The following is a 141,466-nucleotide window of genomic DNA, read 5'->3' on the forward strand; positions in this document are numbered from 1 at the left end:
TTCATACAGAGCCAGATACATAGTTGCTCTAACATGCATATTAACTATGTAGTAGAGTGATGCACAAGGCAGGTGCACTTGTGCATGCGGAATAAAGAAACTCACCTGAAACGTCGGGGAGAAAGCGAGGATGCCAGAGGTCCAGTAGAAAATAGGTCAAAAGTGAGATGCTGAGCAGGAAGATGGGCCGGAGGGAGGACGAAGACAACAACCTTTGGGAGACAGGCATCTCAGCCAAGAGTGGGTGAAGGCTCGCAAACCCATCGAAAACGACGGAAAGCCCCACTGATGGGGAGATGGTCCTCTAAGCCACCAAGAGACTAAGAAATGGGACGACCTGGTGATGGTTCGCTGACAGCCCTGGAAGGGAGGGCGCACCCCGTCCTCCCGCCCCCGCTCTCCCGCGCAGCCCGGCCCCGGCCCCGGCCCCGCCCCCTCCTCCATGGCCGTTACCAGAAGAGGCCGTTGAGTGTGGCTGCCGTGACCAGGCTGTGCAGCGGCTTCTCCCACACCAGCAGTCGCTGTGCGGCCGCCAGCACCGCCTCCCAGCCGCGGAGCCGCAGCCACAGCGACGTGGCCAGGCGTCCCACTGCCTCGGCCGCGGCCGCCTCCTCCTCCGCGTCGCCGGTGGCCTCACCCATGCCGAGGCTCAGCCCCAGGCCCAGGCCCAGGCCCAGCCCCGAGGTGCCACCCGCACCGGTGTTACCGCCGCCGCCGGTGCCGCTCGCCATCACCGCGCTGCAGCCGCTGCCCGAGCCCGCGAGGAGCCAGGGCTGCGCGGCCGCCGCCGGGGGGCGCGTCAGGCGGAAGGGGGCGCACGCCCAGGCGAGCAGAACCTGCGGACAAGAGTCACGTGACGAAGCACGCCGTCACGTGATGTGACCTAACAGCCCGGATGGGAGGCCCGCGCGTGCGTGGTAGGGGCTGTCGTGATCCTGCGCCCACGGAGGTGTGATTCCATAGCTGCTGGAGCGGTGACCCGGGGCGGGCGTTGAGTCTGTGCAGCCTGTGGCCTTCTCCCGGTGTTGTGAGGGTCGCCGGGGGATCTGCGGCGCCCCGTGTCTCCCGTGAGGCTCTGCCCGGAGGAGGTGGGCCTCCAGGCGCCCAGGATCTTGGCTAGGATCTACTACTTCGGATCGGGAAGGGCGGAGGCATTCCTATCACTCAACCCTCTCGCCTCCAGTCCCCTCCCTTCAGCAGATAAACAAACACGGACGCGTGATTTTAATGACTTAAGAGCAGCTTCACCAACTTAGAAAAGTTGCTTCTTCCTCCTCCGAGCGTCGGCGCTCTTTCTTCCCCAAATCTTCCAGCGGCAAATTGGGTGGAAGGCGTGTTTGAAAATAAAACATTCGCACCTATTTGGTTAACACCGTACTTTGAGGCGTCAGATCTTTTGAGCTCACTTCATTGCTGGAGTAACCCTACAAAATCAGCATGTATTCGAGTTTTACCATTTCAAAATCCTAAGTGGCGTAAAGGTTCGACAGATTTCCCTTCCGCCTTGTCCACAGTTCTCCCACGGGTAAGTTTCCTGTCCGCCTTTAGTGTGCATTGCTGATGGAGTGCGTCTTCCCTACTAAAACCCGCGAAACGTCTCGCCCCTGTTGCTCCTTGTGTTGGTCTCTTTAATATCTGCACCAGTACCACAAAATCTGGCCAGTTCACCCTTGGTGCGTCACGGTTCCCCGGGAACCGTATCCAAAATCAGACCCGGGTGCTCCGGCGACCCAGAGTTGGGCCGGCCTGGTGACACTTCCTGACCGGAGCGCTGACTCGTCGGCGACACGCCCGCAGCTTGTAAACGCCAGGCGGACGCGGCACCAGCCCAGAACACTTCTCGTCCTCGTACCTTTTACTCCGCCTCCGCCTGGTGAGCGCCGCGGGAGTCGTCGGGCGCCGGGAGGCCCAGTCGCACGCAGAACAGGAAGAGGCGTCCTACGGCTGCCACCGAGAGGGGAAGAGAGGCTGCGCGCAGCTGGGCGGTGGCCCTCTCGGGAGAGGTGGGCAGGTGGGCCAACGGGTGAGGACCGCTGTGCGGGTCACTTACAATTCCTTCCCTTCCCTTCCACCTTCGCAGGGTGGCGGCTGACGGCGGCGCGATGGACCTGGCTGGGCTCCTACAGGATGAAGAAGGTACCTTCTCCCTCACCGGCTTCCAAGACTTCACGGTGAGAGCACAGTCCACCAGTCCTCCGCCTCCCGAGGCCAGGAAGGACTAGGGACTACGGGGGTTGGGGGGGGGGGGAGGAGGCTCTCTTACTTGCCATGCCCAGGAGTGGGCGGCTACTGTGAGCAATGCCTACTCGAGGCCCGGGCCTCTTTGGCCGGGAGGCAAAGATTCAGGTTATGTATAGGAGGGGTACTACTAGTCATTAGACTGGGGTCCATCTGGTTTCCAGTTTTCTAGTCTTCTCCTGGGAGCCCTCAGTGATGGCAGGGTGATAGTCTTTCTCTCCCTGTGGACAGGTCCAGGCTGCCATTAGCAAGTGATCCTGGGAACTCAGGGCTGGGTGGATTTAGCCCCAGTGGCAGCAAAGCCAACTTGTTAACCCTGTACAGCCAGGACTTCCACCAAACCCTTCCCTGACCTTCACCCTCCATTACTCCTGGCCCTGTTTCAGTTTCTTCCAGGACACCAGAAACTGAGCGCTCGAATCCGAAGGCGACTCTATTATGGATGGGACTTGGAGACAGACTGCAGCCTGGAGGAGCTCTCCAGCCCTATGGCAGGTTAGGGTGTGTGTGTGTGTGTGTGTGTGTGTGTGTGTGTGTGTGTGTGTGTGTGTGTGTGTGTTTTCACCCAAATGCCTGGAGGTTTGCTCTCTGAACTGCACTGTGTTTCATCATAACTAGCTCAGTTGGTACTTGGTTTGACACTGCAGGCCATATTTTGCATTCTTTTAGCCCACATGAGTAAAAGCAGCTCATAAATCGCAATCATTTTATTTTAAGGGCTTTGTGTATGCTAGGCAAGCATTCTACCACAGAGCTATATCCCAAGTTCTGCTGTCCTTTTTGTTTTGTTTTTTGTTTTTTTGAGACAGTTTCTCTGTGTATCCTTGGCTGTCTTGGACTCGCTTTGTATATCAGTCTGGCCTCGAACTCCCAGTGATCTGCCTGCCTCTGCCTCCCGAGTGCTCGGATTAAAGCCGTGTGCCACCACCACCTGGCTTTTTTTTTTTTTTTTTAATATTTATTTATTTACTATGTATATAGCACTCTGTCTGCCTGCATGTACACCTGCACACCAGAGGAGGGCATTAGATCACATTATAGATGGTTGTAAGCCACCATGTGCTCACTGGGAATGGAACTCAGGACCTCTGGAGGAGCAGTCAGTGCTCTTAACCTCTGATCCACCTTTCCAGCTATGCTGCCCTTTTTGATTTATAGGTCAGAAATTTAGTTTTCTAGGTATATTTGTTTCTCAAGTAAACAAGGCACACTTACTTCTCAGATGAACATTGGTGAAAGATAAAAATGAGTGAACTCAACAGGACCAAGCCTTCCTGCCGGAAAAAGCTGAGAATCAAGCTTGGAATGGATTTCTATCCACTTAGCATTTGGAGGGGGGAGGTATGGTGGGAAAACTGAGGGCTGATGGTTTGAGACAGTGTCTTACCACATAGAGCTGACTAGCCTGGAACTCACTGTCTAGATCAGGCTGGCCTCCGCCTTGTAGTAATCCCTTTGGCTCTGTGTCTTGAGTTTGGGGATTACAGGCATATTTCATCATGCCTTCCCATCCTTAGGGAATTTGGTTTTTAGTTTTCTGTGACAGTCATGTCCCCAGGGGCTCAGATTCTACAGCCCTAGGTCTTCCCTGACACTGGTGGGGACTGGCATGTTGGGGGGTTGCTTATTCGGCTCCCCTATCTCCTGCAGACATTACTGTAGAGCTTCTTCAGAAGGCAGCACCCAGTCCTGTTCGCCGACTCCAGAAGAAATATGTAGCCCACGTGTCCCGGTGAGTCTGGGATTGAGGGGGCTATATGTGAGTGGGCATGTGGGGTGTTCCTGTTCCTAAAGAGAAAGTGTAAAAGAGATAGAGATGAACCTGTTGAGAAATTCAGGAGCTGTGGGACCCTTGGGTTTAATTGCGGATCTTTTCCACCCCCACCCCACCCCACCCTCAGAGAGGCTTGTATCTCCCCTTGTGCTATGATGTTGGCTCTGGTATACATTGAGCGCCTTCGGCACCGAAACCCAGATTACCTGCAGCACGTGTCGTCTTCTGATTTGTTTCTGATCTCCATGGTAAGGTGCCCCCTCCCTTTATCTCCGTGGCGAGCCATGGCCCAGGTGTGAGCTCCGCTGATGCCTGCCTCTGGCTTCTCTGCAGATGGTGGCCAGTAAATACCTTTATGATGAAGGGGAGGAAGAGGAGGTCTTCAATGATGAATGGGGAGCTGCTGGGGGAGTTGCTGTGCCTACTCTCAATGCCTTGGAAAGGGGCTTCCTGAGTGCCATGGTGAGTGATTCTTCTCCCCTCTCTCGCTCTCTTTTGTTTTATTTGTTTGTTTGTTGTTTTTTCCAAGGCAGGGTTTCTCTGTGTAGACCTAACTGTCCTGAAACTCTCTGTAGACCAGGCTGTCTTTGAACTCAGAAATCCAACTGTCTCTGCCTCCCAAGCACTGGGATTAAAGGTGTGTACCCTGTGCCACCACCACTGGGCTTCTCATCTGTGAAGGAGAGAGAAACGTGTTTTTTTGTTTAGATCACAAGTGGGGGATGAGAAAAAAAAGACTTGTGAGAGAGCAGGTGATGTTTGTCCCCTTGGAAAATGAACCACCATCTGGGGGAGATTGGTTATTAAGTAGCTGAAAAATATCCTTGGACAAATGCTGAGAGGAGGTATAAATGTGAGCCAAAAACAAGCGGCAGGGCCTTTGGAGACTTAGGATAGTTTTGGCTGTTCATCGCTCCACTTTGAGGCGCTCCTAGAGAGAACTGCTTGAAGGCAGGCTTTGGGACTCTGGGCTCTGGCTGAGGTTCCGGGTTCTGGGTTCTGGTTACTCCAGGTTCCAGCAGAAGAAATCCTGCTGATTACGCCAGGAGAATCGTTCCTCGGAACTGATGTCCTTACGGTTTTGTTACTGTATTCTTTAATCTTCTTTTCCTATTGTTTAGGTTAGTCGGGTTATAAGCGAGGTGCTCTCGGTTAATAAGTTTGTAATAAAATATATGTGTTAAGAAAATCGAGCCTACACATCTGTCTTTATGTTTCTTCTTTCTTTCTTCTCTCAGCTTTCTGTTGTTGCTTTTAGCTCTTTTTCTGCGTGCCTGAGTGTGTGCTTAGACCAGATGACCCAAGTAGTCTTCCTGAGGACTTGTCTGCCTTGCTTGCTTTTTCTTTGGTTTGGTTTTTTTGAGTCAGAGTTTCTTTGTGGAACCCTGGCTGTCCTGGACATGCTTTGTAGACCCGGCTGTCCTGGACACGCTTTGTAGACCAAGCTGGCCTCGAACTCACAGAGATCCAACTGTCTCTGCCTCCTGAGTGCTGGGATTAAAGGTGTGTGCCACCAACACCTGGCCCATGCCTGTTTCTTCTTTCACACAGGATTGGCGTCTCTACACTGATCCTCGGGAGATCTTTGAGTTGCTGAGTTGGCTGGAGAGCTGGTGAGTTCCAGGAATTGATAAGAGGGGTTTGAGGCATTTAGAGGCCTAGGCTAGTGCCATAGGAAGTAGAGATGAGATCTGTGTAACTGGGAGAAAGAAGAGAAAAGAGAGAATTGTTTAAAGTGCTTACTGCCTAACTCTTCTGTCCTCCTTTGGTGGGAGCAGCTTATTTAAAGTTTGGGTCTTGCTCTTACCTTCTGGACCAGTGGTAGAAAGGGATCTGTGCATTTAACCAATTCCTTAGTGTCTTCTAATGGGTCCTGAAACGTATAAAGATGCTCCTGGGCTAGCTGCAGGAGAGTCCCTAACCCTAGTCTCTTCCTACTAGTGTGGCTGAGCAGCAAGGACGGCGGCGGGGCTGGTACACCTACACAGACCTGTGTGTACTGCTGGAGCAACCAGCGTGGCAGCTGTCTCTGGGCTCCCTATGTCAGCGGCTGGTAAAGGTGAGAAAGGTTTATGGAGGGGAGGGGCTTGAGTAGGCTTGCATGAGTGCATAGGAGTGTGGCTCAGAAGTTTCAGAATATTTGGAGGAGCAGGGGAGGCAGAAAGAGCGACAGAGAGCTTCGGCTTGAGAGGTTGGGAGTGGGGAGTAGTTAAAGACAGTCAACAGCCTGCTGTCTCCTTATCTTCTCTCCTGCAGCTATCCTGCCTGTTAGCCGTGGCATATATGAGCAGTGTGGCCTTAGCTGTGGCATCAGTGGCTGTAATACACCAGTCCTTAGGGCTATCCTGCAGCCCCTCACCAGGTCCTCCTGACCTCACACCGGCCTCCAAGAGCCTCTTGCAGCCCTGCATATCTTCGCCTGTACCACAGTGCCTGACTAATGTCTCCAGCTGCCAGGAAGGCAACATAGAGCTGTCTTCACTCTGGGGCAGTCTTCTGGGCCCATTGACACCCCCTCCGATACCTCCCCCAGACCCTCCTGCCCCACCTACTCTTTTCCACAAATGTCCTTTTTGTCAGAAGTTACAGAGAAACTCCCCAAACTGCCGTGCCTGCCACCAGCCTAACCGTACGGTGTCTATTGGTCCTTCCCACCCCTTTTACTATACCCATGGCCTGGCCCCACCCTGGCTCTGGAGCCCACTGGCCCCTCCATTCCTCCAACCCCAACAGTGTTCTCTTTTTAGTGTCATGGAGCTGGCCCGACTCAAGTCCTTCATTTTCCCAGGTTAGGTAGGGTTCGAGAAATGCATTAAGAGGGATTGGGAGTCCCTGAGAACCTGGAAGAAGAAAACTTGATTTAGATTTTTGCTACCTCTCTGGGTTCTTGGCTAGTCCCCTGTCCTCCTGGATAGGAGCATAAGGGGTTATGGGGCAGGACAAGGTTCTTCACTCTCCTAGACCTCACAGGTTGTCTAGTAGGCCAGGACACCAATGGTGCCTGGGACTGTTCAGCTCAGTGACCACAAGAGAAGCACCCAAGTCTTTGCCTTCCCCAGCTTGGGGAGGTCGATCTTTTCTTTGAAGCTTCCAAAGATGGAAGGGTGAGGGTGGGAGGTGTGGGATGTGGATGAGGAGAGGAAGGAAGCACTGATGTGGTTCTGTGTGATGTCTCTGAGTCAGGAAAACCAGGGACAGATGGTACCAAGATAGGAGCTGCTGAGGGAAGGAAGGCTTCCTGAATGGACGCTCGCCACACTCATCCCTTGGATATAGTTGTCACAGCCAAGGATTGCTGGGTCCTTCAACCTTGTCCTTGTGTCTTCCAACCTTAGTGTCTTGCTCCAAGGCTTCCACTCTACCGGTTTCTTTCTAGGTGTCCTCTTCACAGGCCTCTCTGGGCACCACTGCTTTGTATCTGGGGTTTTCATGCTTTTGTAGAACTGAAGTTTCAATAAACAGTTTCAGTTGCATGGCCTGGCCTTTTCCTTCTGCATTATCTTTTGAGGGTCCCTCATCTGCCTCCAAGTCAGATGCACGATCCTGTCAACATCTCAGCGTTTTCTCTGAGCTGTTTTAGAACTTCCTGTTAGTTTGGTAATTATTGGTTCCTGTTTTGAGCTTTCCTGCATCCCTGCTGCTACTACCTTGGAGGTCCTGAAATTGCTGGATGTGGCATGCCATGGGATACAAATGATGACTCTCCCAGGCCTGGGAAAGCCTGGACTGTTGTTGCATAGCCTCGTTGGTACCAGTCTTGTGGATCCTTATGGTTTCAAAATATATCCAGTTGAGCTCCTGGAATGCAAGCCCAGCAAGGTAACTTAAGGAAGGAGCTGGTGCTGAAGAGCCAGAGCTGAGTCATCAATGGAAGAACAATCAGTGGTGTGTTTGGTCTGCTAGCTGACTGCTGAAGATCATTTAGGGAGGGTGGGCGTAGGGTTAGAGGTGTGTGGGCTGGTGGTTGCTTCTGCCCACTAGGGTCATTGTGGAAATGCCGATCTTTTGTTACAATCTTTGGGAATGCTACTGGCATGTATTCAGCTCCAGTGCAATGCTAGTTATCCTGAGGGGCTTAAAACCTCCTGTACTGTCAACAGTTCCCAGGGCACTACCATTATGCATTTGAGCATCCTGTTTCATCTGAGGCTGGAGTTGCCCACTTTTGAAAATGGTGTCACCGGGTTCAGGCTGATCTGGAGCTTATTATGCACTTATATCTCTGCCTTCAGAGTGATGGGATACAGGCATGTGCCACCACGCCTAGCCAATCATAATGTTACTTTTAAAAAAGGTTTTATTATTATGTATACAGTGATCTGCCTGCATGTACACCTGCAGGCCAGAAGAGGGCATCAGATCACATCACAGATGCTTGTGAACCACCATGTGGTTGCTAGGAATTGAACTCAGGACCTCTGGAAGAGCAGTCAGTGCTCTTAACCTCTGAGCCATTTCTCCAGCCCCACAATGTTATTTTTTAAAGTGCAAACATGAAACATTTTTGTGCATTTTGAACAAAAGCTGAGGCCTCAACTGTACACAAAGAAAGGCAACTAAGGAGTGCTGAGAGCTGGAATAATAATCTTCCCCAGGGAATAGCATACCAACTGGTTATCCAATGTCAAATGCTCAGCCCTGAAGATATGCATACAAGTATACAGACTGGTTATATTTAGGAAAAATTTATGCATATAATAACAATAAAAAGGGCCATGAATTTGAAAAATGAGATGGAGGGGCTTATGGGAGGGTTTCTAGGGAGGAAAGGGAAGGGAGAAATATTGTAATTTTTAAAACAATAAATTTTATAGGGGTTGGGGATTTAGTTCAGTGGTATAGCACTTGCCTAGCAAGCGCAAGGCCCTGGGTTCAGTTCTCAGCTCTGGTAAAAAAAATACCGTTAAAAATTTTTTTTTATTAATTTATTCATATTATATCTAAATTGTTATCCCATCCCTTGTATCCTCCCATTCCTCCCTCCCTCCCATTTCCCCTTACTCCCCTCCCCTATGACTGTGACTGAGGGGGACCTCCTCCCCCTGTATATGATCATAGGGTATCAAGTCTCTTCTTGGGTAATTTTTTTTTTTTTTTTTTTTTTTTTTTTTTTGCTTTTTCAAGACAGGGTTTCTCCATGTAGGCTTGGCTGTCCTGGACTCTCTTTGTAGACCAGGCTGGCCTTGAACTCACAGTCATCTGCCCGCCTCTGCTTCCCAAGCGCTGGGATTCAAGGCGTGTGCCACCACGCCCAGCTGAAATATTGTCATTTTAATCTCAAAAATTAAACTCAACTTGCCATGTAAAGTAAGTGTATACTTCAATGCTTTATCAAAAGTTTGCTCACTACTTTAGAAAACTAGGCCACCATGTCAGTACTGCTTATGAGATCTGAATTAGCAGAAAATTGTCATCACCCACTGGCAGTATAGCTGTCACATCCACAGTGAGTCTTTTTGTGGGAGTGGGTTGGCAGATCATTCCATAATCTTCTGGTTTACTTGTGCCCAAGCTTTCACATTCTGAAACACATGTTACTGTGACTCTTGCTTTGCAATGAGTGGTCATTGTCATGCGGGATGTGAGCATTTTACTTACACATGAGTTTTGTTTTGTACTGATCCTGGCCATGTCTTGTTTGGCTGAGGACTGTGTACCTAACTGAGGTGATGCTGAATTCTGATAAGATGTAGTGTGCAAAATTTCTTCATTTTGATGGGTCTCTGCTCACCCTTGATTTCCAGAGCTTGGTCTAGAAGCAGGGTATATGGATGAAAATTCTTGAGGGAGGGGTCCAGAACTCAGCTGCTAGGTTAATAGCTGATGGAATTTGCACAAGAGCTGGGCAAAGGTGAAAGAACCATGCCCTGCTCCGGAACCCTTATCCCTTCTCTCCGCTTCGTTGACACCCCCACCCCCTCCCCACTGTGGCCAACTCACTCCACCCAAACTCTGACCTCTTACACTACTCAACTAGCCCTGGGGAGCCAAGACACAAGTCGGGACAGCATGAGCCGATCACCTCACCATCCCATTCCACTCCTGTCTGTGGGCTCCCAGGATGCCCCTGCTCCCCTGCCACCTCTGTTGCCCCCTCTCCAGAATCCCTCCTCCCACTCTTGGGCTTCTCGGTGTGGGCCTTCCACCTGGGGTCTCAGCTGCCTTCTGGCTCTACAGGTAGGAGGTAGAGGTGTACGAGTCGGCATTGACTGAAACGGGAGTCAGTGAGTCATGAGAAGCCTACATACATGTCCTTCTGAGGCTGGCCCCTCTCCATTCCTCCATCTGCAGCATTTCCTGGTCCTGGCATCCCTGCTCTGCGCCTCCCACGTGCAGCTGCTTCGCAGTCTTCCCCCAGGAGGGCTCTCATACTCGCCCGCTCAGCTCCTGGCTTCCAGTTTCTTTTCGTGTGGTGTGTCTACGGCCCTGCAAACTTGGATGGGCAGCAGGTGAGGGTGGGGGGTGGGGCTCCATTAAGAGTGGGAGTAGTCTCCCAGAAAGAGACTTTAGGGAATCCTGTTGACTGGCACATGTTTCCAAACCTGCTGGCGCTGCTGTACCTACAGGCTGCCTCTCATCCAGGCTCCATCCTTAGAGTTTCTTATCCCCGCTCTGGTGCTAACAAGCCAGAAGTTACCTTTGGCCACCAAGACACCTGGTAATGGTGAGTACAGAGTAAAGGCAGGCTGGTGGCAGAGGTGCATACTGTCTGGAGGTTGGGCAGTAGTACTATTGCCAGGCATCGTAAAGGTCTTGGGATTCTGCCAGACATCACCTAGGACAGGAGATTATTGAGTCTTTATTTCCATCCCATCTCTGTGCCCTAAACTTCCAGCCTCCCTCTCACTGCGCCTATGTACTGTGACAAGCTGCCATGGCCTGGAGCTCTGGAACACTTCTCTCCGAGAGGTGAGTGCCTGGAAAGAGACAGCAGGAGGAACAGATGGGGATGGTCCCAGGATGGAGAGGCTGGTTTCCATGATGTAGACACCGATGCTATGGGGAGGGAGCTAGGCAGTGCTATATCCTCGGAATCAGAAATTCCAGGCTGAGGTCTGCCTGATTGAGCAGAAATTCTTCTCTTTGTCTTCTCCTCTACTCCACCAGGTATCTGGGGCAGTGGTGGTGTCTGGGCTGCTACAGGGCACCATAGGACTTCTAGGGGTGCCTGGCCGTCTATTTCCCTACTGTGGGCCACTGGTGCTGGCCCCCAGCCTGGTTGTGGCAGGGCTCTCTGTCCACAAGGAGGTGGCCCAGTTCTGTTCTGCACACTGGGGCCTGGCCTTGCTGTACGTGAGTCCTGAGAGGCGTGGGATGGTGGCCCAGTAGTTGTGCAGACTTGGAGGGTGGGTAGAGATGCTCACAGGTTCCATAGGCACCTGGGCGGGGGCAAGGGGAGGGATATGGTTTTTAGATTTGGAATCCAAGGTCTTCCCTTAATTTATTGAGTCTCCCTGATATTCATAGTCACCTGCTATGGTCCCGCAGGGTCCCTCCCTACCCCTGCCACAATGAATTGCTTTCCAGGGACCTCTTTTTATGATATTCGGCTCATCTGCACTGCCACCATTCAGGATTCTGATGCCTCTGACCTGCAAAGCTTCTTCTCTTTGCTAGGCTCATCCTGCTTATGGTGGTCTGTTCTCAGCACCTGGGTTCCTGCCAGGTACCCCTTTGCTCCTGGAAGCCCAGTTCAGCTTCTCCAACCCGTGTGCATATTCCTGCCTTCCGACTCCTTTCGGTAGGTGGGGCTCTGGGTAGGTGAAGTTAGAAGGGCTGATTCCACACTGGGAAGTGGGGGCAGGAGGATCCAGGAGTTCAAGTTCCAGCTTGGGATACATGAACAACAACAACAACAACAAAAACAAAAACAAACCATTAAGACATTGGCTGCTCTTCCGAGGACTTGAGGACCCCCGTTTGGTTCCCAGCATGCATGGCAGGTGGCCCATAACTGCCTGTAACTCCTGACTCAGAACTACGTCTCTCCTCTGGCCTTTAAGCCCCATCTCTGCTGCCCCCTTCCCCCACAAAAGCAAATAAAAATAAAGTAGTTGAGTCGAGCACGGTGGCACACCTTTAATCCTAGCACTTGGGAGAGAGAGGCAGGTGGATTTCTGTAAGTGGGAGAGCAACCTGGTCTACATAGAGAGTTATAGGACAGCTAGGGCTACACACAGAGACCCCCAAATCTCAAAAATAAAGTAAAATAAATAAAATTGTTGAAACAAAAGCGTGGACTGACATGGAATGTTCCCTCGGTCCCCTACTTCTGAGTTTCTGTTGACCCCACCCAGGCTGACTCAGAAGGTTGGGGGGCGGAAGAGCCCTTTTCCATCCCAATGTTTGTCCTGCAGGTGCTCACGCCCATGGCCTGTGTGTGGATCATCTCCACCTTTCTGGGTCAGAGTCTTATCCCACTGCAGCTGTCTGACCCCACGGAGGCACCATGGTTTTGGCTGCCTCACCCAGGTAGGTTTTTTTCCTATTCACCTATTTTCCTGTTCACACCAAGGTTTCTATGTTTCTATTTTTTTTTTTCTATGTTTCTATTTATTTGAACTCAAGATTTAATAGACTTTGGCCAGGTGAGGTGGCACACATCAGTAATTGCAATGCTTTGGAAGTAGAGGCAGGAGGTTTTGTAGTTCAAAGTCATCCCCAGCTATATATCAAGTTTGAGGCCAACCTGGGCTACATGAGAATATGCCTCAAAAATAAATAAACAAACAAACAAACAAACAAATAAATAAGTAAATAAAGGCCCATAAAATATTTAAGGGAACTTTTCACTTCTGAGTTAAATCTTGTGTTTTCTCAAAACATGTGTGGAGACATCACCAACTTGAGGGGGTCCTGTCATCCCGTTCCCCTCCACCCTTCATGGCAGGTCAATGTTGACAGACTAACGCGTATACTCTCTCCACCCCACTGCTTATGCCTGCTACCCCTGTCCGGTTTACATGTTTATATTAGGAGCCCCCGTGGCCATTTCTGTTGGTAAACTGTGTAGGTACAGCCTTGGAATCGGTGTATGTGAGATTTTGTCATTCACGTTTATTTGTCATGAGGGTAGGGGGTATCAATCAACTCTGAACCCTGTGCACACTCAGCGAGTGCTTCCCATTGGACTCTCTACCCCAGTCCTTCATTTAACGGCTTAACAATGGCCCGCTGAGCTCTGGTCAGGCCCTAAGCACGTGGTAGGCGCAGTGGTGAAGGCAGGGATGATAATCTCGACGTCATGGAGCTGACTGATGTCTGTTGGGGTATACAGACAGGAATCAAATAAGCATCTCAGTAAAATGTGAAGTTATCATTGTGGTAAATGTACCCAAGGAAAACTCGGCCTCATGGTGAGAGGAAATAACGGGGGATTTAGTGCTATTAAAGAGGCTGAGAGATTTTTTTCTTTTTAGAAGTGTTCTTTAAAAAAAAAAAAAAAAAAAAAAAAAAATATATATATATATATATATATATATATATATATATATATATATGTCTAGATGTGCTCCATACATGTGTATAATGCATCTTGCTCATACCCAACTCTTCCTCCCACTCCCTGCCAACACCCCCCCATCCTATATTCATGTCCTTTAAAAAAATTATTCACTGAGTCCAGTTAGTGCTGCCTGTATGTGCATGGATGTGGTCCATCTACTGGGGCGCAGGCAACCTATTAGGGGACCACATCTCTTAAGAAAAATGACTGTCTCCAGCAGCCATCACCTAACCGTTCCTCGGCCAGGGGTTCCACTCATGTTTCCGTGCTGGAATGGTGACTGGCTGGATCTTGTATGGGTGCTGTGTAGGTGACCACAGCCCCCGGGAGTTCACGAGTGCAATGGTCATGTCATGTCCAGAAGACAGCATCACACAGCACAGCACTCCTCTCCATACCCCGCCCCCCCCCCCCCCCCCCCCGGACAGGATCCCATATAGCCTAGGTTGCCCTTGAATTTGCCATGTAGTCAAGGGTGGCTTTAAACTCTGGATCCTCCTGCCCACACTTTGCAAGTGTTGTAACTACAGGGATGCATCAGCACACCCAAATAGGAGAAACATCCTTGAAGAAGTGGAATGAGACGTAAGAAGAGATGGAGAGAGGATGAGCTACTTGTGTAGGAGGCAGGGGACAACAGCAAACTAGTCAAACAGCAGACGCAAGGGCCGTGTGGCTGCCGGGAACACAGTCAGTCCAGGGCCTAAAGCAAGGCTAACGTGTTTGAAGTAAGGTGGAATGTGATAGGAAATCAGACTCGGAAAAGAACTTAGATGACCTTGGAGAACACAATGTAAGAGAAAGTTATCTCTCCTAGAGTGCAGTGCTTTGACCCCTACTATCTTGAAAAGCTAGAGCTGCTGGGATTCTTGTGGCACAGGCTTTTAGAGGGAGAGGAATGTTCCGGGCTTGAGTCTGGCCTCCAGGTGACTCCTCTTTCTCCCTCAGGTGAGTGGGATTGGCCCTTGCTGACACCCAGGGCCCTGGCTGCAGGCATCTCCATGGCTTTGGCAGCCTCCACCAGCTCCCTGGGTTGCTATGCCCTGTGTGGCCAGCTGCTACATTTGTCTCCTCCACCACCACATGCCTGCAGTCGAGGGCTGAGCCTGGAGGGGCTGGGCAGTGTGCTGGCAGGGCTACTAGGGAGCCCCCTGGGCATTGCATCCAGCTTCCCTAATGTGGGCACAGTGAGTCTTTTCCAGGTATGTGGATCTACGAATTGGACATACAGGGGCTGGAACACACATGGATTGATGGCCCACTGGGCTAGCTCTCAGTCAGGGAGATCACTGGGGGGAAGTGCTATGACTGTGGAGAAACAGGAAGTCACCATGTCAGGTGCATCAGGAGCTCTGCCAAGGCTCACTCCACTGGCAAAGGGGTTAGCGAAAGCCCTGTTTTCTTGGGAACTTCATTAGGAAAGGAAGTATATAGTATAATTTGAGAGTAGTATATAGTGTCATGAAAGGAGTGGTGTACGGGCTGAGCCAAAGAGGTACCTTTGGATAGAGTGGCTAGGATGCTTAGAAGGGTCACATTCAAGCTAGGATACAAAGGACGAGAAGAAGAGCGCCAGGCAAGGAGGTAGGGGCTGTGCTGTCTAGTGTCTCTTCTTCGTGCAGACCAGTTCACGGCGAGTAGCCTACCTAGCAGGGCTGTTCTGCATGGGGCTTGGCCTCTCCCCAAGGCTGGCTCAGCTGTTTACCAGCATCCCACTGCCTGTGCTTGGTGAGTGAATAAGTGCGAAGACAGGTATTGAAATGCTATTTCCTCCAGTATTTCCTCCATCTGGCTAGGCTGATGCTGTTTCTTTCTAAATAGCTTCTCTGAATGGATATGAACTACGTTCTTGTTTTCTCGGCTGAACTGAGTCTCTTGCAGAATCAGAAACAAGCCTGTTTGTTATCTTTCCTCATTACAATCTGTCTGCCTTACAAAGCCTGAGCTTTGCCCTTCCTTTCTCCCCTGCCTTGTTTTCTTCTGTGTGAGACAGGTGGGGTCCTGGGAGTGACCCAGGCTGTAGTTCTGTCTGCTGGATTCTCCAGCTTTCACCTGGCTGACATTGACTCTGGGCGAAATGTCTTCATCGTGGGCTTCTCCATCTTCATGGCCTTGCTTCTGCCAAGGTGGCTCCGGGAAGCCCCAATCCTGCTCAACACAGGTAGGTGGGATGGAGGAGAAAAAAGAAGTTTCTCAGTAGTGGGGTTGAGGCTTTAGGCTCTCTGAATTCTTGGTCTCACAATGGGGTTTCATTTATTTAACAAATATTCTTTGAACACTATGCTAGCTGCGTGCCTTGGCTTTATTTCCGTTGCTGTGGTAAAACAGTCAGACCAAAAGCAACCTAGGGGAGGAAAAATTCTATTCAGTTAACAATTCTGGGTCACATTCCACCGTTAAGGAAGCCATGGCAGGAACTCAAGGCAGAATCTGGAAGGCAGGCCTGCTTGCCAAGCTACATGCTTTACCTCCAAACAAGGAGCTCATTTCACAATGAAGTACAGCAGGGACCATGGAGGATGCTGCTTGCTAGCTGGCTCACAGGCCCGCCTATACTCAGCTAACTTTTTTATACAGTTTAAGACCTCTTGTCGGCCGGGTGTGGTGGCGCACGCCTTTAATCCCAGCACTCGGGAGGCAGAGGCAGGCGGATCGCTGTGAGTTCAAGGCCAGCCTGGTCTACAAAGTGAGTCCAGGATAGCCAAGGCTACACAGAGAAACCCTGTCTTGAAAAACAAAACAAAACAAAACAAACAAACAAACAAACAAAAAGACCTCTTGTCTAGGGATGGTGGGCCTATGGTGGGCCAGGCCCTACTAAATCAATTACCAATAGAGACAGTCTCCCACAGACATGCTCACAAACCATTCTAATCCAGGCAATTCCTCAATTGAGACTCTCAGATCACTCTAGGTGGTGACAAGTTGACAGTTATAGCTAACTAGGTATAAAACCCTTCCCTTTAAACACATTAACAAAACAAAACCAACAGTGAACTAGGACAGGGGACAAAAGTTCTTCTAGGCTGGGTAGTGGTGGTGCATACCTTTAATCCCAGCACTTGGGAGGCAAAGGCAGGTGGATCTTTGTGAGTCTGAGACCAGCCTGGTCTACAGAGTGAGTTCCAGGACAGCCAGGGCCATACAGAGAAACCTTGTCTTGAAAAATCAAAAAGAAAAGTGTTTAATCCCACAATGAAGTACAGGAGGAACCATGGAGGATGCTGCTTGCTAGCTGGCTCACAGGCCCGCTTATACTCAGCTAACTTTCTTTTTTTTTAAGATTTATTTATATTATTTATTACATATGAGTGCTTTATCTGTAGAAGAGGGCACCAGATCTCATTGTAGATGTTTGTGAGTCACCATGTGGTTGCTGGGGATTGAACTCAGGACCTCTGGAAGAGCAGGTGGCGCTCTTAACCACTGAGCCATCTCTCCAGCCCCAGCTAACTTTTTTATACAGTTTAAGACCTCTTGTCTAGGGATGGCCCTACTAAACCAATTACCACCAGAGACAGTCTCCCATAGACATGCTCACAAGCCGTTCTGATCCAGGCAATTCCTCAATTGGGACTCTCCTCTCAGATCACTCTAGGTGGTGACAAGTTGACAGTTATAGCTGGGAGGCAGATAGGATCTCTGTGAGTCTGAGGCTAGCAGTCTACATCGTGAGTTCCAGATCAGCGAGGGCTGCATAGTGAGATCCCGATCAAACCAAACAACAACAACAACAAGCACAGCCTGTGGTACTCAATGACAAGAATGACTTCTGTCTGAGGTGACCCAACAGAACTGACTTGGTCTTTGAGGATGGCAAAACTTAAACGTGTTTGGCAAAAGCCCATTTCTGTGTGAGATGGGGGTCTCATTTTGGAACCTAGACTGCCTTCAAACTCTTGGCAACCCTCCTCCTGGAGACTCTCAAGTGCAGGATTATAAATATAAGCCATACAACAGGAACAGCTAATAAGGCGATTCTTGAAAGCATTCCCATCATATACAAAGATAAAAGATTGGATTAGAGGTTAGAAATAATACGTGCTGAAAGCAGCAAACAGCCTGGTTTATCTAGAGCCGTGGTTTTCAACTGGGGGTGATTTTTCCTCATGGGGAACATTTAGCAATGTCTGGAGACATTTGTTGGATATCATAAATGGGGAGAAAAAGGATTGTTACTGGCATTCGGTACTTTCAGAGGTTGTTGAAGCCCTTTGACATAGTGGACAGCTCCTTATAACAGAATCAGCCAGCCCAAAGTGTTAGTAGACTGGAGCTCCCCCCTTCCCTCCCTCCCTCCCTCCCCCCCCCCTCGTCTTTTCAAGACAGAGTTTCTCTGTGTAGCCTTGGCTGTCCTAGACTCACTTTGTAGACCAGGCTGGCTTCGAACTCACAGAGATCCTCCTGCCTCTGCCTCCCCAGTGCTGGGATTAAAGACATGCACCACCATGCCCGGCTACGACTGGGCCTTTTCAATGCCACTTTTCAGAGAAATGGAGCCTGGGACAAAGGGTATCCAGAGGGTATGTGAGTGCTTAGAAAACATAGTGTTAAGAAGGGGTGTTATGGGAAGGGCCTGAGTGTGTAGAGGGACAAAAGGTAAGTGGGTTGGAATGACAGTGTAGTGAGATGTGTCCCTGGTCCAAGACTTAGTTTAGGTCTGAAAAGGAAGACTTACTGCCTGGGACAGTATCATCAGTTACCTTCCTGCCTGGCCCCAACCCTTTGTAGGCTGGAGCCCCTTGGATATGTTCCTGCGTTCTTTGCTGGCAGAACCCATATTCCTAGCTGGTCTTTTGGGCTTTCTTCTAGAAAACACTATATCTGGTAAGTCGAGATTAGGTCCTAGGGAGTGGCTGGGTAGTCATTACTCCACGGGTTGGGTGGTGACCTGCCCAACCCTTCCTTCTACTTACGTATTTAATGTTTTAAAAATAAATTATTTTCATTTTAAATTACGTATATGGGGGCTGGAGATGGCTCAGCGGTTAGAAGCACTGAATGTTCTTCCAGAGGACCTGGGTTCAATTCTCAGCATCCACATGGTGGCTTACAACTGTCTGTAACTCCAAGATCTGACACTCTCACACGGACATACAGGCAGGCAAAAACACCAATGCACACAAAATATGTATGTCCGATTCCCCAAGACCTCAGAGTTAAAGGCAGTTGTAAGCCATCTGGTATGACTGCAGGACTTGCAACTTGAACCCTAAGAGCATACTAGCTCTTAAGAGCTGAGTTATCTGTCCAGCCTGACCAATCCCTCTTTTACAGGAACACGGACTGAGCGAGGCCTAGGCCAGGGCCTGCCAACTTCTTTCACTGCCCAAGAAACTCAAATGCTTCCGAAGTCCACGAAGAAGAATACTCAAGAGTATGGACTTCCTTCACCCGTAAAAACCCTGTGCTCCTGCATCCCGCAGCCTCTCCACTGCCTCTGCCCAATGCCTGAGGACTCTGGGGATGAGGAAGGAGGGCCTTCAAAAATAGGAGAGACAGCCGATTTACTGCCTAATTCTGGGGAGTCATGCCGTTCACCTAGCAGAGAAGGGTTTAGGGCTCAGTAATTACTAAGACCAACATTTTTGTCTTTATTAGCTTAGCAGTAACTCCCAGCTTGCTGGAGTCTCACCTCCAAGGCTGTACTTTCTCCCAGTGTGAATGTGTGTGTGGCCCATCAGTAGTGCGAACTCACAAATGTGCGCCTGCCTCTGCTTTTCCCGAGCGAGCGCTGGGAATTATAGGCGAGTGCCACCGCGCCCCGCGCCTTTTCTCCTCTTACTGTGGTTTTAGTGTTCAGCAGGGGCCATAGTTTAGTGGGTCATAAGTAAATAAATGAGATGTTTGTCTGTGAACTGCCAACGCCGCTTGAATGAACTCTAGTATTCAAATATTTACTGAGTGCTTCCCGTGAGCAAGGTCCTACATCCACGGATATGAATACGACAGGGTCCCTGCCCTCTCCCTGCATTTAAGATCTAAATTAGTAACGCAAATGTAAAACAGTCTTTAATACAGATGAAAATAATGCTGACGGGGCAAGGAGGAAGTGTTTCGTTTCGACTGGGGATAGCAGGAATTAGGAAAGGAGCAGATCTGCAAATGGTTCTGACAAGCGAGGTTTCGAGTCCCCGCCCATCACAGGTCTTGGCTCCGCCTCGTACCCCAAGATCCCGCCTTCCCGAGTGTGTGTGGGGGGGTGGCTTCTACCCTAGGCCTTTCAGTTTGCGCAGGAGGGCAGGCCCGCCGTGAGGAGGGTGGGAATTCCCGCAGCCATTGACGGTAGGTGGGAGCGGTTTCGAGTCGGCGAAAAGATCCGGGTCCGGCCAGACGCCGAAAACCGGAGAGGAACTTGCACTGTTTCCCTGTACCCCGGCGCCTTTTTTCCCAGAAGGGACCGCGCGCAACTCGGACTTCGGGGCAGGCTTCCAGGAGTGGGCGGTCCTGCGCATGCGCAGTTCGCCTTCAGCCTCAGTCTTGGCTGGAGGCGCCATGACTGGCTTCGTGTTTTGTCCCACCGGGCTGAATTAGCTTTGTTACCCACCCCCCCCTTGGGGGTCCTGAGCCATACTTGCGTGCAGCGGGTGCTGTAAAAAGGAAAGACAGGCGACAAAGTTCGTGTAGGGGTGGTGGGTGGGCGCCGTAGGGCACTCCCGGGTTTGGCCTCTGGCTGCAGGCTTTCTCTTTGGTGTTTGCCCTCTGCGGCTGGCACAGGGCGTGGGCCCCGCCGGATGGTCTGCAGGGCCTTGCTGCCCTCTGGAGGGTGTTGTAGGAACTACTATTCCTCAGAGAGGAACCCTCGGCCAGCCGAGTAGCAACTCTTTGCAACGTCACATTCTCCCTCTTAAAAGACAAATAGACGAAATTGATTATCGTGTTCTTTGAACACCAGTTTGCGGGGCGGTAGCGGGCGGGGTGTGTATGTGTGTGTGTGGGTTAAGACACTAAAGTCATCCCTCCATGCTGGGGACAGTCAGGCTCCAGTCCGTTCTACCACTGAGTTATCTTTTTTTTTTTTTTTTGAGAGCCGTTTGTTATGTTGTCCAGGCTGGTCTGCAACTCAAGATCCTCTTGCCTCAGCCTCTCCTGCGCTAGGATTACAGGCATGCCTCCTCATGCCTAACTCACTGAGTTAAACTTACCTCCGCCCAGGCTGTGTGGTAGGAGCAGCCAGCCTGGGTTTGGTGCTGACAGCATTAGACAAATTTTTTTAGGGCCAGCTGGCCCTGGTCACATTAAAACGGCTTCCTCCCGTTCAGACAAAACCATTGACTTGTGGGTTTTGACCTTCAGAACTTAAGGAGGGACCAGTTAGGCCAATAAACTCAATTTGGTGACTTAGGAGTACGTGACAGGATGTGCCTATAAGGGAAATTAGTGGGTTTTGCAGCTTCATTTATATTTCTAATCTTTCCCAATGTAAACTCTTGCCCAGTGAAGACTCTTTAATCATTCCAAGACCGGTCTACCCTGTTGGAGCAGCACGTGATGGGAATAACCATCTGCACACACAGGGTTTCAAGGCTACTATATACGTAGTCACATGTCACTTGAAATGGCCATATGTGTTTTGAGAACTGTGCTGTTAGGCAATTTCATCACTGTGCAGTTTTCACACAGTGCACATACTTGAACCAAGATGGCAGTAACGTCACTGGGCTCTATGATTTTTTTTTTTTCGAGTCAGGATTTCTCTGTGTAGCCTTAGCTGTCCTGGACTCCCTTTGTAGACCAGGCTGGCCTGGAACTCACAGAGATCCACCTGCTTCTGCCTCCTGAGTGCTGGAATTTAAGGCATGCGCCACCACTGCTCGGCTTAGGCCATAAATTTTTTATTGACAGGTGTTGGAATCCATACAATACACAAGATTTTTTCTCTACACCCTGTTTCGTGGAGTCCAAGCTGGCCTTGAACTCACTATGTAGGTTGAGCTTCTGTTTATTTAATTGAAGATTTTTTAAAAAATGTGTGTGTGTGTGGTGTGTGTGTGTGTGTTGGGGTAAGGATTTGTGTTCAGGTGTACATGTTCCTATATGTGTGTGTATAAGCACACTGTTTATGTGGCAGCCAGAGGACAGTCTCAAAGGTGATCTTTAGGCGCCTCCTACTGTTTGACTGAGGTAAAGTCTCTAGTTAGCCTAGAACTTTGTTATGTAGGCCTGGGTAGCTGCCCGCCACCTGACTTCTTATCTTGTCAGTGCTGGGATTACAGGTACATACCCCACCAGGCCTTTTATGTAGGTTCTGGGGATCTGAATCCAGGCTCCAAATTATGACATTTATTTGGTGCATATGTGGTCAGAGGACAGCTTACAGGAGATACTTCTTTCTTTCTATCACGAGTCCTGGGGCTCTACCTCAGGTTGTCAGTTTTAGCACAAGTACCTTTTCCTGCTGCGCCATCTCACTGGCTTATGCTGGCCTCAGAGATCTGCCTGCCTGTGCTGGGACTAAAGGCATGTGCCGTCATGGCGCAATCAAATAATTAGAATGCCCTGCCCACTTAGGACTTCTGATTATTATTATTATTTTTGATAGGAATCATTCCTTTCCACCTAAAAGTCTGGGAAAGATAGCATCAATACATATATTAGGATTTAAATAAAGTGTCAGTAGGAATGGCATGGGTTTCCGTATATATTAAATGCATCAGTATTCTGAGTCTTAAACACTGTGGAAGAAACAGATCTGTTCTTTCTTCCTTTTTCCTCCTTATCTCCCTCTTTTGCTTTCTCCCTTCCTTCCCAAGGTGAGTCTGTGTCACGTATCCCCAGCTGGCCTGGAAATCCTGGACTGTCTGCCTTCATCAAGTTCTGAGATTATAGGCGTACACCACCCAACTGGTAAAGAATGTTTTCTATTCTCTAGAAATGTAATGTGACAAATTTTTTACCTTTAAAAAATAATTTATTGAGCTGGGCGCAGTGGCATATGCCTGTAATCCCAACACTCAGGGAGGCAGAGGCAGGCAGATCTCTGTGAGTTCAAGGCCAGCCTGATCTACAAAGTGAGTCTAGGACAGTCAGGGTTACACAGAGAAACCCTGCCTCAAAAAAAAAAAATCCAAAAACTCCAAAAAATTATTTTATGTGTATGAGTGTTTTCGCCTACATGTATGTAGGTGCTACAAGTGCAGTGCTTGAAGAGGCCAGAAGAGGGCATTGGATACCCTGGAACTGGAGTTACAGATCATTGTGAGCTGCCACGTGGATGCTGGGACTCAAACCCCAATCCTCTGGAAGAGCAACCAGTACTTTTAACTTCTGTGCCATCTCTCCAGCCCCAGATTCTGGATACGTCTTAGGTTAGTTAGTTCCTAAAGGGCAGTTATGTTAATGCTAGGCTGGTTATATAAAGAGAGTTTCTGCTTTCATGGCTCTGTTTTACTGGGGAGGATTTTCACATGAGTTCAGTTGGCTTGACGTTGTGAGGAGTACCCTAGGGGGCTGAGTTTGCTTCGGACACTGTGCTAAATCAGGGCTTTCCTGCAGATGGAAGAACTGGAGCAAGGCCTGTTGATGCAGCCGTGGGCATGGCTACAGCTTGCTGAGAACTCACTCTTGGCCAAGGCCTTGGTCACCAAGCAGGGTTATGCCTTGTTGATTTCGGACCTCCAGCGGGTGTGGCATGAACAGCTGGACGCTTCGGCGGTCAGCCAGCGAGCCGAGGTAAGAAGGAAGAGGAGTGTGGCTGTGGAGCAGTCTGCCGGCCGTAGGGTGTGAGTGGCGGCCAACTTGGTTGTCTATACGTTTGGCAAGGAAGACTGAACTGGTTTGAAGCAATTATAGGCTCAGCAGCCTCTCTCCTGAAGATCCAGCATCTGAAACGCCCTAACATGATCAGAACTCGAGCACTCAAAAAGTTTTAGGTTTCAGATCATTTCAGATTTGGGGTTTTGGGTTTAAAAAAAAAAAAAAAATCTATGTATTTATTCCAAAATGCAAGGAACTCAGAAATCTGGAACAGAGAGGGGGTGGGGTTCTGTGAGAACAATAACGCGCAGTGTCATCTGTGTTATATGATGTACACAGGTGCTCAGTCATTTGATCTTCCCAGGGCAGAACCATAGAGCAGGCTGGGAGATCTCTGTGACTCCTCGTCTTCGTTCTGCCATAAGGCTTTCCCCTTTGCCCCCTCTCCCCTTTGAGGCATTTTCCTTTCAACACCCTCACCCTGTGCTACTATTGTCTCTCTAGGAGCTCAACAAGCGCCTAACTGCCCCCCCTGCAGCTTTTCTCCGTCACCTGGATGAAGTACTTCGCCCATTGTTTAAAGACTCCGCCCCCCATGATGCTGCTCACCCTAGCAAAGCTACCTTCTCCTGTGATCGCGGCGCTGAGGTGCTGACTCTGCGGGTGCGGAGTGAGCTGTCTGGTCTCCCGTTCAATTGGCATTTCCACTGTAGTCCAGCTAGTTCTTCACTGGTAAGTGCAATTTAGATATGGGGTACAGGTGGGGATCCCATCTACTTCAGGTAAAGACCTGGGTACCTTTTTATATTTTCTGTAAACCTTGTTTGAAATTCTATTCTAATAAGAAAAAAAAAAATCCCGCTAAAGGGATTCTGTCTTTGTTTTTGCTTTTGTTTTTGTTTTTCAAAACAGCCCTGGCTGTCCTGGGCACCCTTTGTAGACCAGGCTGGCCTTGACTCACAGTGATCCACCTGGCTCTGACTCTGCCTCCCAAGTGCTGGGATTAAAGGCCTGCACCACCACACTGGTATAGGCTGGTATAGCCTTGCCTTGCAAAGGGAGCAGCGTTTGGATCTGCACACTTTATTTGGTGACTTCATCTATTGTTACTATTATTATTTTATTATAATAATAATAATAACAAGTTGTTGTTGTTGCTATTATTATTATTATTATGTTTGTTTGCTTGTTTTCCTAGACAGGGTTTCTCTGTGTAGCTCTGGCTATCCTAGAACTTGCTTGATAGTCCAGGCTGGCCTCGAACTCAGAGATCTACCTGCCTCTGCCTCCTGAGTGCTGGGATTAAAGGCATACATCACCATATTAGGAGATGTGGCCTTGTTGGAAGAAGTCTGTTACTAGGGCCTGGGCTTTGAGGTCTCAGAAGCTCAGCCAGGCCTAGTGTAGTAGTCTCCTTCTGCTGCCTGCCAATCCAGATGTAGAACTCTCAATTACCTTTCCAGCACCATGTCTGCTGCCTGCCACAGTGCTTCCTGCCATAATGACAGTGGACTAAACCCCTGAACTGTAAACCAACCAGTTAAATGTTTTCCTTTATAAGAGTTGCCATGGTCATGGTGTCTCCTCACAGCAATAAAACTCTAAGACAGTGGACTTTGAAAGAATATAGCCTTGCCCCATTTCTGCTTCAGTCTCTTTGCTTCTCATGAATAGATGAGGAAGTGATTTCTCAGCTTCCTACTCCTGTCAACACACCTGCTGCTTGCTGCCAGGCCTCCCCATTAGGATAGACTCTGATCCCTCTGGAACTGTAAACCAAAATAAACTCTTTCTTCTATTAAAAAAAAAAAAAAAAAAAAAAAAGGCATGCATCGCCATCACCGCCACCACCACTGGGCCAATATTTTAATGATGGGGTCTCATGTATGCTAGGCTATGCTAGAATGATCTTATCCTTTCACTGGAGTATTAGGATTACAGAAACACTGTCATGCTCAGCTTCTGCAGTACATGCAGTACTGGGGGCTTGAACCCAGGGCTTTATGCTGGGCAAGCACGATACCAACTGAGGTACAAAACTGGCTTTTCTTTTCTTTTTTAAAGATAAGGTCTCAGTGTAGCCCTTGGCTGTCTTGAAAGTCACAGAGATCTGCCTGTGCCTCCAGCATGCTGTGTGAGTACTGTTACCATGCCCACTTTTCTTGATTTTCTTTTTTCTTTTTTTTTAGTCTTTTAGTATGCAGCCTTAGGTGCCCTGAAATTACAGTACAGGCTTGCTTTGAACTTGAGGCAATCCTCCTGCCTCAGTTTCCAAATGCTGGGATTCACCATGCCTGGCTTAAAGCAGACATTTTAATTGTTCCAAGCTGTGATTTATTAAGACCACTTTGATAACAGAGTGGAGCGTGATACTTTTCTAAGCGTTTTCTCTTTTAGTCCTTATGATTTTCCTACAAGATAGACATTATTATTTCCCTTTTTAAGATCACAAAGCCAAGGTTTAGAGAGACCCTCAAAAAAAAAAAAAAAAAAAAAAAAAAAAAAAAAAAGAAGCAGCTGGGTGTGGTGGTACAGGCCTGTAATTACAGTATCACAGTACTCAGGGAGGCAGAGGCAGGCTGATTTCTCTGTGAGTTTGAGGCCAGCCTGGTCTATAAAGTGAGTCAAGGACAGCCAAGGATACACAGAGAAACCCTGTCTCGAAAAACCAAACCAACCAACCAACCAACCAACCAACCAACCAACCAAACACAAAACCCCAAAGCCACTAACCAAAAGACAAGTTTTTGAAGCTGGGCCTGACCATACACGTCTGTGATCCTAGCATCAGGGAGATAGAGGCAGGAGGATCATGAGTTCAAGGCCACTCTCAGTGACACAGTGAGTTTGAATGTAGCTTGGGCTACATGATACTGTCTCCAAACCAACCAACTGGTGAGCAAGGTAGCAAGTGTCTTCAGTCCCAGCACTCAGGAGGCAGAGGAGAGAGAGAGAATGTGTGTGTGTGTCCAGGACAGCCAGGGCTACACAGAGAAACCCTGCTTCGAAAAACAAACAAAAACCAAACCAAACCAACAAACAAAAGAATGCTGGAAACGCATGCCTAGCCTGGTGCAGTGCTGCTGAGGCAGAAGCAGGAAGAGCACCGTGTGTTTAAGGCCTGCTTAGGCTACATGGTGAGTCCTAGGCCAGCCAGAGCTCTGCAGTGAGCCCCAGCACAACCAAAGAAGGAAAAGCTCTCTCAGCTTCCGTTCTCCACGTAGAGCCACTCAAAGATTTCTTCACAAATGCTCATAATGGCTTTGTTTTCTTGTTTGCTTTATTTTTACCTTATTTATATGGGTGTTTTGCTTGCACATTCGTCTGTGTGCCACATGTGTGCCTGGTGCCTGCAGAGGCCAGAAGAGGGCATCAGACCCCTGGAACCGGAGTTATGGATGGTTATGAGCTGCCCTGTGGGTACTGAGAATTGAATGAACTCAGGTCCTCTGGAGAACAACCAGTGCCCTTAACTGCTGAGCCATCTCTCTAGCCCCACCCCCACCCTGGTATCTTTGTTTCCAAGCCAGAAATAACCTAAGAGGCTAAACAAATGGTTAAGCAAAGTATGGCATGCCCACAATATATATTTAAAGAAGAACACATTTTCAGAATCAATAAATAGCATTTGCTGTATTCAGTAGCACTCAGTGATCAGGCTGTTCTGTGAGAGGTGGAGGTCTCAGGCTGGCCGGCAGAACAATTTGCAGAAGTATTATTCTCTAGTTCCCACTTCAAGGTCTGGTCTACTTGAAGTTTCCCGTAGGTGATGTGAAAATTTGGTATCAATGAATGACTGTGAAATAGAACAAAGAATTTATTTGTTCTTAAAGGTATTATTTTTTTAGTTTTAATTATGTGTATTTCTGTGTGTGGGTTTGTGTACTTGAGAGGCAGGGGATGGTGTTGGATCTCCTGGACCTGGAGTTACAGATAATAGTGAGATGCCCAGAGTGGGTGCTGGGAACGAAACTAGTGTCCTCTGGAAGAGCAGCAAGTGCCCCAAACCTCTGGGCTGTCTCTCCAGCCTGGCAAAGGACTTCTTGAGAGGCCGTTTACTGATGTTTACTTTTTTTTTTTTTTTTCCGGTCTGGATCTTTGCAACGCTTGAGTGCTGAACTGCTCACTTATCATTGGTTTGCTTGTGGTACTGGGGTTCAAGCCCAGGGCCTCACACTTGTTAGGCTGCATGCTACCACTGAGGCATACCTCAGCTAAGGACATTCTCTGATGTTGCCAAGGCTAGCCTCTAATTCCTGGGGGCAAGACCTCCTCAGTCTCACAGGTAGCCATGGCTACAGGTGTGCACCATTGCGACTGACCTCGTGAAGAAATTGATAAGGCCACCCACAGGCCGTGCTGTGTAGCAAGCACTCACATTTGTTGACTTTAACTAAATTTCTTGTGAAGTCTCCCATGCTATTTTAGATACAGAATTTCAGTCACTCAAAGCCCCTGATTTTTTTCTAGGTGACACCAGGGGGCACTGTTTCCTCAATGATGCTTATTCTGGCATCTTACCATTTGGACCACCTTTGAGAATCCCTAGCAATAGCTGGCCCCTGTGTATTAGGTAGTTCTACAAATTCAGAATAGTGTGAAACCTGTGGGGAGGCAGCTTTCCTGGAGGCTGATGGGCTGTAGTAATTTCTTCTTTCAAAAGTACACAGAGAGAGAATGTGTGTGTCAGGGGTGTAGCTCAGTGCTGCTGCTTAGCGGTTCAGCCCCAGCTCTGGGGAAAAGGCAATAAGGAGCACTTGAGCAATGATAAGAATGTTTGAAGGTATCCGGGCGGTGGTGGTGCACACCTTCAATTCCAGCACTCAGGAGGCAGAGGCAGGCGGATCGCTGTGAGTTCAAGGCCAGCCTGGTCTACAAAGCGAGTCTATGACAGCCAAGGCACCCTGTCTCAGAAAAAAAAAGAATGTTTGAGGGACGATGGAAGGAGGTCTGGTATTTTAGCAGTTGTCAAGGTGAGGAGCTGTCCTGTGTCAGAGCTTCTGAGTTTAGAGGAGAGTGAGCTTTGGTTGGCCAGAGGGAGACACTGGCTTGGAACAATTGGTTAACAAGTATATTTTAAGTTCACATAAAACCCTTATCATTAAACGGAGAGGACTGTTGCTGTCCCAGGGATACCCCTGGGACTGCAGGGAGCTTTGCAGGGAGGGAGAAGCTAGAGCTGGTGGATACCATCAGGGATGTAGGTGGCTGCTATTTCAGCCATGTGTGTGTGTCTGTGAGGTCATGCGGTTGGAAGTTTTGTCTGTTACTCATTCTTGAGATAGTTTACTTTTTTTTGAATGGGTAATTCATGCCAAAGGCAAACATTTCAAGCAGTATTTAAAGGTATACAGTTTAAGAAACAAACAGGCTTTCTGTCTTCTCTCTTATTTTCCTTCTAAAGCAATTATTGATATCAGCTTTCTGTTTATGCAATTTTTTTTGGAAGGCAGAGTCTTATATATTCCAGGCTATCCTCAAAATCAATATGTAGCCAAGGACATTTAAACTTCTATCCTCCCGTATCCACCTCCTCAGTGTTGGGGTTACAGGTGTGCTGCCTGTTGTTCTGTGGTGCTAGGGATTGCACCCAGTGCTGCATGCAGGTGGGACGTTCTTGACCATTTCTCTTTCTCCTTGATAGCATGTTGCTGCGTAGCCCGGCTCAAGTTCGAAATACTTCTGCCTCCGTTTCTCAGATGCTGAGATTACAAGGATAAGACATCATACCTTGTTATTAACTCTAGGGATGTAATAGTTCTTACTTCTCTGTAGGAACTGTGGAATAGACAAGGCTGTGAGCCTCTGCTTTATGATTCTACATCTATTTCCACTCATGACAAATTTTTCTTCATTGCTCCCTTTTTCCTATTGTCTGTTCTACCAGTACATAATACAACTTTCCCCCTGCTTTTTTTGTTTGTGTTTACATTTTTTATTAGACTTACTTATTTTATGTGTATAAGCATTTTGCCTGCATGTATGTATGTGCATCATATGCATGCCTGGTGTCAGAAGAGGGCCTCTGATTTCCTGGAACTGGACTCACAGAGGGTTGTGAGCTGCTATGTGGGTGCTGGGGACTGAACCTCAGTCCTCTGCAGCAGTAGTCAGTGCTCTCTCTCCAACTCCTGTGTTTGGTTTTGAGACTTAAATTTTACTATGTGGCTTGGACTGTCCTCAGCCTTGTGATGCTCCTGCTCCTGCCTCCCACGTACTGAGATCACAGGTGTGCATCTAATGTAATTCTTGGCATTCTGTATTCCACTTTCAGATTTGTCACCTGCTCAGTTGTTTTATGGTCCCTAGGGGTCATAGATCAGAGTTTCTTACTGGTAGGAAGAACACAGCTTTCAAACCAGCAGACAAATTCACAATCAACCTTCTACCTTTAGATTATGAATATTACCTTGGATTAGTACTAGAATTTTTATGACAGTTTCTCCATCTGTCAAATACCAGTGATAAGATTACTATGCACTTATGATAATTAAAAAAAGAGGACATAGACGGTTGTGGTGGCACACACCTTTAATCCCAGCACTCAGGGAGGCAGAGGCAGGTGGATCTCAGTGAGTTCGAGGCCAGCCTAGTCTACAAAGTGAGTCCAGGACAGCCAAGGCTACACAGAGAAACCCTGTCTTGAAAACCCAAAAGCTAAAAACCACACAAAACAAAGAAGGACATGTGCAGCATTACTATGGCATCATACTGGCCTATGAGAGAAAATGTCTAACACACATTTTTTTTCCCTTCTTGTTGTAAAGGATACGGACAGTGAAAGCTGAGGTCATATGAGATAGCTCAGGACTAGAATCTGTGACCCTGCGGGTGGGTCACAATGGTTTCCTCATCTGGGGAAGAGTGACACCCGTCACACTTCCTGCCTGTCATGGTGCTCTTCGAAGGCAGAGGCCTCAGTGGGTACAGGCTGAGTTGGCTGGTGAGCGGCTTGTCTTCAGATTTTGCTTTCCATGAGTGAAAGGGGGTGTCCTTGCGTCCCTGGCCTAAAACACCGCACAGTTTTTCCTTGTTGTGTCTTTGGAGATACATTGATCTTTTTACTTGGTTGCATGTATTTTATTTTTTGTTTTGTTTTTATACCAGTCTTTTTTTTTTTTTTTTAATGGCCATTAATACATATTTTGGAGTCTTCTAACCAGCATTCATCTAAGTTTGAAAACAGAGCAAGGCTCTTAGGCCTAAGAGAAATCATTTTAATGTTCATCTAACTTTGAAATTAATTATAGATCAGGAATCCATAGTGGTGTGAAATTATTTGGGAAGTTGAAATATTTCCTGATAAGAAACACTTTTTTTTTCTATATAGATGTTGCAGTCTAGTAGATCATTGTAGTTGCCTGAGACGGTGGTATCCTATTTCATAGATGTGGCATCGGTTAAGAACTACTCCTTGCCATGTCTCATGCTGTTATATTTAGCACCTCAAAGGTGGTGCCCCCCACAGCCCACCATGGTGAGAGGCTGGTTATTAATGGTAGGAGTTTCTGTTACTTGAGGGGTGCCACCAAATGGCCACTGTGGCTGTTTGGTTAGCAATGATAATTATTTTCATTTCAGTCCACCAAACCTCTGTTGGCTTCCATACAATTATTCAACTGTTTTTCTAATCTACCTTGACCAGGACCAAACTTATCAAAACAATCCCTGGGGCATCGAGTTGGGCCTAGACCATATTAGTTTTCAATCACTGTATTGAGTTAATTATTATGTGTGTGCATGAGCGCTACAGTGTGTGTGTGGAGGTCGGAAGGCAACTTACAGGAATCAGTTTCTCCTTCTACCATTTGTGTCTGGGGGATTGAACTCAGGTCATCAAGCCTGGCAGCTTGCTGAGCTGTCTCACAGGCCCAGATATATCTTAAACAGGAGTTCTGAGCAGTACTTCTTAGAGACCTAAGTCCTCCTGAGGACCTGGGATGGGACTCAGTACCAGGTTGGGATGTGCCAGGTGACAAAGAAGAGTAAGAGTTATCTACACCAGGACTAGACACCGGCCTGCCACCCTGTGCTAGGACACCTACATTTCTTGGATCCTGGTACCAAAAGCTGCGGCCCCTATCTGCCTGCCCATACCTCCACATCCGGTCTTTTTTCTCTTCTGACCGACCTTTAGAGAAACATAGAAAAGTCTTTTCCTTGGAATCTGAGCTGCAACACAAGCAGTATTTTTAGTTTTCTCTAGAGACTTCATGTAAAATGAACACAAAGGCACCTGGGAAATCATCACCTGGGACCCTGACACGGGTGAGTCTGCCTGGCACCTGTGGTGGCACACTTGCACACCTGCACACCTTTTCCTCATTCCCAGCCCGTGATGGGGTATCTTGTCTAAAGGGCTCCCTTTTTTAGATCTAGCCAGGAATGAGCATACTGTTGCCCGCAGGCCAAATCTGGCCGCCGCCTGCTTTTGTAGAGCTATATTGGAGCACAGCCACCTCATTTGTTTACATATTGTCTGTGGCTGCCTTCGCGTGCCGCGACAGCGGAGTGGAGTACTTGCGGCAGAGAGTCTGTGGGCCACAAAGCTGAAAATATTGACTATCTGGCTCTTTCCGAGAAAAGCTTGCTGACACCCCCACCCCACCCCAATCTAGGGTATCTCTCTTGCTTACTGTCTCCTTTAGTTGGTGCCCGTAGTGGAAGTAAAGAAGTGCTGATGACATGCTCTAGCCATCAGCTAATGGACGCCTTGCTTAGGTGACTTAGCTCTTCTGTGTGCTATGCACTATTGTATGGGGCTCAGTGTAACTGCACTGTAACAAAGCTACACCTGCATCCTTTTGCGTGGCCTGGGCTCAGTAACTGCCTTGCTTTTCTTTTCCTTTTGTTTTACAGTAACTTTAAATTTTGCTGTACTTATGAGACTAGGTTGAAACTCTGACTTGTTGTTGTTATTGTTTTTTTTGTTTTGTTTTGTTTTTTTTTTTGGTGGCAAAGTTTCTCTGTGTAGCTTTGGTGGTCGGTCCTGGACTTTGTAGACTAGGCTGGCCTCGAACTCACAGTGATCCACCTGTCTCGGCCTCCCAGAGTGCTGGGATTACAGGTATGCACCATGGCACTGGCTGAAACTCTGATCTCTTATCAGTCCTGAAATGGTCCTTTTTTTTTTTTTCCAGAGCCAAGGACCAAGAACCCAGGGCCTTGAGCTTGCTAGACAAGGGCTCTACCACTGAGCTAAATCCTCAGCCCCTTGAAATGGTTCTTTATATGTATCTGATTGAGTTTGATGGCTCTCTACTTTCTGTTGCTTTTTTTTTCTCCCACTGGCGTGGGAGCCACATCCCTTCTTGAGGATTCCTTGGGTCTTCTGCTCTTCTGTTGAGAGCTAAGTCTGCACTCTCTCTTCTCAACTAGGTCATCCTTTTTATTTTTATTTATTTAAAGGATTTTTCTTGCTGGGCGGTGGTGGCGCACACCTTTAATCCCAGCACTCAGGAGGCAGAGGCAGGTGGATCGCTCTGAGTTTGAGGCCAGCCTGATCTACAAAGCGAGTCCAGGACAACCAAGGCTACACAGAGAAACCCTGTCTTGAAAACAAAAGCAAAAAACAAAATAAAAGACTTTTCTTTTATCTTTGTATATGTATGAGTGTTTTGCCTGCATGTATGTCTAGGTACCATGTGCATACAGGGCCTGTAGAAACCAGAAGAGAGGCCTGAATCCCTGAGCTGGAGTTATAGACAGTTATGAGCTGTCATGTGGGCGCTGGGAATAGAACCCATGTTTTTGGGAAGAGCGGCCAATGTTCTTTTTCTTTATTTATTATGTATACAGTGTTTTGCCTGCATGTACACCTGCATGCCAAAAGAAGGTACCAGGTTATTATATATGGTGGTAAGCCACCATGGGTTGCTGGGAATTGAACTTAGGACCTTTGGAAGAGCAGCCAGTGCTTTTAACTTCTGAGCCGTCTCCAGTCTCGCAGCCAGTGTTCTTAACCAATGAACAATCTCTTCAGTCCCTGTATCAGTGGTTCTCAACATGTGGGTAGTGACCCCTTTGGGGGTTGCATATGAAGTATCATGCATATCAGATATTCACATTACAATTCATAGCAGTAGCAAAATTATAGCTGAGAAGGAGCAATGGAATAATTTTATGGTTGGGGTCACCACAACATGAGGAACTGTATTAAAGGGTCACAGCATTAGCAAGGTCGAAAACCACTGCCCAATATCTTTTTCTTTAAATCAGAACTGTAGAGTTTTCTGTCCATCTATATTTTTGTTTTATCCTTTCCATTTCATATCTGGGCCACAAAGAAAATCCCAGAGTTTCTTTAATATGTATGTTTAACTATTGTATTTATTTTTATGTTCATGTAAATGAATTGCTTGTCTATGAAATTGTAAGTTCCCCTGAAAATGTTTATTCTTGAGTATTTGTCTTCTTAGCTAGTGTAGTCTATGGTAGTACTTTGCGAGCACCTGTTGGCTAATTGATACTTCTCCTTCATCAAAGGTCTCTCAGCATTTGATCCGCCCTCTGATGGGTGTGAGCCTGGCATTGCAGTGCCATGCGAGGGAGCTAGCAGCATTGCTTCGGATGAAGGACCTTGAGATCCAGGCCTACCAGGAGAGTGGGGCTGTGCTGAGTCGAAGTAAGAGGCTACTCTTGGAGGAGTGGGTGGGGAGTTACAGGAAGTCTAGAGTCTTAGAAAATGGGCAATGTAATTTGCATTAAAAATGCTTCTTGAGCTGGGCATGCTAGTGCATGCCTCTAATCCCAGCACTCGAGAGGCAGAGGCAGGTGGATCACTGTGAGTTCGAGGCCAGCCTGGTCTATAAAGCGAGTATAGGACATCCTATACTCTGTCTCAAACCCTGTCTCAAAAAACCAAAAACCAACCAACCAAACAAAATCTCCTTGAGCTGGAGGTGTGGAGTTGGTGGGGTGCTTGCTTACACATATGATCCTAGCATTCAAGAGGTAGAGGCAGGAAGGCATCCTTGGCTACATATCAAGTTCAATGCTAGCCTGGGGTGCGTCAACCCTTGTCTCAAACAAAACAAAACAGAACCCACAAACAACAAAATTTTCTCTCCCAGAATAGGGAGAGAAAGTGTAGCAGCTGGGGACTTGATACTAGATGTCCCCTCGGTCTGCCTAAGGTACCTGGCTGGGGCCCATGTGGTCAATAGAAGCCACAACCAAGCCCAGACACGTCCTAGGCAGTGATGAGGAAAAACTTTGGAAAGGGGCCATCAGCTCTCCAAAACTGTATTAGTAGAATGTGGACTCCGGGCCTGAGGAGCCCCTGTAGCTCTAGTTTCAGAGTAAAAGTTCTATACGGCCTTTGTCATTGTGGCAGGAAAGTCTTCTAGGGCAAGTGCTACTGCTCAATCATTGTTGCTAATTGTCCTCAGTTTTCTCCTTCTGTTTGTCCACATACTTTTAACCCTCTTCTGGCCAGCCTAGGGCTCTGTAGGTGTCAGAGCCACCTGACTCCTTTCCCTAGAAGTCCTGGGCTCTCTTGCCGATCGTCTGATGGGTGTGAGGCTGGTCCTTAGGCTCATGTTTCCTTTCTCTATCTCTTCTTCATTCCAGGTCGATTGAAGACAGAGCCATTTGAAGAAAATTCTTTCTTGGAACAGTTTATGGTAGAGGTAGGGTATTTGTTGTTTCCTTTCTCCTTCTATAAATTTGGACAGAGTGTGCCTGGGTGGCAACCTGCATTTTGGGCGTTAATGTGGCTTGTGTGGTTGGAAAGCCTTTGCCTGAAAAAGTTGCCTGTGGACAGTTTGATGACGTTTGAGATGTGTGTAAGAAGGTGGGGAGCGTGAAGAAGGGGAAAGTGGGCTTCTTCTGCTCTACATCTCTGTTAAGGCGGCATGTGGTGTGTCATTTGGAAGTCTTTACCCTTGGGAAGTTCGGTCGGCTTGCTGAGATCTGGATTAGTAAAAGGGTGGTCGTTTGTTGTCTGGTCCCTTTAGCATCCGGCAATAGAGAAGGTGTAAAAGGCCCAGGCCTACCATTTGGGGACTGTCGTGGGCACAGCATGCTGTGGAAAATCACAGTGTTTGTACAAAGGGACTGGCACAGGAATGAATGGGGAGTAGATAATTGTGGCCTGTCAGAAGCTTCTGCCTGGGCTTCCCTTCTAAGGATTGAGCTTGGCCAAAAGAAATAACCACTGGATGCCAAACAGTAGGAATACTAATAATGTGACCTTTGATAATACCAGTCAATATTGGTCTTTCCCTTCTCGACTCTTCTGGAGCTTGTTGGTTCTGTGGGTACTGCCTTAGTATTGTTGTTCCATTTGAAAGTCAAACCTGTTAGCAACCCATAGTGCACTTTATGATGAAAGTAAATGATGCTTTTATAATATTGTGAATGGGCTGTTCATATTTCTGTTTTGCCATCTAGACTAATTGTAAGCTTTTTATGGACAAACCCTATGTCTTTCACTTTTCCTGAACTGGAATGTTAGCATCCCCCCACCTTCCTACCACACACACACAGGGAGAAGCATGAAGCAAGTGTTCTTGAGGGAGAGCCTTCTGTTCTTCCTCTGAACAGTAGCTGAACTCTCAGACCCAGAGCCTTCACACTAAGAGAAAAAGCATGAGCTGGGTGCCCTGTCCTTGTCCTGAAGTACCCTGCAGGAGGAGGAGCCACACGGCGAAGTCTTGACACTTAGTACGTGTTAGCTTAAAAGAGTGTTTTATTTATTACTGTGTGTATGTGTGAGCAGCGTGCATGAATGGGGACACGCATGTGGTGAGACTTTCAGGAGTTGGTTCTCTCCTTCCACTGTGGTTTCCTGGGGTTTTGTGGCAAGTACTTTTACCCAGGGACCCATCTTGCTGGCCCAGTTAGTCTTTGTGGGGGGAAAAAAGAACTTACAAGAGAGTCTGTAGTCCAATTTTCTCTTAGTGGCTTCTATTAAGCTGAGCGTGAAAGGAGGTGAATGTAGTCCAGGGAGGATGTGCTAGTTCTGTGCCTCAGTGACTCAGTGCAGCAGAGCAAAGCCAGGTCTCCTGCCTCACACCTCTCCAGCTTAACTTCTATACCTTTTACTCTTCATACTTTCTGTGTCAGCCATACGAGATTACTTTTACTTTTCCCAAATGCTATTTTCTCTTGCTTGTATCTTTGCATACATTTTCTCCTTTGTCAGGAATGTCCACTGCTTTCTCCTTGTCTACCCTGTACATGTCTATTCATGCCTTTAAGCATTAGGTTCAGCATCTTGGGAGAACTTTCTAGAGTTTCCTTGAAGGGTAACCCTTTTCTGTGCTTCTAAAGTGCTGTGGTTCATAGCTCCACCTTACCACTCACTATTTACAGGTCTGCAAGACTGTAGTTCTCTTCCACACTGACCCATGGACACTTCTGAGCAAGGACTAGATGAATGTATTTCTATATGCTTTACAACTATAGCAGTGGCTAGAAGTAGTAGAAGCAGTGGCTACTTTGATACATTTGTGCCAGGGGGATCTTATAAAATTGTGGCAATGTGTCCCACAGATACAGTGTTGCCTACAGAGTTGTGTTTGAGGATATCTGTTATTCTCAAGGTTTATTTTTACAGCCTGGAACAAATCACTTCTCTCAGAACAGCTATTATCTCATTTGTAAAGCTGAAGGCTTATCTTTTTAATGCTGTCATGGATGAGGCAGCTCTATAGAATGGTATGAGAACGGATACAGAATCAAGTGCCACCCCAAGAAGGGTGTTGTATATGCGTGTGTAAAAATAAAACCTGCTCAGGTAAGGTACCACATGCCTAGAATCCCAGTTCTTGGGAAGCTAAGGTAGGAGGAGCAGGAGTTGGAGGCAAGCCTGGGCTACATTGTGGATCTAAGGCAAGTCCTGGCTATGTGAGAACCTATAATTAAAAAAAAAAAAAAGTGATATTCAAAGGCCGTGTGTGTGTGTGTGTGTGTGTGTGTGTGTGTGTGTGTGTGTGTGTGTGTGTGTGAAGCATCTGCTACTGTGTGTGTGGAGGTCAAAGGACTTGTGGGGCTCAGTTCTCTCCTTCTACCATGTGGGTTCTGGGGATCAAGATCATCAGGTTTGGTGGCAAGCTCTGTTGCTCTCTGAGCCATCTCATCAGTCTCGGATTTCTACTTTGAAGATAGGGAAACCAACCCCCAGCAGTTAAGTGGCTGAAATTTGTATGCTTTAAGGCCTTCTCTATCTATCTCACGAATCTAACTGGCTACATACACCAGTGATGGGGCGGGGGACCACGAATGCTTGGGTAATGAGAATTCTTGTGACCTCAGGGGCGCCTGTGCTATCTTCAGAATGTCCCACATGGATGCTAGAACTGAAAGGTTTGGTACTGAGAGCTACAGCATCTTTTCAGTTACTGTGCTTGCCTGGGGTCCTATAAACAGGACATAGAAGGGTCAAGAGGTCACCCGAGACTGGACTGAAAGGATGTGCCAACAAAATAAGCAACATTGAATAGAAGATAAACAAACCAGGGAAGACAGTTTGGGATGAACAGGCAAGAAGGCCAGGTCAGTGTCAGAAGGCCATACGGTCAGTGCCTGGGACCATTTCTATTCCCAGTGGAAACACTGCTAGGCAGGAGGCCCTAGATACATAGAGCACAGGGACAGGAGGGCAGGGAGAGTTCTAAGATGCTGAAGTTAGGGAAGAGATTTCACCATTGGACATATTTGATCTTTTTGCTTTACTTTTTCCCTTAAGAAATTCTGGAGCAGGGCGTGGTGGCACAACACCTTTAATCCCAGCAGTCAGAGGCAGAAGCAGGTGGATCGCTTTGAGTTTGAGGCCAGCCTTGTCTACAGAGTGAGCCTAGGATAGCCAAGGCTACACAGAAAGACCGTGTCTCGAAAACAAACAAACAAACAACAACAAAAAAGAAGAAGAAGCCGGGCGTGGTGGCGCACGCCTTTAATCCCAGCACTCGGGAGGCAGAGGCAGGCGGATCGCTGTGAGTTCAAGACCAGCCTGGTCTACAAAGTGAGTCCAGGATGGCCAAGGCTACACAGAGAAACCCTGTCTCGAAAAACCAAAAAAAAAAAAAAAAAAAAAAAAAAAAAAAGAAGAAGAAGAAGAAGAAGAAGAAGAAGAAGAAGAAGAAGAAGAAGAAGAAGAAGAAGAAGAAGATTTCTGCAAATTCACAGCCAACCTGCTCTACAGGGTTACATAGAGACCCTGTCTCAAAAACAAACAAACAAAAATACAACAAAATAAAGAGCCTTTAATTTTTCACTTCCAGAGAACCTGTGAATACCAATTGCTAGTGACCCAACTAAAGGGGAAATTCATTCTGTAGACCAGTTTGGTCTTGAACTTGCAGAGATCTGCCTGTTTCTGCCTCCTGAGTGTTGGGGTTAAAGGTGTGCACCTGGCTAAATCAGAGTTCCTTAAGGAAAGAAGTAAAGCTAAAATAAATAAATAAATAAATAAAATAAATGGGGAAATAGCCCCTGACCAATGGTTAAATATTTTCTCCAACTTCGGCATCCTAAAACTCTCCCAGTAATGCTAGTAGTTAAGGACTGCGTATGGTGCCCATTGGCACGATCTTTACATAGGCTAAGATGCCAGTATACAGCATTGCTCAAAACTAGAGGCTGAGAGGCATCTTTAGGAGCGGAAGAAAAGCCAAGGAACTGGGGACCATTACACATGGCAGATGACTATGTGAAAGCTGTTTAGAGTGAATGGGTTGGTGTAGCCCCTTGCAGGCTGTTCCACCAGAGGGAGTGTCTTCCCCTGGCCCTGTCCATGCCTTTCTCTCCATCTGGTTGCTATCAGGCTGTGCGGCTGCTGGCGGCTCTTTATTTATTTATCCCAGTGTAATGGGGTAAGGAGGGAGCTGGCCTGAGGTTGGCTTTCTGAGGCCATGCCACTGAGCCACAGGCGGTTAGCATGGGCGTGTGAGTCACCGAGGCTGCATGCTGCTCAAACCAGACTCAGGGACAGCAGGCAGCCCAAAATAGAGCTCCGCCCTCTGCAGCTGGCAACCTCTGGCTAGGAGTCAGCCCTTGACACTAAGACCTGGGCAGCTGCACCATGTTGGCTTTCTTTGGGTGGGGGTCCTTAACAGAGATAGGGATTTCGCAACTCTCTCCTCAGACTTTACACAGGGGTACCCAGCACACCAATGACTCCTGTTGCTGTATTCTGAAGGTCACAGAACACTTAAATAATCTCCTTACTGTAATATGTTAGTCCAGACTAACATTGCTCTGACTCAGTATCCTAAATGTAGCCATAGTTGCAGTCTGGTTCCAGCCGCATTCTATGGCATTAAGAAGACACCCACTGCTGCTCTTCCTAAGCTTGAGTTTGTGTCAAAGGCACTGGGCAGACTTGGGGAGGCTCACAAGCAATCTGACAACTGCTATCCTGTTACATGCATCCACAGGGGCTTCTTGTTTTCTTTGATTGGCTTTCCTTTTTTCTTTTTTCTTTCTTTCTTTCTTTTTTTTTTATTCTGTCTCAGGAATGTTGGTGTTACCCAGGGTTGGATCCAAGATCTTATTCATTCTCTTTCTGTCTGAGTTGTCTTCACTGAGAGCTCGGTCTCAACATCACTATGAACCGCCGAGAACCACTTTTGTAGCACCATGTGATTTAGGTCCATGCTTTTTTCCCTGTCCTTGACATTTCTACATTGATATGTCACAAGCATCATCACATCCCATGCATGCGCCACATGAATTATCTACTTCTCTCAACCCACGTCTTTGGTTGTATTCCTTACCTTGGCAATCAGTTCTCTAAGCTAGAAATTAAGGTTTTACCTGCATTCCTGCATTCCTCTTGGTCTTTATTTACAATTATGACTTATCAACTATCATGGGATCCATTCGTCTTTACTCTAGCTTTTGTTGCCTTAGATAAGCCAATACCTTTTTGACTTGACCCCGCAACAGCCTTCTTACCTGTGTTTTCATCATCCCCTTTCTACTTCCCAGTTGAATTTACATTAATCAGAACAGTGTCTTTGAAAGAGGAACCCAGTTGTCCTGCTTTCTTGCTTATAGTCCTTTAGTGGTTTTTACTGTGGGATAAAGTTCAAGCTCCTCCCATGCTACACAAGACCATTCATAGTCGGTCCTGTTGGCCTCTTCATCCTGACCCTCTGTGGATCCATCATAGTGCCCTGTGCCTGTACACCTAAAATGTGGACAGCTTCCCGCTTGCATGCATCTCACTCAGTTGTCTGGTATTTTCTGCACACGCCTCATTCAGTTGTCTGTCTGGTATTTTCTTCTCTTGTCCTGTTCAATGTTCCCAGCTCTATGTGGGTATTATCCCTTTGTGGGTCTTCATTTTTCCTTCCCTCAGCCTGCTCTTCTTTCAGCCATAATAAACCATGGTGCGATTCCTATGACCCTCTGCCAGAACGTTTGTCATATGGGAGGATCCAGATAGCAAGAAGGGAGACATGGAAAATTGAGTTGGCCACCTCTTCTCGATTCAGATTTTTCCTATATGAGGCTTGGTAAGTCTTTTTCCTCACTTTTTTTTCTTTTGAGACAGTCTCACTATGAGTCCAAGTTGGCCTCGAACGTGTCATCCTCCTTCCTTAGCCTCCCAAGGTTTGGAATTACAGGGATGTGCAGGGTGCCTGCTCAACAGGGATGTGCAGGGTGCCTGCTCAACGTCTGTCTTAGAACGGCTTCTACAGGGCATCCCTCCCCTCTCTTTCTCACTGCCTCATGTTTGATTCTCCTCACAAACTTCTGCCACTTTATTTGCTAAACTGTTGGAATAACCCAGGATTTCCCTCTCTCTCTCATTCATCTCAGCCAGTCCCGCGGCTTTAAGTGTTCTCTGATTGAACCTTCCCCTACAACTCCAGGCTCTTTGCTCAATATGTCCAAATGGGAGCCTGGCAGGGTGGTGCATGCTGTAGTCTGAGCACCCAGGAGGCTAAGACAGGAGTGTGACAGGGAGTTTGAAGTCAGCCTGCACTTAGCTGGTCAGTTCTAGCTCAGAGTTTCTCATGAAGTGTCTAGTTACCCCTATAACCAGCATGCTACTATTGCACCAGTCGGTGTAGCTTGCTAGAAAGGTTGGTATTGTATAGCATGCAGGGTCTAGTGCTAGTTAAAACCATTGATGTCTTTTCTCCCCCTGCATCCTGCATAGTGTTTTCAGACACTCTGTGAACTATCCAGCAGGGAACTAGTTTCCTGATCAGTTCAAGGTTGCTTTCTTTATGTCCTTCATCCAAAGAGAGTAGTGTCTTCAGCAATCTAGTCTGATAATATAAATATCTAATAGTGATATGGTCTTATAGTTATTGTGGGAAACCAAGAGTGATGGCAATGGCCTGTGTTGTTCTGGGTGCCTCAGGTCCTCCCTAACCAATAACTTGTGTATTCCATGCCTGATATTGAGATTATTATTTAATAACCAATGTCTTTTGGGAGTGGCATTGTCCATCCAGAGAAGGCACTTATGTTAAAACTCCTTTTTAATTATATTTAATTAGCTTATAAACTAATAGATTTCCATAAGGCTTCTTTGTATATTCTTGGGTTGAAATAAGGACCTATAAGGTAGATATGGTGGCATATGCCTTTAATCCCATCACTTGGGAGGCAGAGGCAAGTGGATCTCTGTGAGTTTGAACCAGCTTGGTCTGTATAGTGAGTTATAGGCAGCCAAGGCTATATAGTAAAACTCTATCTCAAGTACCCCCCAAATAAAAAAGAAACCAGGACCATTAGAAATTGAAGTGTATATTGAAAAAAAAATATATATATAGGCACAGATTTGGGAATCTTCTGTAAAGGAGCAATGCTTGAAACTATGAGGATGGATTCATCATTTGTTGAGGAAAGCATGAAGAAAAAAGGCAAAGGCCTGGCAATGGCGATTTGGGGAACTTTCATAATTGGACGGAGTAGGAACCTGTTAAGGAAACTTTAGAGATGAAGAGAGTAAGGATAGAGTGGTAGATAGCCAAGAAAGGCAAGTTCCTCTTATATAAAGTATGCACTGTGTGTGTGTGTGTGTGTGTGTGTGTGTGTGTGTGTGTGTACTAGATTTCATACTGCTTCTTCATCTAAGACACAGCTCTGAGTTTGTCGTAGTCACTTTTATGTTGCTTTGAAGATACACATGACTAAGGCAACTAAGGCAACATATAGGAGAGGGAGTTTATTGGGAGTTTACAGTTTCAGAGGCTGAGTCCATGACTACCATGGTAGGAATGTGGTAGCAGGTAGGCAGGCCTGGCACTGGAACTATAAACACAGGAAGCTTGCATCTTGGGACACAATTACAACTCTGAGCTAGAACTGACAAACTAAGTGCTTCTAGATTCCTGAGGTAGCAACAGAGATGCCAATAAGGAGGCCATTTTGAAACCTCAAATCCTACCTCCTCTAATAAGGCCACACCCCCTAATCCTTCCCAAACAGTTCCACCAGCTGGGGCCCAACCGTACAATCCTGTGGGAGTCATTCACAGTTAAACTACAGACTTCTTACAACAAACCCAGGCACAGTTAGTATCTTCATGTTAAAGATAGGAGAATGTTGGGAGGGAAGTGCTTTGCTTAACGTCATTGAGCTGATTCACCCTTATTTGTCTTGAATCAGTGCTCTTGAATCCTGTGCTCTTGTCATCACCAGAGAGGAGCCACAGTGCTGCATGTAGGAGGGAAACCACAGAGAATGGTTGACTGACAAAGGATAGATCTTAGGAAATCTGTGACCGTGGACAGCCTCTGTAAATTGTAGGCAGTTCAAGAAGGATTAATCAATAAGACAAAGGAGATAATTAGTGCTGATCTCTTGTCAGGGAAGTTCCACTACCAAAAAGAAATGAGAGAACCAGAAAAGTGGCTTAGCTAAAATAAGACAGAGAGGCTCATGCATTTGACAGCAAAGGAGAAAGGTAGAAAGGAGGAATGTATTCTGGTGAAAGTAAATGGAAAGTGTGGGGACATCGATCTGTGCGACTGCCTTTGGGATATATGGGTGGCATGCAATGTCAGGTATAGTTTAAACATAGATGACTAAATTTATGCATACTTCCAGCTTCTCTCTCCCGGGAAACAGTCATTTCATTCAAGAATTTAAAACTCCTTTCCAAGGGCATCCAATTCATCCCTCTCTAAAAAGAGGGACAAAAGTGTCCCATCCCAGCAGTACAGGGGAGAAAAGAGAGAGTCAAATGATTTCATGATATTGTGTGTGTGTGTTAGACACAGTGGAAGGACAGCATTTAGGGTCTCAGGGATATGCTTTTCCTCTTCTGAACTCCTACAACCTATTAGATTTTTCCTGTGTTACTGACACTGCTGTTATAAGAGATTTCTGTGCTTGTTTCCCAAATGTTTCTTGACAAAAGCACGTAAGAGAGGAAGCATTTGTTTTGGCTCAGGGTTGGAATGTACAGTCCATCAGGATGGGGAAGACATCGCAGCAGGATCTTGAGGTAGTTGTTCTTTCTGCATCCACATTCAGGAAGCGCAGAAAGATGGACACAGGTGCTCAACGGATTCTCTCCTTTTTGTTCATTCCAGGACCCTATCCTATGGTGTGGCGCTGCTCCAATTTAGGGTGGATCTTTCTTCCTCAATCTAGAAACTTTGCCACATCCACACACCCAGAGGTTGGTCTCCTAGGTAATTGTAGATCTTGTCAAGTGGACATTCAGTATTATCTATCACATGATGGCTTAAGTGATCCTCGGTCCAGTTAGTTTTACACTGAAAGTATGAGCAATTTTGATGTTGTACATTGGCCTCTTAGAATCTTTACTTCAAGAGCACCTTCCAGTGTAGTGCAGGTAAAGGAAGGAATGGGGCAGCACTTGGAGATGCTGATTTAAAGGAGAAATGGTTGTGTGTTCTGGTTCATGGCTCAGCAGGTAAAGACACTCGTTGCCAACTTTGACAACTGGAGTTTGATTCACAAGACCCACGTAGAGGAAGGAGAGAACTTACTCCCACAAAGTGTTCTCTGACTTCCCCATGTGTGCTTTGGCATATATGTGCTCACATACATCTATCTACACATATACAAATAAATACAAGTTTAAATTTAAAAAGAACAAAGGAACATTTAGATATGCAGGTCTGGTGGCTCCTGTCTATAATTCTGGCAATTGGAGAGAGGCTGAGGCAGGAGGATTGCCATGAGCTTGAGGCTAGCCTGGGCTACATTGTAAGGCCCCGTCTCAATTAACAAAACTAAATAAATAAAGAAGGAACAGTTGGTGGAAACTGCAGTATTCCATTGAGAAGCTGGCAGGAGCGCAGAGTGAAACTGTTTAATTTGCGTCTCTTATAAACAATTTAAGAAAAACTTGTTTTATGATGTCTGTGGGCATGTAGTAACAGAGAAAAGATAAACCAAAGAATAACTATTTATGTATCTAGCATCTTGAGAATGACTGATACAGCATAACACATTTCTATCTCACACAATGTATGTGAAGCCATTTGCTACTTTTACCTGTTCTAATTTTAGCAAGTAGCTTTCTCAGTGTATATTTAATTTCCCAAGGAAAACAACCACTGAAGATGTTTCAGCTATTGGAAGAGCACAGCTTCCACCTGGTAACTAATAAATTGGTTTTAAATGTCTTCATTCTTAGAACAAACAAAAACCAGGTTAATTATGACGAGGCAAGCTGGGCGGTCATGGCGCATGCCTTTAATCCCAGCACTCAGGAGGCAGAGGCAGGTGGATCGCTGTGAGTTTGAGGCCAGCCTAGTTTACAAAGTGAGTCCAAGACAGCCAAGGCTATACAGGGAAACCATCTCGAAAAACAAAAACAAAAACAAACAAGACTAGGCAGGTGGGCCAGTGGGTCCTGGGACCAGCCTGTCCTTGCCGGTTGGATGGGTAGTGTGCCTGGCCTTAATGTGGGCAATGAAGATTTGAACTCAGGTCCTCGTGTTTGCACAAAAAATGCTCTTACCCACTGAGCCATCTGAACCTCCAGGGAAGGCCGTTCAATCCATGTATTTCTATTCTACCACAGCTCGTTCTCCTGCCTCTCTTCCTCTCCCTTCTCTCTCCTCCTCCATCACTTCCCTTCCTTTTTATCGTTAGTAGGAGCCTTTTGTTTAAGATGCCCTTGAACTACTGGGCTGTACCCCAGCTTCCAAGTAATGGGAACTGTATGCTTAGGCTCACCTCCCTACTCTCATTTGTACTGTCATCAGAAATTTGGGGGAATCCCTTCATGGTTACCAGATGATATTGGGGAAATCAGGGCCCCTTCTTGGCGTTTCTTGGGCTCATTAATAAAAGAATTTAAGAATAGATTCAAGTAGAAGCTTGGGGACAATTTAAATGGAGTTTAAAAGAAAAACCACAGGAGCAAACTAAATCTCTGCAGTGCCCAGAGGAGGTTAGTGGAGGAGAGCAGGAGAAAGGCCATGTTGTTAGAGTTAAGCTGGCGTAGAGATGGGCCAGGGCCCCAGGCAGCTTTAGAGAACGGGGAGCTCAAAGTGTTAGAGAAAGCATGCTTAGGAAAGAGAGGGAAAGAGAAAAGGAAGTAACACTTTTATGGCTAATTTAGAAAAGTGGGCGGATGTAAGCTGCTTGTCTGCAATTATGTAAGAGACACTCTAGGGTGAGGATTCTGAGAAGGAACAATGTGTTATCTCATTAAAAGGTTAATCATTCCACCCATCTCATTAGCTGGCAGAAGACCAACCCACTGTCCTAGGAATAGCCCCGCCTTCCTGAGAGGTGGTTCTTTGGCCAGGTGATTGACATGCCCAACACCACCCAATCTAGAGATCCTGTTCTCTTAGCCCGAAGACATTTTCTCATAATGCTGCTGCTGTGTCAGCATCAGTGAGTATACACATGTTTGTATGTGCACAAATCTTTGTGCAGGAACCAGAGGTCAGTATTTGACTGTCTTTTTTTTTTTTTTTAAATCAATCTTTATCCCCCTTGCTTGCAAATTCATCCAGACTGCCTGGCCAGCTCAATGGCCACTGTGTTGGAATTTCAAGCATACTGCCCTTGGCTTTTTACATGGGTGCTGGGATCAAGCTCTGGGCCTCGGTGCTTACACAGTAAGTGCTTTCCCAATGGAGCCATCCTTAGTTTAAGTGTCACAGATGTTTGTAGATGGCTTACTGGATGTTGTGCCCTTCTTCAGGGAAGGACACAGATTCAGTTACACAACTTTCATTGAACCTCACACGTACTGTGAGAAATCCTCCCTCACTTGTGGGGCTTTGCCCTTCTAGAGAAGTCCTGAATAGCCAGTGGGCAGCATAGAAGTTCTGACTTGGAAAAGATCCAGCTCTTAACTCACAGCTGCTTTTCTATAACCGTATTGGTCAGAGAAGAACCAAACGTTTGTGGCTTTCTGCCTTCTGTTGTTTTCTTATATTTTGGACAGGGTCGGATCTAGAGTTTTTATCCCCCTGATCCTAGAGAGCCCTAATGACCAGGGAATGTTCTAGCCGTATTGACCTCCTAGAACCGTCCAGGGTGGGCTAGCAGGAGTACACAGACCACGAGCCGGACTCTCCTAAAACTGTTCTGAGGCTGCAAGCCTGAATCAAATGGCCATTGTGCTCCTCCTATCGGGGTGCCCAGTGCCAGTGTTCAGCTTGTCCTCATATATAAATACAGGTCTCTCCAGATATAAAAAGTGAGAGAGTCTGTGAATTGCTTTTTTTCTATACTCCCTTTCATGAGGCAAGCTAATGAGATGCATATCGTTAAAGGTCTGATGTTTTGTGGGACGGAGTCTTTTAAACTGGATGTGCCTGGCTTAGTTATGGCAAATATTTACCAAAAAAAAAAAAAAAAAAAAAAAAAAAAGGACATACCATATAAAATTAGAGTTCTGAAAATAGTACTGAGAGAAGGAGGGGAAAAAAAAAAAGAAAGAAAAAAAAACAGGACAGAAAATACAAGCCAGTCTGTTTGGGGAAAAGGGAAAAAGATAAAATGAGAGAAGTGCCGGCAGTAAAAACAGCATCTTAGTAAACAGACTATAAAAAAAAAATTGTGACCTGCTTTCTGGCAACCCTGGCAGTTATCAAGCGGGTGAAGGTGGCAGAGCTGGCGTCTGTGTGGACACACGGTGCCCGGGGCGCATGGCTCCCCTGGCCTCGCAGGGCGTTAAATTTAGCCACATAATGATGGGCCTGAGTAGCTGCCTCTTGTTGACCACACCGTAATTACTGCTTTGCTTTATGAATTTTATTTTGCTTATTCTGTTTCCTCCTTCTTTGGCATAAAAGAGGCCTGGAGTGGGGGGAGTCCCGCCCCCACACCTCTCCCCTTACTGGACAAATGAGTCTTCACAGAAACTTGGGCCATCAGAGTATAGAGTAAGCGCCATTGATTAATCAGAGTGGGGGGAAGGGTTGCTGGCCTCCAAAGGTTTTGCCTCCTTGGTCCTGATTCTCAGATCCCCAGGGGTGGGGGGTGGGGAATGTCCTGTAGTCTTTGGCCTTAGGTGGCACTTTCACGTGAGTCTGAAATGTCAAGACTTACTCTGTTTACACCCTCAAGAGTGAGTGAGAACCTTCCAAGTCTTGTTGGCTGCTTTGGTCCTAATCCTTCCCCCAGCCACCTCCCTCCAGTTCAATCCTTGGAAGCCTGGAAGATTTGACAGCATTTTGCATCAAGAAAAAGTACAGCTGGGCATAGTAGCACACACCTTTAGGTGGATCTCTGAGTTTGATGCCAAACTGGTAAACATAGAGAGTTCTAGAACAGCCAAGACTATGTAGAGAGACCCCGCCATCTCCACTCTAAAACCAAACCAAAATAACAGGTGCATTGTTTTGTATACTTTAGTTATGGTAATAACAGAACTTTTAACATGTCGTAACCTTTTTGGGAGGGCTTTTAAGACAAGGTTTCTCTGTGTAGCCTTGGCTGTCCTGGACTCACTTTGTAGACTAGCCTGGCCTTGAACTCACAGTGATCCACCAGCCTCTGCCTCCCAAGTGCAGGGATTAAAGGCATGCGCCACTACCGCCTGGCCTTTTGTTGTTGTTGTTGTTGTTGTTGTTTTTCAAAACAGGGTTTCTCTATGTAATAGCCCTGGCTGTCCTGGACTTGCTTTGTAACCAGGCTGGCCTCAAGTGTGGACTCCACCGCCCCCCCCCCCCATACTTGAAAATGAGCTAGAAAGTTAGTGAGATATCTCAGTGGGTAAGGAGGCCTGCTGCCACACCTGACTTAGATGCCTGGATCACTACAACCCACATGGTGAAAGAAGAGAGTCCACTACAGAAGGTTGTCTTCTGACTTCCACATGTGCTACACACACACACACACACACACACACACACACACACACACACACACACACACTACACATATACATACCAAATAAACATTTTAAACATTTAAAAAAGAATATGGTGGAGAGCATCAGAGGAAGGAACCTGGCGAAGACCTCTGGCCCAACATGCAATTACCTCAAGCTTTGAACACCTGTACCCACATGCACACATGCACATACATGCACACACACAAATGCATGGTCAGAGTATTTTGGTGGAACTTGGGGTGTTGTTGTACTTGGGTGGGTGCTTCTTGGGATCTACTTTGCTAGAGCATACCTTAGTCTTTGTCAGAGAGGAGTACTGGGGCTTAGCCTACCTGCAGCCCCCTGAGAATGGGCCAGAATCTTTGGCCCGAGTCCAAAACACCATCCTGGGGCAGGAATACAGGCTGTAAGGGCAGTAGGAGAGTTGTTTGGACTAGGTGCTGGGTCACTGGGGGTGAAGTTCTTGACTGTGACCTAGGCTGCCAGCTACCTATGGCCCCAGAGTGGCCCTCCAACTGAGGAAGTGGTGGAAAAGGAAAAGCAAACAGGCGTTGTGGTCAGGGTGCTGGCTTATCCGTCACTGGCCAAGACTGTCCTATTTGTGTGTCGAGGGAGGTTGGACTCCTCCGAAGCCAGGCACGAACGTGTCAAGGAGAAGCTTCTTGCAGCTCTTGTTTTCTCAAAACAAAGGAAGCTCCTTGCATTGCTGGAAGTCGCGTGCTTGAGTGCGGAGTTTGTTATTGCCTGATAACCTGGCCAGCAACTCCTGCCCTCCCCTTCACCCCACACAGCCAGTGATTGAGTGGGAAGAACTTCCTGACCTCACCCGAGGCAGCAGGTTCACTCCTGACCCCAGAAAGAGGGGCAAGAGTAGTTGGCCTCTTACCCAGGACCTACTGGAGTCTTTCACTGACCCCTTCAGCAAGTACTTTTCAAAGTCATCTGACCCGTGGTCTTGTTGCTCATGCACATGTGGCATGAGCTCCATGGGACTTGTACAAGTTCAAGTGCACCCAAGCTGTCCGATAGATACCCTCTTGGTTGAGATGAGTCTCTCAGCACATTTTTGGGTGTCATAACAATATCAGAGTATTATAGATGTGTTTAAAGGCTCATGCCCCATGTCTTTAACTCTCTTATCACGTGTATTATGAGATGAGTTATGGATTAGCACCAGTTTTCTTTTCTTTCTTTTCTTTCTTTCTTTCTTTCTTTCTTTCTTTCTTTCTTTCTTTCTTTCTTTCTTTTTTCCTGAGACAGGGTTTTTTTGTGTAGCCTTGGCTGTCCTGGACTCAGCACCAGTTTTCTAATCATACTGTTTGCATTTATTGTAAAGAGGGGATCTTGCTGTGTTGCTCAGATTGTCTTTAAGACACCGCCCTCTTCAGCCTCCTGAGTCGGTTGCTGGGATTAGAGGTGCAAGGTGCAGCACCCAGGCTCTCCTCTTACTTTAAATAGCATCATCTTAGAATATAGAGACTTTGTGAAGCTGAGTGTGGCAGATTAGTCTGGAGAGGCTGATGAAAGAAGATCACAGCAAATTTGAGGTCCATCTAGCAAGTTCCAGGGCAATCAGAGCTCCATAGAGAGACCTTGATTTAGAAAACCAAAATCAACCAAATAAAAGAATCTTGTGAGTACGCTCGGGAGGCAGAGGCAGGCGGATCGCTGTGAGTTCGAGGCCAGCCTGGTCTACAAAGTGACTCCAGGATGGCCAAGGCTACACAGCGAAACCCTGTCTCAAAAAACAAAACAAAACAAAACAAAAAACAAAAAACAAACAAACAAACAAAAAAAGAATCTTGTGAGTAGATTTCATCCTTGTTGGATCTCTCAGCCTAGTGATCCTACCCTGATCTACCTGGGGGAGGGGGAGTCTTTCTTTCTTTTTTCCCCCTCAAGATAGATTTATTTATTTATTTATTTATGAAACAGGATCTTACTATGTAGCCCTAGATGGCCTAGAACTTACTATGTAGCCCAGGCTAACCTCAAACTTGTGGCACTCTTGCCTCAGCCTTCTGAATACTTGGATCACGGGCATGAGCCACCCTAGAAAAAAAGACTTCAGGCTCAGTGGTTAGAGCACTTGCTGCAGAAGACCCAGGTTGAGTTCTCAATACCCAGATGGTACCTCACAGTGGCTATAAACAGTTCCGGGAGATCTGACGTCCTCTTCTGGCACTGAATACACAACATATGGAGAGAAAATACTCACACATATAAATAAAATCAAAATATATAAATTGTTGCTGGATGAGGTAATCCACAACTTTAATCTCAGCACTCAGGAGGCAGAAGCAGGTAGATCTCTGTGAGTTCCAGGCCAGCCTGGACTACAGAGCTAGTTCTAGGACAGCCAAACACACACACACACACACACACACACACACACACACACACACACACACACAGAAAACAAAAACGCCCCAACCATGTCTCAAAACAAAACAAGAAACCCCAAACAAAACAAAATCCCCTAACAACAAAAACAACAGCAACAACAACAAAAAAACCCAAACAATTCCAGGACAGCCACAGCTACACAGAGAAACTCTGTCACAAAACCAAACAAACAAACAAAGGAAAACAGAAAAAAAGGAAGGAAGGAAGGAAGAAAAAAAAAAAAAAAAAAAAACCAAACCAATTCCGAGGCAATCTGGCCATTAGAAGCATGGAACCTCAGTTGCCAGTTCATGCTAATGTGCTCTGACATGAGGTAGAAGGGTGAACTAAAGATTTCCTTCTCAATGCCAAGGTTCTGGCATTCTAAGGTTAAATGGTGTGAGCAAGAGATAAAGCTGAGGACTGTGGTGATTTCCGGGTAGTGCATTGATTCTAAGCCTTAAACTACCCTCTAGGCAACTTAATGAGGGAAGGAGGAAAGCGGAGGAGTGGAGGCTTTCATTTGGTTTATTTTCTACCCTGCCGTTATCGGCTAGATATGAAGTCTTTCTTACACAGATTGATCACGTGTTTGGCCAGCATTATCTTAGTCTTCTGTTAGAGGGCCATCAAATTGTTTCTAGAGGTTGAGAGATCTAGGATTGAGGAGAAAAGTAAATATTGACGGAGTTGGTGGGACCCAGGTGAGAGATAAGAAATGAGCTTTGGATTAGAAATGTGGATTATTGGCAGGGTTACTTGACAGCCCTGTTTGGAGTATGGCGATGGCAAGGAAATAGTCAAGAAAAGAGGCTAAAAGCCCAGGTCAATAGGACAGCTAGTTGGAAGGCATCAGCTACACAATCAAAGGTTTTTTTCCTTGCTGGGTGGGGGCGGCAATAAGGGTACTGAGAGGGAGCCTGTTTGGAAAGTAAACCAATAGTTTAAAGGACTGCAGAGTCTGATGAGGAAAGAGGTAGAAACCTGCTGAATTCCTCTGTTGCTAAGGATGAAAGAAGTAAGTAGACCCAGCCTGAACCTCTGTTTCTTTACTAATACCCCATTACCTCAGGAGATCCACAATCAGGAAAAACAAAACAAAACAAAACAAAACAAAACAAAACAAAAAAAAACCAGGTAGCAACTATTGGCCAAAGAGAATCTTAAAAGGTTGGTGGCTTCCAATTACTCTTAAGATAAAGTCCTAACTCCCTAATCTGTCAAGGCCCTTTATAATACAAGCACTACTTTTCTCCCCATTCTTAGGCTAGCCAGGCCACTGTCATAACCACACCCTGACATCTCTTCTGTTTCAAATCCTCACTTTCAGTCACGTGAGCTGCTGTCAGTTCCTGGAGCCTATTGTTTTCTTAATCTGTAGTTTTTAGCATGTGGGGTTACTCTTAATACTGCCAGCAGCACACACCAACAAAGATTTTCAACTTGTCCTGTCTCCCTTATGGGGCAAGTGCTCTACCACTGAGCTACACCCATTGCCTCTCTTCATGTTTGGACTCCACTGAAGATGTTACTTCCTTGAAGAGGATGCCCCTGGTCCTCTACATGCTGCCTTTCTTATGTGCTACCTTCCTTGACAGTCATGAGCTATCTGGGCAGCACTGTAACTACTGTTTTATGTGCCCTCCCGTGCTGGGGACATTGCATATTGTTTAACTTGGCTGGTCCATTGAAAGCATTTTTGTTGCATTTCCTCTCTCTTCTCCCCTTTCATCCCATCCTCTTCTCCCCTCCCCTCCTCTCCTTTCTCCTTTCTTGACAGGATCTCACTTATATCTAGGCTGGTCTAGAAATCATAATCCTCCTGTCTCAGCTCCCCTAGTGCTAGGATTATAGGCATGCAGTACCCTCACCAGTTGCCTCAGCATGTTCAGGGGACTTTTGTCTTTATGATTTCATAACTATCTGGTGAAATAGGCTCCATTGAGTAAAATCAATGCAAAATTTTCCTCACCTACTTAGGTAAGAAGAATGAAAATAATCTGAGCATAGTGGCACAGGCCTTCGATCCCAGCACCCTGAGGCAGGCAAACCTCGATGAGTTCAAGGACATCCTTGTCTACGTAACAAGGACAGCCAGGACTGTATAGTGAGACCTTGCCTCAAAATAAATAAAATCAATAAAAATCAAGAACCAATTTACATAGTTGTTTTGTCCTAAGCCCACTAAACAAGGCTGAGGAGATATGATGGTTTGGTTCAGAGAAATTGAACGAATCAGGGTCTCACTAGTCCCTGTGGAGGAGACCAGAATCCTACCCTTGGAGTTTCCAGTACAGCTCTTTCCCTACAGTCCCACATTGTCTCTGAGGCTCTGTTCTAAGGAGATGTAGTTGAGGTGGGAGGAACGTAGAATGAGAAAGCACTATCGCACCTCATCGTAAACCTGCCAGTTGAACGGCACTTTCTGAAGTTGGAGGAAAACGGGCAAACAGGAATTGTTCCCACACAGAAGATCAAGGGAAAATGTTAGAACTGCGCAGCACGGGAATGAGCTGAAAGGGGATTGGAAGAGTCTGTCTACCCTGGAGAAGGAGCTGAGAGACACATTTTTGGCTGCCAAGTGCTTTCCTTGGGGGCTGAGAATAGATTGGCCCAGTGGGCTGAGAACAGAAGGTGGAGGGGCGCACATGTTTGCCAGCCATCTTCCAAGACTATCAATTCTTTAATCCGTAAACAAGCAAGGTGGAGGAGCTACAGTGTATAGAGTGATGCCTTTCAGCCCTTTTTATCCCACAGCTTGGGAACTAGAGTGATCAACATCCAATGCAGTGGGAAACCTAGTCTGTAGGCAGGGCTCACCATAGGGCCAGGTCAGGGTTTACTCTGTGCCCTGCCTTTGGGCAGAGAAGAGCGTGGCCCTGCAGGCTCAGTAGATTCTAGTCTTCAGGACCAGACACCCTCTGTCCCGCTGTTTCCCAAGTGTCTCCTGGGGAGTGATTCAAGGCCAAGGTGACAGTGGGTTTGGAGCCCAGATGAAAGGATTTCAGGGACCACAAGACAAGATCCCTTGTGTGGTGGCCACTGGAAAGAGGAGGGAGTGTGTGAGGGTCAGTGACGCAATTGCCCTGGCTTGCAGGCAAGGAGGAGGAGAAGGCTCGCAGTGTGTCTCTTTATAAAAAGGGCTTCACCACATGGGGCAGGGGGTGAAGGTGAGCCCACTGTGAGTCACCCAGGAAGGGACACCGTGTGCCTGCAGCCCCGAGGGGAGGGTTTGTGGATTTCCCACTCTTTCCTTCTATGATCTTGTGCGTAGCATGGGTTGTTTTAGTCAGGCCAGTCGCCCTGTCCCTTTCTTGTCTCTAACCACCCCCTTGTTCTATTCTTGATACGTATGGGTTTTGAATCTGTCGATTTGTTCTTGAGTTCTAGTTGTTTTGTTTTGTTTTGTTTTTTTCTTACTGAAATTTGGAATCTATTGATTTCAGGAAACCCAAACCATAACTAATTGTGTTTGTCTTTGAGAAGATGGCCTAGTGGCTCTTTGCCAACACAGTCCTGGCTCTTAGATTGTGTTTACTTTTCTCCTTATCTTTAGCCAAGGCAGGTATCACATCCTGGACTGGAATCTGGAGGGATTCTAGGGTGCCCTGGATGCAGATGCCACTCACTTGATGGCAGCTATAGTCTGGCCTTTATTGAGGTTTGGGACTGCAGAGAGCTGTGTGGAGTTTCCCTGTAATCAGCCAGCCACCAGCCCCACACTGCCTTGTAATAAAGCAACTCTATATTTGTTCTGTTTATAGTCTCCTCTGTAATAATGCCACAGCCCTCACTTCTCTTTCTCTTTAGGGAGATTTTCTGGGTAATAGAAAATTCTGAAATGTTAAAAGAGGAATGTAGACTCAGAAGACATTTTTATCTAGACTGTCTTCATCTGGGAAGGTGCCCAGGAAAGGCAGGCAGGCAGTGCCTTGAGGAAGTAATGTCCGGTGTTGAGCATGCGTGCGTTCTCATGTGTACATGTGTATGTGTTGGGGCACATGTGTGTATGTATATCATGTGTGTGCTATATGCATATACATGCATGTATGTGGTGCCTATGAGGATGTCTGTATGAAGAAGGGCCGTGTTGGAGAAGCTGCCTGTGGGTATGTGATATGGCTGGGGCAGATGTGGAGTACACACCCTTGTGACGAGTATGGGAGATACATGAAAGGGGCAAGCACAACAGCAGCAAACCCATCTGAGCAGGCTTCTGAACTGCCAGGTATGTTGAATGGTGCTAGAAGCTCAGCCCCAGCGTAGAATCTTTTAAAGCCATTGTTCCATTCATTCTTCCAATGCTACTCCTTTTCTCTGCCCCGAAGCCTTCTGAGGCCTAGAGCCATTGGTTTTGCTAGTTTTCCATATTCTTCTTGCCTTTTTCTCACCTCACTTGCAGCTAGCCAGAGAGAAGCCAGAGACACACTGTTGAGGAAAGGGCCTGTGTTGTGTGTTGTGTTCATGCTGTTCCTTCCCCCACAGTGGAGGCTCTGCATTCAGATTTGACCTGGATGGCTGACACTGAAAGCTGTTGTTGCCAGGCTATTACTAACAATTCCGATTCTGCCCATTTCCCTCCCCGTCTACAACACCCCCCCGCCCCGGATTCTATAAATACTTTATTATATGGCACTAGTAAAACTTCAAGTATTTCTTTTTATTAGAACCACATAATATGGTAATTGTGTGACAGAACACAGCTCCCGTGAGCAGCCCCCACCTTCTTCCTAGGTGTGGCCTCTCACCACCTCAGCTTGGGTTAGGTCCGTAGGCTCCTCTGTTCCTGAGTGTGTGTGAAGGGGCAGGCTCAGTGTTTTCAGACAGAGCTGAGGGGTCAAGCCTTTGAGCAAGATCAGTGTAGAGGAATGAAGAGACATTCTACAAGGTTTAGGAGTAGTTTGGCCCAGTGCAGCGAGAATCTCTTCATTAGCATTCCATCTAACTAGCACAGAGGCCTCTTGGCCCGCTTTTCCTTTTAGTAGGACTGTCATGTGGCATGGACGTAGGCTTTGAACTTAGACCCAGCGTGAGGGGCAATAGGGTATTTTGGCTCGTATTATTCCCATAACTACTTAAAAAAAAAGTCATCCTCCTTGATGTCTCCTGGCTCAAAATCTGTAGGTGTGACTATCTGTACATCTGTGCATGTGTAAAACCATCCATACATGTACACACACACACACACACACACACACACACACACACACACACACACACACGACATTGAACCTGTGCATTGTGCAGGCTCGGCAAGTTCTTTACCACTGAACTATACCCCTAGCTATAGGTATAAATAGGGATTCATCCTTTCCATCTCTTACTTCTTCAGCTTGAGAATGTCTTTCCTCTTAAGGCAGCTGTCATTCCCTTGGTCTGAAAATTCAGTTTGTAGAGCTTTCCTTAAGTTCTCTGTGACCTGCAAGGTCCATATTTCATTAACCGATTGAGTCTTATTATTTGATCCTGGCTTCTGTCCAGTGTGATCTGATCTCTGCTTTAGCAATTGAATTAGGTCAGTGTATTTGTACCAATGCTTTTTTTTTTTTTCTCTCCCTGAATTGTATGTGGTTTAGCTTCTACATCCTGACTTGTAAAGCATGAGAACTGGGGATTCCTGCCCAGGTAGCAGCTAACGGAGCCTCCAGTGCCAGGGGTGTGAGACCTGTGTTTAGTCTTTTCTTAATTGCCCACGTGGCCATGTTTGCGTAGAGGCAAACCCCCAGACGGGCCCCTACCGTCCACCCATGGCTCCCCATGGGGGTGTACGGCTATAAGCTCATTCCACCTTTCTGGCCTAGCCAAGGTTAATATTAGAGCTTCTAGCTGGGCAGTTATTCCCGAAAGCCACAGGGCGTTATTAATATTCATGTGACCGCAGGGACTCATCAATATTCATGAGGTGTCCACGGGTCTTCCTTCAGGCTCTTAGCTTGGAGAAAAGAGGAATGATTAGCGTTTCTAGAACTTAAAACTAACCCTATTTCCTAGAGTCTTCTGAGGAGGAGGCAAACCTTAAGAGTAAATGTCTGGGCCAAGAGTGAGAGGACTTTTCATGCCAACATCCTGAACTGGTCTGACAACTTAGTGGCATTGTACTGGATGGCCGCTGTTAATGTTAGCGTCTTTACCCAGCATTTACTGACTACTACTGGGTTTAGAGTACAGGTTACTGGAGTGGGGGATAGCAAACTAGCATCTCTCTGTGTATGTGTCTATCATGTGTGCATGTGCATGCATACACATGTGTGCATATGCTTGTGGAAGCCAGAGGTCATGTCCTCAATCGCTGTATTTGAAAAATTAAAAAAGATGTGTGTGTGTGTATGCATTCATGTGTGTGAATGGAGGTGTACGCGTGCCAAGGCATGTGTATGGAGAGCAGAGAACAGCCTTCTATCCTGTTTGAGACAGGTTCTCTTGTTTTTTTCCCCACTACATGTGCCGTGCTCACTGTGAGGATGTTCTCCGTCTCCCCATAGAAATGCTGGGGTTACAGATGTGGGTGACTATGCCTGGATTCCTATGGCTCATGGGGATTCAAACTCAGGTCCTGGTGCTTCTGCTCTATGAGCTGAGCCAAGGTCTCTCGCCGACCCTTGAGATTGCAGATTCAGTTCACCGCTGGCTGAAGGATCTCGGGTCCTCTGACCTCTGCCTTCCCAGTGCTAGGATTATAGGTACATCCATCCCAAGCAATATATATGTTGCTAGGGGTTGAACTTAGGTTCTTCTGCTTGCACAACAAAGGCTTTGCCAATGGAGTCATCTCCTCAGACCCAGAAGCTACCATTTTTAGTCTTCTTAAGTGTTGGAGATACAAAAATTACTGATATGATTCCTGCCCTAAGAACGAGACATCTTGGAAATGGGGACAGGTATTCACGCACACAAAACCCAAGAAAGAGTGTGGTATAGAGAAAAACAAAGTGTCTAGTGAGGACAAATGGAGTATCTCTATGGGGAAGTTAGTGGAATCTCAGAAACTTATGAGAAATGGCTATATGTAAGACAGTGGTTCTCAACCTGTGGGTCGTGACCCCTTTGGAGGTGTCAAATGACCCTTTCATAGGGGTCACATAACAGGTATTTACATTACAATTTATAACATACAGTTATAAAGTAGCAACTAAATATTTGTATGGTTGGGGGCAACATGAGGAACTGTATTAAAGGGACGCAGCATCAGGAAGGTTGAGAACCACTGATAAGGATCATTTTGAGGTCATTCTGGGCTCCCCGCTTGTTAGCCTTGACTGCTGCCACCTTTGTCAGAACTTCCCCCTGTCCCCAGACCTGCTGAGTGAACTGTATGAGTGTGCATGCTATTGAGTGTGCATGAGGAGGCGGAGGATGGTCTGTTCTCCCCATTTGTTTTTTGTTTCATTTGTTTTGTTTTTGTTTTTTCTCTTGAAAGATTTAACTTTGCTTGCCCAACTGTGGTCTGTTCTTTGGTTCAGTTTGGGAACTTAGCATCAGGGTTAGCCATGGTAGCGATGTACACCTTGGAAGTGAGGCAGGAGGATTTGGAGCTCACAGTCATCCTCCATAGCCAGCTAGGGCTGGCCTCCGGATGGCACACCTGTAATCCAGCATGTGTAGGCTAAGACAAGTAGTTAGTTGGAAGTTCAAGGCCAGCCTGGGCTACACAGTAGAAACAGTGTTTTGTTTTCTTTCTTTCTTTCTTTCTTTCTTTCTTTCTTTCTTTCTTTCTTTTTTTTTCTTTCTTCTTCTTCTTTTTTTTCTTCTTCTTCTTCTTCTTCTTCTTCTTCTTCTTCTTCTTCTTCTTCTTCTTCTTCTTCTTCTCTTCCTCCTCCTCCACCTCTACCTCTTACTCCTCCTTCTTTTAAAGATTTTAAATTTTATTATTTATACAGCATTCTGCCCGTACACCAGAAGAGGGCACCAGATCTCATTATAGATGGTTATGAGCCATCATGTGGTTGCTGGGACTTGAATTCAGGACCTTTGGAAGAACAGCCAGTGCTCCTAACCTATGAGCCATCTTTCCAGCCCTGTTTTGTTCCATTTTTAGGACAATAAAAAATTTTTTTTGCTTTTGGATCTTCATGGAGGTTTTTACTGTTGTTGTTTTTGTCTTTTGTTTCTGAAGCAGATTGGCCTCAAACCCTCTAGGTTTTATTACAATAAATTGTATCTGTTTGGCCTAGGATGCCAATAACTGACACAAAAAAACAAATGTAATTCAAAGCTGCAAGCACTATGCTGGGCAGAATCTAAGCTGCTACTACTCTAACAATAAACTAAAACAAACTATTCTAATCCTCAGAACCTACATATATCCAAGCACTTGCCAATCTGATCCGCCTCAGGCAGCTTCTTCACCCCCAACTGCCACAGTCCACTCTCAACTCCCAAATGTCAACCTTTCCAGGCTCTTCCCACCTCCCATGGAAGTCCCTCCTTCCACTTCCTGTCCTTTTGCCCAGCTGATTGGCTAAACAACTATTTATTGCCAACTGCTACATCCACTGAAGGCATTCCTCCACAAGGTTGGCTTCAGATTCTTGATCCTACTGTCTCCAAGTCCCAAGTCCTGGGATTATAAGCAGAGCTTCTGCATAAACATATATATATAAACAAACAACAATAACTACTACTACTACTACTACTACTACAGATAAAACAAAAAGCCAAAATTAACTCACTAAACAAACAAAAAATGGAGCTGACAGTACCACTTAAGAAATAATATCACAGGCTTTAAAGATGACTCAGAGGTTAAGAGCACTGACTGTTCTTCCAAAGGTCCCGAGTTCAATTCTCAGCAACCACATGGTGGCTCACAACCATTTATAATTAGACCTGGTGCCCTCTTCTGGCATGTGGGCAGAATACAGTATATATAATAAATAAATACATCTTTTTTAAAAAGAAAGAAAGAATAGCACAAGGGTCCAGGTCACCCTCCTATTGTATTTAGTATTATTTGGCTCTTGGAGTTTTGGAATCATGCTTGAAAGATTCATGGGGCCTTAACACCCATGGGGGAACTAGAACAATAATAAAAGAAATGGGTTATATATCCCATTCTTGATAGTCCAAAAAGAGATATGAATAAAAAGAATAATGTAGTTGAAGTGGAGAGAATGTTTTACCTGATGAAAGTATTACCAAGAGTTTTGGGAACCCCTTTTCTGGATTCAAGGTGCTTTCTCTAATGACCGGTGTATCAGTCTCATGTGGGAAAGCTAGGGAGCTAGATTAGGAGTGGATGTGAGTATCCTGCAATTTTGTGGCTCATTATTAGCTTATGATAAGATCCATTAAATACTTCTCTCTTCTTCCTCCTCCTCCTCTTCCTCTTCCTCTTCTTTTCAAGGCAGGGTTTCTCTGTGTAGCCTTGGCTGTCCTGGACTCACTCTGTAGACCAGGCTGGCCTGGAACTCATAGAGATCCTCCTGCCTCTGCCTCCCTGAGTGCTGGGATTACAGGTGTGTGCCACAGCACCTGGCTGTACTTCTCTCTTCTTTCAGAGGACCAGGATTTGATTCCCAGCACCCACATGGAAGTTCACAACCATCTCTAATTTCCAAGGGGATGCAATGTCCCTTTCTGGCCTCTGTGGATACTGCATGCATGTAGTGCACAGACACATGCAGACAAAACACCCATACACATATAATAATTAACATGTCTCCCCCTATTCAATTTGATGGAATCCTACATATTTTTTGTGGTGACATTTGGGGGAAATGCTTATATATAATTTAAACAGTTAATCCTAGTGTGGAATAGATAGTACTTCTCCTCTCTTCTTCCTACTAAAGACCTTCGGACTAGAGGAAGCTGACCTTGGAAACTGACACACAGCCCCTAGAATCAGTTCAGTGTTGTGTATAGGAGAAACTCAATCTCAGTCTTTAGAGACATAACTTGCAAATTTCCTTTCTCTCCCTTCCTCACAAACTGGCCTGCTGGCCTGGACCTCACGTCATAGTTCAAACTCAGAGCAATCATCCAGTTTCAGCCTCCTGGGTGATAGTATTATCCATCCATTGTTTCCCTCCCCCAACCACCATCTTCTTAATATGTCTTTATCATTTTATCTCTTTACAAAGTCTGTGTCTTGATCTTTGTGGGTCACGCAGGTATTTTTTTTAAGATGGATGGAGAATTTCTACACTGAATAAGTCAGTAGGTAAAAGATGCTAGAGTGGCCGGGCGTGGTGGGGCACGCCTTTAATCCCAGCACTCGGGAGGCAGAGGCCAGCCTGGTCTACAAAGTGAGTCCAGGCTACACAGAGAAACCCTGTCTCAAAAAACAAAAAACAAAAAACAAACAAACAAACAAAAAAAGATGCTAGCGTGTATTAGAGTACAGACCTTGTATGTCCTTCCAACCTACCTCCAGTTCATGTCTGGTCCCTGGCAGGTGCCTTAGGGATATCTGATGAGTTGAGTGAACAGTTGTATTATCTGTGGGGTAAACTAACTTCTCAGTGAATCTATTATACATCAGAGTGCAAGGAGAGACATAGAAATGATAAAAGCAGCATGGATGGTCTAAGTCACTGCGCGTGGAACACTGTTGTCATGATAGTGATCGTGTCATGTAGGTGCAAAGTTAGTATATCTACTTAAGACCAAGAAGACAAAAATAATGTGCTGTAGAGAGAATATTAAAATAGACTGTATTAACTAGAAAATTGCATGTTGAGTTCTCACTTGGAAAAGAAACTTTGCAGGCTACTGGCTTTAACATTGGAAAGAAACAAAACAAACACAAGCCAGGCAGTTGTGGCACACGCCTTTAATCCCAGCACTCAGGAGGCAGAGGCAGGCAGACCACTGTGAGTTCGATGCCAGCCTGTCTACAAAGTAGGTCCAAGACAGCCAAGGCTACACAGAGAAACCCTGTCTCAACAATAACAACAAAACAAAACAAACACTGGAAATAAACACACGATGAAAGTTTTTGGAGTGGCAGTTCTCAACCTGTGGGCCAAAGGGGTCAAAAGAAAGGGGTCTCATATCAGATATCCCCCCCCCCTTTTTTTTTTTTTTTGAGATAGGAGTTCTCTGTGTAGTCCTGGCTGGCCTGGAACTCAGGCCTCCTGGGTGCTGGGATTAAAGGTGTGCACCACCACAGCCCAGTGCCATACCGGATAGCGTGCATATCATATATTTACATTAAGGTTTATAGTAGCAAAATTACAGTTATGAAGTAGCAACAAAAATAATTTTATGGTCACCACAAGATGAGAGGAACTGTATTAAAGGGTCGCTGCACGAGGAAGGTTGAGAACCGCTGCTCTGAAGGAACCAGAAATGAAAAGGAACTCTAGTTGGAGTTCCCAAGATGTCAGGCTAGAAAACCAGAGTGAATTTCTCCAGGGATCACCATTTTATTGGGAATTAAGCAAGTGCTCTACCACTGAGCTGTATCCTGCTTCCAGAACTTATAGTTAATGCTCTCTTAAACTTTGTGATGAATTAAGGCAGGCAAATGCCAGGTCCATCCTGTCTACTCAGCTGTCAGGGAGTAGACAGCAGGTGGCGCCAAAACCTTGGGATAGTTGTGCTGCCGGGGGACTGGTTCTTCAGAGAGGGAGGGATTCTCTTGAATTGGGGCTAGGGAGTTGGAGAATTGGTTGCCCAAATGTGGCTCAGATAAGAAATTAGTGAAGGCTTGGTGTCTTCTAGCTCCCCACCCCTACTACACAGGTGTTATGTCTCCACAGTCTACTTTAGCAGGAAGATTAGTGGTGGAGAGGAATCCCTGCAAATCTGAGTGAGTGCCTGGCCACTCCTGATTGAGGTCTGTGAAGCCCTGGCCTATTCTGTGAGCTGCCCTTTTCCTCTCTGTGGATTTGTTTGTTTAGGGACTGAGGATTAACTTAGGACCTTGTGCCTGCTGAACATGCTCCCTGCTGGTGACTGACCTTCATCTGCATCTCTGTTTTCCTTTGGTAGTTATCCTTTATTTTCCTGAGACAAGGTCTCACTACACAGCTGTGTCCTCAAACCTGATACCCCAGACTCACCACAGCCTTCTAGGAGCTGGGAACACAGATGTGTGCCATCACACCCGACTCAATTCTATTTTATGACAACTTTTCTTCTTTGGGTGCTTTTTTGTTTCAAGACACTTACTTCCTAAGGACAGATTTCTTTTTCTGTGGCCCCACCCAACCTGTTCTCAATACCAGTTTCTCTGGGAGGCAGGGACTAAGTGGGGGGAAATGCACGCTAGCTCCTGGACTAACTTAAAGTAGAGGTATTGGCTGGAGAGTAAGACCAGGGAAGCAAATTGACAGTGGCTCTTTGGCTCTGAGAAGGAAGCAGTGCATGGTCAAGTGTGGGACTGTAAGATAAAGTTACCCAGGCTCGGATCAAACTCCCAAGTCCAGTTCCTTCGCATCCCTGAGCTGGCGCAGGCCTGGGTTGCCCCCAACCTTGATTGATTCCAACAGCCTAGTTGTTAGCTCCCTTCTAGCAATGTCCCTGAGACGCCCCTAATTTCCCCACTCCCTTGGCAAACCCGCCGGGCTGTCTCCAGCCTTCATTCCTGGAGCTTGTTTCTTGGGCCTCCCCCTTCCCTGAGGCGTGTTTAAGGGCTGGGCGGAGCTGGCCGCCCGAATCCCCTGTGGCTCCTTTGGTTCCTGGTTCTATATATATCCTGTCCTTCTCCGCACAGGGTTTGATATGGCTTTATGGGCATTTCCATCCGCTTTACAGACGCGGCTACCACAGAGGCCCGTTTCTCCCGAGAAACCTCAGCGGAGCCCGGCCTGTAGAGAGCTCAGTCTGGTCGCTGAATCAAAGCTCTCTTCTCTTCCTGCCCTCTCCAGCCCTCCTGCCCTCCGCCTCCATCTCCTGGCTCCTTAACCCCGAGTGAACAACAGAACCCTGAGGGAGTGCTCCGGCTCCTTGGCAGGGCTGCTGGGGCCCTAGAGACTTGCGGAGAATTCCTTAGTGTCCATTCTCAGCCAAGTTAATTGGGCGAAGGTCTGACCTTGATTTCTGGCTTAGGTTCTGTGGTAAGAGGGCATTTTAGGAAAAGAACAGATTCCAGTAGTGTTGGCAGGTTCTCTGGAGGCCCGCGATGAGAAAGCATAGCCTTGACCCTTGAAGTTGAGGGAACCTTTGGGATATATGAGGAGATGCAGGAGCAGATGTAAATTTCAGGGGTTCAAAGTGTGGAAGAGTCCAGGTTACTCAAGATGGGAGGGAATGCAGCATGGTGACCCACTTCTGTAATCCCAGCCCTTGGGAGGCTGAGGCGAGTGGGTCACCAGCCTGAGTTTACATAATGACTTCCAGGTCAGTCTGGGCTACAGGGAGAGACACTGCCTCAGAAAACAAAAAAACAAACAAAGGAGACAGTAAAACAGACACCACTCCTAGGAAACTTCCTTTGGTTTATTCTTGGGTTGGGTCAATCAGAGGAGTCTGGTTTTGAAAGGGAAAGTTTACACAGAATAAAGGGAGAAAACTCTGAAAGTTTAATTTTGCATTAGGAAGGAATAGGAACACCCCACCCCCCCACCCCCGTTTTTCAGATGCTTAACATCCCAGATCACAATAGCTACTATTTTGTGTACCCTCTGCATGCCAGGCACTTGGCTGTGACTCTGACCACTAACTGTCACATTTTTACAAACTGGCATCTTCCATAGTACAGAGAGTAAAACTGAGACTCCCGGGCTTGGCTTAGTCCTATGAAGGATCAGCTCATCTGTGCACAGCTTATTCTTACTATCCAGCTGGGTCCAGGCAAGAAGGCAGCTCACTGCTGGTACCCAGAGGCCTTCATCCCTCGCTTAGACATCCATCCATTTGTGACTTTTGCTGTCCCGAGTGTCCTGGATAGGTATTTTCTTTCCCCTGTGGTGTTTGTTTACTGTTCTTTCGTGGGATTTCAGATTTCCATGATGGTGGAAGGCTTGTAAAATGAAAGGGTGGAGAAGGGTTACCGTGGCAGGAGCCAGGGCTGGGCAAGGTTGAGGCAGCAGCACAGACATCTTTTATAATGGTGTGCAGGGCTGGGAGGCTTATAAAGGCGATGCAGGCAGATAGGGGGATAAATCATGTAAGCAGTGGGCAGGGTGGTGAAGTGGAGGTTAGGAATTAACTTTGTGTTGGATGGAACCCAGGCTGTGGCATGGGAAGAGAGGCCTCTCCTCTTTTCCTCTCCTCTCAGCTCTGTTCTCTGCCTCTTCTTTCTGTCGGCTCTATTCACTTCAGGCTGTGACATGTTTGCCCCAGCCCTTCCTGTACCTCCTCCAAGTTGCCTGAACTAAATCAACAAGGGATAGTGTACCCCAGAGCAAGGGGGAAAAGTATTCCATGCTGCCTGATCAAACTGCTTTGAGCCTTACAAGTTTGAGTGGAACAGGCTGTTTCCTTCCCTCTTGCACTGTATACAAGGGTGCCTACCTGGCTCCTTTCTGTATACTCCTATGTGTTGTGGCTTTCTTATAGAGAGTGGACTTAAGTCCTCTGGAATCATAAGGAAAGTATAAGATGTCCTTCCAGCCATTCTGTATTCATCTTGATGTGTGCTATTCCAGCCTACCTGCTGGTATAAGCTTACCTTGGCTTCCTCTGAGAGCTGGGACACACCCAGAGCTCTTCATTCAGGAATATCTGATGATAGAACGTTTTCCTCCTAACTCTCTGTGTGCTGTGTACAGAAATTAGTATGATCTGAGAGAAATGCAGAGAGGCCATGTGAGTAATCCACGTGGATTTGTGTCTCAAAGAAGAGAAATTTAAAATTCCAGAACCCGTATGTATGTGTGCACAGTGGTGAATGCCGATCCTACCCTCCGCGCCCCCCCCCCCCCCCCCCCCATGCCCTCTGTGTAATGCTTTACACATGGTGGCTGAGCAGTGTACGCTCTGACTATCTGTTCTGGCCCTTGACTTGCAAGGCCGGCCAGCCCCAAGCTCTCCTCTGCTCCTCCCTCCCCTGCGCCATTGCTCACCATAAATTGTCCCTCTCTAATCATCACAGCTTTCAAGTGGATGGCTCAGCCCAAAAGAAGGACTGACTGCATTTCCTCCCCTCTGGATCTGTCAGAGCGGTGCCACTTTTCTTTCTAATTAGGCCCTAATTGAAACCTGGTTGCATTTGGACTTCTTCTTTTTCACTTTTTAGTTCCAGCGGTGGGAAAACATTAAGTTGAGGTTTGGGGTTTTTCCTCCCCATACCCTACCTCCATTTCTCTTCTTCTTTTTAAATATGATGAGATGCTTTTGGAAAAGTTGTCCCCAGCCTGTTGGAGCCCCCCGATCACAAACCCCAGCCTTCTCCTAAAAGATTGGGTCTTTTCAAGTGGTTTGCAGCGAACACGTTGGAGGCCCCTGATGCCTGTGACAGTCTCTGTTAATTATAGAGGCTCTTTTCCCCTCTCACATTAGTCAAAGGAGTTTTGTGTGTTTTAACAGCATTTTCCCTTGGCCTGAATAAGACTCTATTCAGGCTGTTTCCCGGGGCTGGTGAGTCGGCAGCACTCACAGGTACCCAGTAGCAATGTTTCCTTATTTGCTTCTCTGAGAGCTTCAAAGAGTACGGTGCAGGGGTGCTTCCTAGTATGCTTGAAGTTCAGTTGCCTCTGAATTTCAGACAGTCCTAAGGCAGCCAGAAACTTAGGCTATGCCTGGGTCTCGGAAAGAAAATAGGTTGGCGCCTGTGTATAGACACGTCCACTGCATCTGTGAGTCTCTCTGTCTCTGTCTCTGTCTCTGTCTTTGAGATAGGACCTAGCCCTAGCTGGTCTAGAGCTGATGACATAAACCAGGCTGGCATCAAACTCACAGAGATCCACCTGCCTCTGCCTCCCTGGTGTTGGGATTAAAGTTGTGTGTTCCACAGGGCGGGTGGTGGCTCACGCCATTAATCCCAGTACTCGGGAGGCAGAGGCAGGCAGATTGCTGTGAGTTTGAGGCCATCCTGGTGTACAAAGTGAGTCCAGGACAGCCAAGGCTACACACAAAAACCCTGTCTCAAAAAACCAAAATAAATAAATAAAGTTGTATGTTCCAACATACAGCTCTGATTCTCTCTCTCTCTCTCTCTCTCTCTCTCTCTCTCTCTCTCTCTCTCTCTGTCTGTCTCTCTCTCTCTCTCTCTCTCTCTCTCTCTCTCTCTCTCTCTCTCTCTCTCTCTCTCCTCCCTGCTTGGTCATCCAGTTTTCATATAAGAGTCTCCTCGTGTTGGGCCATATCTGCTCATTTTCCCAGGACCCTGTCTTCCATCTTCCATGTCTCTTTCTCATACCTATGTATAAGCCTTTTATGTCTTTTTTTTTTTTTTTTTTTTTTGTCACATAATCTTCTTAGGATCATCTCAGAGGGAATAATCTACTGACTTTGCCAGGAGAACACAGATCACTGAAAACAAATAGTGCTTAATCTTATGTGGGATTGTAGTTTTCAAAACCATTGAAGTTAGGAAGACTGAATCCAGCTTGGGAAGTATCAGGAGGGTCTCCGAGGTGGAGCTGTGGGCAGGGACAGGAAACCCCTTAGACAGATGCATGGGCCACATCTGCTGGATGATTACTCCTCATCCTGTTGTGGGCTTTCTGTTCTTTTCATAGATTTATCAAGTTTGTGCAAAGCCCTGAATTCCTTTTGAAGAATGTTTTGCTCTATATGATACTTGTTTTCAGCCCTTGCTCTACTCTTCTCTCTAGAACCTCCATGCCAGACTTATTGGACTTGGGGGTATGAGAATATTGTGGAAGAATCTGGAGAGTGGTAGACCAAGTTCTCTTAGGTTTCTCCTGGGAGCCTGGGCACTTAGAAAAAAATGCCCCCTCCCCCCGCATCCCTGTGTGTGATTAAATGGATGGCAATTGTAACTATGGGAGTTTTCCTTCCCCTTTTCCACAAGTATGTAATACCTTGCAAAACATTCTGGTCATAGCCTAGTGGGCTTGACCAGAAGTCTTCGGTTTGTATAGGGAAGGCCAGCTAGCTCTACTTCTCCACATTTTTGTAGAAGAGAGACTACTGATACAAGCTGTTTATCCACGAGAAGGTGAGAGTGAGGAGGGGGCTCTTCTGTGAGTGTCTGAACCTGAAGGCTGACTGCCTTCAAGGCACTGAGTGGCTCCAAGGATAAAGCCATGGCAGGAGGGTTACAGAGCTTGCTAAAGGTTGTACTGGGGTAAGTTCTTAGATCTGTATCCACCCGGAGCTTCATTCCCCACCCACTGTTGCCCATCCCCATCCATCTGCCCCTCCCCGATTTGTTTTGAGTCTAGGTTTCAGCACGTATTTGGTGCAATGGATGCAAAAAACATCATCCTGCTTTGTGACCACAGAGACTGCAAGGTTGGAGATTCTTCCTGAATTGCTGACGTGGCTCTGCCGTGCATTGTTTATGTTTTATGACACCTGTTCAACAATGTAAACTGTGATATATTAAGGTAAAACATTGAATGAGCAAAGCAGAGTTGAAAGACACTAGTGGTTTATATTTGTTTAGCACCGAGTAGGTAAAGGACTTCAATTTTGTCACCACCATGGTTTTAAGATATATAGTGTGAGTAATATACCACATTCAGGCACAGGGACACCATGTAAAACTGGACATCTAATTTTGGGGAAGAAACCTCACTGTTGTTGTCTCATTGTTGTTGTTGTTTTGTTGTTGCTGTTCTTATCATTGGTGTTTTAACGACAGGGTTTCTCAGAGCTGGGTGTAGTGGCACACGCCTTTAATCCCAGAGGCAGAGGCAGGTGGATCTCTGTGAGTTCGACACCAGCCTGGTCTACAAAGTGAGTGTAGGGCAGCCAGGGCTACACAGAGAAACTGTCTTTAAAAAAGAGGGGGGTGGGGTGGAGGTGGGGGGTTGGGGCAGGGCTACAGGGCTTTTCTGTGTAGTGTTGGCTGTTCTGGGACTCACTCTGTAGAGCAGGCTGGCGTCAAACTCAGATCCACCTGCCTCTGCCTCCTGAGTGCTGGGATCACAGTTGCATACTGCCACCACCTGTCTTTCATGTACTTTTTATTTGCAATACTTTCTGAGTTTTAGTGGGTACATTGGCTTTCTTGCTGCTGAGAAAGACAGACTTGAGAAAATGAACTTAAAAAGGAGAAAAAGGATATTTTGGCTCAGTATTTTGGAAGCTTTAGTTGTAGGTGTGAGCTGGCTGGGTTCTTGGGCTGTAGTGAGGTAGAGCACATGGTGAGGGACATGTTGTAAAGCAAAGACGCTCATTTCACGGTGCCTGGGAAGCAGACAGCGTAGAAGGAGTGGGGCCTGATAATCAGATATGGCCTCTGAAAACCTGCTACCAAGACCCCATTCCTTTTAACTAGGTCCCTCTGCCTAAGCTTTTGTCACCTACCAATAGCACCATCAGGTTATGAATCCATTGATAAGGTCAGAGCTTCATAGTCCAATCACTTCCTCCACAGCCTACTTCTTCTGATCATTGACGGATTGGGGACCAAACTTTTTTTTAAAGATTTATTTATTTATTATTAATACAGTATTCTGGTTACATATATGCTTTCACAACAGAAGAGGGCACCAGATCTGATTATAGATGCTCATGAGCCACCATGTGGTTGCTTGGAATTGAACTCAGGACCTGTGGAAGAGCGGCCAGTGCTCTTAACCTCTGAGCCATCTCTCCAGCCCTGGGGACCAAACATTTAGCTCATGAGCCTTTGGGAGCATTTCTTATTCAAATGTTTACAGTGTGTGTTGGAGGAGATGTGTGTCATGACACATGGAAAGGGATCTAGATTTTTATGCATCTATGTATACAGTGTAGGCCATGGGCATAAAGGAGAGTGTAAGAGAGAGAGAGGGGATGTTGAACAGAACTAATTTCCCCAGCATCCCGGTGCTTGTTCCTGTTAAGCCTTGGGCTCCCTGAATTCTGCGTTCAGGGGAGTCTCATCATGGGTCCTTTCTCCTCCTTCATGTCTGACCCAAGTCTGGACTGGGAGTGGGGCTATTATTTCAGACTGGCTTCTCTGTTATCTTACTGCAAAGGGGAGGATCAAGGTGTGGCCCTTAGGAGACTTTAAACAGTTCAGGGCAAGGGTGAACTCTCCTTTCTAGCCTATGGCTTTGCCCGAGGGAGATTTTAGTTTGCTCATAGTTTGGAATGTGCAGATGCACAATTAGTGGGCACAGAATTAATAAAATGACTGATTGATAGCTGTGTGGTCTGGCAAGACACTTTCACTCATGTTGCCTTTTTCTTCTTTTATTTAGTCTTCGTGAATTAGTTCAATTTTTGTTGTTGTTTGATTTTTGTTTTTCAAGATAGCTTTCACTATGTAGCCCTGGCTGTCCTGCAAGTTGCTCTGTAGATCAGGCTGGCCTCAAACTCACAGAGATCTCCTGCCTCTGCCTCCTGAGTGCTGAGATTAGAGTGCCATCACTACCCAGCTAATGTTTTTAAAAATTAATATCCCTATTTTATAGATGAGGAAACTGGGAGGTCATGGAGCTCCCCACGTTACATGTCCTGTAAGCAGCGCAGCTAAAACTCAAACCAGGTCAGTTCCTGTTGTTCTGCTGCGTCACTTAAGTCGGTCACCTGGTCTGCCTTATGACTCTTAGTTTGACCAAAGGCCAGGGTTCAAAAGGATAAGCTCCTCCATGCTCTCAGCGTTCTGCTTCCATGTGCTCTGCATCTCATTCTTCTTAGCATTTTGCCTTTTGGATATTTCCTTTGTCTTCTCTAGCCCTGCTTCTCTAACACCCTACCCCCACTTCCAGAGACTCTCTTATTTGCTTTCCTAGAAATTCCACTGTAAGGCTTTGGGGAACTTTGACCTACCAAGAGTAAGTTATGTTTCAGAAAGTGTTTAAAATGTATTCTGCTCCTCTCATTCATCTCCCACCCCCATCCCCAAAGTGGGGCCTCACCCCATCCTGCCATCATGCTGGCCAAGCACGTGGGGCAGCTGTGGTCAATCCCATTTATAAAGCTGGTAAATATGGGACCGGTTTCTGTCCCCTCCAAAGGTCAATATTTGTGCAGAGTTTAATTTTAACTTAACAAGCAGTTGTTTTCTGCAGCTGCCCTGGTGTGTTGTGTTGTGTGTGCTTTCCTTTCCTTGCCACTGACTATACACATTTGTGCATACATGCACAAACTCTTTATCCCCTCCTCTCTTCTCTCTCTCTCTCTCTGTCTCTCTCTCTCTCTCTCTGTCTCTCTGTGTCTCTCTGTCTCTCACTGTCTCTGTCTGTCTCTGTCTCTCTCTGTGTGTCTGTCTGTCTGTCTGTCTCTCTCTCTGTGTCTGTCTGTCTGTCTGTCTGTCTGTCTCTGTCTCTGTCTCTCTGTGTCTGTCTGTCTGTCTGTCTGTCTGTCTGTCTGTCTGTCTCTCTCCCCCCACCCCCATCTCTGTTTAGATTCATGTTACAGATTTAGCTCTGGCTTTCAGAGCCTGCAGCCTCTTGGCTAGCCTCTGTCTCCCAAAGGACATTAAGCTGAAGGGAGCTAGAGAAAGGACAGTGGACCTATGCTTTTTCTGGGGGTCAGAGGACAGAAGATGGTATTTGGTCCTCTATGATCCTGATGTCATCATCATATATTTCCTTACAGGAGAGTTTCTAGAATGTGGGATTTGAGACAACTAGTCTCTCTTTTTCAAAAGCTGCACCATTTTTTTTTTCCTAAAGAGTCATTAAGAAACCTGATTTTTTTGTTGTTGTTGTTGGTTTGTTTTTGTTTTTGTTTTTCAAGACAGGGTTTTTCTGTGTAGCCTTGGGTGTCTTGGACCTGTGTAGTAGACCAGGCTGGCTTGGAACTCACAGCGACCTCCCTGCCTCTGCCTCCCAGAGTGCTGGGATCATAGTTGTGCACCACCGGGCCTGGCTCTTTGCTACTTCTTAATTAAGGGACACGAGTTTTGTTCCTTATAAGAATTTTGTGGGGATGGATGACACTTTAAGAGAACGTAAAGATATTTAAGTAAAGAGAAATCCTTTAATATTAAGCTCATCTTACCCTATATGTACTCTTCCAGAAAGCTATTTAATTTTTTTTCCTGCTTGTTGGCATGTCCCTAGCCTGGGTGATTTAGTCCAGCAGGTAGTCAGCCCACACTACCTTATCCAAGTCAGAGGAGAAGCCCTGTGGTGGCCACCTCCTTATCCTGACATGTCTAGTGATGTCTAGATATGTACCCCAATTTCAAACCTTCTCATTTGCTCTTATTCTACTGAGAATTCTTTCTTCAGATATATGCATGGCTCATTTTCTCTCTTTAGGTTACATTTTATTTATTCATTTTGTGTACATGTGTGTATGGTGGGGTTTGGGGCAAACACGCATGAGGACATGTTTGTAGGCGAGAGGACAGAGTCAGTTCTCTCCTTCCACCATGTAGATCCTGGGGATTGACCTCAGGTGTTCAGGCTTGGTAGGCGGCAGGTGCTCTTAACTGCTCACCCATCTTGCCGATGCTGCTTTCTCTTTCTTTTAGTCTTTTCTTAAGTGCTACCTTATCTTCAGTCTCAGTCTCACCTTCACCCCTACCCCACTAGCACTGTTTGTGTGAGAGACTATAGACTGTGCTGTACTTGAACTTGTAGGTCTCCTGCCTCAGCCTCTGAAATGCTTTATTGACATGGAACACTGTGCTCCCTGCCCTTTCTCTCCTTCTCCTCACTTGGTTTTCTGTGTTAGCATTTACTGGGGCCCAAACTCTACAGATGCTGCTTTTTTAGTGTGTTGCTTTTCTTCTCTAGTGGGTTTACATTCTCAACAAGAGTAGGAATTTGGGTCTGTGGGTTCATGCTTGTTCACGATGCCTCTAGAGCCGTGCCTGGTGCATGAGCTCTGTATAAATACGCCTTCCATGAGGAATGCAGGGAGAGAGGGAAGAAGTAGTCTCCCCAAACTCATGGTTTGTTGGTTGGTTTGGTTTGGTTTTTTGAGACAGGGTCTCTCTGTGTAACAGTCCTGGCTGTCCTTGAATTTACTACTCTGTAGATCAGACTGGCCTCAAACTCACAGGGATCCACCAGTCTCTGCCTCTGAGTGCTGAGATTAAAGGTGTGGACCGCCACATCCTCATTTGTTTCCTAGGGGTGCATACCTGACAGAAGAGGTGGTCAGAATGGTTTGGAAGGCTTTCTAAGCTATTCGTACTTTTATCAAAATAACTCTGATATGCACCCCCTGTGCCAGGATAGCTAAGGATCATTGCATAATGAATCACAGTGACTGGTGGAAATCTGTGCTGTGCCTCATGTACAGTGGGTGGAAAGAAAAGCTGAGAACTGCTGTCCTGGGAGTTTGGCAAGGTCTGTGACTCTCAGGCAGTCTTCCTTCTAGGGAGAGCTCTTGGGTATTTCCTCGCCTTCCTACCTTTTCCTACCTCATACATACCCAAACCACACCCTTTGTCCCTCCGCTTCCACTTTCTTTGCATCCAGACATAAGGAGGCTGTATCGTGAGCAGTTGTAGTTAAGACACAGAGAGCCCTTGATGGCTGCAAGTGCTTCTTGTGACATCAGCTGTGTGGCTCTGAATCCCGAAGGGAGGGGACTATTTTTTTCTCTTCTTGATCATTCACTTGGTGCCCGTCTGACTTATAAACTTTAATGGCCAGTTTTAAAGGTTACTGCCATGGGGCACCTTTGTTGCCAGTTTTAGTTTTTTAATTTGGAAACTTTTTCCCCCTTGTGGTCGTGGGAGGAAAGATTTGGGGCTGAGAATGGGTATTTGTGGGTGATGATGAGGTAGCGCAGCAACATTCTGGTTCCTGCTTTAGAATAACTAGAATCCCTGGCATATAAACCAATGGCTAAATTGAACCCCAAATGAGAAGAGCGCTGGCATCAGGGTGTGTAGTCTTGAGTGGTCTAAGTCAAGGGCACGGAGGGTGGAGACTTGTTGCACTGTCTGGAAAGAATGGTGACCATAGTTTGAGAAGGAAGGGGCCATCTTATTGTTATCCTACCTTTTCCTTCATCTCTAGTCCCTGTCCTTTGTTCTGAATAAGAGCATCATTGACAAATACCAACTTTATCTGGGATGGATAGGACCAAGTGTTCATATATAGACTCATGGTGATCATAGAGATCCATTGGTGGTTTTCCAGTGCTGCTTAGGCACAGAGCTAACATAAAACACCTTAGCAAGTCTTTGAGCTAAGCTGTGCCTTTTACTCATATACATGAGAGCTTTTCTGCTTTCAGGATAACTTCATATAGCCTCATATGTCAAAAAAAAAAATAGTCATTACCCATGTTAGTATTCTGTATCTCCAGGGAAAGTATATCATTATAGAATAATAATACTCAAATAATAGGCTCTTGGAGTCAGAAGGGGCTGTTCACAACACTCATAAAGCTCATACTCTCAGGGTCTCTATCTGAAACCAAGAATGTTGAGGGTTTAAATGTATTCTGTAGGTGCCAGGGAAACATTTTGAAAAGTTTTATTATGAGCATGCATCCTCTCTGATTACTTTCTTTGTTGTGGACAACCGGAGGAGTAATACATGTGGGTGAATAAGCTAACAGACCCAGGAAGAGGCACCCAGCTCTGGGAATGCTTAGACACTTAATCAAGCCCTTTCTAGTCTTCCCTTACTAATGTGGTAATGGGCCAGACTGAACTCAAGGTTTACTTTGGATGAACATAGAGAATTCAGGAGAGGTGCCCACTAGTGAGTGAGATAGCTCAGCTCTCCAGCACATGCTGTGCAAGGCAGCAATCTTAGACAACTTTGATACCTTCTGCAAAGCATGCATAAGCTGGTCTTGGGTTCAGGTCTCACTCCTCGATGCACTCAGCTGGACAAAGCTGGATTTGCTTCTTGTTCCTTGTGTTGCAGGGCGGAGGAGGAGGTGTGGAGTTGGCTCAGGGTTGGGCCACAATTAGTGACCTGGAAGCTGGGCTGGGCACCCAGAGACTATAAATAGCAGCCATGGAGCAGTCGCTGAGCAGACTGGAAGCCCAGCCAGACTAGCCGCGTTTCAAGTGGTCTGGGTGGGATTTTTTCCCCCCTCTGTTAACCATTTGTACATCTGGTTTCCTTAGCATTGGTGGGAGCAAGAGACGAGGGTGGAGCTGTGGGCAGAGCCAGTTCATATGTGGAGTGACTTGTGTGTAGTTGTGCCATGTGTGAAATGTGATGCTTCTAGGGCCTTAGGACCAGGAGGCATGAGGGAATGAGGATGGCACCCTCAGAAGGGGAGCGGGTCCCAGAGCTGGGCACACATGAGGGACACAGAGTCCTGTCGGATCCCTGTTACTTATTCAAGGTGTGGTGGGTAGTCCCAAGGAGAAGGAGCCACTAAGCTGATTTGGGAGGAGAAGGGGCTGCTATTACTCTGAATTATACCACCTCTATCCCCGCCAATCTGCCTCTTACCCGAACCTTACAGACACAGCCATTGCTTCTTTTCATCTGTTCCTATCATCTGCCCTGGATTTGAAGTTAAAATACTTAGGTTTGTATTCTAGTTCTTTCTTTCCTTTTTTTTTTTTTTTTTTAATTTGTCACTTGGATATATTAATTAAGCTCCCTGGCTTTTGTTTAATTCATCTGTTGAACAAGCAATTTTGATAGCATACATCCTAATTGCTTTCAGCTAATCAATGTTTGTCTCTTCTCTGGGAAGTTCATCCATGGCAGGAAGCCCTCCTCAGCCTTACCTTCTCCACATCTCACAGCACGACATACAGTTCACCCTATAGCCCCTTGTGCTATTGTATTCCCTTTTTTCTTCAGTGTTTTCTTAGGGCTTTCACATATTTATTTTTACAATGTGCTCAAGAAGAACACCATGTGTTCCCTATCCCAATCACTGCCAGTGTCACAGGAACCATTCAGGCTCACTAGACCCTACCAGAACTTAGGCAGGCAGGCAGGCAAATGTTACTGAAAGAGACAGTAGGAAGAAGTGAGCACGTGTTCTGCAAACTTCAGTTTGAGGGGCCATTGGTCATGGACAGCGGGGAACAGTGCAGGAGAAAGCACCTGGGAGATTTCACTCATTTGCCCACACCTGGGCTTGGAGGAGCCAGTTCCGTGACCTTTCTGACTCTTTCTATTATTATTTCCCTCATCTTCTGTTGAAGGTACATTCACTCTCCAGAGCAGTCAGAATAGTGGGGTTTTGGACACCACTTTAGTAACACTGGGTACGGGACTCTACTTGCATAATAGGTAAAGGACTTCCTATTACAAACATAGGCTGTTTATATTAAGGTTTAATTCTTCCAGCTTTAATGGTCCATCTGTTTGTAGATCTCCTTTATGCCTGATACTGAGGACAGTAATACTTGCTGATGTCTTTGAAGATGTATATGGCATTATTTTCCCAGCCCCAAAAGAACAGTGTCTCTCTATTTACCCTCTTGTCATAGGGCTTTGATCTCTCCTGTGGGTTTCATTCTTTCTCTGGCTTTGAGTTTGTTGGGCCAGGCTAAACAATCCCTCCCCTCTTAGGTGTTTACACTCTCCCATGCTGGCAGAAGGTTATCATGTCTAGTTTCAGACGTCACCTAACACATCTGCCTAGCTGGAGTGCCTAAGCTTTCCTTTTTCACTCCTTTTCCTTCCAGCCCACATTATGTCTTTATGTCTTTGTATTTTCATTCATTTGTTTATTCATTCGTGTGTGTGTGTGTGTGTGTGTGTGTGTGTGTGTGTGTGTGTGTGTGTGTTGTATATGCATGCATGTTTGCATGTGTGGGCAACACATGCAAGTGTATGTGTAGGCCTGAGGTTGATGTTGGAAACTGTTCTTCATTGCTCTTCCACCTTACTAATTGAGGCAGGCTCTCCCAGTCAAACCCAGAGCTCACCGATATGGCTGGTCTCACTATCCTGCTTGCTCTGTACATCCCTAGTCTCTGCCTTTAGAAGCTGGAATTGCAGGCATGCTCATCTGACACTCATGTGGGTTCTGGGAACCCTAACTCTGGTCCTACTCTTGCGAAGGCAGCATTTTAACTAAGCCATACCCCAGCCTCAGTTCTGGTACTTCTGCTGGAACTCCCTCAAACTCATCTCTACAGCTTTGGTGCTAGAGTGCTCAACATTGGGCACAGGGTCTAGGGAAGGTCTACTGCTCTGTTTTATGTCTTCTTGTCACACATTTTGGAAGAGGGAACCTCAAATGAGAAGATGCCCCCACCAGGTTGGCTTGTGCGCAAGCTTGTGATGCATTTTCTTTTTTTTTTTTTTGGTTTTTCGAGACAGGGTCTCTCTATGTTAGCTTTGGCTGTCCTGGACTCGCTTTGTAGACCAGGCTGGCCTCGAACTCACAGTGATCTGCCTGCCTCTGCCTCCCGAGTGCTGGGATTAAAGGCGTGCGCCACCACGCCCAGCTCTGTGATGCATTTTCTTGACTGAGGATTGATGTGGGAGTGCCCAGCACATGGTGGGTGGTGCCACCCTGGCCTGGCTCGTCTGGGTGCTATAAGAAAATAGGCTGAGCAGCCTCCTGAGAAGCACCTCACCTTAGCCTCTGCTTCAGTTCCTCCTCCTGGTTCCTGCCTTGAGTTCCTGCCCTGGCTTCCCTAAGTGATGGACTGTGATCTGAGAGTTATGAGATGAAGGAAACCCTTTCCTCTCCAAGTTACTTCTGGTCATGGTGTTTTGTCATAGCTCTACAAGCCCTAACTAGGACAGCCTGCTTAGGAACAAGGAAAAAAGAGAGGTTATTTCTTGCTGCTTAAGGTATAATGTTTCCCAGCCTTGGATTTAAAACACTTTAGTTTTGTTGGAATTACCTTTCAATTAATCATGTAATAAATATGTGTGCGCATCTAATATATGCTGGTATCTTATTGGACACCAAGAGTGTAATTCTATTTTATGAAAACTAGCAGACAAGTATTTGTTATTGTGCTAGAAGGTGGAGGTTCATGCTGGGCATAGTAGTAATCCTAGCACTTAGAAAGTAGAAGCAAGAGGACCGTGAGTCGCAAGTTAGCCTGGCCTGCACAAAGAGACTGAGAGAGAGAGAGAGAGAGAGATGATGATGATGATGATGATGGTGATGATGGTGATGATGATGATGGTGATGATGATGATGGTGATGATGATGATGGTGATGGTGATGATGATGGTGGTGATGATGATGATGGTATGGTGGTGGTGGTGTTGTACAACCATAGCTGAAACTAGAACCGTGCCCTCATGAAGCTTATTACTCTGTAGAAGAGTCAGACAAGCAAAGGTTATAGTTTAACATAGAATGAACGAGCCAGGCCTAGTGTGATACAGGCTCTGTAATCTTTGCCACTGAGGAGTCCCAGGCAGGAAAATCATGAGACCAAGGGCTGCCTGGGCTTCAGAGACTTCAAGACCAGCCTGTGTGGTTTAATTATATACAGTCTCAAACAATAGCAAAATGGATATGGAATGACCCAGTAATATGCTATAGAGACTCAAGAAGAACGAAGAAGAAAGAAGGTTTAATTTTGACTTTTGAAGGAGGCAGGGCTGTGGGCAGTAGGAAGAGATGTGGGAAGACTATGCGGAAGGGAAATTTGAGCTAGGCCCTGAAGTAGTAGTAGTCTCCTCAATCAAGGGAAAAGCTATCTTAGATACAGCATTCATCCTTATTTCAGGAGATGCTTTTGAAGGAAGGGTCACATATGAAGCAGGAACACACATTCCTTCTACAAGCCAGTACTTCTGAGAGCCTACTGGGAGCCAGTCAGTGTTCGGAAGCAGTGACAGGGTAATGGCCAATGCACACTCCTTTCTTTCATTGAACTGCTGTCAGAATGTGGCAGTCCCTCCCCTTTCCACTGCTGTTTTTTACTAAATCTTTTGAACAACCAAGAATGCCTCATTTTTGTTTAGGCATTATCATCTCCTTACTTGGTGCCATCTCAGTCTGTCGAGGTATCTCTTCTTTGCCAACTCTTTGACAGGTCTGTAACTGGGACCAGACTCTTCACAACCCTTAGACAACAGTGATGATTGGCACTTTTGATGAACTCTCCATGGTTTTGGAAGATTATGCAAAGGCTTATATTTTTATTTTACAATGTACCTTCTAATTCTTTGAAAATTGGTAATCTATATAAGAAACAAATGGTAACCATTAAAGTAGAAAATGTGATTAGCCCGAATATCCCCTTCTCAATCAAGCAGTGATCAGCATCCAGCTATGATCGCGCTGTGGCCAGAGCTTCTCCATCTCCTTCAGCCATGCGCTAACCCCGGCCTAGCTTCTGTCCTAGCCCATGTGTGTTTTTGTTTTACCCATGGTCTCTTCATGGCTTTAGGCCATTTTAATTTGGTCAAGTTAAGCCTTTCTTCCCAAGTCTGCAATTGCCTTTGCCTCAATTCTAAGAGAGGCTGACAGTAGGAATGAATCCAAAATTCCATTCATTTTATACTTAACCACATCTGGGTTTCTTTTAGCATCATTTTCTCCCTTGAGAACGTTTTCAAGGGTTTCCTAATTTCCTAGGGCTTTTTTTGGGGGGGTGGCATTGGAAGATTGCGCAGAAGTTTCCAGGACTGATGATCTAGTCGTGAGTCTATTTCTGTATGTACCTCCTTCTCGGCCATCTCTTCTCTTAAAATACAAGTCACTCCTGTCCAGTCTTCATTTACTGGGTAGATGTGTTGTTCTTGGACCTGAGCATCTGTGCACTGTGTCTGTAGGGCAGACTTGGGAGATCACACTCTAGGGAACACCAAGGCCAAAGAAGACAGTGAAACCTTGGTGTCTTCTGAGCCCACCTCAGCCCCTACTCCAGTTCTCTCAAGTCTGGACTTCTAGCGACTCTTGCAAAGTGCAGTACCACTCTCAACCACCAGGGACGCTCAGTTCCTCTTAACTCTTGGCAGCCTGTGGGCAGAAATTTTCCCTTTCCTATAGTCAGCCTATATGTGGTCCAGGGCCGCCATGTTGAGTGCCATGTGTACCCTTCACACAAATAAGATGTTCCTGGAACGATGTAATACAGTGCTTGTTAGTTCATCAAGGCAATGCCAAAAAGGAACCTAAAATACCAAAACTATAACCTAAAACATGTTCGGATAGTGATAAAATCTTCTCAATATTGCCATCATATTATTTATAGATAGTGTAAATTATATGAAACAAATACCCCACCTATGTGTGTTATAGAGTCAGGTGGCCCTGGGTTTCAGTTCTGACAGTATTACTTGGTATTCTACTTGAGGTGAGCAGGTTACTTAATCTGTCTAGGTGGGGGCTTCAGAGTCGGATGTTCTGGGTTCAAAACTTGCATGTACTCAGTTACTCCTGTGTGGCTTTGAGAAAGTTAATCTGTATGGTTTCAGTTTCTTTTTGCTCAATAAAGCTAATGTTCTTTATAGACTTGTGAGAGCTCAACAAGAGAATAGAGATGCTCTCCTTGGTGTCTGCACATTATAAGCATTCAGAAGTAATAGCTTTGTAGTGGCACACTGCTTCTGAGCTTCCTTTCATTTAGCAGAATATTTAATGAAAATGATATCTTCTTGTTTCATTGGTTTATGCATAACATGAACTTGAAATCTGTTTTCAGTATTCTTAGATAGACATATTCCTTATTCACCCAAACAAGCAAATGTTCACATTAAAGCAAGAGTGAGATTTCCTCTATCAGTTAGCAAACATTAAGATTGTTATGGCTTTAGCAAGAGAGTGGGGGATTGGATACTCTATTCAAATGTGGTAGGAAGGTAAATTGATAGCTTTGGTGGGGGGTGAGTGTGGTAGCCTCAGATATGTCCTCTAGTCTAGCAGGTAGGGATGTAACCTGAAGAGTTATTCGGGTGCAATGATGTCTGCATTAGCATTTTCACAGTAGTGATGCTGGCCTGGGGAGATGGTTCACTCAGTAAGGTGCTTTCTGTGCAAGCTTGAGGACTTGAATTCAACCCCTATCACCCACAGAAAAATCAGGTCCAACTGTCATCCATGTGCTGAAGAGGTAGAGACAGGAGGATCCCTGAAGCTTGCTGGCCAGCTGGCCTCACCAAACAGATGAGGCCCACATTCAGTAAGAGATTCTATCTCAAAAGTAAGTTGGGGAGCATTGGAGGAAGACACCTGGTGTTGACATTCACACACACACACACACACACACACACACACACACACACACACACGATCAGCATAGTTTATAATACAGAAAATTAGAAATATGCAAAGTAGCCAGGAGTGGTGGCACACGCCTGCTACTCCAGCAAGCAGGAGCCCAGAGGCAAGAGGATCCATGCAAATTGGAGGACAGACTGGTCTACAGGCTAGCCAGGGTTTCATAGCAAGACCCTGTCTCAAGGTAATAATAGCAACTCCAAAGAGAAAAGATAATATAAATAAATCATGGTTTATCTATGCAGTGGAATGTAGTGAAGCCACTGAAGATAGGGTGCACCTGAAAATATACATACCTTCAAAAGATGGCTATGATATACTATAAAGAGATATAATAATAGACATAATGTAAAACAAAGGATCAGGGCACATGCTGATAATCTCAGCCCTCAAGAGGATGAGGCAGAAGGATCATTTCAAGTTCAAGGCTAGCCTGAGCTACATAATAAGACCCTGCCTCCAAAAAAGAGGAGAAAAAAAAAAAAAAAAAAAACCAAAAACAAAAAAACAAAAAACGACAGAAAGAAAAGTGACAAATATTTATACTATCATCCTATTTGGATCATTGCCTGTGGATCAATTTTGTATTTTTAAAATTATTCTTTGTTAGGTTTCTACATGTATGTCATGTATTTGGATCATTTTCACCTGTTATATTCATATCCCCCTCTTATTCTCACTGTACCGCCCCCCTATGTCTCTGTCATATTTTCACGCATTTGTTTTGTTGTGCTCTATTTGTGACCCTCTTGGTTTAATTAGGATTTCTTGCATAATCATGGGTGGGTGTTATTTACTGGAACATGGGTGGCCACACCACTGAAGACCCCCTTTCCTAGCAACCGATACCTGCTAATAAATAGCACCCGAGGGAGGGGTAGGGCTTCATGAGCCCCTTACCATTTCATGATACAATGTTGATGGGCCACATCTTGTATAGGCCTTTGCAGGTAACCCCAGCTGCTCTGAGTTTATGAGCACAATGGCCTCACTGTGTCCAGAGGATGGCTTCATAGCATCACCTCCTTTATCTCTCACATTCTTTCTGCCTCCTCTTCCTCGAGCCTTGGAGGGCACCTGGGTTTGTTTGTATGTGATAGAAAAAAAGCCTAGGAGGGTACATGTGACATTGTTCAGAGGAGTTTCTTCTGAAGTATAGGCTGAAGAGTGGGTTGAAAGTAAAAAGAAGTCTCTTGCCTGTGTTTATATTTATATATCTCTATAGTGCTTAAATTTGAATCTGTTAAAAAAAATTTGAATCTGTATTTTTTTTTTGTAATTTTCTGAAGTGCCCACAAAGAAGGAATACAATTGCTGATTGTATTCAGCACTTAGTTCCACATCTTTTTAAAACTTTTAATTTTAATTTTTTTATTGTTATTCATGTGTATGTATGTGGGTGCTTGCATAGGACAGAAGACAAGTGTTACATTCCCTGCAGGTGGAGATACAGGCAGCTGTAAGCTACAGTGTGGGTTTTGGGAATCAAACTCAGATCCTCTGGAAGAGTAGGAAGTGTTCTTAACCGCTGAGCCATTTCTCTAGCCCCTGGTTCCATATCTTTAGATGCAATTCTTTACCATTTTGTAGCTCAATTGGTTTAATACCCTGGGATTACTAGTCCCAGGCTCCTTCCCACAGCCCACTCTGGTTTGATGGGGTGGCCTGTCCTCTGGGAATCTGCATTCCAGTTCTCTTCCACAGTGTGCTGAGCCCTCTACAGGTTGTCTGTCCTATTTTGGGGTGTGTGTCATGTCCTGTTCTTCTCTGCCCTCCCTTTAAGATCAGCCCAATTTCATCCTTTCATGAAAAAAAGTGCTTTTCTAAATGACCCAATAATTTTACATGTTTTAAGGCCTGTTGGAAATAATTTCACATAGATCACCCTTCTGGAAGGATTCGTTAGCTCTTGGGCCTTTGGAAACTCCCTCCATACTCACTTTTAGATAGATCTGTCTGTTTTATTGACTTCCTAATTGAAACAGAGGAAACTGTGATTCCTAATTGTGGGTGTCACATTTCCCACTGATTCTTACCTTGTTGTCCAAGTTCTTGCAAAAATTATAAAAGTGGGTGTTTCAGTCTGGGTTAATTTCGTTGAGTATAAACACCATGACCACAGGCAACTTGAGGAGGAAAGGGTTTATTTGGCTTATGTGCCCCAAATCACAGTCTTTTTGGGAAGCCAAGGCAGGAACTCAAGTTGGGCAGGACCTGAAGCAGAAGCCATAGAGGAGTGATTCTGTCTTGTTTGTTTTGTTTTGTTTTTCTTGGGTTTTTGAGACAGGGTTTCTCTGTGTAGCCTTGGCTGTCCTGGACTCACTTTGTAGACCAGGCTGGCCTCAAACTCACAGCGATCTGCCTGCCTCTGCCTCCCCGGTGCTGGGATTAAAGGTGTGCACCACCACACCTAGCAGAGAAGTGATACTTACTGGCTTCTTTGGCTTGCTCAGCCTACTTTGTTATAGAACCCAGGACCACCAGCCTAAGGGCTAAGTCCTCCCTCATCAATCATTAAATAAGAAAACACCGTGCAGGCTTGCCTACAGCCTGGTCTTATGGAGGCAAGTTCTCAATGAGGTCCCCTCCTCTTGGGTCAGGTTGGCATCAAACTAGCCAGCACAGTGGGCTATATGGTGGCTTAGTGGGTCAGAATGCTTGCTGACAACCCGAGTTAGATCCTTGGAACCCACAGCTCTCTCAAGTGTCCTCTGACCTCCACATGAGTGTTGTAGCACAGGTACACACACACACACACACACACACACACACACACACACACAGAGAGAGAGAGAGAGAGAGAGAGAGAGAGAGAGAGAGAGAGAGGATGAGCGAGGAGAGAGAGAGGAGAGAGAGAGAGAGAGAGAGAGAGAGAGAGAGAGAGAGAGAGAGAGAGAGATTTAAACAACCAAGACATCCTCCTCTTATTTTAAAGACCTGCCCCCTCAATCCCACTGCCGTCCCTTTAGGGGCCTACAGCAGATGCTAACATTCATTTTGAAGCATCTCACATTTTCCCATTCTGTCCTCTCCCCTCATTCTTCTGCAGTTTCCAAGCCCTTCCACTGATGTTCTGGAGTTAATTCATGGTTCATATCAGAAGAACCATCTTTATCTTCAGTGTCTTCCCTGAGTATCGTGTTCTCCTTGCCTGTCATAGCCTGACTGTGCTCTAAGGAGGCTTCCTTCTCTGCTACCCTCTCACCCAGCTGGTGTTCCTCTCTAGCTCTCTTCCCCCTGATTGTGGGGTTGGGATCCCCTTGATTCTAATGACCTCCTTGATTCTAATTGCTGCCCTCTTCCTGAGATGCTCCAAGGTGAGTCTCAAGTCATTTCATCCAGTCCTCTTCATCGTTGCTGTCATGTACCAACTGTGTCACACTGTGGCGACTTTAACTCCTGACCCTGCTACTTTCTCCAGAACTCACCTAGCCATCCTGACTTGCTGTTTCCTTCACTGACTTCCTGGAAAGTCTCTAGAGCCACTGCTCTAGAGACGGGATGCTTTGTCTTCAGAGACTGTTTAGCCACACCCAGAGGCACTGTTAATTGTCTTACTCAGGAGGTGCTTCTGACGCTGGTGTAATGGTTAGACCCCAGGGACACCACTCAGAATCTTAGGGTCCGTACGTAAGACAGCCCTAAGTGTCATCAATGCCACCATTAGCAGCCAGCTCTGGAGTCCACTGTAAGCCTTGTCATCACCAGTGACCACAACTGCTCCATACCTGAGACATCAGCTCTGCACACCCTTCTTTTGACTACTCTCCCCACCTTGACCTGGCATTTCTTCAGTCTTGGGGAGCATTGTAGTCTGAGGATATCCCCTCCTTTTATTGTCCTGACTCCTTTGAGGGCCATCCTTCCTTCATTACCTAAGTTCCACGCTCACTCATTATAACTCTCTGTCTTACATACAATCTTTATTCTATTACTCATCTCAGGTGTATAATTAAACTATATTTCTACCTCCTTCATACAGGCATATACAACAGTGTATAATCTGAACAAAGCAACCAAAACATCCTGACTTTTTAAATTCTTGAGTGTGCCTAATGTAATTTTAAAAGATTTATTACTTAGTACATATACAATGTTCTGCCTGCATGCACACCTGCACACCAGAAGAGGACATCAGATCTTATTATAGATGGTTGTGGTCCACCATGTGGTTGCTGGGAATTGAACTCAGGACCTCTGGAAGAGCAGTCAGTGCTCTTAACCTCTCCAGCCCCTCCTAGTGTATTCTTAATACCGGTCGGGTGACTATGTTGCCCTAAGTCATTCACTCTCCCCTCATCCTGAATGACCACTTCTCTCCTTAGCCCTCATCACCTTGGCCTTGCTTCTTACTTTGCTGGAGGTGGTGGCATGAGTGGTGATGAGAGTCACTCGGAAATTAACTGTTGCAGAAATAAAACTCCACTTCAGCTTCCTGTCAGCCCGTGTACATCCAGACATTGCCTTCATACTTACTTTCCTGGGTCATCGTTAGCAGGTCCCAGGCTAAGAGCTGCCCCCATGTTTGTATACTAGATCTCTCACTACTTCCTCCTTCCTACCAAGGACAGAAGCTTCAATAATTCTCTCCTCCCAACCTTTTTTCTTTCTGTGGGTTCACCATGCTGGCATGTAAGTGTGCTATTATTTTTCTATTTTAAACCTCCTCCTTTACTAGGCATGCTGGCTCGCACCTTTATCCAAGATCATACTTGGCTGCACAGAGACTCTGAGGCCAGCAAGGTCTATATAAGACCCTGCCCCTAACATTGCCTACCTATGTCCACTCCTTCTTTGCCCCCTTGTGCTGTAAACCTCCTGGTAAGAACTGCCCACGTTCACTGTGTGCTCTTCCTGGTTTTAGTTAAGATTATTTCCATGGGCTTTTGGCCCCTTGTAGTCTGCTGAAATTATTCCTGAAGAGTCACTATTGATTTTCTCATTGGAAAATCCAGTAACTGTCTCTCGTTTCTTATCCTCTTTGGTGTACAAACAGCACTCGATGCAGTTGGTCACCCAGTCCCTCTGGACTCGTTTCTTCAGTTGGTTACCAGACTTGATTTTCTGTGAGACTGAACACAGCTCATCAGGTTTAGTGCCAAGTGTCTTTACCCACTGAGCCATCTCATGAGCCCCGGCAGCGGCTTCTTTATAGCCTGCTTTGCTTTTTTTGTCTTCTCTGCACCACTTCAGGGCTTGGTCCTTGGCCTTTCTAGTGTCTGGTAGTGATCTCATTCAGCCTCGTGGCCTCAAACACCATCTTCGTGCCTTTATTTCTACACCAGCTCTTTTTCCCAGGCCCTAGCCTGTGTGGATGACGCGTAAGCATCCCCACTTGCAAGCTGATGATGTCAAGTTCACATATTCAAAATGAACTCCTATTTTGTTATGATGGGCCTTTCCTCACTCTTTTCCCTGCTGTGCTCTTTATACGTCTTACAGAAGCTGCCTTGGAACTTGAGCCCAGTGGAGGCAGAAGGAGAGCTCATTGGCTAAGTTTCCTCTCACCTTTCTTCCTTTCTCACTGACCAACAACCTCCCTTTCTGGGAGAGAGTGATACAGCTAGTCTCACTGTGGTAGCAGCTTTTCCCAAGTCATTTGGTGCTCTTCTCCACTAGCTGGTAGCTTTTGGGGTGGAGTGTGGGGGTGGTTATTCCCCAGGGTGAAAATCAGAGGGCATAACATTCCTCTCTCATCCCTTCCCTCTGCCTTAGTGGGTTGGAGGGCTAAGACCTTGACAGACTGTGTTTTATTAACAGCAGGTGTTGTAGATGCCCTGAAACCAGAGCCTAGATCTTGTTCTGCCTTCAGTCCCTCACCTGAAGATGAACCCTGAGGGAGCAGCTATGTTGCTTAGGGTCAGCCTGGTGTCAGACGGCCTGGTTTTGCCTCCAAGCGTGAGGATGAGGCATTAACAAATCACTGCGAACTGTACACTCTCAAGCTATGGTTTACTACAAGGAACTGAGGAGTTTTGCTTTTAGGAAATGCTAAATTAAGTATCAGTAAAACCTATATCCAAAAGACTGTGAGGTGTGCTATACAAGATCCGAACTGATTTAGGATTTTAGGATACCTGGCTGTGGCCAGGAGTAAGGACAGGGATGCGGACAGTCTGGACTAAAGGACCAGAAGTCTCAGGAAGTCACTCAGTTCTGAGACTGATCACAGCTGTTTAGAATTCTAATCTGGTCTGTCTTGGCTCCTCTGCAAACTCGTACACCTCTCCTTCCCTGGCCTTTTCTCTCAGAACCTACCCACTACTCCCCCATAGTACCACCATCTTTCTGTTCTAAGTTGGGTTCTGAACTGAAGGATAAATCATGCCCTGCATGACTAAAAGTCAACAATGGGCCACATTTATAGTGGTGACCCCATAAGGTTATGTGATAGCATTGTTGCCGTCTCAGTTTGGGTAAGTGCACTATGGTATTCGTACAGCCTTGAGATACCTAACAACACACTTCTCAGAATGTTTCTCCATTGTAAGTAGAACGTACCTGAGCTTCATTTATTCTTCACTTCCTTTTCCTTCCTATAATACATCTTTTCCTGGGAGCTTTCTAAATACCTGTACTTTTCCATAGGTACTGGATTTAGGGATTAAACACAACAGAATTCCAACTGGAGAAGACATGGAGGTCTGTTCCCCTTCTCACAGGAGTGGCTGTGGGCCTCCATCATCTGGTCATGGTTTAAGCATTGACCATCCTGTGTTACTTTTGTAACAAGGAAGGGTTCAGGGCATGTTTTCTCTCCCTCAGTTTTTCCTCCCTCAGTGCAATAGAACAGCTTTGCTCTGGTCTCTTCTGGCCTTTCTGTGTCCCTCTGCCCTTGCCTTCCTGAAACCTGGAGATATATGATTCAGACATGTTACTTCATAGATGATTATTCATCCTGTTCCATTTGTCTGGCTCCTGTGAGCTCCATGTATCTCCATATAGACAGACAGAAGACAGATTCCCCTCCTCCCTAGAAGCACTTGCTGTCATTAGTGTCTTCTACAGAAGGTTTATGGAACTTAGCAGCCATGGTTCCATGAAATGAAGAACAGTTGCACTCTGAAATAATAAAGCTTTATAACCAGTTAGGTATTAATACAGGCCAAACTTCCCTAATCCAGTATCCAAAACATGAAAAGTTCCAGTACCTAAAATTTGTTTTAAGACAGCCTAAGTAGCCTAGAATGGCTCTGAACTCAATATGTAGCCCAGGATGATCCTCCTGCTTTCACCTCCCATGTGTTGGCATTACAAACATGGACTACCAAGTTTGGCTCTCCATTTCAGAAACTTAAATATGTTATATATAATTTTTATTAATTCTTTGAGAATGTATTACATGCATACAATATATTTTGATCATATCCACCTCCCTGAATATGCCACTCATCTCTTCACTCCTCCCAACTTTATGTCTTCTTCTTTCCCCCGCTGCCCCCGCCCCCAATAATCCACCAAACCCAGTTTGTGCTTCCCGTATATTCCTGGGTGTGAGGACATCTACTGGACCATGGTTGACCTACCAGAGGCAATATTCTTAAAGCAAACTAGCTCTTCTACCCTTAAAAGCCATCAATTGAAAATAGTTCTTCAGCTGGGAGGAGGGGTTTATGAGCTCCTCCTCACTCTATGCTGCAGTGTTGCCTGGCTTGATCTTGTACAGGTCTTGTTAGGAGACCACAGCTGCTGTGAGCTCATGAGCAGTCCTGTCATGCGCAGAAGACCACAGCTACTATGAGTTCATGAGCAGTCCTGTCATGTGCAGAAGACCACAGCTGCTGTGAGTTCATGAGCAGTCCTGTCATGCGCAGAAGACCACAGCTACTATGAGTTCATGAGCAGTCCTGTCATGTGCAGAAGACCACAGCTGCTGTGAGCTCATGAGCAGTCCTGTCATGTGCAGAAGACCACAGCTGCTGTGAGCTCATGAGCAGTCCTGTCATACGCAGAAAACACTGCTCATTCTGATACTTTCTGACTTCCGGGTCTTATGGTCTTCTTACCCCCTCTTGGGCCTGGAGCCTTAAGAGAACGGTAAGAATATTCCACAGAAACTTAATCTCTGCAAGTTGACCAGTTGGAGGTTTCTTTATTATTATTATTTATTTATTTATTTATTTATTTATTTATTTATTTATTTATTACTTATACAGTACTCAGAGAGCACCAGATCTCATTATAAATAGTTACGAACCACCATGTGGTTGTTGGGAATCAAACTCAGGACCTTTGGAAGAACAGCCAGTGCTCTTAACCTCTGAGCCATCTCTCCAGCCCCAGTTGGAGGTTTCTTAGTTAGCCATTATCCACTGCACAAGGAAGCTTTGTAAATGAAATCTGAGAGCTTTACTAACCTATGGGACAGAGATATGAGTTAATATAGTTTAATACTATGTCCATGGAGCAGGATAGTAGTAGGTTCAGCCTGTGCCTTCCCCAACTATGGGTTCTTGGTCATATTTATAGTAACAGGCATCTGTTTCCTCCTGTGGAGAGGGCTCTAAATCCAACCAGAAAGTGATTGGTTACCTCTATAACATCATACCATTATTGTACCCACAGGCACAGCATGCCACACCAGCTATTCTTGTAGTTCACAGAATTCACAGCTGGGTAAGACTGTTAATGACTTTTCTCTCCCAGAAGCCTACATAGCACCTTACGGTACTATGGAAGCTAGCCAGTGGGGCAAAAGCTTCCTGGTCAGTACCAATGTGGTTTGTCCATGTCTTATGACAAAAGTGTGTGATGTCTTATCTGAAACTTTTTGAGTGCTGACATAACACCTGGGCAATTTCACACAGACCTCATGTGATAGATCACAGACAGAGTGTATGGGCACTAAAATATTATATAATATTGCTTTCAGTAAGTAGATATAAGGCATATAGAAAACATAAACAATTTAATAGCCAGGTGGTGGTGGTGCATGCCTTTAATCCCACCACTCAGAAAGCAGAGGTAGGCAAATCTCTGAGTTTGAGGCCAGCCTGCTCTATAGAGCAAGTTCTAGGACAGCCAGGCTACACAGAAAAGCCCTGAATTGAAAACCAAAAAAAATAAAAAATTAAAAATAAATAAATAAATAAATAAATGTTTACTCCATCCTTAAGACATCTTATAATGCATATACAAATATTCTAAAGACATTTTATAATGCATATACAAATATTCTAAAATCTGAAATTCAGGATAAGGGGGTATTCAATATGCGTGAACAAATGAACAAATACATGTATTATAAACATGTAGGAATAAAAATATTTATTTAAAATAATCTATAATTAATTTTAAAGTTGATCAACTTAATATTTTGACTTAACATATATATATTAAAGATATATTTATTTTATGTGTGTGAGTGTATGTATGTGTGCCATGTTCATGCAGGTGCCTGAAGAGGCAGAAGAGGGTGTTAGAGTTACAAGTGTTTGTGAGACACCCATTGTGGGTGCTGGGAACCAATCTGTTCTACAAGTGCTCTTAACTGCTGAGCCGTCTCTCCAGTCACCTGTCCTTTGGTAGAGGGTATCCCACTATGCATAGGCTAGGCTAACCTTGAACTTGCAGTCTTCCTGCCTCAGTGTCATGACTACTGGGATTACAGGCATGCACCATCGTGCCTGACTTCAAGGGAGGCTTTCAGGAAGCATGCCTGATCTGGTCACCCTAGTTAACTTTCTTGTCATTGCATTTGATAAAAAGTTCCCTTCCTTGGCCATATTGCACCATCCATCTAAAAAATGTGTGCTGTAATTATGAAAGGGACCCAGGAATGAAGCACGGAAAGATGAACATGCATCCAAAGGGAGCCCTCCTTACTGAGCATAGCAATATGACACAAAAGGGCAAGATGGCTCAGCAGGCACGAGTGCTGCCTACACAAAGCTAACTCCTGAGTTCAAGCTCTGGAACTCATGTAAAGATGGAAGGAGAGTACTGACTCCACAAAAATTGTCTTCTGACCTCCACATGTATGCTACAGCATGCACATTCCCACACACACACTCACACAGGCACACTATATATATATACATATGGATATACATATATATGAAGAAAACACAGAAATTGGAATAGTAAAGCTTGATGCTGAAGGAGTGTGTGTGCATGTGCATGCGTGTGTGCGTGTGTGCGTGTGCGTGTGCGTGTGTGTGTGTGTGTGTGTGTGTGTGTGTGTCCTAGGATCACTAGATCCATTTTTCTCCAAATTAGATATTATTCCAAGATACACCTGTACTAAACATACTTAGAATGTTGATCTAAAATCACAAAGTCCTTATATCAGGACAGCATGGTGCCTACTACCTTCCCAAAGAGGATCAGCAGAGATTAATGCTAAAGGCACCAGTTCTCTCAGCCTGGGGCTGAATTTGGAAATGGAATGCAGAAATTCCCAGGGAGTTTCATTTTCCAAGCTAGGAAGAGTGCTTGACTCAAATACATGGCACCCTGGGTTCGATTCCTAGCATGGAAAAAAAATGGTCTCATTTTCCCAGGACAAGCTAATACAGATGACTTGCAAAGCACTGGTCCCCACAGTGCTGGCTGTCCTCGTCAGCTTTCCGGCAGTTGCATCGTTCATGCTGGCAGGTCATTGGCAGCAGTTATTTGGATCTCTGCTATAGTTGGCTGGTTCCTGTGGAGTTCCTTCCTCTGTTCAACCTAGTATGCTGTTCAGAGTTTGTGGACATGCCTTCATCCCACTCTTTCTCCCCCAGAACCACCTGATGCCATTCCATCACTTCTGGTCTGTTCTGATGCAGGTTAAGACTAGGGAGCTTGGAGTGGAGCAGAGTTGGACAATCCAATGGGTCTCCTGCTTTTCTCTCAAAGCGGCCTGGATGAGGACCTGTATCATAGAACTCAACAGATTTTGCTAAGCACACAGACATTCATTCATTTCTTTGTGCCTAGAATAACTGGCTCAGTGTAGGTACCTGGTCAGTGTTTGAGTTTTGTTTGTTTGTTTTTGTTTTTGAGACGGGTTTCTCTGTGTAGCCTTGGCTATCCTAGAACTCACTCTGTAGACCAGGCTGGCCTCGAACTCAGAGATCTGCCTGCCTCTGCCTCCCAACTGCTGGGATTAAAGGTGTGCACTACTACTGCCCAGCTAGGTCATGGTTCCCTTTTGTTTGGTTTTGTTTTTCAAGACAGGGTTTCTCTGTGTAGTCTTGGCTGTCTTGAAACAGGCTGCCTTCGAACTCACAGAGATCCTCCTGCCTTTGCCTCCAGAACGCTGGGGTTAAAGGAGTGTGCTACCCTGTCTGGCTTCATTAATTCTACATGCACATACCCCTGTTTGCTTAATAAATAAGTGGAAGTAACCTTTTCAATGAGCCTCTGAGTTTGTTGTCTTCCAGGCCCTGGAAAGCATTCTCTTGGCCTCTCTCCAGGGTGTTGCCACTGCATATTTTTACTAGAGTTGAATTGAGCATCCCTACGCCTCAGGCTGGTGTAGCAGGAAGCAGCCTTACAGATGAAGTCAGACTGTGTGATACAGAGTCTGTGATACAGAAACTCTGACTGTGGGCAGCAGCTGCCTAGAAGTTTTAGGATGTTGCCTTTGAAAGGTATGGATGGCTGAACATTTTGAGGCTCAGTTATTTCATCTCTACAGGATCTAAGGAGACTGTGTTCTACACTTTCTGCTCCACTCTCCACCCAGCCATTATGTCTCTGGCCTGATATCTACCATGCATGCACCTAGAATGCCTAAATACGCAGCTTTGTAAGGGAAGAACTTTCGGAAATGTCTCTGTGGTAGTGCTCTATACTCTAGGGTAAGCTTTTGGACAATGGCATGGGTGTCCAAGGCTGCAGGAGGAGGCCCTGTGTTCCCTCCTGCACTGTGTTGTAGCTTCTTTTACGTTTAAATTAATAGTCAAGAGCTCATATCTAGCTAGGCCAGTTGGAATAGGGTTCTCAGCCAGAACTGGGATAAGCATTCATTTAAACACTTTTTTATGACTATAGACTGTAGGTTCCATGAGCACAGTGGCCATATCACTGCTCCCATCTGAACTTCAAGCACCTACTTCAGGGTCTGGCACATAGTAGGTGCTCAGCATACATTTACTGAGTAAATGGTTCCTGGATACCAGAACCTCACAGCCTAGGGAGGCATTGGAAACCTGTGAACAGTTGGTAATTGAGGTTTGACATGGTATATACTCCTGAAATCTCGAAACTCAGGGGTTTGGAGAGGAGGATTGAGAGTTTGAGGCCAGTCTGAACACGTGACCTTGTCTCAAAAGCAGAAAACAGCAAAGCCCCAGCAATTAAAATGTGTTGTGGGTATTTTAAGGAAAGAACAGGGTGCTCCAAAAGCAGATACTGTGAAGGATATGACCTGAGTGGTGGAGAGGGTCCCAACCACTGGAAATGCAGGGAGACAGATAGGAAAGAGGCGTCCTCCAGACCCTGGCCAGCTAGTAGTAATGCTGAGGAGGACGTCTGTGTGGCTGTTTATCTAGACTTTCATAGGCAATTTGTGAGAAGAGAAGGGTCCATTCACCGCTGCCCCCTCCCCATAATGTTCCTTCCATATCCAGCTTTGTTCCACGACGCCCCCAATCTACTGCTATTGACTGAATCAAAGGCTGCAGTGTGTAGCTAACCACGAAGAACAATTGGTTGTTTATGCATCTGACTCCCTAACCAGACTATGAGCTTCTTGAGGGCAGTGAAGCTTGTTTCATCCCAGGACACATCTTGCATACTCAATAACTGTGTTTAGTGGCTGAATATAATAAGTTGGGATTTTTTGTGTGGTGCCAGGCACTGTAGCATGCATCATCTTATTGAATCCTAGTAATAACCCCATAGTGAAAATAGGATTATTGTTCCCTTTACACAGTTGGAGAACAAAGGCTTAGAAAGATGAAGTAATGGACCCGTCTGACTGTAGAACCCCACAGTTGTGCTGAAATTAAGTGTCTTTCCTGGTTGCCTTCAAATAATTGAGAATGTTTGGAACTCTCAAGGGAACAGAATTAATATGTCACTTATATCATCTCATTTGAAAGTTGTTGTGACAGCCCTTGTGGAAAACAACTTATTTTACGTGGGGGGGGGGGGGGGCACAGGGGCGGGGGCAGGCTGGAGATCAAACTAGGGCCTCACACATGCTAGTCAGCCACTTTACCTCTGAGCAGCATCCACAGCCTTTATTTTTGCTAATTTTATTATAAAAAAGTTTAAGCACAGAAAATTAAGTTGCTTGGCTAGGATAATAAAGCAAGTATCTAGGTAGTGGAACCGTGCAAACTAGGTCTGTTTGATTCTAGATTCTGAGCCTTCCGTGATTCACTTCCATGCTGACTCCAGTTGCTTAGGCACTGGGCATCTGTGCTGCTGACTGTGTTGAAGTTCTTTCAAGGCTGTCTAGGTCTCTGGTCAGGGGAGATGGCTCAGCTGGTAAAATGCTTGCTATTGCCACACCAAACACGAGAGCATGAATTCTGTCTCCAGGACCCACATAAAAAAGCCAAGTGTGGCAGCAGCCCATCCTGTGATCCCAGTGTTGGGAGGCAGAGATAGGAAGATCTCTAGGGCTTGCTGGCTAGCTAGGCAATGTAGCTGAATTAGTTAGCTTCAGGTTGGGTGAGCGACCGTGTCTCAGATAATAAAGTGAAGAGCAATTGAGGAAGATGTAGGCTTCACCTTTTCCAAACCTACTTTATTTGGGCTTCTTTAAATGCTAATACCTCCCTTCCAACCCACCTACCCTAGATAGGAGAGAAAGGAGGTTTATGGGAACAGGGGAAGTAGACTTTTCTGAATTCAGTTCCTGGGAGTGATTCCCCTGGTGTAGTCGGCAGGATTTCAGCAGACCAGCAGTTCCACCAAAGTTGCTGCTGGAACATGGAACAGCAGTCAGAATCCGGAGCCCTGAAGTGTTCTCTGGAGCAGTCTCTCTAGGAGCATCTTGCGTACAGCCAAACAATACCAAGGCCCAAAAAGCCCCGCCTCCTGTTTTGGGCTATCTCGTCTCAGGGTCTGTAGTAGGATGTGTTTCAGCTGGCAAAAACCAAGCCCTCCCACGAAGCGGATAAACATCGCCTGTTCTCTCACAAGTCCGTTCCCCACCCGAGCGTGGTGGCGCAAAAAAGCCGGGCGTGGTGGCGCACGCCTTTAATCCCAGCACTCGGGAGGCAGAGGCAGGCGGATCGCTGTGAGTTCGAGGCCAGCCTGGTCTACAAAGTGAGTCCAGGATGGCCAAGGCTACACAGAGAAACCCTGTCTCGAAAAACCAAAAAAAAAAAAAGGAAAAACAAGTCCGTTCCCCATCTCATCTTGGGATCAAAACAAAAACATGGGTGCACTCACTACAGGAAGACAGCATACATCAATTTCTGGTCTCCATGTACATACACATGAATATGTACATGTGTGCAGGTGTGCAGGTGTGCACACTCACATGTGTCTAGACCTCACTAGATATGGTAATGCATGTCAATAACCCAGAACCCTGGAGAAGCTGAAGCAGGAGAGTTGTTCTAGTTCCAAGTCAGCCTGATATGTCTAGTGATTCTAGGCCAGTCATGGCTACATACGGAGACCCTGTCTTTAAAAAAAAAAAAAAAAAAAAAAGCTGCCCAGAATTGTGGCTCACTCCTGATATCCCAGCACCTGTCAGGACTACTTAAAAGTTATTCCGCGGCTGGGCACATGGTGCAGCGCTTGGGAGGCAGAAGCAGAAGGATCTCTGTGAGTTCCCAGGCTAGCTAGGGATGCATAAGAAGACCCTGCCTCAAAACAAAAAAGTTGTCCAAGCCTATTGGAAGTCTGACAAGTTATTCCCAAGAGAGGGACCAGTATGGAGAATAAGTAAAGGAAGATGGAAATAGTAGAGACTTAATCTTTTTTTTAATCCTTTAAAAAATACTTGTTGAGCCGGGCGTGGTGGCGCTCGCCTATAATCCCAGCACTCGGGAGGCAGAGGCAGGCGGATCGCTGTGAGTTCGAGGCCAGCCTGGTCTACAAAGTGAGTCCAGGATGGCCAAGGCTACACAGAGAAACCCTGTCTAGAAAAAAAAAAAAAATACTTGTTGCGCCGGGCGCGGTGGCGCACGCCTTTAATCCCAGCACTTGGGAGGCAGAGGCAGGCGGATCGCTGTGAGTTCGAGGCCAGCCTGGTCTACAAAGTGAGTCCAGGACAGCCAAGGCTACACAGAGAAACCTTGTCTCAGACAGAAAAAAAGTGTTGTTCTTTCAGAGAACCTGGGTTCAATTCTTGGTACCCACATGGTGGTTTACAACCATCGGTAACTCCATTCCCAGAGAAGCAAAGTCTTTTGGTCTTATAGCACTAGACACGCATGTAGTGTACAAAGCACCCATACACGTAATTTTTAAAATTTGAGCTAGAATCTGGATTCAGTTTTTAAAAATGCCAATTAAGTGTACACCAGGGGCTGAAGAGAGCGCGCAGCAGTTAAGAATGCTTGTTGTTCTTGCAGAGGACCTAGGTTCAGTTCTCAGTTTCTACAAGGTGCCTCACAACTATATCTAACTCCAGTACCAAGGGAATCTCACGTTCTCTTCTGGCCTCTGTGGGCACTGCACACATGTGGCACACAGACATGTGTTCAGACAAAACATTCATATCATGAAATGAATACTTAAAAATAAGTGTACACCAATCAGTGTCTTAAACACAGTCATATGATTGTGCAGTTGTAACCAATATCTATTTCCATCATCCTCAGAGAAATCGTACATGCATTTGTGTTTATTCTCCATTCATCCCTCCGCCAATCCCTAGAAACCACTGACCTACTCTGTTTCCAGGCATTTGCCCATTCTGTGTATTTCTTACAAGTGGAACCCTACTGTGGGTTGCCTTTTGCGTCTTCCTTCTTTCATTTAGCTTCCAAACTCCATGTATTGAAGCGAGTATCAGTAGGTATATCATGACTTGTTATGGGAAAACAATACACCAGTCTATGGCTGTATGACATATGTGGGACCGGCTATTTTGTTTGGGACACAGTCTCACTATGCAGCTCTGGGTGTCCTGGAATTCGATGTGTGGACTACATTGGCCTGGAACTCACAGGTCTGCCTACCTCTGCCTCCTGAGTGTTGGGGTTAAATGTAGGTGCCACCACACCCAGTAGGAGGATATTTTTAATTAATTATGTTTATGGGGGTGCTATAACAATCATATAGCAGCCAGAGGCCAGCATGCAGGGCTCAGTTGACTTCTTCTACTATGTGGGTCTCAGAAATCAAGCTTAGGTTGTCTGACTTGGTGGACCCTTTAAAAAAAAACTTTAAATTTTTTATTTTTATTTTATAATAATAATAATAATAATAATAATAATAATAATAATAATAATATCACATATATGTAATATGTATGTGGACATGATGTGATGAGGGGCATAGACACCCTGGTGTGCTTATGGTCAGAGAACAACACTGTTGAGTTAGTTCTTTTCCAGCCTTAATGTGGGTTCTGACACTGAAGTCGGGCCACCAAGCCTGCGTGTTGCTAGCACCTTTTCCCGCTGAGCCGTCTCACCAGCCCAGATCCCCCTTGCTGTTGTTTGCTCTGTTGATGGGCAGTTGAGTCCTCCCCACTTTTTTGGCTATCATGAACGATGCTGTCGTGAATATCTGTGTACTGTTCTCACAGCGTTGAGGTTTGAGCACCAAGCTTTTTTTTTTTTTCCGAGACAGGGTCTTGCTGTGTAGCCCTGGCTGTCCTGGACTCACTTTGTAGACCAGACTGGCCTCAACTCACAGAGATCCGCCTGCCTCTGCCTCCCAAGTGCTAGGATTAAAGACGTGCGCCACCACGCCTGGCTTGAGCACCAAGCTTTACACTTTGCCACAAACCCACATCCTCAGCCACACCCCCCAAATGTACACATTATCATGTGATCATGCTTTCAATTATAAACATTTGAGTCATAATCGAGTGTTACCTCTTTGAGGAATTACCCGTTGTCAGGAGTGATTTCTTTCTTTTGTTAATAAATATTTTGAACAAAGTATAAGATGTGGGTATACATGGTAGTACCTGCCTTTCTGAGGCAGAAGCAGGTATAGCCCTGTACGCTTGATGCTAGCCTGGTCTATGTTTAAAGCTCCAGGCCAGTTAGGGCCACATAGTAGGATCCTATCTCAAAACAAGAAAACCACTTAAAGTATAGGATGCATATTTTTAGCATGCCAATAAGCATCTAACTTGGAGAATTTTTGCAAGATGAACAGCTGTGTAGTCAGCACCCAAATAAAAAATTCAAAGTTTGGAGACTGGAGAGGTGGCTCAGCAGTTAAGAAAGAGCGCTGGGGACCCAGGTTCAATTCCTAGTACCCTCATGGTGGTTTGCAACTATCAATAGCTCCAGTCCCAGGGGATCTGATGCCCTCTTCTGGCCTCTATGAGGACTGCACAGATGTGGTGCACAGACATGCATTCAGGCAAAAACACTCATACATATAAAATAAAAATAATAGTCTCAAAAAGTTTTAAAAAGAGTTAGACAACTTCAGCTCTCAGAAGTTCTCCCTTCCCACCTCAGAAGGGTGACTGCTGCCATGAGTTCTCATAATTCTGCCCATTTTAAAATTTTATCCAAATGCTGTCATCTCACATGTATTCACTTTTGTGTGATTTTTTTCATTCTGTTTGTGAAGTTTACCCATTGTATGTACATGGCATATTTTCTATTTCTGTATGCTATTTCACTGTGAGACTGCCACAGGTTGCCCCTTTGTATTTGAATAAACATACTGAATTGGAAAGGTTGGCTCACAGGTAATATGTGAATATTTAGTTTTAGTAGATACTGCCAAATCATTTTTTCAAAGTGATCACATTTTTTTCTTTTTTTTTTTTTTTTTTTTGGTTTTTCGAGACAGGGTTTCTCTGTGTAGCCTTGGCCGTCCTGGACTCACTTTGTAGACCAGGTTGGCCTCGAACTCTCAGTGATCCGCCTGCCTCTGCCTCCCGAGTGCTGGGATTAAAGGCGTGCGCCACCACGCCCGGCTCAAAGTGATCACATTTTAAAGTGATCAATTTATTCCCTTAAAGCAGTATTTGGGAGTTTAAGGATTTTTAAGATTTTACTATTGGTGTGTGTGTGTGTGTGTGTGTTGGCACCTATGTGGAGATCAGAGGACAGCTTTCTGGAGTCAATTCTCTCTGTCCACTGTGGATTCCAGAGACAGAACTCAGATTGTCAGACTTGCAAGGGAAGGTACTTTTGCCAGATGAACTATCTTGCTGGCCCTAATAGTGGGAGAGTTTAGTTTATATCATAGATTTTCCAGTACCTGATGAGTGTGTGTGTGTGTGTGTGTGTGTGCGTGTGTACATGTATGTGCACATATGGGTGTGCATGTGTTTGCATGTATGTATGTGTGCCCATGTGCATGTTTGGGAAAGTTGTACATCATCCAGTGGAATAGGAGAAGACAGTGTGTCACCCTCCAGAGAGCAGGCAGCAGGCAGGTGAAGGCAGGAAGCCCTTGAACTGGCCACAGGCTGTGTTCCCAGCTGTCAGGCATGTAATTTGGGTGAAAGAGAATCTCCCTGGTGGCAGAGGTCTTGCAGAGAACACTCCTGGTCCTCTACTTCACCTTTGCACCTGCAGGCCCAGCTGACGACTGTCCTCTCATCTCCACAAAACCAGGGAAATAGTGAACCTGCACAGGGCTAGTGGCAAAGGGCAGTGACACAGGGCAGAGCTGGGACCTTTTGAGTCTTAAGAGCTATGGGTTTGTTGTTAAATGTGATGCTTTCCCTTTCTTGTCCCACCACACTGTTTCATTTCTATTTGGGAAGGGATGTTGAGGTAGCAGAATTTGATAACCTGATGTTGAGACTGCCTGTCCCCTCCAAGAGGCCAGCCGGAGCCAGAGGGACAGGAGCTGCTTGTTTGGGGCAAAGAAAGGAATGGGAATTGTGACTCCACTTTGTGCGGGGGGCTCAGAGGACGCATCCCCCCAGGAAACCACTTTGGTCCCTCGAGCCCCTTTGCTACTCATTAGTTGCTCTGCAGACTAGAAAGCCATGGTTTGTGCTGGGGCTGGGTGGGGCTCCAGGGACAGTTTGGGCTCTGGCCGTCCAAAGGGGTGGGGGTTGGTTATGGAGTGAGTGGAGGGTCACAGCTCAGTCTGTGCCATTTGCTTGTCACCTTGAGAAGTTCCACCTTGTCTAGCAAAACCTCCTTTCAGAGGCAGCCATCACAAAGGGCTCTTATAAGAGCAGCTGCCCCGCCCCCACCCCCACTTCCACTCCCAGTGCCATTATTTTTCTTTGGGGCCTTCCTGCAATGACTCTGAGAGGCTGTGCTTCTTTCTAAAGGCGATTCAGAGCCTAGCGTCCCCCTGTCCCACAGTCATTTCTGTGATATTATGGTGCCTGGGGAGACTGTGTGCAAGTTAATCACAGCTCACTCCCTCCAGAAAGAAGACCCTCTCTCTGCAGCTTGGGTCATTTGGGGCCTTAAGAAGGGAGACAGAGCTTTCTAGGTGCCACTGGACCTCAGAACAAGAGCCAGCCTCCTCTAAGGGGAGACTTGTCCATGGTGGTTCTGTGAGGCCTTCTGCCTAGTGGGTCAAGGGAAGGTTCTGAAGTCACCTCTGTGGATCTATGATGGAAGAATTAATTAATCCTTTGGGCCTTTGTTGTTTCATAATGGAATGAGAATGATTTTAGAGCCTGGCTAGTAAGGTAAATATGGAGGTTTGTTGGGTTAATTTTTCTTTTGGTTTTTCGAGACAGGGTTTCTCTGTGTATCCTTGGCTGTCCTGGACTTGTTTTGTAGACCAGGCTGGCCTTGAACTCAGAGATACCCCTGCCTCTGCCTCCTGAGTTCTGTGATTAAAGGCGTGCGCCACCATGCCTGGTAGCTCAGTGGTGGAGGATGTGCTTAGCATGTGTGACTCTCCAGCATCACATTGTTGTAAAGTTAGCCAGGTGTGGTGACATTCACAGGAAGATCACAAGTTCAAGACTAGCTGCCCAGTGAGATGCTGTTTCAAGAATTCAAAGCAAATCAACAAAATCCTTAGTCTTAGAAGTGCTGACCCAGCCTTCTGCTTGGACCTCTCCTGTGTACTCCTTCTTCCCACCTTCCTTCTTTTCCAGCTGAACCAGAGAAATTAGAATACACAAGCAGACCTAAACTGTCTGTCTGGAACTGTGTGAACTCTTCCTATCTTCACCTCTGTTGTAGTTCCCACATGGGCGAGAATCAGATGTTAGAAATATCCCAGTGTCAAGCAAGGCCTCAGAAAGTGACCAGGGAACCTGACTAGGTGACACACATGGTTGCTGGCATGCACAGGGTGAGTATGCCTCCATTCTCCCATCTCACTGTAAACGGGAAATCGGCAAAGTAGACTGTAAGTTAAATAATTTTCAAAACCACTAAGCCACAATTAATTTGTAAGGTCTCTAAATACAGTATTGTTCCCAGAAAGCTCGGGGTTCTTTTTCTCTCTAGCCCAGCCCTGTGTGAATGCCTGGAAGCAAGGGGCTAACTGTGGAGGTCAGCAGTGGCAGGGCAGAGTGGCCAGAGGCGGCCTTGTGACAGGCACAGACCCAAACAAAGCTAAGTCAGACCAAACACTGAGCAGTGTCAGCTCTGTTGTTGATCTCCTACTTGGACCTTCAAGGACAGTGTGCCCTTAGGATGCTGTGTGTTCTTTCCCCCAAGTCACCAAGGTTTCTCATCACTGAGCAGATATAGGGGCTGACATTTTTCCCTTCATGACTATTGTTTGTACAAAACAATGGGTTTCAGCATGACATTTTCTTACCTGCACACAGGGTGCTTTGATCTTGTTCACCTGATATGGGACTGTTCGTATATTAAGGGACGAAACAGGGGAACCCCCTCACAGTTAGGTCTTCCCTAGAACTCAGAAGCTGTTTGTCCAGGTGAGCCTCTGTGGAAAAGCAGGATAGGACAGTTGGCAGTTGTCACCTGAAGTCCGGAGCCCAGGCCTCACCACTGTACTACTGTTCTCGTCCTCTTCATGTCTCCCGAACACACTCTGGGGAAGTGAGAGAGTCATCCCACCCGAAACTATGGACCCTTTTGGTGGCAGTTTGGAGGGTATATTTTTCTGTTTCCCACACAGCCCTTATGGGGTGATGGAGCAGAGTCCTTCTGCCACCCTGTTAGGAAGGAAGCAGGAAATATCAACACTCATGGGAAAGCACTTCCAGTTCAAACACGGCTAGGTAGCTGGAGCTCTCTTAGTACTTTAGAAAGCGTTCAAATGGTGTGTGTGTGGGTGTGTGGATGTGCACATGGGCGCATGCGTGCGCGTGCACTCATGCATGTATGCTGTGGCGTGCCACTGGAGGTCACACTTTGTGTTTCATGGAGAGAGTTATAACTGAATTTCTTTTGTTCCTGTTCCCTCCTTGCAAAGGTCACATGGAATGAGGGTAAAGCCTCTTGAGCAGGTTCTGAGAAGTGGGAGAGCAAAGGTGACTTTTGAGATTCATGAAGAGTTGGTATGGGGAAATGAAGAGCCATAACTCATATTAAGCAGGTGCTCGTCACAAACACTAAGGGCCAGAGAGATGGCTCAGCAGTCAAGAGCACTTGCTACTCTTGCAGAGGACCAGAATTTAGTTTCCAGGTCAGGAGGACTCACTACCTCCTGGAATTCCAGCTTCGGAGAATCCAACATCCTCTTCTGAATGCTACAGGTACATCCACTCCACTGCACAGACCTCTCTTGTATCACAAAATTTAAAAAGAAAGAAAGAAAGAAAAGAAATCTTCTAAAGAACCAATATTGATTAATCATCTCCCAGGGTCCATCCACTAATGCTCCCAAAGTAGGTGTTGGTGGGTTTTTTCTGGTGAGGGAACAGCAGCTGATAACACAGCAGGGAATTGCCAGTTAGGGTTTGGATCCAGGCCTTCTCATGCTGGAGACTGAAGAGCAGGCTGACATGGCGGAAGGGGATGGTGACCTGGGCTCTGTCACCCTCACTTGCATCTTAACTGATTGTTTGGAAACCCTGTATTTTTTTATATCAGTTACAAGTTAATGGGAGCACGCCCTGGCTTCTTTGTATGTGTTATCATTTGGACATGTCTTGAGTCAGGTTGGCATAGGAATAGGACCAGGCGAGAAATGTAGTCAGCTCGATAGTTGGCCCCACATCACTGTGAATGCCTGTAATGGAGTTGGAGGAAGAAGGATTAGAATTTCCAGCTGGTCCCTGATACATCGTAACACGTGATGCCAGCCTGAGTCACACAACACTGTCCCAGTGTGCCATGCAAAGGGGAATGCTTACTTCCCCCAAATACTTGCTCCATTCTCTTATTAATCCCCTCATCAGCTCTGTGGTATAAGTGTTCAGTCTCAGCCTGTACTCCTTCCCCCATCCTCTTCCCCTCCCCGCCCTCCCAATCCAGACAAGATTATTGTGGACCCAGGAGTTAGCTCATATTGTTTTTTATCTTCTTGTTTCTTACACATTGCTAGGGATTGAACCGAGGGCTTCACAATGCTAGATAGACATCCTACCACTGCCCTGTGCCTGACTTCTCTCGTGTGTCACCCTGTCCATCAGCTTGAAGGTGTATTGGCCTTTTGGATTCACCCTAAACCTCACACCCAGCCCTCGCTGCCTGCTCTGCTGTCACCTGAGCCACGTCACCTTGCAGCATCTCTTCTTTTCCTCACCCAGCAATCCTTCAGAATTTAAAGCATTTCACTTCACCCTCTGCTGCATCATGTCACGATTCCAGATAAACATAGGAGCATATCCATGTGCCTGCCGTGCTTGTCCTCTCATGCAGGGCGACCTCCTAGTTCATCCTTCATATTGAGACACTCGCAGAAGAGCAAGAGGCTCTAATAATAATTAAAATGGAAAGTAAGCATAAACTGGACCATTCCAGGAAAACTGAAAACAACTCAACCACGTGGATTACTCTCTCACTTCCATTTAGAGTTTTGAAATGTGCTCCATGACACTTTCGTGACTTCTGTTTAAACTATTTTACAGAACTGGAGAGATGGCTTAGCAGTTAATAGAGTTTTCTGCTCTTTCGGAGAACTGAGTTCAGTTTCCAGCACCTATCTCACCTCTAGGGGATCTCACACCCACTTCTGACCTCTGGGGGCACAGGCACACACATGTACTGGGCAGCGATGGTGCACGCCTTTAATCCTAGAACTCAGGAGGCAGAGGCAGGTGGATCACCGTGAGTTCAAGGCCAACCTGGTCTACAAAGCAAGTCCAAGACAGCCAAGGCTACACAGAGAAGCCCTGTCTTATAAAAAACAAAACAAAACACTCTAACACACACACACACACACACACACACACACACACACACACACACCCCAAAACACTGCATAACATTCTTACCCCAAATCTACAGTACTTTGGCTAAGTTATTTATTTTCATGGATTTTTTTCTCTTTTTCCCCATGACTGTGTGTGTGTGTGTGTGTGTGTGTGTGCGCGCGTGCATGTCCCCATATGTGTGGGGGGAGATGGGGGGGAGAGGAGAGAGAGAGAGAGAGAGAGAGAGAGAGAGAGAGAGAGAGAGAGAGAGAGAGAGTGTATGTGTGTGTATTTGTGTATTTAGGGTGACATACTTGTGACCTGGCACCCATGTGAAGGTCAAAGCCTTCTACCATGTAGGTCCTGGGCATTGAACTCAGGCTATGAGGCTTGGAGGTAAGCGCCTTCACTATTGAGCCATCTTGCCAGCCCTTGGGAGTATGAAATTAGCCCTGTGTTTCTTGTTGGTCTTCGCTCTAGAGTTTAAGCCTCAAGAGGGCAGCACCTGCTCAATCCTGAGCATCTTGGTGGATGCTTAGTATGTTCTACACTGGAGTAGGAGGCCAGAGGGGAGTCGTGTTTCTGGAAAAGACTTTCTCATTAGATGCATCTTAACCATTTTCTTGTTCCCATCTACTTATTTTGGCAAATCCTTTGGCAGTTAAGGCCTTAGAAGAGTTTCTAATGCTGCTTCTTGTCTCTAAGAGAAATGAAGTGAAAGCATCACCAGGAGTCCCAGGATGGAGGTATGGGTTCCGTGGGGAGGCAGCAAAGCTTGCCACAGTTCAGGAGGCAGGTGAGCACTGTCTTTAGAGAAATCCTAAGTTGGAGGCCTGTTGGTGTGTGTGACATAGTGAAGGTTAGTCCATGAGCCTTGAAACTATGGTAGCTCCTGGGGCAAATACCAGCGACAACCCAAAGGAGGATGCTGGCGGGTTCTGGTTAGCTTGTTTCCCCTTGTCATTCCATCTATTAAATATGCTTCAGGCAGAAGCACATATCCTCAGGGAGCTGAGTATTTGCGTGAGCCTTTTTCAGGATTCTACAGGTTTCTTTTTTTGGAACATCTCAAAAGAAAGAGTGAAGGAGCAGACCACGTAGCTCGAGGTGAAAATCCCCACTGGAATCTTGCCAGCAAATCCTCTGGGATTCTTTAATTTTTGCTCCATGGCTGTGTGTTTTGGACTTGAAGTGGGAGTGACCACAAAAAAAGGTGGTGAGTTTGGGCTCTAGGAACAAAGATGGGCTGCAACAAAGGACAAGAAAATAAGACATCCCAAGGAGGTTCTGTCAGTTTGGGTTTCCCACAGTTTCTGACATGGTTTAAGCAGGAGCCAGAGCCCTAGTGAATTATCTCAGGAGGGTAAACAGTTGTTAGCAATGGGAGGGTTATGCAGTGGCTGATGAGGGTTATGCAGTGGCTGAGGGAGGGTTATGCAGTGGCTGAGGGAGGGTTATGCTGTGGCTGATGGGAGGGTTGTGCTGTGGCTGAGGGAGGGTTATGCAGTGGCTGAGAGAGGGTTATGCAGTGGCTGATGGGAGGGTTATGCTGTGACTGAGGGAGGGTTATGCAGTGGCTGATTGGAGGGTTATGCAGTGGCTGATGGGAGGGTTATGCGGTGGCTGATGGGAGGGTTATGCAGTGGCTGATGGGAAGGTTATGCAGTGGTGATGGGAGGGTTATGCAGTGGCTGATGGGAGGGTTATGCAGTGGCTGATGGGAGGGTTATGCAGTGGCTGATGGGAGGGTTATGCAGTGGTGATGGGAGGGTTATGCAGTGGCTGATGGGAGGGTTATGCAGTGGCTGATGGGAGGGTTATACAGGGGCTGATGGGAGGGTTATGCAGTAGTTGATGGAGAGTTATGCAGTGGTTGATGGAGAGGTTATGCAGTGGCTGATTGGAGGGTTATGCAGTGGCTGATTGGAGGGTTATGCAGTGGCTGATGGGAGGGTTATGCAGTGGCTGATGGGAGGGTTATGCAGTGGCTGATGGGAGGGTTATACAGGGGCTGATGGGAGGGTTATACAGGGGCTGATGGGAGGGTTATGCAGTGGATGATGGGAGGGTTATGCGGTGGCTGATGGGAGGGTTATGCAGTGGCTGATGGGAAGGTTATGCAGTGGTGATGGGAGGGTTATGCAGTGGCTGATGGGAGGGTTATGCAGTGGCTGATGGGAGGGTTATGCAGTGGCTGATGGGAGGGTTATGCAGTGGCTGATGGGAGGGTTATGCAGTGGCTGATGGGAGGGTTATGCAGTGGTGATGGGAGGGTTATGCAGTGGCTGATGAGAGGGTTATGCAGTGGCTGATGGGAGGGTTATGCAGTGGCTGATGGGAGGGTTATGCAGTGGCTGATGGGAGGGTTATACAGGGGCTGATGGGAGGGTTATGCAGTAGCTGATGGGAGGGTTATGCAGTGGTGATGGGAGGGTTATGCAGTAGCTGATGGGAGGGTTATGCAGTGGCTGATGGGGTTATGCAGTGGCTGATGGGGAGTTATGCAGTGGCTGATGGGAGGGTTATATGCTGGTGATGGGGGTTATACAGTGGTGATAGGGGTTATACAGTGGTGATGGGGGTTATACAGTGGCAATGAAAGGGTTATTCAGTGCTTGTGACTATTGAAGTCAATGATAAAGAAAGACTAGGAGTTTAAATAAATGTAACAAAAAGTCTAAATGTGGAACCTAGAGGAAGTTCTGAGTCCACATCGTTGTTTTAGTATTACTTGGGGGCCAAGAAAGCTTTGGCAAACACTATCAAATAGAGAAAGTCAGTTGTGAAACACAAGGAAATCTCCATGGCATTATTCTAATTCAGAAAAAAATGGGCTGCAATCCAGGGGACGTGAATTTAGCTTTCTAGTTGCACTCGGAATGATACATCCCATTTCGTCACACTTTTGATTGTCCCTCATATATTTCCACTGTGTTCAGAGTCCAGCTTCTCAAGGCTCACCTTGGTGTCACCACTTCTGAGGTCTTTTTTCTGGATTCTCAGTGTGAGTTCACCCCTTTCTTCTCTGGGTTCTTGTCACCATTGGTTTAGAGTTCTATTACAGCAGATCACTGAAACACAAAGCCAAACAGTACGATCTGCCTATTACACACATGCAAATGTGAATTCTCGAAAGTAGAGCTTTTACTTGTTGACTCAGATCTGTCCTGAGGAGGGAAGGACTGAGGTGTCGTCCATCCTCCTGCACCTCCTCCTATAGTGCCTGCGTCTGTAATCCCACTCAGGCTCCCCTGGCTTGACTTGTCTCTGCGCTAATCAGATGAACGGGTCCTGCTGTAGGCTCACATGACTCTTCTTGCCTTCACGTTCTGGGCAGTGACCCGATCCATGCTGGTACATGGTGCTCTGGCTAGCTGCACTTACAGCAGGAGACACTATTTGCTTTGCTTAGTTCTGACTCCAGCATTCTCGCTTTGATCTCTGTGGCCTGCCCCACCTCACCCCTGCCATTGTCCTGCCCTGGGAGCTAATGTTGCTCCTTTTCTAGCTCAGGTGGCCACATACCTCTCTTCCTTAGCCTTCTGGGAAGATGTCCAGGGATTCAGGGATGCTGGAGAGCCCCTAAGGGCTCCAGTTTGTACCAGTTGCTGCTTTTTCTTCCCATGTTCAGTTGCTTCGTCTTCTTTTTTACTCTGTTCTGTTTTCTTGTCACTTTAGTGATAACAGGTGATATAAGATGGATGATGTAAGAGATTGCAAATTGTAAGTCCTGGTAAAGGCTAGGTTCTCATTTTTTACTAAATCTTGCTGTCCAGCAAGTAAGTCCTGGTTTTATGTTGGTTTCCTGAGGAGAGACTGCTTAGAACTTAGGCCCATTTTCCCACTTACTAGTTCACACTGAACACCCCAGCCAAGCGGGTCCCTACTAATGCCTACACTTCCATTCATTCACAAAAAGTGGGCTCCCCCATCCCCCAACAGGTGAGAAGCTACTTCACATGACAGGAAAGTGGTAATGAAGAAGAGGGGGAAATAGGTTACTATTTAAAGTGCATAGAGCAATGCATGTGGTAGGCGTTTAGTAAATGGAATTGCTAGTACTTTTCTGAGACTAGATGTGTGAGTGGGATGACCATTGGCAGCTACAGGGCTGGATCTCTCTGAGAAAGGGAGACTAGAGGAAAGGCCAAGATTAGGTTCTAGACCTGTATTTAAGTTCAGAGTAGCCATGGCTTGAGTTACTTTTCACTTCTAGCACTTCACTTGGGGATTAAGGACATGATAAAGATCAGTCTAGAAAATGAGTCTATTTCATTCCATGTAAAGGGCAAAGGTCGGTGACCCTGTACTACTGGATTCTGTCAAGCCTGTTTGTGCAGCTGTGCTGTACCGACCAAGTCGCAAGTGAGTGGCCAGAGAGGGTATACGTCTCTTGAGCAAAGATCCTAGATGCTGAAGAAAGGAGAGGATCCTTTGGTCTTTCTGCTGCCAGGGTCTGCTGCCCACCTAGGAGAGGGCTGTCTTTTGGAAGAAGTGGCCTAAGGATTAGAGAGCTCAACCTAGTGAAGAGAGAGATAGAGGAGCCACAGCTGCCACTTAGCTTTTGGTTGTCGGTCACTCCTCAGAAGCATAGCTGAAGATGGCCGGTGCGATAGCTGCCTGGGATTCCTGCTGGTGGCGAAGTGTAGACTCCAGGCTCCCGGATTCATTGTCCGTAGCTTCCAGTAAAAGTGCAAGCCTTGTTGAAACCTGGGCTCTGTTGTAATAAGATGAAAGGAAGTCCAAGCCTAAGGTAGTCGCCATGGAGGTGAGGTTGGAGTAAGGTGACTATATTATCTTATCCCCTGTGGGAGCCACAGGTCCTTCGACCTCTGCCCCACTCAGGGAGGCCAGCTGTGATCCTAGTGGTCCAGCACGAAGTCACTGCTTCTCACACGCTCTCTGTCCTTTTCTTTCCCCACATGAGGAATGTCAGGCTGAGGATGCAGCTTCGTGGTAGGGCATCCCCCTAATGTTTGTGAAGCCTTGGGTTCAGTGCCCAGCACTGTAAAGAAACATCTTTATAGTACAGGAGACATGCCCTTGACATGAGATATTACATATGGACCAAGGATTTTAGGGTTGGTTCTCGTGCCAGCTTCTGGCTTGACTGCTCTCACAGACCTGCTGATTTGGCTGGGAGCCATCATTGTAGACATGCCTAGGGACAGATGAAGTGCTTTCAGGACCCATTCCAGGACTCTGGAGTACAGCTAGCTTTGGGACGCCATACTCCTGTCACATTTTTTGATTGTGTTTAGTTCAGTCTTCAGCCATCCTTTCATCTCAGTTCAGCTGAAAGAATTAGGCGAAAAGTGTCCTGTGAGTGTATATCCACCATCCATCCCATGGCAAAGGCAACATAATCTGAGAAGTTTCTCAGCTTTCATGTCATCATCACCTCCTTAAGGAATCTTCCAACATTTTCCTAATCACTCCCTCTCAGGAAATTACAATTCCACAGATATAGCAAAGGTCTGTTTATGGAGCCTTTAAAATGGCTCAGTAGATAAAGGTGCTAGCTGTGAGACCTGATGACTTGAGTTCCAAAACCCTTGTGCTGGGGGAGAGAACTGCCTCTCACAGGCTCTCTTCTGACCCGTGCATATGCGCTTGCATATATGCATAAATAAATACACGCAAAAATAGCATCTGTGTGCTGTATGTGTCTTTGTGTTATTGCACTGTAAGAGAAGAACTTTTTTCACTCCTGAAAAAGCTTCTCACCCCCTTTGGAGAAGTGTCACCGCCAATGAGGGCCGTGTGGAGTATAGTACAGCACAGCTGCGTTACAGTCCAGTATATAGGATGGCAGGTGGATCTCCAGAGCTCTGTTGACTACTATATTTTCCCACTCTAACTATTATCATCCCGTCATGATTTTTTGTTCTTCCTCAGTCTGTTGTTTCTATTTTGCTCCCTCCCCCCCATCCTGGATTTCATTCCTTTTCTTATCTACTGTGGAAGTTCAGGAATAAACTCAGTTAAGACGGCAAACTGTCCAGCCCAGGGACACGGAGGGCAGATAATTTCTTTTGTGTATGGTGGTGCTCCTGGGGACTGAACACAGGGGCTTGTGCATGCTGGGCAAGCACTCTGTCAATGAACTGTACCCCAGCTCAGGAAGATAGGTTCCTAAAACAGGCCCCTAAGAGATCATCTCTTAGCACAAAAGAGTCTGGAGACATGTGGAGTGTCCACAGGAGAGTGTGATAGACCTCATGAGTGGAGGAAACAGACAAACATCAGGCCTTTCAGAGGAGAGTCCACAGCAAGGCTCTGTGCTGGCAGTGCCGTCAGCCTTTCAAATGGAACCCTTGCATGGGATCACACTTCTTCATATAGATTTGTTTGGGGTTGATGGCAGTTCTGTCAGTGGGATTTCAGCTCTCTTTTCTCTAGCCAGGCAGGCCAATGACAGTATCACCTTTTCTCTAGAAATTGCCAGAGGCATGTGCTGTTGGAGATGGAAGGCCATTTGCCAGCAATCTGCAGAGTCTATATGTGGCGGTCACCAAACAGCAGATCCAAGCAGGGCAGAAGCAGAAAGGCTCTGGTGAGTATGCCCAGTCACAGCTGCTCTCCTCGGGTGGAGTTAGAGCTGTGCTGTCTGTCTGCTTTAGCAGTTCTAACCATATAATCTATATCGTCTCAATTAATAAAAAAACCATAAAATTAAATTTTCATCTCCTTCTGAAATCAGCCATACTTCAAGTGCTCAGTAGCCCATGTGGCCAGTCCAGATACGGAACACTTACTTCACCACAGACTGTTCTCGTAGCTTGCACTAGCCCAGATGCTTAGGAGTTTGTGAGAGAGCTAGCGGGAAGATTGATCTCCTGACTGAGAGAATCAGGAGATGCATAGTGATTCAGGCACCCCTTGTGAATCAAGGAAGCTCAGCCTACGTGCTGAAAGTGGGCTCAGGAACAGGGTCTGTTCAACATCAGTGGAAGCTGGCCCCTTCAATCTGTTAATATATTAATAGCAAACTCTGCCCTTCGTCCGAATGCATGATGAATGCTTCTGTTCCGAGAGCGGGCTTTTCTCTCTGCCTTCTGTTGACCTTTCTAGTTTCAGGAGAGACTCAGACTTCAAGCAACACCTCTCCTCAGGGAACGGATAGCCAGCTTCTGAACCAGGCAGAGCATTCTGTCTCTTCCACTCCGACGACCCTCTCAGAGCCAGAGTATGAGCCCGTGGTGAGTCCTGGGCAGCTGTCTGAGCACTGGTGAGAATGTGCACCTGTAACCTCACAGCCATGGTCTCTGCAGCTGCTGCCTAATTGACACCACCTTGATGGTATGACAGATTGAGCTGCTTCCAAATCATAGAACATCTGGTTGTCCCACACCCTGCGTTTCTATCATCTGCTACCCTTGGGCTACATGCTGAACCTTGACCTCCTTTTCACCTTACTCTACTTCTAGTGATGGCCTGTGAGGGGCACTTAAAGATTTATTATTTATGTATTATCATGTATACAGTGCTCGACCTGTACGTACATCTGCAGGCCAGAAGAGGGCATCAGATCACATTATAAGATGGTTGTGAGCCACCATGTAGTTGCTGGGAATTGAACTCAGGACCTCTGGAGGAGGTCCTTAATCTCTGAGCCATCTCTCCAGCCCAACACTTAGACTCTTACAGCACTGCCTAAAATATACCTCGAAACATCTATTACTTTAAAAAGGCCTCAACCAACCTGGACCTGAGAGATCTGTTTCTGCTAACTGGGATTCCTTTTCCTCTAGGCTACTTCGGGCCCTATGCATAGACCTCAGCTGGCCAAGTCCAAGAGGAAGAAGCCAAGGGGACTCTTCAGTTAGCTCGCCATGTCTCGGCCACTGAGAAGGGAGCTGAACAGCCTCCCAGCACCGTCTGGAAGGGAGCTTGCACGGCAGAGCCTTCCTCAGATGGAGTCGCGGTGGGAGATGCAGGCTTATGTTGCTAGGCCGCCCAATGGGGACTTCACCAACGGAAGCCTGACTCCAGCTCCCTGGGGTGAAGCCAGCTCCTGTTCTGTGGCACTGCTCCTCTAGAACTAGCACCCCGTGCTGAACTTAGATGTGTAAAACAAGTTTGCAAAGAAGTACATACCCAGACGCCTGTCTGCCTTTCACAGGGGCCTCTTGCCAGTCCCACATGCCCCTGAGAAAACCACTTCTCTCTCCACACAGAATAAAAGATGCCCACACTCCTCCTCAGCTGTTGAGGTCACCTGTCTGTGGTCTGTAACCTGGTCACTGCCCCAGTCCTGCTATTACTTCTGGGTCACACCTGGGCCATCAGTTCCATCCTAAAGATTCATCATCAGTTTCCCTGATGTAGCCTGGGTCAGTCACAGTCAGAAACTGTGATCTTAAGAACTCTCATCATGGTGGTACAAGACAGATCGCTGTCCTCTGTCAAGCCTGGATGTGCTTTCTCTGTCTCCTTCCAAAGTAGAGAGGACAGGCCAAACCATAATGCCAGGACAAATTACAAAATGGCTCCAAGTCTTAGGACTAAAGTCAGGTCCTATGGGAGGGAGAAAAGAAATTGGACTGTGTGTGTGTGTGTGTGTGTGTGTGTGTGTGTGTGTGTGTGTGTGTGTTTCTATACATACATACCACCAAGACAGGGTCTCACTGGATAGCCCCAGCTAACCTTGAACTTACTATGTAGACCAAGCTGGCCTGTGAACTCAGAGATCTGTCTCCCAAGTGCTAGGATTAAAGGTGTGTCCTGGCTTGAACTATGTACAGGAGGATGGCCTTGAACTTCTGGTCCTGCCAATACTTAAGTGCTGGGATTACAAGCATGGTGCCACCACACCTGGTTTATGCAGTGCCAGAGATAAAGTCCAGAGCTTCCTGCATGCTGGGAAAGCACTCTACCAACTAGGCTACACCCCTAAATTTGACTTTCTCTTTCTTCACTCCACTTCAAATAGTGAAGTAAGTATAGCTATATTGCTAGGGACGGGAACTCAGGGTTAGGGTTAGTGACCTCAGAGGTCCCCTAGTACAGAACTTGCACCTAACAGTGTTTAGTAGGAAGAAGTATTATGGCTGGGATGCCCCCAAGAAGATTGGTATGAGTTCAAGGCCAGCCTGGGCCACAGGGTAAAATCTTGTCTGAGAACAAGAAATAGCTGTGTGAGACAAGCAAAATCCAAAAATCGCTCTTGGACACCAAGGCTTGTCTGGACAGCCCCTTGACCATCTCTACTATGCCTTCCTCCATCGTAAGACCATCTGGCAATTGAACTGGGCTTGAGAGCAGTGGGAACTGAACCCAGAGGTTCACTGGCAGCACTTAGGTAGATGGAGAGACAGAAGCAGCGGCAGAAGCCACCGTTGGTGTGCTTGCTTTGAGGGGCTTCCTCATCCATGTCCCCTCCCTCTCTCCCTGGCACTCGTGGCTCTGTCCGGATGTCAGTCCATGGAGACAGGACTGTACAAGCCGTGGTGAAGTACTGCTTATTACAGCAGTCAGAACCACAGTAAATAGATAGCTAGCTTTCATTGAGTAGTCCATGTACCCTGGAGTCTGTCCAGATGAGCGTCTCATAGCGTCATCTCAAGATGCTACCAGTAACACATTAGGAAACCCAGTCTTTAAATTAGTGACTTGTTAAAAATCATGCAGCTCATGCGTGGCAAGCAGCATCAGGGACTGAACAGCGCAGTTTGCCACAGCTTACTAGGTACTTGACTGAAAATATTTCCAGGCTTTGCGACTTCTTGCAGTATTCCACAGTTCACACCTCTACCCTAGACCGTGCCTTCAAGCAGGATAGCTCTCCTCCACACAGGTTCTCCAAGACAGGAGCCCCTGGGCATGCTGGGACTTTCTGCTGGCCACACGTTCTCTTGCTGCTGCTCGCTTTGCCTTACCTTTGGCCGCAGCACCCCAGGGTGTGCCCTGTGGTGGACACTCTCACCACAGTGAAGCTCTGTGTCCTATGCTGGCTAACCCTTCTGCCCAAATGCCTGCCCCAAGCAGGAGTTCTTGGGGCCCTGAAATCGCAACGAAATGCCTCCGAACATAGCTTTGTTCGTCTTCTCATGAGACTGTGGGGCTCTTCACAAAGGTGTGTCCAGTCTCCTGGGCTCCCAAAGGCTGTCCCTGCCTTAGGGATAGGGCTCAAATGCATTTTTAGGAAAACATAACTGCCACAGGCCCTGGCTCAGGCATCACTGAAGCCCTCACCCCTGAGCTAGGGTGGTGTTTGAGAATCATTCATCCCAGGGCAACTCCAGGGAAATCCCCGATTTGACAAATTGGCCTAGCCAGGCTCTATTCCAGCCCTGCCCCCTGGCTTGGGCCCCTCCCCGAGGCCCCCAGCCTGGCCCAACCCCCATTCCCCATGCACATAAAAGGGTCGAATTCTCGTGGCTGCTCCATAAATTTTATTCCGTAAATATTAGTTTTCCCTGTGTTTAATAAAGCGGTGGCCCACCTCCCCGCCTACCCGCCCGCTCCCCGGGGCCGGGGCTGGGGCCAGGGCTGGCTGGTGGGAGAAGGGACTCTTTCAATTGCTTTGGAGTATTTTTAGAAAAAAAAAAAAATAATATAAGGTGGTTTACACGAGCAAGCCAGCAAGCCAGGAGCAGGGCTTGGGGACCTCGAGGAAGTTCCTGCAGCAATTGGACCTAAAACGTGGAGAAACAGCGCCACCTAGGTCGCGAGGCCTATTTGGCCAAGCTGGGTGATTTCCCCACGCTGTCAGCTAGGGACTAGCCAGCCAGCACAGGTTGCTCCTTGCTGAAGGGTCTAGCCAGCCAGCACAGGTTGCTCCTTGCTGAAGGGAAAAGTCCTCTCTTTACTCCAGCTGGGTAGTACCCACTTATCTGGTGTCTCGTGGGTTTTCCCAGAGGCCCTTTCAAGCAGAGCCCAAACTGGGTCCTGGAAAAGCCCACCTAGGTCATTACTTTATCTTGACACCAGGAGCCATCCTCCTGATCCAGGAGTGTGTCCAAGGTACAGTGAAGTAACTGAGAAAGGAGGGACCAGCTTGTCCCCATGTTCCCTGGAGTTCCTAGAGCCCAAAGTGGCAAAGAGAGAGAGGTCTGCGCTTAACTGCTCCGGACTAGCAGAAGTCAGCCCAGCTAGACCAAGATCTTTGCAGGATAGCTGCAAGGCTCATCTGGGGAGCTGGGGGAGGACACTGCCTTTTGTTCATTTAAGCCTCCCCCATCTCTCAAGCCCTTACCATGGAGAGTTGCAGGAGCCCTTGTTTGTGCCGCAGAGATAACAGTGGGAATGAGAGTGGAACGAAGAATTGCACCTCTCCTCCTACCTGGTCCTGGATTCTTTCTCCATCATCCCTGATGTCACCAGGGACAATTCTTTCTCTCTACTCACTGTGTCTTTTATTTCCTCCTACTGACAAAACTATAAAGATTTGCTCCGCAGAGTTTAAGAGGACCCAAATTCCTCCAATGACTTCATCCTGACATGAGCTAACCCCCTGTTAACCCCATCACCACGGTATCATTAATGTAACCTATGCCAACAGACACTGGTTTGTTTGTTTGTTTGTTTGTTTGTCTCTCTGTGTAGCCTTGGCTGTTCTGGATTCTCTCTTTGTAGACCAGGCTGGCCTCAAACTCACAGAGATGCGCCTACCTCTGCCTCCCAAGGGCTGGTATTAAAGGAGTGTGCCACCAACAGACACTTCTCTTGTGTGCTTTGCTTTCCTCTTTTCATAGGAGAGTTTTTAACTGTAACTGGAAAATGTCACCGTGACGATGTTATAGCACTAAAGGCATTACTATGTTAACAGTTTTTTAAGCAATCAGAATGTATTTTTCTAAGTCCCTCTCTGAATAATTTGACTTTTGTAATATTCTTTGGGGTGGGAGGAACCTATTCAAAAGGAATAAGTGACATAGTTGTGAGGAAGCCATCAACCATAGTTAGACATCCTTGCTACCTGGAAAAGTTTAAGCAGATTATACTAGGCCCTTAGATACAGGAGAAACCTTGGGCAAAGGAGGAGGTTGCTTTTGTGAGGGTGGGGGGGTCCCTAGTGGCTGACCCCAAGGATACTATATGATACTCACACTCAAGGTTCCTTGTTGGTCTTAGTTCCTTCCTTGGTCCACTGCCCTGGGCCCCAGAAGACCCTCCATTGAGAGGAGTGGGTATGAGGCAACTTGTCTTGGGGGAGGGGTGGGGACCCCAGGGGACCCCTATTAGAGAAGCTCCAGCTGCCATCTTCTCTTTACTCTCGGGGCCCTTTAAAGAGCACGTTCCCTCACAGATACTTTATGGCAATTCTTTATGTATCTCCCCAGCTCTGTGGTTTCCACCTCCACCCTGGCACAAGGGATATCATTGGATGGTACCAAAGTACTCTACCAAATGCTTACTCCCTCTTCTGGGCTGGGAAGTCCCACACTCTCACTCAGTTTTTCTGTCTGGATCCCAACAGACCTTTGGTTGCTTCCTACAACCCTGGACCCTTGTGAACAAGTGCCTGGCCTCTGGGTGCCCAACTCTCGGGGACTTCTGAGAATCAGACCAACCTACCAGGGGAACCCGGAAGAGGCATTGAAAGAACTCCAGGGTGTGGGGAGCACACAGCCATTGACTCACCTGGGAAGATTGTGCCAGGATTACTTGTCCTGCTGGGCCAAGGGCCAGTAGTTAAAGGGGCACGCAGTACCACTTTACCTCCTTGAACTTTGGGGCCCAAACGCATTGGCAGAGCTGAAACTGGGGAGGCGGACTTGGGGGCTTCTGGGGGGGTATCTTCTGAAATCTGGGCGTTATATTTACTTTTTCATATCGGCAGCTGGAAGGGGAAGCCCATCCCAGCTCAGCATTGTTGTCTAACACAGTTAATCAGGTCCTATAATCCTGCTGTGGAAATATTGGGCCTCATGCAAAACAATAGAGACCGAGAATATTGTGGTTAAATTTCAACCAACTACCTCCCTGGCCTGTTTGCCTAACCCCTACCCCCCTCTCTCGGGCCAGAGTCCTCCCAGCTTTATGGACCCCTGATAGGATCGACAGCCTGGTCAGAAATCAGTGACAGGAGAGGGGAGAATGGAGTAGGGGAGCGACGGTTCTCTTGACTGCTGTTCCATCCTTCCCTCCCTCCTCAGGCCTTGAATGGTGAGCAGGAGCGATAAGAGGGGTCAAGAACACCACTGCTTGGAATCATGCTTGGTAAAGAAATTTCGTATTAAGACATGACCAGGAAGGACTTCTGATAATATCAATGCCATCTGATGCTCCCAGTGCACAGAGCAGTAGCGTCTGGTCTTGCATCACTTGGGGAGGAATGGGAAGACACTGGTTGGGAAGGTGGAGTGCTAATAACCCAACAGAACAGCAAACTTAGTGCTAGTAACTCGAAGGTCTGCGGAGGTGATGCTGACAATGGCTTGAGTGGTATCTCGGTGATGGCTAGCTGCATTGGGTTGCTGTGCATTAAATGTAGCAAAAATAATTTAAATAATTATAATATCAAGCTAAAGGAGATTTTAAAAAAAAAATAAAGGAGTGTGACTTCTGAATCAAAAGAAAACATGGATTATGACCTGTTCATCAAGAGACAGAAAGTTCCCTCTGCAGACTCTGAGCCTCTTTAGGCTTGCACTTGGCTGTCATTCACCCCAGATGTACAGGCCACAGGCTGCAGCCACACTGCTTCTGGAGGTGTCACCAGTCAGTGGTGTGAGTTACAGTGAGGCCCCAGTTCCAGCAATGTGGACTATTGAACGGTCAAAGTATACGTGCATTTTTAGGATTTGAAGAATGGAAATAGCAGGCCTGTGCCAAGTGAAACTATTAATCTGTTCATATAGGGCGGGGCAGTACAACAGTGAAGAAGTCTTGAAACTATTTTTTTCTCTCTTAAGGGTGCTAAGTGATGATCTAGGGAGTGCCAGGGTTCCTGGGGAGACCTCTTCAAAGCTATTGTAGAACAGGCGCTACTTGGTGGGACTGAGCTTCCCAGCAGATTCCTGGAAGTAAGCATCCAAGGCATACGTATGCTCCTGGGTGGGACTCCCCCACCCTCAAATAACTTCATGGTGGTCAGCATCCGGGACTGAAGCAGGTGGAGGCACAAGGCCCTGATGATCTAAAGATGAGGGAAGCACATTAACACTTGACTGATTGAGATGGTGAGTGGGAAAAATTCAGTGGGAAGAAAGGTCCCCACGGAAGCTCCTGGCAACAAGCTGTATCATTGACCAGTGAGTAGGGCATGAGACACCAAAATGGCTGTTTAGACCTCATGGTGCCCATGGACTTGAATTGCAGATGGAGAAGACCAATGGGAAAGAAGAGTTCAGATTTACTACAGAAGACTTGAAGGGGCTGGCACAAGTTTGTTGGCAATAGACAGAAAAACAGGGATTACAGAACACGCATTAACTCGAACCATGTATCTATTGGGCATCCCTCAGGAGGCAGGGAGGATAGAAAAGCACCCTTGATTAGAAAGTCAAGCTCACCCACTGGGTTGGCCTGGCTTATCTTAATCACAAGGCTCTCTTTGCTCTGTCAGGGGCTTGTCAAGCCTCCCAGGGCCCCACTCAAGGCTCTCCTGCCGACTTAGATCGCTCCTTCCCCAGCTTTGTGCTTGAGTCAAGCCTTCAATTCTTTGAGGTTCCAGGTTCGATTCTTTTTTCTTTCTTTCTTTCTTTCTTTTGTTACAGGGTTTCTCTGTGTAGCCTGTGGCTGTCCTGAACTTGCTTTGTAGACCAGGCTGTCCTCGAACTTACAGTGATGATCGGCCTGCCTCTGCCTCCTTAAGTGCTGGGATTAAAGGTGTGCACCACCACTGCCCCGCTGGGTTCTTTTTTCAAAGGCAAAGTGCCCCTTCCCAGTGAGGTCTGCCCGCTGACCTCCCCTCCCCTACAAACTGCCTGATCCCTAAACACTTGTCCTGCTAATTAATGTATTTTGTTTGTTGTCCTACCTAAGGTTTTTCAAACACAACGTATATTTTACCTGATGTAGGTTTGTTTTTAATTGTCTATCTCTCCAATTCCTCCCACTAGAAAAAAAGCTTCCTGAGAGATAGAATCTGGGTTAAAAACAAATTTTTTTTTGTCCTGCTCAGTGGGTAATTTGCACTTGCCACCAAGCTTGAAGGTCTGAGTTTGTTCTCTGGGATCCTCATGGTAGACTGATAAGACCAACTCCTGAAAGTTAACCTTTCTGACCTCTACTCATGTACTCTCTCCTCTCTCTCTCTCTCTCTCTCTCTCTCTCTCTCTCTCTCTCTCTCTCTCTCTCCTGTCTCTCTTTCATGCAGAAATATATTTTAAATTGTAATAATTTTTATATTTTCATATCTCAGAGAGCCAAAACAATTATGCGTAAGTAAATGTCTTTTTGTTGAGTTAATAAGTGAAAAAGATTTCACATCAGCAGGATCTAGGAATGTCTGAGAAACTTGTGGGTATAACCAACATAATTTATATTGGGGGCAATCTGATGTACAGTGGAAGTGGGGGCTAAATATGTTCTACCAGTTGTTACTGTGATGGGATGAGTTTTGGTTTGTAGAAACTAAGACTAACAACAAGTAGGAAGAAGTAAATATACACCTTCTTGCTTTTGTTACTCTAGGTCTACAGTTCTCAACCTGTAACTTGTGACCTTTTTGTGGATTGAATGACCCTTTCACAGGGGTACCCTAAGACCCCTGGAAAACACAGATATTTACATTATGATTCATAACAGTAGCAAAATTGTAGTTATGAAGTAGCGACAAAAATGATCTTATGAGGAGCTGTATTAAACATACATTGCAACATTAGGAAGGTTGAGACCCACTGATCTAGGTCATCAGCATCCTTTGAGTGATATCGACCAAGAGAGACTGGGTGGGAGTGGGAATTTAAAACCACAAATCAAGCATAAAAAGCTGACAGGCTTGGAAGAGCATCACTCTAGTATAGAATGGTACCCCTTTGTTGGAACAGTCACTGAGCTAGTATTTTCTAAGGTTTTGCTCTTAAGCCAATAATTCCAAACAAAGACCCTAGGGCACAAATAGAGCCGATTAGTAGACACACCATCATCCTGGACAGAAACACATTTTAAAATCAGTTCTTAAAGTCGGGGCACAAGGAACTGGAGAGATGACTCTGTGGAAAGAACACTTATTGCTGCTCTTGCAGAGGACCTGAGTTTGGGTCTCAGCACCTACATCAGGCAAATGACAATCACCTTTAACTCCCATTCCAGGGGATATAATGCCCTCTTTTGGCTTTCACAGGCATCACATGCATGCGCATGCTCACATCTCTCTCTCTCTCTCTCTCTCTCTCTCTCTCTCTCTCTCTCTCTCTCTCTCTCTCTCACACACACACACACACACACACACACACACACACACACACACAAATCTCTTTTTTAAAAGTTAGGATACAGCCAGGTGTGGTGGTACACGCCTTTAATCCCAGCACTCAGGAGGGAGAGGCAGGTGGATTGCTGTGAGTTCGAGGCCAGCCTGGTCTACAAAGTGAGTCCAGGATAGCTAAGATAACATAGAGAAACCCTGTCTCAAAAAATAAATAATAAAATAAAACAAGTTAGGATACAAAGTAATGGATTTCATTATGACATTTTCATACATTCATGACATTATTTTTTTCTTATTCTTTCTTAGTCATCTTCCTCCCCACTGCCCACTTTCCCATCCTTTTCTGGCCCCTTTCATCCTCCAAACTAGTGCATATGTCTTTCCTGCACCTTTCCCACCTTTGCTTTTCTGTCACATGCATTCCATTACCCTCTCTTTGTCCTGCCCTCTTTTTTTTTTTTTGCTATAGGAAATTGAACCCTGGGCTTTCATGTGCCAGGCAAACCCTGTACTGTGGACCTTTATCACCTTCTCTTTCCCTTTTTCTTTTGACATGGGGTCTCTCTGGTATGAGATGCCTTCGACCATTTTCCTGCCTCAGCTTCCTAAGGAGGTAGGGTTGAAGGCCTGTGGCCCAAAAATACCTTTATGTGATTGCATATCTACAAGTGTCTGTCTATAGGGTGGCTTTTCCACCATCTTTGTCTCTGACTTGAGGGGTAAACACTCTGTGACTAATTCTTCTGCCTTTCCTTGTTGGTTCAAAGTCATCAAAGCAAAGTCTTGAATGCCCGAGTCTCTCTGAAGTGCCTTGTAATGAGCTTATTGTTTGGCCAAAGGTAACTTGACATTCTCATTTCTAATCAATAGCAAGCTTTCAAAGCATTGTTAGATTTGAGTGGCTCTAATTGGGTCTCTAAATGTGTTCTGAACGGATCTGAGGGTTGAAAGAGAAGCATGCTTCTTCCAGATAGGTCAAATGTGTTGGGAGTTGCTAACCTTTTTTAAAATAAAAAATAAAAATGGGAGTCAAAGCGACCCCAACCAGTTGGGGAAATAGAGTAAGAGGGCTCAAAAGGCTAAGGCAACAACTCTTGAAAGGAAAAAACAGATCTCTAGATTACACAGAAAAAATAACTGACTTGAATAAAGGTCAGCAACCTAGCATGCTTGCCCTAGGAGTCACTCACCAAGAAAGCGTGTTGTTGTGGAGTCACCACAGGTCTAGGTTTCGGCTCCCACTCCCTCACATGCAAGAGTGTGCCTTTCCTATACAGTTTCCTCATCTATACACTAGATAATGGTGTCAACTTTCCTGAGGTTTTTGCGAAGGTCTACTTGACTGGGTCACATCACTTGACTTTCCATCATTGCTAGGGCTACCATTCTGTTTGTCCCACACCTTTGAGGGGCCTTTTCATTCATTGCAAACATTCCTTTTCCTCCTTTAAAGCTGATTTTGCTCAGGAGACTAATTGCCTCCTGGCTAATTGCTTCTTGATTCCACAGTCTATGTGAAATTCATTTTACCTATCAACCTATCTAGTTTATAATGCACACACAGTTGCTCATGGTGGCACATATCTGCAATCCTGATGCTCCTGTGAGGAGATGGGAGACAAAAACAGGAGAATCCCTGAAAGCTCACAGGCTAGCTAGCTTAGTGATCCCACCAGCAAACCACCAAGAGACTTTGTCTTGTGCAACATGCAAAGCAAAGACTAGCACTCAGGCTTTCCCTCTGACATGAACGTCACAGCTTAACCCCCTTGCATATAAACACATGCATATGCTTGTCTACACACACATAGCATACACACACAACCAATTTGTTGTTGTTGTTGTTGTATTTTATTTGTTTGTTTGTTTTTTGAGACAGGGTTTCTCTGTGTGGCCCAGAAACTAGTGCTGTAGACCAGGCTGGCTTCAAACTCAGAGATCTACCTTCCTCTGCTTCCCGAGTGCTGGGATTAAAGGCCTGCACCTGCTAACATAACTAATTCTTTAAAAAAAAAAAAGAAAGAAAGAAAGAAAGAAAGAAAGAAAGAAAAGAAAGTTGTAGGGCCTACTAATGACCACTGCTTCCAGGGCACACAAACCCCAGCATCTCCGACTATTCCTAGTAGAAAGATTATAGAAGCCAGAGAACTTTCGCTGTCTCTAGTGAAGCCAGCAGAGAATGAAACAATTTACACACGATATCTACCCTTGGCGGTTCATATTGTCCAACTGTCTCAGCCGCTCTATGAGGTAGGAGCTGGTTTTTGTTTTTTTGTTTTGTTTTGAAACAGGTTCATGCTTTGTCGCTAGCCTGGAACTCAGGGTCCTCTTGCCTCAGCCCCGCAAGTGCTGAGATTCAGGCAGGCAGCACCACGCCTGGCATTATTTGCATTTTATGAATGAGAAAACTGAAATTCTGAAAGTCATGTGGACAGAAGGTACAAAGACAATGTTCTGTTTCCTCCAGGTCAGAGCTGCTGGGCTGGAGCCACTGCTGGGCGTTTGAGTAATTGCATTCCTGGAACCTCTCTGGTTGTGGCTCAGCACCACTGGGTCTAGAGCTGCCATTGTCAAATGGCAAAACTATGAGAAAAAAAAAATGGTACTTTAGCAGTATAGATCTGAGTCTTACCTAGTTATTCTGTGTATGTGAGTATACAGTGGACATATATATATAATTATATACTGTAAATATAATGTATTTCTACTATAGCATTAAAGTAAGATTTGCTAAAGATGTCACCATGGTTGTTTACCAAATAGGTGTTTAAGTTATTGAGTCCTATGGTGTATTTTCCAATCCTTTTTAAAAACTTTTTTTTTTGAGACAAGGTCTTTCTACACTGTCCTAGAATTCACTGTGTAGACCAGGCTAGCCTGATACTCACAAGAGATCTGCCTGCCTCTGCCTCTTGAGTCCTGGGATTAAAGGTGTGTGTTACGTGCCTGGCCTTAAAAACATTTTTATTAGATTTGGAGAGAGGAAAGGAGAGAAGAGACATATAGAGAAACAGAGAGAGAGAGAGAGAGAATGTGTGTGTGTGTGTGTGTGTGTGTGTGTGTGTGTGTGTGTGTGTGTGTGTGTGTAAATCATGGACAACTTGATTCTCTCTATTAACCATGTGGGTCCAGGGAATCAAACTCAGGCTTGTCAGGCTCAGTCAAGAGCCTTCACCTGCCGAGCCATCTTGTCGTCACTTCCAATGCTTTATAGCCCATTTTTCCAAACCTTTGATTTTATAGACAAGAAAAGAAATGGTATTTCTAAAGCAATAGATTTCTCTCTCTCTCTCTCTCTCTCTCTCTCTCTCTCTCTCTCTCTCTTTTTCAAAATAGAGATGATTTAGGTGTAGATGAGATCTACATGTGAAAGAGGAAAGCAACCTTGCCAGCAGTCTCCAGTCTGAGCTGTTCCTTGCTGATGAAAGAGTCACTGATGGCGACTTCTGAGCACAAGGTCAAGATATTCCAGACCACTGGTGCCACCAATGCTGTCCACTTGGTGGTAATCAGAAAAAGCGTTAGGCTTTCTTTGATATTATTCAGGGACTGGCCTCACTCAGAAGCCACCTACATCTTCTGAGCAGCTAAGAACACAAGCAGCCAAAATGTTGTCTAAGTTCTTTAAATTATTATTATTATTATCATCATCATCATCATTATTATATGTGTTTTTCCTGCATGTGTGTCTATGCATCACCTGTATGCAGTGCCCACAGAAGTCAGAAGAGGGTAGAACCAGTTGTGAACTCTGGACTCTGGAACTCAAACCCAGGTCCTCTGTAATAGCAAGAAGTGCTCTTGACTGCCAAGCCATCTCTTTGGCTCCAATGATGTAAGTTCTTAAGGCCCTGACTTGAATTAAAAGCACTCCAGGTTGTAGGGTATAATGGTACATGCCTATAATTTCAAGGTAAAAGAGGCAGGAGGATTGCCAGTTCAAGGTCAGGCTAGGCTACTTGGTAAGATCTTGTCACCAAACAGATTTCCAGATCACTTCTAGAGAGCCCACCTTACCCATTCCCCCCCCCCCCCACGCTGCCCAAGTACTAGGGATTGAACCCAAGGCTTTGTGAACCCAAGCATCCTAGCATTCTTTTCTTGGGTGAAAGGGGAACAGGTGGATATGATGAAATGCCGTTGTACACATGCGTGAAACTTTTAAAGAATAACATTTTTAAAGTATTATCTCAGAGGTTCTAATATCCAGCCATCTATTCACCTTGCCGTTTGCCTTCTCATGTCTCCTCTCTCAAACTGTGATTCTTCTCCTTTTGAATATGCTTCCCTAAAAATCTGATAAGTGTCAAGTAAGAACCACTTAGACAGTGGAGCTGCTGCTGGCGTCAGTCAGGAGTGCCTTTGCAGAGTGCTGCCTGCTGAGCTGGGTGTGGGCTTCTCTAAGGCTCTGTCTGCCAAGCTGATCTCTTAGGTGCAGTGGTTGCAGATGTGTGCACTTCAAGAGGCACACTGTGCAGGCTTACTTGTCTCAAATCTATTTGTAACAGGAGCAAAAGCTCCACAATTACCTCTCTGTCCCTCTGAGTACAGGGTGCTGCTGCTGGTGGTGGTAGTGGTAGTGTGTCCATGTCCACGCATGCCTGCGCATTCAACTACTGAAAGACATGCTTAGCCCCGCGCCCAGCAGCCATTTCTCTCATTTTTACAACTCCAAGCTTTGAGAAGTAACCCTGAGATTCCTTGATACGTTAAGTTACACCTAAAACTTGAAACGCAAAGAATTTGGAGTTAGGGGTGGCGGTGTACCCCTGTAATCCTAGCACTTAGGAGACAGAAGCTGGAGGGTGTCTGTGAGTTCAAGGTCTCCATAGAGAACTCTAAGCCAGCTAGGGCTCCATAGTGAGACTTTGTGTAAGAGGTGGAGGTGGGGCTGGAGACTGTTTATACTCCAAAGCTAAGTTCTTTCTCAGGACACAATGGTACTGATCTAAATCTTGAGCAAGGGGTAGTGGCACCTTGTAAGTGTTTGTAAACCCTGCACTAGAGAGGCAGAGCTTCGAAAATGAGAAGTTCAAGGTCATCCTCAACTATATGGCAAGGGATCAGCCTGTCTACATGAGATTCTATTTCAAATAAATGAACAAAATTTCAAATATAGATCAACAGCAACAGTTCTGTCTCCTTTAGTAGAGGAAGATGGGCAGGTGTGTGTGTGTGTGTGTGTGTGTGTGTGTGTGTGTGTGTGTGTGTCCATTTCTCTAGCATATCTGGCATGGTGGTACTCTCTTGTAATCCCAGCCCTCAGGAAATGGAAGCAGGAGAATCCAGAGCTAAGGGCTAGCCTGAACTACATAGGTGAGGCGCCATTTGTAATGAACAGAAGGGGTTAGGAGGATGGGGGAGAGAGAGGGAGGGAGGGGGAGAGCTTGAGCTTTTAAATTCTAACTTTTTTGGATCTGTGTAATTGCAACTGACACATGAGTTGACAACACTCTTGCTTCTTCTAGTTTGGGTAGTATAGAAGCCATTCTGCCTTCCTGAATATCTTCCCCATGTGCACTTCCCTAGCCGCCTCTGTAGAGTCGGTGCCCTCTTTCACTTGTGAGGTAGAACCAAGAGTGAGTGGAGCGAGTGATCCCGTGTGGTGCCTGTCTGCTGGGTGTTTGGGATCCTTTTGCCTTTCTTATCCAGCCTCCTGGCTGCTCTTCCATCTCTGTGGATGTCCCCACTTCAGCTCTTCTTCTGTCTTGCCCTTTCCCTTTTCAACTTCATCTCGCTTGTTTGTTTTAACAGTGTTTCCAACTCAGAAGCCCTGTTTGACCCTTGACAGGGCTACACTGCCCCAACCCCAACCCCCAGTTTCGTGTTCGGCAGGTATAGGGTCGTGAGGTGTGCACCCCGTCAATACAGAACCCTGCTCCTCCATGCTGAGAGGAGAGAGTGTTGCCAGGGCCAGGGTGGGGCACCAGGTTATGAATGGCCTCCAGCTTTTGGGTTTGCTTCTCCGCAGGGGACACTGTAGGCGGCTGTGCGGTCCCACCACTGCCCACTCCCACCCCCGGAGTCCGGTGCGACGTGGGTTGCGGTCTCTGGGGGGGGGTGGCATCTCCTGTCCAGGAGGTTTGCGCCTGGTGGGGCTCCCCGGAGCCGCGAGGAACGGGAAGGTAAGACCAGGGCGGGGTGAGGCGAGTCTGGGCGAGGAGGAGAAACGCAGACAGCGCAGGGGGCGCAGAGGGCAGCGGGAGGGTGGACGCGCGGCTGAGGAGCGCGCGGGACAGGGCTGGCTAGCCTCGGGGCCGCCCGCCTAAGGGGGAGGAGGCTGTGCAGCCCTTGCTGCAGGTTCGCTGTCGAGCGCGCAGGAGGCAGGGACATGGATAGGGTGCGGTCTTGCGCGGGGCCCGAGCCCGGATCTCTTCCATTTCCCCTCTCATTCGATTCCGGGCTGTGCCGCAGACGGCAGCAGCTCCCGCTCTTCCCGAGCCTCCTGACCGCCGGGCCGGGGTGCTAACCGCGGGTCTTCCCAGTCCGCCGCCGGCCCGGCCAGCCCAGCCCAGCCCGCCGGCCCGCAGCCCCGCCGCCCGCCGCCCGCCGCCCCCCGCCGTCGCCGCGTTGCCAAAACAAACGGGCCGGCCTATTTATTGGCGGCCGCCGAGCCGGGCAGCTCAGAGTCGAGGCGCCAAGGGGGACAGCACGCCGCCACCAGCCAGGGCCTCGGGCCCCCGCCCCGCACCTGAGTCCCTCTGGCCTTGAGCCGCGTCGCACTGCCCATGGCGCCCCCGCCTGGAGTCCCCAAGAGCCACCCAGACGCCTGAGTCCCCGAAACTCTCCCAACCACGCGCCCACCCATCAGCCCACCAAGCGCCCTAGCCCGCCGCTCTCCCGGGCTACCCGGCCATGTCTCCCGCCTGGCTCCGGCCCCGACTGCGGTTCTGTCTGCTTCTGTTGCTGCTGCTTCTGGTGCCGGTGGCACGGGGCTGCGGGCCGGGCCGGGTGGTGGGCAGCCGCCGGAGGCCACCTCGCAAACTCGTGCCGCTCGCCTACAAGCAGTTCAGCCCCAACGTGCCCGAGAAGACCCTGGGCGCCAGCGGGCGCTACGAAGGCAAGATCGCGCGCAGCTCTGAAAGATTCAAGGAGCTCACCCCCAACTACAATCCCGACATCATCTTCAAGGACGAAGAGAACACGGGTGCCGACCGTCTCATGACCCAGGTGAGCGCGATCGGTCCTCCTAGCGCGCCATCGAAGCATCGCCACCTGCCCGGTCCTATCCTCTCGCCTAGCACCTTTTCTCGACTGCCTGGCACGCCCCCTGGCACCTGCCCTTCTTGTGAATCCCGGGTGTCTTTCTGCCCAAGCCTGGCTGGGCAAGGGACTCCGCGGAAATGCTGGCATCCCGGATCCCGCCCGGTGTCTTTGAGAGGCGCTCTCTGCTGCTGCCAAGCCCCACAGCTCAGCAGGTTGGCGGGCGGCCCCTGTGCCCGCGAGAGCTGGCAGCTCAGGTCAGATCAGGCACTTGAAGGTATCTCGACCTGGCTGCCTCTTGTGCCTCCGGGAACCACGCAATCCCACTCGGCCTAACATTCCTCACAGCCTAGCCCTGGTCATTCCGAAGCCATTTAGCAGCCCTAAGGAGAAGAAGCTCAGGATACCAGGGACCCAGTGGCCTTTCCTCCCCATGTGCCCTTGGTTAGTTGCTCTGCCCTCTCCTGGAGCAGTGTCTTGGCTGGCTCTGGGCTTAAGGAATAGCAGGGAAAAGCTGAGTGTGGAGACAGAGGTAGGAAAGGGAACCAGCCCGAGTAAGCCCACGTGTCTGTCGCGAGGGCTGAGCGGCGCGGTTGCGGTTAAAGGGTGGGGTGCTGGAGCCTTCAGACTCCGAGACCAAGCTTGGGGGATCCTTGAGCTTGGTGGCACAAGACATGAAAGATTGAAAATAGGAGTAGGGATGCCTAGGAAGGCAGGGAGCAGAGCTGACACTAACTTATCTCTGCATGTAAGGGAGCAGGACCCAACTTCGCCAGACATCAGGGTCACCCACTTCTTTCTCCGAAGCCTGGTGCTCCTTGGGAAAGATATAGGCCCCTTTCCCCTGGGGTCTATCGGCTCTTTTCTCTGTTAAAAGGTTGCCAGTTTTCTAAATCCTTTAGGGAGAGCAGCTTAACCACTGCCTTCAGCATGCGCCCTGGCGCCGCCGGGGCCGGCCGACCGATGTCGGGGCCGAAGGTTGGCCGGTGGCCGGGGCCGGGCTGGGCGCCGAGGAATGCAGATAAGGATCCGGGCCACAGGCTGGGCAATCATTGACAGCGAGCGCACAGGCTCTGTACCCAGAGGAGGGGGTAGAGGGGAAGAGTCAAACAGGAGCTAGCTAGTAAGGCAGGCAGATGTACGTGAGGTCTAAGAACTGAACCACAGGAAGCTAGAAGGAACTCACCGAGCTACCTCGCCCCCCACCCCGGGGGCGGGGGAGGGGCCTGTACTGGTGGTGGTGGTGGTGAACACCTCCAGGACAGGCTACATGGTAGGTAGGCTGGGCCTTGGATTGTAGTCGCTATTGGCTCCTGGGAGGCTAAGTCCAAGGGTCTGTGGGGCTTGAGTTCCGAGGGGCAGAGGTAGGTTGATACCTGGCAGGGCCTCCTTTCCCGCGGGTGGAAACTCCACGCCCTTTCCTCAGTCAAGTGCACGGGACCCTGGGCTAAGGTGAATAGGCAGCCGCCACTGATGAGCTCTCGTGTCCCCAGGGCGCAGGTCTACACCCACACTGTTCAAGGAAGATCCAGAAGATTGAGCCCGTTTCTTGAGATCAAAGGCTCATGTTCCTCACCTGTCCCGCCCCCGTCCTTTCCTAAGTAGGGATAATGCACCCTGGTGGAGGTGTGAGAGTTCCCTGGTCCCTCGCAGGGGGTCCCCTATGTCCCAGTCAGATGGGAGGGGTACTGGCTTTCTGCCTGAGGTATCTCCAGCAAAGCGTGGGCAGGCATGGGTTCAAAAGAAGGTCCCAACAGGAATGTTTTGTGTCACTTGCTGAAGGGATCTAAGTAGAACTGGAATTTTCCTCCAACACACACCCCCTGACCCAAGCTGATGCCGCCGGGTCTGCACCTGCCAGGCTGTTAGGGCTCAGCGTCCGGTGGCCTCAGCTCTGAGGCTGCGGTGACACCTACTGGGCACCTTTGGCCTTGCATGCCCAGCAGGCCAGCCCGCAGGCAGTGGACTGCTAACAATCTTATTTCCACGCTGTTGCTACCGGATGACCCACCTTGCTGCCTAGGTAAAATCGAGGATCGCGGCTCTGGAAAAGCATAAGCTACATTTGTGGCGAAACCGAACGCTAGACGGGAGAGAGGGAGCCAAGCGGATCTCCACAGACTGGAGAAGAGTCCCCTGAGAGTGTGTGACTCCATGCACGCTCCAGATTGGTGGCGCCACTGCGTGGCCTAGTTCCCTGGGGACTCCTGGCTGCTTGGCTTGGAGAACACATTTAGAGTCCTCTATTCCTAAGGGGAAAGGGCAGAGGTCCTCCCAAGTTTTCCAAGTCCTTTGAGTGCTGTGGGAGACTCGGTCGAATCTTCTGTCACCTGCACCCGAGTGGGCTGCTTTCCCTAACTCCGAGCTCATTCCCCTCCTTAGCGCTGCAAGGACCGTCTGAACTCGCTGGCCATCTCTGTCATGAACCAGTGGCCGGGTGTGAAGCTGCGGGTGACGGAAGGCTGGGATGAAGACGGCCACCACTCAGAGGAGTCGTTACACTATGAGGGACGCGCGGTGGATATCACCACCTCAGACCGCGACCGAAATAAGTATGGACTGCTGGCGCGCTTGGCAGTGGAGGCCGGTTTCGACTGGGTCTATTACGAGTCCAAGGCGCACGTGCATTGCTCTGTCAAGTCTGGTGAGCCGCTGCTGGGGGGCTGGGCCCGGGGCCGGGGCCGCAGGGCGTGGGCAGGCAGCTCAAGGCCCCCTAGGGCCAAGAAGGTGAAGATGGCCTCCAGGGGATGGAGGCGGGGACCAGAGGGAAGAGGATTTCCGAGGCGGCAGCAGCGCTCCCTGCAGCTGCTTTGGACTGCTTGCTCCTCCCACGTCCCCGTCAGGAGCCTAGAGAGACAGGGCCCATTCCCGTGCCACTGAGTGCTGACCTGGCGGTCCACAGCCCAGAGACTGCTACAGGAAGTGCAAGACAGAACAAGTTGAAGAGATGGAGGAAGCCAGGTTGGCAGGCTCCACTGTCCCCCTCCCCCATCCAGACCCATGCAGAACAAAGCACCGGTGGGGCTAGGGGCCAGAGTGTGTCCATCTGACCAGGAGCCCAGAGGTTCAGAACCTACCACCCAGATACAGGTCAGGCCTCCCAGTGGGGCGCAGGCGTCCCCAATCTCTTCCCCAAAGCCCCAAAGCCCCAAAGCTGGACATTTTTGGGTAAAGCCCAAAATAAAGTGGACTCAATAAAGTGGATTTTCCCAGATTGGCCGCCTTGTTAATCGGAACTGACAGGCACTGGAGCCTTGCCCCTCATTCCCAGTTTCACCAGTGTCCCTATCACTTACACTTAACCCACTCATGAATCCTTCACATGGTTCTTTTGTGGGCCCCACTTGGCTTCAGGCTCCCCTCTACACGGGACTATACAGTAGCTGCACTCACAGACTGACACACTAGCTTTTTTTTTTTTTTTTTTGTATTTTTGATCCACCTGGGTTCACAAGGGTGGTCCCACCTCCCTCTACCCACAACCTGACCCTTCCAACTGTGTGTACTTAACATCATATCCATGTCCTCTACAAACACTGGCTCAAGGCCGGCTCCCCAAGTGGCCCCTTCTGTTCGTTACTCCTGACCCCAAACACTGACCTCCATCCCACCTTCTGATGCCACTGTGCCCAGCCCCTGCATAAGGGACCAACACATGAAAATGATGGCTTTTGTCCCTGCCATTGGCCCACCTGGAGCACTCACCTTGAGGATACTCAGGAGCCTAGTTTCTCCATGGGGCTGTCCTTCTAACTCCCATAGACTCAAGTGGTCAGCTCTGTCACAGCACTTGGGATGTCAGTCGGGGAGGGGGTGAGCGGCGGGGATGGGGAGCATTTCTTGACTATGTTTGATCAAGTGGTAGAACAGTCTAGACTCCCCCATCAAAACCAATATAGCTTGCGATTTCCACAAGTCTGCAGCTTTCCTAGGGTCAGGTCACAGGGAGCCAGTGGCTCTGCTGACCTCCAGCCTCTGGGCTTCAAGGCAGGCAGACCATGAACAGATGGGGACATCATCTGGTGTTCCAGCCCCAGCATGCTCCTCTCATTGGCCAGGGTTTGAGCTAGGGTGAAAAGAGGCAGAGACTCACAGTATGGGTTGGGGTGGGTTATTAGAAGCTGAGGTATAGAGATGGGGGTGGGAGAGATATCTGAAAAACAAGAGAAGCTGTCCCCCAAGCTAGGATGGCTAGTGGAGGGGTGCTGTGCCTGAGAATGGGAGCATCCCGCAGTAACACCTCTGTGTCCCTTCTACCCACAGAGCACTCCGCTGCTGCCAAGACCGGTGGCTGCTTTCCTGCCGGAGCCCAAGTGCAGCTAGAGAATGGGGCACGTGTGGCCCTGTCAGCTGTGAAGCCGGGAGACCGGGTGCTGGCCATGGGGGAGGACGGGAACCCCACTTTCAGTGACGTACTCATTTTCCTGGACCGTGAGCCAAACAGGCTGAGAACTTTCCAAGTCATCGAGACCCAGGATCCCCCACGTCGCCTGGCACTCACGCCTGCCCACCTGCTCTTCACTGCTGACAATCACACAGAACAGGTAGCCCACTTCCGGGCCACTTTTGCCAGCCACGTGCAACCAGGCCAATATGTGCTGGTAGCAGGGGTACCAGGCCTACAGCCTGCTCGGGTGGCAGCTGTCTCCACCCATGTGGCGCTTGGGTCCTACGCTCCACTCACAAGGCATGGAACACTGGTGGTGGAGGACGTGGTAGCTTCCTGCTTTGCAGCTGTGGCTGACCACCATCTGGCTCAGTTGGCCTTCTGGCCCCTGCGACTGTTTCCTAGCTTGGCATGGGGCAGCTGGACCCCAAGTGAGGGTGTTCATTGGTACCCTCAGTTGCTCTACCGCCTGGGGCGTCTCTTGCTAGAAGAGAGCAGATTCCATCCGCTAGGCATGTCTGGAGCAGGAAGCTGAAAGGATTCTACCCACAGTCCTCCTGGAACTGCTCTGCTGGATCCAAAGGCTCTGCACCAGGAAGACTCGGACCCTGGAAGTCACCTGACCTGAGGATATTTGTCTTCATCCTCTGCTCCAGACTGGAGACATCACTGAGACTTGACCAGGTAGTTCTGGTGCAGTGGTGGAGCTGTGAATTGAGCTGACAAAGGGGGCGGTGGGCGCTCTTTTCCTAGAAACCTTAAGACCCAGCGAGCTCTATGATTCTTCACACCCCACCTCCGTGCCCAGAGAGGACCCATTCCATCTGTCTTTGGACTGCTTACTCCAGTTTCTCGGGGGCCTGGGTGTGTGACTTCACTGTTGGCAATTGATCACAGTATGAAAAGAGTCTGCCTGTGGGCGGGCTTACACCTCAGTCAATGCTGCTAGATTCCCTCAGAGCCAGTGGGGAGTTGGCTGGACTCATTGCCTCTCAGAACTGAAAGACCACAAGCCAGCCTGGACATCCCGAAATATGACCTTCCCTGCAGGCCACACTCCTCCAGACATATCCTGAGTCTGCTATCAAAGGGCAGAGTCTCTATTCCGGGCAAACGTGGCCCTAGTACCTGGGACTTGGGGAGGAGCCTGGATGTCCCTGCCACCCCTGCCTAGGCTAAAATCCCTTTTCTGCTGAACCACATCCCACCCCCTCCTCCAGTCTGTCTTCCTCACCTTATTTATTTGCATGGAGGGGGAAACCCATGGGAGAATTTGGGGAATGTTTTGGTCTTTCTTTTGTAATAAAAATATTTAAGTTGTTAGAGCCATGGAACGCGGAATGCTGAGCGGGACCCGTGCACAGGTCACTCCAGCCATGCCTGGGTCTAAGGTGCCTTCCTTTAAGGCCAAATGTCATAGTTCCCACATTCACTGCAGGCCCTCTCTCGCCTGGCAGATGAGAATAGGGCAGGACTTTGACACAGTTTTCCCTCCACATGGCTGTGCTAGTGATAGAACAGGGGTAACTAATCCATGGTCACTTCACACACCCGGAACCATGACACTGTGCCCTAGTACTCTCCTGCTTCCTATGAGCCTTCTTGGGACCTGGGCTTCAGACTGGTCTCTATTGGTAAAGGACGAAAGTATGGAAAGAACAGAGTCTATGGAAACCATGCTTCTTGGTGACTCATTCTGACTTCTTGGGCATGTCAGAGGTTCCTAAACTAGCAGCTGTTCAACCATCAGAACTACCTAGGCAGCCTGTTTAAAGAATGTTCCTGATGTCCAGGCTTTTGTCTCCATAGCTCCAATCAATGTGAGGTCCAGGAATTAATTTTCATAAATATCCTAAACATGGCGAATGGTCTTGTGGGTGCCAGCTAGCTTTTTGTCACCAGGAGAAAAAAACTTTAGGAAAACAACAGAAATGGTTTATTTCTGTCTCATTGCCTCTGAGATTTTGTGACACAGCCTGTCAGCTCCATGGTTCCCCTCATGACGTCTAGGAAACAAAGACAGAGGGAGCAGAAGGTCAAAAACATTCCTGCGGTGACCTGCATCCCAGGGCTAGGCCCCACCTTCTCATAGCCCACTCAGTTATGAACTCATCATTGAAGATTTTCATGCCACTATTTTAGGCCATGCTTTCACGGGGGCACATTTCCTATCCAAACCATACCACCACAGAGAAATGCCGCTGTGTCTAGAGAGAACCCAGGTTGCTACAAAGACAGAACACCACTCTTAGTTTTCACTTCCTCCAACCTAAGAGTAAATTTTCCCGCACAACTCAGATCAGAGAAGTGGGCACTGGTGTCCGTGGAACAGCAGAGGTATAGGAAAAACTGACACAAATCAATGTTCCTGAACTGGACAAGGTGTCACGTGACTATAATCCCAGCACCTGGGAGGCTGAGGCAGGAGGATTGTGAAGTGGAGGTCAATCTGGCCTATGTCATGAGACCATGTTTCAAGACAAAACAAATTAACATCTTTATTTGGGCATGGTGGCCCGTGCCCATAGTTCTAGAATTCAAAAGGTAAAGGCAAGAGGGTTGATAGAAGTTCCAAGGCCAGGCAGGGCTACATAGCAAGACCTTGACATGAAATAAACAAGCAAGCAAACCAACAGATAGCCATTGCTCTGGGGGTTGGTGCTATAGGTCCCCCCACAGCCTGTCATCTAAAGAAGATTATTTCTAAGTACTGTTCTAGATGTTACACTTGTATCCTTTTTTAAATACTGATAGTAACCGGTGTGGCATGTATACTCATATCACCATTTTCCAAATGGCTACATACAAGGGACACAAGGGATTTGTATCCTTTTCTCACCCACTATTGTCATAGGCTTCCCCCACTCCAGCCCCACCTCCCACCCTGGAGTGAACTTGTGACCTAGCATTCCTTGAAGCCTGTTGGGTTGACACATCTAGAATGGACCCACTTTTCTGTAGCAGATTCTTGCTAACCAGGCTAAAAGGTCTGCTGTTCTTGTATAATGAGAAACGTGAGGTGTTTGTTTTCTTTCTCATTCTTTTGTGGGTTTTTTATTTCTTTGTTTACTTTGGCTTTTTTTTTTTTTTTTTTTTTTTTTGAGGTTTCTCTGTGTAGCCTTGGCTGTCCTGGACTCAATTTGTAGACCAGGCTGGCCTCGAACTCACGGAGATCCACCTGCCTCTGCCTCCCAAGTGCTGGGATTAAAGGCATGTGCCACCACGCCTACCTTTTTCTTTCTCATTCTTTCTTAGTAGACATCCTATCTAATAGATCAGGTTATAAATGACAGTTGGAGAGTATGGATATCTCTCCAGATCATGGAGGATAGAGGGAGAGGAAAAGAGGAGAGAGAGAGAGAGACAGAGACAGAGAGACAGAGAGAGAAGAGAGGAAAGGAGACGGACACAGATCAGGGAACAGGGGAGGAAACAAAATAAAGCAAAAAGAGGACTTAAATCGATCATAATGGTAATGGCAGCCGTCATCACCAAGGAGTCAGAGGAAAGGGCCTGGAGGGCTTGAAGCAGTGAGCAGAATGTCCACAAGTTCCACTGGCTTCTGCATGGGGAGACAGGCAGGGGCGGCATGGAAGCAGGGAGTAGGTGACCTGGACTGGGGAACTGGCCACGGGCTTAGAAAACGGTGACAAACTGTAAATATTCAAGCAACTAAACCAAAGACTGAAAGTAAGATCAGAAGAGTCATGGTGGTCAGGAAAGAACCGAAGTGAACTTTAGGGCTGTTAAGCGTTCTCTCCTACCCACGTGTACTGTTTGGCCTTAAAGGATGCCCCGGAAAGGATTTTCTCATACAGATACCTTGTCTCCTCGCTGCTGAAAGCTGATTTTCCTGTGTACATGAGACCCCACCCCAGATGTCTGCTCTCCCTGCTTGTACACCCCTCCATCTTACCTCACTTGGTGCCACCATGAGAGAATACTGTAGGCAGAGTAGCTAGTGACGAAAAGTCATTTCCTTTCCATAGTTCCTGAGGTTGGGTGTCTACTATCAAGGTGTTAGCATCTGGGGAAGGCTTCTGTGCCATGCCATCCAATAGCAGAATGCCAAATGGCAAGGCGGGGGGGGGGGGGAGGTAAAAGGAGAGAAAACACATTCTCTCACCAGGAGCTCACTTGCAATGACTAACCTATGGCCAAAATGTTGGCACTTAATGCATGCACAGGTGGAGAGTCCTCCTAATCTAGTTATTATTGATGTCAATATGTTGAGGGTTATTTTTATAACACATGCATTTTTTAAAAATGCATGCCCACCCACCCCCCATACCTTGAAAATGAACTGACGCTATCCTTCTGTCCATATGTCTCTGGGGGCAGGGGGAGACTTGGAGGTAGCGAGTTCTGCAGTGTTGAGGTTCAGGAAACAAAACTAGAGAGCTTCCTAGTTTGTGGGGGGGTCTCTGGAGATGCCTGGGAGGATTACCCTCAGTGAAAGGCCCTGGTGCAACTAGGTACCCACTCCTGTCTATGCTGGGTTCTCTCTGAATGTAGCACCCGAAGCCATTCCTGCAACTTCCCCTCCTGTTTAGAAACCACCCTGGGCATGGCTCATTGGAAGCCAAGTGCACCTCAATCCTCTCCTCTTGCACACACGGAGGGCTTAAGACAGTGGGTGGACACTTTGTTGGTCAGAGTTGAACCCAGGCTCTTTAGGCGGTGGTCTAGCACCCCGAGGAAACAGAAAATCAGCACCTTCCATTAAAAAAGACACGAGGTTGTGCCTTTGTGGCCCTGCATTACCTGGGCAAAGGTGGGTGAATGAATCATCAGGAGCTAGTGTGAGGAAGGGAGGTCCAAGGCACCCTCAGGGACTGAAGTAAGTAATAGCTGGAGCTACAGGTACCAGAAGGGAGATGAGGGTGTAGGGTGGAAACTAGGAACTGTGGCAGGGGCAGGGCAAGCAGCCTTTGTGAAGTGCCCAGCACAACTGCCCGAAGAGGACAGATTCTAGCAACTGAGGCCTCTGAGGGGGAGCACAAGCCCCATTTCTCACCCCAGAGGGTTTCTCCATCCAGATAAACCTCCCAGTGGTGGCAGCTCCCATCACCAACTACCCTCTGGCCTCTGGATGGCTGCACCTGCTGGGGCTCAGCTCCACGTCCCACACCCCAGTCAGCTTCTCAAAGCTTCTTTGTTTCTCAGGTTGAGCCTGGCCAGCCCTGATCTGATAAGGCATCTGTGGGTAGATAGCAGCCCAGCCCCATGTGCTGCACTGCCTTTAGCCACACCCACTGCCTCGCACGCGAGCATCTACCCAAGATGGACAGAAACACAGGGGCCTTCCTATCCAAGTCGGGGCATGTTTGTCCTCTGGTGTAGCCCTACCTGCAGCCCCTTAAAAGCAAACAAACAAACAAAACTCTGTTATCCTACAGGGAGACAGGATAGGAGGAGAACACCTGTCTCAGAGATGAACAAATTAGCTTCCCAGGAAGAAAAGTACCTTGTTTGTGTTCATTTCTTCCTATAGGTCAAGTGTGCTAGACATGTTATTTATGTCACCGCTTCCAGTCCTAAGCACAAAGCGAGGGTATCATTACTTCCCCCTTTGCACACGAAGAAGCTAAGGCCCAGAGAGGTGAAGTTTATTTCCTGAATGCGATAGCAGAGCCAACAGGAGCATTAGTAGGAGACACTCCTAGCCACAGACTAAAGGCCCAGGAATCCAGGAGTGGCCATAACCATGTTAGGAAAAGGTGGCCCTGGTGGAGGAATGTCCTAAATGCTATGGAAGAACCCGATATAGGACATAGGGTGCTTAAAATATATCCATACGTTCTCTACTATTCCCTGTCCTCAGGAAAGGCAGAAGTTGGTCTGAAGCTAAGTAACTTCTAACAAGTAAGAAATGGCTAGACAACTTCTGTCTGGTTCTACTGTCTGATCTGGGTGCTCTGGTTCATGGCCTAAAAGAGCCCCTGACCAAGAGGCTGCAGCAATTGTCAGCACGGAAGTGTGGCATCTGGGACACCATTAAAATGTGGTTCTGGTTATCAAACTCATATTGTCAGGCTTGCACAGCAAGCGTTTCACCCACTGAAGAATCTTACCCGGGTAGTTTTAATCTCTTAATTCTAGAAATACAAGCAGTGGGCAGGACTAAAATCTAATAAGGAATAGAGGAAATTGCAACTCTATACTGGAAAATTCTGGCAGACACCACTTTAGCAAAGAGATCAAGGTTAATTGCACCAATAATGCAAACTGGCATAATGAAAAAAAATCTAATGAAGAGAGAATCTTGTGAACCACTCACAAGTGAACTCTTGTACCATCTTGGTCTAAGAGATCTTTCATATTAAAAAAGAAGCTATCTGTCAGCCGGGCACGGTGGTGCACGCCTGTAATCCCAGCACTCAGGGAAGTAGAGGCAGGTGGATCTCTGTGAGTTAGAGGTCAGCCTGGTCTACAAAGTGAGCCCAGAACAGCCAAGGCTACACACTGTCTTGAAAAAATAAATAAATAAATAAAGAAGCCAGGCGTGGTGGCGCATGCCTTTAATCCCAGCATTCGGGAGGCAGAGGCAGGTGGATCGCTGTGAGTTCGAGGCCAGCCTGGTCTACAAAGTGAGTTGAGGATAGCCAAGGCTACACAGAGAAACCCTGTCTCAAAAAACCAAAATAAATAAAGAAAGAAAGAAAGAAAAAGAAGAAGAAGAGGAAGAAGAAGTCATCTGTCATGTTAGAATATTTTTCTTTCAAGGGTCTTGATCAGAAGCAGTTCTCTCTTTGTTGTGTTTGTTGATGTTAAATCTTATTTTCTTTTAAAGTTTCGTGCATGAATGTATATGGATGCGTGCCTTACATGTGTGTCTGTGTATCATATGCATGCTTAGTACTCAGAAGACAGTGTCAGATCTCCTGGGACTGAAGTTACAGATAGTTGTAAACCATCAGGTGGGTTCTGGGGATTGAACCAGAGTCCTCTGAAAAAGCAGACAGTGCTCTTACCCTCTGAGCCATATCTCCAGCCATTCTTTCTAGAAGTCGTGTATCTCATTTTTGTTTTGTTTTGTTTTTACAAGCTTTGAAACAGCGTTCAGTTATCTCTGTTGGTAGATGTCTTGGTTTCTTTGTCTTTTGCTGTGGTAAAATACCCCAACAAAAGTAGTTTAATGAGAAAAGGCTTTATTCTGAATCAAGGGTACAGTCCAGCATGGTGGGTAAGTCAAAATGGGAGACGTTTGAAGTAGATAGCAATGTCTGTCTGTCTAAGGAATGTTGCCACACACAGTGGGCAGATCTTCTCATCTCAACTTCATCTAGATGTCCGCTCACAGGTATGCCTTGTCTTCTAAGTGACGTTATATCCTGACACACTGACAATGACGCTAGCCATCATGACAGATGAGGAGACTGAGTCTTAAAAGTAAAGGAACGTGCTCTTATAGCATATACATGGGGATGTGAAATTTAGATTTAGTTTAATGACCTCAGGCTTTCCCCCAAGCACTCCACTCTACTGTCCTCTCAGGGCTACCCTTGCCCAGGTCATTTTAGGGGCTTGAGTTTAGGGAAGCAAAGCTAGAAAGCTGAAGGAAATTGGCCAGGACTAGTGGAGCTGTCCGTGGTGCTGGTGCCTCAAGTGGTCATGGAACTGCAGAGTCAGGAGAGAAGCACATGGGCAAAAAAGGAAGAGCAGTTACATGAGACAAGCCCTCTCCCAGTAAGGAGGGTCAATAAGTGGAGACGTCAGGCTTGAAGGAGTTCATGATGAAGGAAAACAACAACAACAACCTGGGTGTACAGTTGCTGGTAAGCAAAAACTTGGCTTCAACACTGAGTTGAAACTAGTACAGCATAACTTTACTGGCCATTGAATGGACTCCCTCCACCCCCAACTCCTGCCAAGGTTGATTCTCCAGTCTTCTTCCTACTTGTCCAGACTCTACCTCATGACCAAGGAACTAAAGAGTCAAGACCTGACACAACATGGGATCTGGGGCATTGCTCTGGCTCCAGGGCACTTGTTGTCTAGTCTGAGAACTCCAGTGCCCATACCTTAGCAACTGCTAAATGTTTTAAGCACAACTCTCATTTGCCCAGTTTTACAGATGAATAAAGAGAGGCTTTACAATTTGTCTGCCTTTGTTCAGCTACTCAAAGATGGAACCAGCCAGGCGGTGGTGGTGCACACCTTTAATCCCAGCATTTGGGAGGCAGAGGCAAGCAGATCTCTGAGATTTGGGTCAGCCTGGTCTGTAGAGCAAGTTCCAGGACAGTCAGGGCTACACAAAGAAGCCCTAGGGAAAACCAAACCAAACCAAACAAAACCAACCAGCCAACCAAACCAAAAAACAGAAACGTGAAATTAGGACTTGAGCTTGAATTTTCCAAGATGAAATGTGGTTTTCCACCTCCTCTGTTTCCTTAATCTTGGCCTACATGGCTTTCTACTCCATGGTCGTTTAGAGGGCAGGTGGAAGGAGAAAGTTGTCTAGGAGGGGGTGAGGTTTGCATAGGAAAGTTAGAAACTCACAAGTTGATCCTAAGCAATTTGAAAGCCTTTCCTTTGGATTCTCTTGTCATATGACAGCTGTAATGGTTAATCTTCATTGTCAGCTTGACTGATTCCTGCAGGAGACGTGCCTTGCACATCTATGAGAATGTTTACAGAGAGATTAACTGAGCAGGAGAGACTTACTCTGATTGTGGGTGGCACCATCCCCGTGACCTGGAGGCCAAGCCTGAATAAAAGAGGAAAAAGAAGGAAGCCAGAAGAGTATTAGCATGGCTCTTTCTTTGCTTCCTGATCTGTCGAGATGTGAGGAGTCCCAGTTCACGCTCCCACTGTCATGACCTCTGCCATGCCTTCCCACCATGATGGACTAGACCCTTTCAAGTCTTGAGCCCAAACAAATCCTTCTTCTTCTTCTTCTTCTTCTTCTTCTTCTTCTTCTTCTTCTTCTTCTTCTTCTTCTTCTTCTTCTCCTTTTTTTAAACTGATTTTATTAGGCGTTTTGTCACACCAATAGGGAATATAACAAGGACATTAGCCTCCAGCTCCTTCAGTTTTGGAGGGCAGGCTTTTCATCTGTACGTGCTGGGTGGACTTGCCAACTGGTTAGAGCCTCCCTGGTACTATGTTTGGTACCCTGTGTTTGGCTTTATCTACCTCAGCACAGCAAAACAGCTTTGATCCTAGAGAAGGCATGGGGATGACTCCCTTCTGAGGGCATTGCAGAGAGGCTGAGACTGGTGCATAGAAAACTGAGTGGTTTATTTATAGAGACCAGAGGGAGAGAGTGCTTTTTCATGGCCTTTTATGTGCTTGATCAATCTTCATACTGCGATTTGGAAATTAGTCAATGAAAATTTTTATGTTAAATGTCTATAACCCT

General features: G+C 47.0%; 5 protein-coding genes across 5 annotated transcripts in view; 4 read left to right on the plus strand and 1 right to left on the minus strand.

Moving 5' to 3' along the window:
* Retreg2 (reticulophagy regulator family member 2) overlaps positions 1–731 on the minus strand; it is a 5,373-nt gene extending 4,642 nt beyond the window's left edge. Inside the window, exons 1-2 of the mRNA XM_051154069.1 lie at positions 454–731; positions 106–212 (exon numbers count right to left, since the gene is read on the minus strand). Of these exons, the coding sequence (XP_051010026.1) occupies positions 106–212; positions 454–731 (385 nt within the window). The remainder of the gene's footprint in view (positions 1–105; positions 213–453) is intronic.
* A 1,148-nt stretch (positions 732–1,879) lies between these two features.
* Cnppd1 (cyclin Pas1/PHO80 domain containing 1) lies at positions 1,880–7,518 on the plus strand. Its single transcript, XM_051154070.1, has 8 exons — positions 1,880–2,171; positions 2,625–2,733; positions 3,889–3,970; positions 4,140–4,260; positions 4,346–4,474; positions 5,564–5,625; positions 5,954–6,071; positions 6,269–7,518. The coding sequence occupies exons 1-8, from the start codon at positions 2,103–2,105 to the stop codon at positions 6,803–6,805; spliced, it is 1,227 nt and encodes a 408-aa protein (XP_051010027.1). The 5' UTR covers positions 1,880–2,102; the 3' UTR covers positions 6,806–7,518.
* Positions 7,519–9,744: 2,226 nt separating this feature from the next.
* Slc23a3 (solute carrier family 23 member 3) lies at positions 9,745–19,100 on the plus strand. The gene is made up of 12 exons (XM_051154071.1): positions 9,745–10,189; positions 10,304–10,461; positions 10,579–10,697; positions 10,848–10,921; positions 11,120–11,301; positions 11,630–11,753; positions 12,370–12,484; positions 14,466–14,719; positions 15,140–15,245; positions 15,511–15,678; positions 18,249–18,344; positions 18,795–19,100. The coding sequence occupies exons 1-12, from the start codon at positions 9,836–9,838 to the stop codon at positions 19,085–19,087; spliced, it is 2,043 nt and encodes a 680-aa protein (XP_051010028.1). The 5' UTR covers positions 9,745–9,835; the 3' UTR covers positions 19,088–19,100.
* Positions 19,101–19,568: 468 nt separating this feature from the next.
* On the plus strand, positions 19,569–112,299 carry Nhej1 (non-homologous end joining factor 1). Its single transcript, XM_051154072.1, has 8 exons — positions 19,569–19,802; positions 23,013–23,189; positions 23,718–23,945; positions 33,699–33,837; positions 34,785–34,843; positions 110,627–110,744; positions 111,263–111,390; positions 111,943–112,299. The coding sequence occupies exons 2-8, from the start codon at positions 23,013–23,015 to the stop codon at positions 112,015–112,017; spliced, it is 924 nt and encodes a 307-aa protein (XP_051010029.1). The 5' UTR covers positions 19,569–19,802; the 3' UTR covers positions 112,018–112,299.
* A 14,783-nt stretch (positions 112,300–127,082) lies between these two features.
* Positions 127,083–133,435, plus strand: Ihh (Indian hedgehog signaling molecule). Its single transcript, XM_051154073.1, has 3 exons — positions 127,083–127,682; positions 130,098–130,359; positions 131,979–133,435. Exons 1-3 carry the CDS (start codon positions 127,368–127,370, stop codon positions 132,635–132,637), a joined length of 1,236 nt encoding a protein of 411 aa, XP_051010030.1. The 5' UTR covers positions 127,083–127,367; the 3' UTR covers positions 132,638–133,435.
* Positions 133,436–141,466: the final 8,031 nt, after the last annotated feature.

Source organism: Acomys russatus, chromosome 12 (assembly GCF_903995435.1).
Source record: "Acomys russatus chromosome 12, mAcoRus1.1, whole genome shotgun sequence".
In the NCBI taxonomy this organism is placed as follows: Eukaryota; Metazoa; Chordata; class Mammalia; order Rodentia; family Muridae; genus Acomys; species Acomys russatus.

What these genes read in the sequence shown, in the direction of transcription:
- Nhej1 (XM_051154072.1), top strand. Translation starts at nt 23,013, where the DNA reads ATGGAAGAACTGGAGCAAGGCCTGTTGATGCAGCCGTGGGCATGGCTA. An exon ending in CGGTCAGCCAGCGAGCCGAG is followed by an intron (nt 23,190 to 23,717) that starts GTAAGAAGGAAG and finishes TTGTCTCTCTAG; the next exon opens with GAGCTCAACAAGCGCCTAAC. An exon ending in GTCCAGCTAGTTCTTCACTG is followed by an intron (nt 23,946 to 33,698) that starts GTAAGTGCAATT and finishes CCTTCATCAAAG; the next exon opens with GTCTCTCAGCATTTGATCCG.
- Slc23a3 (XM_051154071.1), top strand. Translation starts at nt 9,836, where the DNA reads ATGGAATTTGCACAAGAGCTGGGCAAAGGTGAAAGAACCATGCCCTGC. An exon ending in CACTGGGGCCTGGCCTTGCT is followed by an intron (nt 11,302 to 11,629) that starts GTACGTGAGTCC and finishes TCTCTTTGCTAG; the next exon opens with GCTCATCCTGCTTATGGTGG. An exon ending in CATCCCACTGCCTGTGCTTG is followed by an intron (nt 15,246 to 15,510) that starts GTGAGTGAATAA and finishes TGTGTGAGACAG; the next exon opens with GTGGGGTCCTGGGAGTGACC.
- Cnppd1 (XM_051154070.1), top strand. Translation starts at nt 2,103, where the DNA reads ATGGACCTGGCTGGGCTCCTACAGGATGAAGAAGGTACCTTCTCCCTC. An exon ending in CCGGCTTCCAAGACTTCACG is followed by an intron (nt 2,172 to 2,624) that starts GTGAGAGCACAG and finishes GCCCTGTTTCAG; the next exon opens with TTTCTTCCAGGACACCAGAA. An exon ending in TATGTAGCCCACGTGTCCCG is followed by an intron (nt 3,971 to 4,139) that starts GTGAGTCTGGGA and finishes CCCCACCCTCAG; the next exon opens with AGAGGCTTGTATCTCCCCTT.
- Ihh (XM_051154073.1), top strand. Translation starts at nt 127,368, where the DNA reads ATGTCTCCCGCCTGGCTCCGGCCCCGACTGCGGTTCTGTCTGCTTCTG. An exon ending in CCGACCGTCTCATGACCCAG is followed by an intron (nt 127,683 to 130,097) that starts GTGAGCGCGATC and finishes TCCCCTCCTTAG; the next exon opens with CGCTGCAAGGACCGTCTGAA. An exon ending in GCATTGCTCTGTCAAGTCTG is followed by an intron (nt 130,360 to 131,978) that starts GTGAGCCGCTGC and finishes TTCTACCCACAG; the next exon opens with AGCACTCCGCTGCTGCCAAG.